Below are 140,958 nucleotides of genomic sequence, written 5' to 3' on the forward strand. Positions count from 1 at the left end.
ATACATGGGGCGCCCCTGTGTGCCGTACAAAATAGGAATTCCAAAAGAAATGGGAAAGAAAACAAAATCCTAATAATACAAAGCTATTGGGTTACGCCTAGTTATAACTATATTATAATTAAAAACAAAAAACTAAAATGCCAGCTCATTATCTTACAGTTTATTGTGAGTTTAGAATTGTGATTTTTTTATTATTATTCTTTTTATGTTATATTATTTGTTTTTGATCAGTACTGATCATATCTATTTGTGTTTTTTAAGATATGAAAGTTTTCATAAGATTTTAAAGTTTAATTATGGGTCTATTTAATAAGATATGGCTTTAGTTTGTAGGATTAAGATATGATTAAAATACTAAGAACTAAACTGAGAAAAAAAAAAACCATGATGGCCTATCTCAAATTCGCAAGATAAAGTTATATTTAGTCCTCATGTTTTTGAGTTTTTTTTTTTTGTATAAAATTCCATTTTATTTATATTTCAATCTTCAAGTTTGAGAGATAAAATTAAAGGTGTCAAAAAATAAAATAAAAAGAAATAAATTCATTTCCCGTCCACATCATGACAAAAACAAATTGTTCTTTATATTAATAAGTTTTATTTTATGATAGGAGTTCCATTGAGTTTTTCCCTTTATTTTGCCGGGTAAAAAAAAAGTAAATTGAGGTTGAGCAATAAAAGTCTTTCAATTTTATTTGCATTTTTGGATTAATTTAGATCCCGTTTGTTTACTGGAAAGTAATTTTTTTTAAAAAAGTAATTTCCTTGAAAAATAGGTTCCTGAAAAGTAAATTATTTTTTGATATTTGGTAGTATCATAGAAAATAAGTTAGAAAATATTTTCTAGTATTTAACTATGTTATGGAAAATGAGCTGAAAAATAAATTGTTAATATTTTTTTTCAAGTTTATTAAAATCTAATTTCATAAATCATCTCAAATAAAATAAATAACAATCAAAAGAATAAGGACCAAATCTGATAGATAAAAAAAATTCAATTATGAAAATGTTAAGAGAAAAGCAAATAACAATCATAAAAATGAGAACTAAAATTGATATAAAAATCAAATTAAATCAAATTCTAAAGAATAAAACAGAAAAAAAAAGATTCAAAACAAAATATATAGCAATTAAAAGTTTGAGGATCAAATTTGATATAATCAGCAAATAATATGACATTTCTAAATTTTTCACAGCTTCTGAAAAGTATTTTCCACCCAAAATAAAAAGAAAATATTTTCCTGAAAACCAAGTCAAAGTTTCTTTTAACTGGAAAATGTTTTCTGTTGACCAACTTTCTAATAACAAACAAACATAGAAAATTTTTAAGAAATAGTTTTCAGAAAACCATTTTTCATTAAACAAATAGGGTTTTAGAGGTGTTTTGGATTGAGAAATTAATTTATTGAGATTATAAAAGTATTTTCTAAATATTTTTAGGTTAAAATAAGTTAAAAAATATTTTTTAAAATTAAAAAACCTCATTTTAATTTTTTTTATTATCTATTTGATAGTCAAAATTTGAAAAAGCAACAACGCATTATTTCTTTTTTTTTAAAAAAAAAAAAAAGATAATAAGAGCCAAACGACGTCCGCCCCTTGAACCAAAAATATAGGAAGACTTAAATAAGTTAAAATAAAATAAAATAAGAAGCCCTTATATTTTGGCCGTCTCAAGGCGTGCTGACAATTTTTCACCTTAACTTTTTTAATTTTAATTTTAATTAATTAAAATAGATTGGTTAAAAATATGTTTGGGATGCACGGCCTGGCAGATATTTAGTTTTATTTGAAATTAATTAAAATGTTTTTTGGATTTTATTTAATAAAATATTTTTCAATTTTTACTTGTTTTTTAAAAAGAGTATAACCTTTGTTTATATTTTATTTTTCAATGTATTATTTTAATTCATCAATAATATTTTTTTATACAAATAAAATTTATTTTTTAAAATAAGAAATATTTATTTTTAAATTATATTATTGATATGTTCGGCTTTGTGTAATAATTTTTATAGCGTGAATTTATTTAATTAGTTTGTTTATCTTTTAAGTCATTTATTTTTTAGAATGTAGATTTATCTTTTATTTATTTAAATAAATAAATACACAAACAAATGCATATCTCATTTTATCTTATACAATATCTTGATCTTGCTTGCTTGTATAAACTTTTTAATTTAAATTTTAAACTTTTTTTATATAAAAAAACATATTAAAACAACTTGCATATCCAGTATTTTTTTAAAAAAAATTTATAACCAGCGAATAGCGGTTAAATGGTTAGTAACTAACTAAACAATACAGGAAAGGCCAGTAATCACATTTCTTACATGTGATGGAATGTTTTAGCAATTGATTGTATTTCTATATCCCAAACCCCTTGTAATTTTCAATCTAAACTCTTGGCTGTGGAATATTGATCGAATGGCTTAGAAGCACGTTCACACCAACCAAACCCAAACAATACATCAAGTTCTAAGGTGCATAAAAGCAATGAAGTAATAAAATTACAAATAAATTAATGGAAATTTATCTTTATACTGCATCACCTCTCTATGTTTGAATTAACAAGATATACACATGCATAACATGTACAGAGATTATTCAAAGCCAATGGTTATTCATGATAATTACACTTTGCAACCAAATGCTCTAGCTAAATCTAATCTATCCCACCAAGGATGAGATCAAGCAACAAAAATAACACACGATGGATGATCAAATTATTAAGTCAAAAGAAAACTATTGTTCATAATAGCCTTGGTGAGGAGGAGGGTATGGACCTGGAATAGTGTAAGTAGGCCGAGCAAGAGATCCAGGTTGTTGTCCATGGGCATTGTAGTATGGGCCCCGCCACCCTGGATAGGCAGGTTGACCATACTCCTGGTTTGTTGGTGGTTGCTGAACCTGTCGAGGTGGGTAAGGAGCACCAGGAGCAGGGCGCATATGATAAGGAGGTGGCTGCTGTGGTGTTGTATAAGGGGGGGGAGGGTGAGCATAACCAGGCATTGTAGACTGCCCAGGAGGCTGAAAGTACTGTGTCTGGGGCTGAGGATGCGGATGCGGATGCGGAACATTTTGAGGATCTGATGGAGGATGCGAACTGGATCTTTGAGTTTGATGGGGCTGGTTTGCTGCAGGATAGCTGTATGAGCCTGTATTCTTATGGTCTTGAAAACTTAGTCCAGCCATTTGTCTTTGTACATCTTCAATCATTTCTTGACACTGGATATTTCTGGTCATCACAAAATCACTGCACTGCTGTTTGATATTGGTGATGGCATCCTGTTTCACAAATATATTTCTTATATCAACCCTTCGGAAAGTAACCCAGCTAAACTAGTTTAAAACCCATAAAAAAAAAATTCATAGTGCCTGAGACAAAGGAAAGGCATGGGCATGGGATGTAAAATTTAAAAGCATACAGGAAGAAAATAAAATAATTGTAGTAGGCACTTTAAAGAAGTGAGCATGTTCTACTTGATCATAAGTTCAGGAGTTCACATCCTGAACAGCACAGATATATGCAACAGAGAAGTGTTTACCTGAAGACTAACATAAAACTTCAATCCCTCGTTGATGTTCTCCTTTATTTCTCGATACTTGGCTATGGCAGCCTGTATTTGCTTATAACACTTCTCACGAGATGCTGAAACAAATTGTGAGGGAGATTTGTGTCAAAGGTGCATGCGTTTCATTTACCCTATGAATGTGAAGGTCAAGCGCAGCACTGAAACAAGAATATGATCTCTCATTTTGAGATCACCTTCAAGAAAAACATATCATCAGAAAGCCTAGGGATGGAAACTAATCAAGTATTATAAAGAAATTAAATTCTTCATGTCATTTTCATAGAAGTCTAGAATACACACACACACACACACACACACACATTTTTTTATTTATTTGTAACAATGGTTTGATAGAATGATCGGTTCCAATTTCTAGAGAGAGCAAAATAAGCAACATAGTGGAATTATAAACTCTGCAGTATTTAAACAAAAAGGACATCAACATGTAGATCAAATACATGCATAATTAACATTTCCATTCAAGAAACCCATTCAGACAGTATTGAAACAACAATTATACAAGAAAAAACCTACCTTTGTAATCTTGAAGGTTAAAGACAGCAGAAAACTCTTCATTCCGAGCCTGTAAACAAGGCAGCCTATAATTTTAGGAAAAGAAATGGACTTCATAACAAGCTAACAATTCAGAAACGAGCTTAGTAAATGATTGCTGAATTGCTTTCTACGACCATTGAAATCTAAGGTGCAAAAAGAATAACTCATCAACTAAGCTTCAATAATAACAAAATGAATTTATCTATCCATGCTGATTTAAACGGAGTCCTACCAATGTAATTCTAGAGACTCCTCTTTATTGTCAATTTTTGGGCTGCAAAAGGGACAGCCATTGCCAGCTAATTTAGCCACCTCATTTGTTCAAATTAACAACAAAATATGTTGCCCCTCAAATTGCAATCTGTATTGACCACTATTGGCAAACCTTTCAACAACTCCAGTTACAAGCTTACACAACAAAGCTTGGGCAAGACCAGTCTCGACAAAGGATACATATTCTTCTAGTTATTGTAATGTTTTTAAGCAGGTAGGCTACTATCATCTTAAGAACATGAAGAAAGATGAAAGCAGATATCCTGGTTCTCAACGAGGGATAGCAAATCAATTCCAAAGAGCATTGAGTAAAAGAAATATACCTGAATTTGCAGCAGCAACTGTTCTTGTCCCTCAATATTTTGTGCAATGTCTTCACAGATGGGATCATATTTTGCTATCTCTTTCCTGAAAAGATCTTCGTAGGACCCAGCAGATGTCATCAACTTTGGTAGTACATCATCCTGAAACCATACATGTAATATAGCCTAATAAAGCAAGTCACGAAAAGAAGAGGAAAAAAAAACACACAAAAAAAGAAGCATGGAGTGCAAGAAAGTAAGGTCCATGCATCCTCATGCGTCAAAACTTATGCTGGTTTCTCAAATTCTTACAAAAAGTAAAAGGTTAGCATGTGTATAGAAGTTGTCAAGGACCAGAAAATATTTAATCTCACCTTCCATTTCATCTCTTTGAGCATGTCCTCGAGACCAGCTCGCTGAGCACCAAGAGTCTCCAATTGCCTCTGCATAGATGAGAAGACAAATACGCTCACAGTTTTTTAGATGAAAGTAATACCTGTTGAAACTACAAAAATGAAATTCATCAAGGACCAAATTAAAATATTCTTTAGCTTGCTTTACCAATAATTCATGGTCTAAAACTCTTTCTTGCAATATTTTGCTTGTATGCCAAAGTTTTGACCATCATACATCTATGGTTTAAATCACATTTAACATTTCTTTTAAATACAACGGCTAGGATTTCACATGCCAAAATACTAAGAAATTTTTGCTCCACTTGCCAATGACAATGATTAGGTTATTCCCATCCAACTAACTTTCCTTATATAGGGTCCGAATTACATTGTCAGCAATGACCTCAAAAATTGGTCAGGGTCTTTCAACACTGATACTAGCAGTAATATATCCATAAGGGCAAGGGGATGTAAAGCTAACTATATGGAGTTATAAATGTAAATTATCCATGCCAGCTATAAACTAGCCATGCCTAAAGCATTCCATTCTGTCAAAGCTTGATACTGTTGATGACAACACAAAATAACATGTCCTTACAAAACTAACTGTAAAGAGCATCCCAAGAAAAATGAAATATATATCAGATTACTAGGACCTACTCCATGAAATATCAAGGGAAACCTTCCATTGAGGAGAATAAATGAAAAATAGTTAGGGCAAGAAGAAGCAGCAACAGAAACACATTCAGTTCATTTTTCCTTTTTCTTTTCACTGTTAAAGGAACAAGGTTGATTTCATAAGGGAAAAGGAAAAGTAACACAACCACCCAACAACACAGTTGAAAATTAGAGTTTAGAAAGAAGATACATACCAAGCTCTGCTTCAAGGCCCCTACTATAGCATCTTCATTAGCATCCAAAGACATTATTGGCCTAGCTAAACTTGGAAGTGCAGATTCTATCTGATAAGAGTAAAATGGAAATGAGATTGCTACAAAATTATTATTCCACAGAACAGAGTATTTCTATATCTTCCAAGATCATGACCAGTTTTTCAACACAAGAAAAATCAAGAAAGATGACAAGCAATGATGATTTTAGATGCATATGGCTCTATTATTCAAATGACTGATCTCCCATCACATCAAGTGCATGAATGCAACTATTTGCATAAATAACAACAGGCACAATATTGATGCCCAAGAAACCCTAGGATATATAGCAAGGGCAAAACAGATAACATGTTAAATTTTCTATGATACACAGACAAATAACAGATGCAGTTCAAAAGACATACCGGTTGGCAATCAAGAATTGACATGAGTGCAGAATGATCCCTCACTGCGTGCTCAATTCTGGCATCGCTATCTGTGGCTTGCTTTAAGTTGGCTGCAAACCTATTCAATCTATCCTGCAAGTTCTTTGTCAAAGTGCTGGATTGAGGCCTAGTCCACTGTGTCCCAAATTGGCTTCTAAACTGGGAATCCTCTGTTGCTTCCTTTTGCAAAAGCTCCTCAGTCTGGACCAGCAATTCTTGGTTAACCCTCCTCAAATCCATAAGTTGCTGTAACTCAGCTTCAAGGCCAGCTGGGCCCTGACTAATCTGCACTGCTTCTACATCTTCTTTAAGATCTGTTGGAAGTGAAAAATTTCCTTCCAAAGAAAGAATAGAATCTGGCAGGTCCATTTCTTTGAGCCTCACTCGAGTTAGCTCACTCCCTTGTTGCAATTTTTCAGCCTGTGTCCGGATAATATTGTCAACCATTTCAGTGTACCTTGAAAGAGCTTTTGCGCTGCTGTCTGGAACAAGACTAGCAAACATCTTCTCCTTGCTGGCATCAAGTACCTCATTCATTGGCATGGTCTTTACCATGGAAAATGCTGGTAGAGGGGGTAAGAAACTTGGGGAAGGAACCCTCATGAGGTAAACTCTATCATTTTCCTTGACAGCCCTGTCCAGGTTGCGGTTGATATTGGCTTCCAGCTTGCTAATTGCATCCAGAAGCTGTACTGCAGCCCCCTTTGAACTTTTCTTTGCCTCTGCTAATGTACTAGCCCCGCTCTTCAACCGTGCAATTTCCTCTGCAATTTCTTCTTTCTCATGAAGCTCCAAACTATACCAAAAACAAGCTTCTGCGTAGAACAGGGCTGCTTTTAGTTGGACATGAGCAGTCCAACCCTTGTCAAAATTATCTTTTAGAGGTGCAACATTCAGTGCTGCTAAAGCTTCCTCATAGTACAACCCAACCTATATCAAACCAATTATCAAAACAAATTCAAACAATCACCAAAAAAGACCTGGAATAACTTAAACAAAAATCCACACCGTTTGTAAGGACAATACAAACAACCTGCCAAAATCCCATAAATGTTCATTTCCCAACTCAATGGAATCCACATTTCCAAATCATAACAAAGTACAACAACCCAAACCATGAAAAACATACACATTCATCATCAATTCACAAGAAATCAGCTAAATTTACGAACTTTCCAGTGATCACAACTCACAAGACATCATGAGTTTCTTCTTAGAGTTTTTTTCGTATAAATTGACCACCAAGGCACAAACAAAAAAAATCTTAGCACAGAAACTTACTTGCAGTAATCACACATTCATTCGATCTAACCTATAAAAAAACAGACTGACCTGCCGAGAAATCTTGGCACAAACACCCGGGGTGCTCCCTTTAGAAATAGTATTCTCGAAGACACACTCTTGCGCTTGTGCGAGCATCAATCTCTCTAACATCCCAACACACTCAACCGACACATCAACCGTAGTACTGGTACCCACAGAGGCTTTCGCGGCCGCATTATCTCTCAAATAAGCAAACGCACCGGCGGCAGCAATAAAGGCATGAATCGTCTGTCTCCTCCCCTCCACCGTGGCCCGATCAAACGACAATCCAATCTGACTATAAACGGCACCCAAATTAAAAAGGGCAGCAGCCTTCTCTAAATGAATATTCTGCTGCGACGCTTTCTGTTTTTGCTTAAACGCATCGTACCAGACAAAAGTGACCGAATTGATGTGGTCATTGTCGGGGGAGATTGGGAATCGGGTTTCGATCAAGCAGAGGGCTTTGAAGTATTTTTGGAGGAGGTCGCGGCGGGAAGTAGGTGACGGGTCGGGTTGGCGCTCGAGATCGGAACGGTATTGTTTGACGGTTTGGAGATCATCTTCGAGGTTTTGGGCTTCGCGTTCGGAGTAGAACATGGCAATGTAGTTGCGGAGAGGACGGTAGAGGTCGAGGGAGGTTGTTTTTTTCTCGTAAATTGCTAGCATGATGTTTGTGGGGGTTGATGTGGAGGAGGATTGGGTGGAATTGGAAAATTGGGGATTTTGTTTGGTACAGTGGAGAAAGAGTGTTCAAGACAGAGGCGAGGAGTCTAATCCATTGAGTCTGCTGATCTTTTCTTTTTGTTTCTTGTTAGTCAAGCAAACTAAATTATAGCAAGACTGGTGGTTGGGACCGCTTTGTAAAATCTTCAGCCTTCTTCTTCATAAATAAAATAAAGCAGAAAGCGTAGATTTCGAGCCTGTTGCTTTCCGAAAAATTTTGAATTTTTTATTTTTTTCTTTAAAATAATATGTTTTTAATATTTTTAAATTATTTTGATTTTGATGTGCTTATCTCAAAAATAATTTTTTAAAAATTAAAAAATATTATTAACACACTTTTCTGAGTGAAAAACACTTTAAAAAGCAACCACAACCAAAATTAAAAAATATTATTAACACACTTTTCTGAGTGAAAAACACTTTAAAAAGCAACCACAACCAAAATTAAAAAATATTATTAACACACTTTTCTGAGTAAAAAACACTTTAAAAAGCAACCACAACCACACTCCTAAACACCCTCGAACTCTACAGTTGTGCTTCATAACTGGTCTGAGCATGTGCCTGTTATGTCCAGATAAAATATATATATTTTTATTTATTTATTTAATGTGAGTGTTCAAACTAATTTGCATGTACTTCGATTAATCCTACAAGTTCTAATATTAACCACCATTAAACCTCTTAAAGTTTATATATTCTTGAAGTTTGATAGCGTGGTAATCCTCTTCAAGCATGTTTCCATTAAAATTATATTAGGATATATAGGATTATTATAGTTACGGTTAATTTTTTTTATTGATTTTGGTATTCGAATTAAACTTTCTATTTTGGTTTTTACTGGTTTGTCTCCCGTGCTTTTACTTACTGTTGTATGTACCCAACAAATTTGTAATGTAAAAAAGAAAAAATTTAGATTGTATAATTTTTTATATTATTATCAAATTTAATATAATAATTCAAATTTAAAAACACTTAACCTAATTATTTTAAATTAAATAATATAAAAATTAATTTGAAGTAATCTTATCAACAGAATAAATTCAAGAAAAAAAATTAAGTTATTCATAATCAACTCATCATTGAGTTATTTTTTATTATTATATAATAAAAAATATAAATTTATTAAATTATGTATATATTTATATATTTATTTTTGTTATTATTTAAATAAAAAATAATTTAAATAAATATTATCAGGTAAATATATTATATTACGGAAACATCAAATACATTGATCTATCTTTTAATTTTATTTTTAATTGTTATTAATAATTATTTATTTATACAAATAATTATTAATTTATTCAATTAAATACTTTTATAAGTCTTTATTTATATTTCAAAAAATATTGGGTAAAAAAGCGTCGGAAAAAATATCATATCTAATTTTTTTTAAAAAAAAAAAAAATGATTCACAGCATAGCGTAGTCAAAAAGCTAGTATATCGTTACGCCACCTCAGTCGAAATGTCAAAGCCTAAAAAAAGTAAAAACAACCCCTAAACTAGCTGCCACGGGTGAGGGAGGAGGAGAGAAGAGGCAGGTTGGCAACTGCCAAACAGAAAGGTCTTCTTTTTCTCTGTGATCTGTTCTCTCTTTTCAACCTATCTTCGAGGTTATCTTCACTAGGTTTCTTTTCTTCTTCAATTCAGCGATTTACTCTCTCTTTTTTTCCCTTTATTTTGATCGGTTGTGTAATTTAGGGTTCAGGGCTTAGGTTATGATTTTCTCTTATCGTCAATCTTTCGTCTTTGCTAGCTGTTAGCTAAACTCATTAGTTTGTTTATCGAAATATAGTATTATTTGTTCATTTTGTCGAATTTCTGTGATCTAGGGTTATTTTAGTTGATGAAATGTTAGCTCTTTTTTTTTTAACTGATTAGAGCTTTCAAGCTTAAATACTTTTAGTTTCTAAAGATCTAGGGTTATTGAAATAGCAATTGCATTTTCAGTTTTAGACATCCTTTTTGAACTCTTAATCTGCACATCAGGAGATCCCTTCAACTAATAAGAGCCGTATACCTACAATATAAAATAACTGGTTATTTTGCTTTAATTTTGTGGATTTAGGCAGAAATGTATCTAATGCTCCCTATATTCAATTGTGTGTGCATGTGTGCTGAGGAAATATCTGTGCATTAAAAAAAGAAGAAACTCTATTGCTAAACATTATTATTTGCGATAACTTTGGATTTTTTGAAATTTGAGATTCACTTTTCTCCTTTTCAGCAATTGGAGTCTACTTCTAAAGTTCAGCGTTCCGATATCTGATTTACCTGTTTTTTGGTATCTGTGTAGACTTGCTTCTGTTACTTTTGTGGAAAGCTAGCAGCTGTGGGCATTGAGGAGGCATTCCCTTTCTGCACTAAACTTAATAGTGGATGATGCGTACTGTGATTTGTACTGAAATTTGTTGGACGCCTGGAACTGCCATTTTGTGCTGAACTTAATTCAAACTATCAAACCACCAGCTTGTTATTTTGTTGCTTCATTCTTTCTGTTCGTAAATCTTTGCTTTTGCACTTGTCTACTAGTCGCTTCATTTTTCAGGTTTTGTGATTAATGCTTCTCGAGGCAGTTGTTTGCCATCTTTTAGGCTGTGAAAGATGGCACGCTAACTACATCAAACACTGCCAATTTCTTATAAAATTAGTTTCAGATAACTTGCTCCCTTTCCTTTCCCTGAGATCCATTTCTGCATCGCACAAACCCTACAAATACATCACGGAACACAACCAGAAGGTTAAGCCTCGAAAGTGTTCATGCTTGGAAAACCGTTCGGCAATCAGCGCAAGGTGCATTTGTACGGTTTGTGATCACCAACACAAGAATGCCAGAACCTAGTCCCTGATGACATGCCTTCAGCCACGAAACAAAAATGAGGTTCATTTGCTTGACATATAAATAGACCTGAGAAAAACCAAGATCAATGCTTAGGAACCAATCTATTAGATAATAGTAAAATACGGGAACATGTAACTGGCAATTAGCATTAAAACCATGATATCATTGATTTCGTTTTTGAATTATGACTTTTAATTTTAGATTATAATGTAGAAGTTATTTTTATAAATATGACAAAAATAAGTTAAAATGACTAAGTTTAAAACATGTTCGATAAAAAACAACTTTTTTAAAAAAATAATAATATAGATTATGATCCATAAATTAAAAGTTAGGAATCTCAATTCTTGACTCAATTTTATAATTTTTTTATTATTTAAATCGAAAGTTGTTTATAACTCAACATGCTTGTAACTTTTATTTGAGTTAAAAGTTCAAAAAGTTCAAAAAGTCAAAAGTTAAAAAAAAAAAAAACAAACAAACATACAAACAGAAAGAGAGAATTTCTGCAGGCTCCTGTCTGGATTATATTCGGTAATTATATCATCCATCCTAGGCGTTTGAAAAGCTTAACAGGCGTCGCTTACACTGATTCACATCAACATGTCCTCCTCTTAGATCACACGGAATTCTGTGATAAATTAAGGGTTTAAACTGAGTTATGGATCCTATAACTTATCTGCTTGCAGTTCTGATCTGTCAATTTCAACATACAACGAAGATCCCCAAATATCCAAAAATTGGTTTTATTTGCTGAGCGGCACATTTCATCTTCAGCAGCGGGAATAAAGAATCACTATCAACTAACTGTTGCTCCACAAACAATACAACAGGATAAACCTCGTTTCTAATTCTCAGAAGTTCTTTAGTATTTTCTCAATCGAGACTCCATCTGACACAAGAATTGACGTTATTTCCTGCAAAGTGCAATCAACATTAATGTTACTCATATAAATGTAGACAACAATGACAGTAAGATTGGGATTGCTATTCATTCACCAGATTAACAAACCACTAGATAACATCAAATCATGCAAATCAACAGCATTATCTATGTCATTCGAATCACTGTGGCATGGATATGTCCGCAACAGAACAGTTTGCTTGGAATAATAGTAGTAAAATCTTCCTGTTCACCCCCAACAATTACAAGTTTTGCAAGAGTAGTATTCCAGTGGCAATTATCCAAGGCATCATCAACCAATAGTAATTTGTGCAAATTGATATGACCCATATCTTACTATTGTAACAGAGTAACTTTCAAAAAGTAAATTACGCAGCTCCCTGATGTACCTGCTATCCTACTAGGCCAAGCTGGGCCTGCAAATTAACACTCATTCTTCAACAGCTATTACTACATTTATCAACAATGTTTTTGCTGCCTTCAAAAACGTGTTATATGTTAGTAACCTTGCTCTTTCAGTTCATAACTACAGATGCTTTCTGGCTATTCCACTCAATCAATATCCTCACCATGAACAACTGTTTTACTCTACGACACAGCCAAACACAGCCAAGCCAGTAGCTAAAACGTTGCAAAATGTTGTCCAAATGATTGCTGTTTTATGCAACTGCTCTCTAGCAGAAGGGACACACTACTCTAAGTAAATGTCAACTTGTTAAGGGGAAGACCCCAAAAAGCCTTTGTATGAGGAATGGAGAACTACTACTTAACAAAGTTGAAAGTGTTTCTTGCGAGGTGGTTCTCAGTTTGGAGAGAGAGTCTCCCTGATAAGAAATCAAGCTCCTAAAAATAACAACCATCATATTTGCTTATTAAGATCTACACTTTAGTTTTCTTTTCCTCATAGTCTCAACAATTTATTATGCATGTAATTGGTTAGCTAGGGGCATCAATTGTTTCAAGTGTCAAGTGTGGACGCTTCAGAAGAAAGAATAAGGGGTTGGAGAAAGAGGGTAAGATGCAGGATTACATGGTTAATAGTATGAGATATCCTATCAAGAAATAAACGCAAAAGTTTCAGTATGTTCTGGCATATATTGAATATTTTTTCCATAAATTCATATCATCTGCATTAATTTTTCAAGATTTGAGCAACTGAGAAAAAATCCATGCCAATGCAATTGTAAAGGATGCACTTAATAATCAAGACAACTTTCCTAATTTATTATTTGTAAATTATGCCAAATGTCAGATCGCGAGTAAAATGGCAATGAATGAGCAACTTATTTTTAGGAATTACAACTGCAGGAAGAATATGTGCTCAGAAAGATTATGTGAAAACATGACCGTTGACAAATAAATGAAGTAACAAACCTCAGTCATCTGTTTCTGCCCACAGAGAACAGCACCAGTGCCTGTAGGGCTATAAATTTGCTTGGCCATGGCAAAAGCAGCCTGAAAAAAACAATGATATGAAAAGATGTTAATTTAAGGGTTTCACACATCAAAAACCTTAGATAGCATGTACGTACACTCCACCTGTACATAGCCAGTTTCACCAGTCCACCTGCCATCTGGTTGTGATAGCACTGGCACAATTTTAACACCAGAAGATTCCCAATCTTTAAACCTATCCTATAAGAGGAAGAAGCACCAGGTTAAAAGCCAACCAGACAAGAAAAGGTAATTCCATGGTAGTATATACCACAAAAAGTAATAAGATGCAAGCAAACCTGGTAAGCCATTCTCTTAATGTTTCTAGCTCCATAATACAGCCTCACATCAGATCTTTTATCGGCACTAAACCCAGACTCTATAAGAGATCGAATTGGACTGCAGGAGAAAACGGATAGAAAATAGTACGAATCAGGAAACAAGTGCACAATTTAAATGCATATATAAAGTACACAGAAATCAATGGCAATAACCAGGATCATTTTCTAAAGCGAGGTTGCTAAATACCAAACAAGAAACATCTAATGGTGGCAAAATGGCATGCTCTCTAGTTCAGGTTTACTATAAGCAAGGTTCCAGTAACCCTTTTTTTTTATGGTAAATCATATCAAAATGCAATATGTTATATTCATTAGCGTGCAAGTGGTAGGTTCTAATTGCATCATCTGGTCTTAGAAATCATCGAAGGAAACGCAAAAATGTTCAAGAAGCTGAATAAGACTAGTGCCCATGCTGCATTTTCTCAACGGATTGATATTAAACATAAGAGTTTCTGATAAATTCTAGCAGAAAAGAGTGAATAGCATATCAAACTAGCAAGATTCAGAGGTTCATTTCTTATCAAGTGACCATTAAATCGCACCTGATGCCAGATCCAGTGGCGAAAATCAGAACCGTAGGATACTTCTCTGCGGGCTCAATTTGATCAATCTCGAAACCTCTCCCCGTAGCTTGGCTCAATTCCACCACGTCCCCTTTTTTAAGTCCGCACAACAGCTCTGCCGTCGATCCCGCTACGCTCTTCACCAGAAATTCAAACGCACCTTTTTCCGCTGCGTAAGACGGCGGCGAGGCGATGGCCAGGAACGAAGGTTTCTCCACGTCGGGGACGCGCAGCTGTAAGTATTGCCCAGCACGTGTGTGAGAAGCTGCGAGGTCCGGATAGTCAGAGACGTCGATGCTCACGTGGAAGAGTGACTCGGCCGCTGGTTCGATCTCGGACAGAGGCGCTTGTGTCCAGATCGTTGTGTCTTGCCGTACTGCAGCGGCAACCGTGGCTAGACGCCGCCTGTGGTGGTGCCTGAGGTGTGTGGTTAGGTGGTTTGGAGCTAGGCGGCGTAGGATAGACATGGAAATGAGGGAAGGACTATGGTGCGCATGGAGGAGAGGCGGTGATAAAGAGAGAAGAGTAGAGGGAGAGAGTTTAACTGACATGGTTTGATTTTTTAGTTGACGGAGGTATATGAGAGAAGCGGTATGTTGGATCTCTAGAGGTTGGCGGCTCTAAAGGTGGGCAGAGGTGGCGTTTGATAAAATGAGCAGTGGATGAATTGTTTTGAGTAATATGCCACGTGGCATGTCCTCGAGTGATCCTGTAAATAGGTAGGATAAGTAGCGGGCCCATGAACTTGTTATCTATTTTTACTGCAGTATTGTTTCTGAAAGGGGAAGTATCAATTTAGTCCCTGAAGGACTACCCTATTATCAATTGAGTCCAAAGCGTTTTAACTTTATCATATTGCCTAAATAGAATCAATAATAGGCAATCCCATCCCTCCATCCATCCAAAGTCACTGATAGTGTAGATTAATACTGAGTTTGTTTTGCAATTGTTTTTGTGTTTGCAATGCACACAGTAATATGTTTAGTAACAAATTAAATTGTATTTGGTATTATGGGTTCATTAAAAAATTAAATTTAAAATGTAGTTTTTGAGAAGCGGTTTTTACATGTTTTTTTATATGAGTTTCGTTATACCCTGTTTATTTTTATATTTTAAAAGTGCTTTTGAACAAATTTAAATTTTTTTTATTTTTTTCTTTACTTCAAATTAATATTTTTTTATGTTTTCAAATCATTTTGATACGCTGATATCAAAAATAATTTTTTAAAAATTAAAAATATATTTTAATGCATTTCCAAGTAAAAAAAACACTTTAAAAAGCAACCACAACTACACTTCCAACAATAATTGTCAAATATTTTATACATGTTTTTTGCTGCACATAAACCCCAACCATAATTTTTACCAAATACGTATCTAAATCCAACTAACCACATCTAACCATATTTTTTTAATTCATAACCACAAAAACTATCTCAAGAACAAAGACACGAATATTGGATCAAATATTTCAACTATCTCTAATAATTGATAGATGGAGAAGTTACATTTTCTAACATCGACTATATTTAAACAAAATTGATAAATCAAAAGATTTAAGATTTCATTAATAATAGTATAATATAAATGTTCAGCGTTAAATTAAAACTCTTTCCTTGTAAGGAACTCAATTAATCGGATTGTGTTCTTCTGGTCACAATTGCAATTTAGGCTATGCTTGTTTCATATATATATATAATAACTTGTTTTTAAGAAATGTTTTATGTTTCATCGTTTGGTTATGTTAATAAAAATTATTTTAAAATAATTATTAGGTGTTTGGTTTATATATAAAAAAAATCAAGTGTTAAAAAGAAAGGACATGAATTAATTATAAAGATATTTTCATCTCTTTAGTTGTTTTCCCAGCTTGTTTCTCAAGGTTTTTTTCTTTTGAATAATTTTCATTGATCAAGTTTTTCCAAGTAAACTAAATATAAGAAAATGAGAAAAATATTTTACGGGAAGCATGTTTTACGTAAAAATATTTTACGTAGCCTTAGAAGAAAATTCCCTAGAAATGAAAATTAATAGAAAAAAAATAAAGGAGATTGCTTAACATGTATAATGAATGCAAATATTGAAATATTATTTTGATGCCTGATCTCAACAATCAGCCACAACCTGGTGTAGTGTTTTGGCAGGCGCCTGGTGCTGTAAAGATCAACACAGATGGAAGCTCCAAGGAAAATCCAGGTAGGGCTGGTATGAGTGGTGTTTTACGTGATCTTAATGATTTTCTGGTTTTCTGGGTGTTACAACTATTTGTAGTAGCTGAGCTTAAAGCCATTCGCGCCGGGCTTTCTCTAGCTTGGGATTTAGGCACATCAATTTAAAAAACAATTTAAAAAATAATGTATATTATAATGGATTAATTTGATCTAAGATATTGATCCAGTCTTTTATTTTTATTTTAATTATTTTATCATATGAGGAAAAAATAACGACACCCACAATATTTTTTGCAATAATTGCTTATGATTTTACTTGCAGCGAAGCACAAACATCGAGCCTGGTATATACACATAGCTTACAGCTCGAACTTCATTGAGTCGCGTGTCAAAAGCTCCAAGCTCTTTTATTGTCCCATGACTCCCATCTTTGTTCTCGTCTTACCAAGCTTACAAAGCCATACGATCAAATTTCCCATCGCGTTCTAGGAAAGGAAGGAAAGAAGAGTTAACCGGAGAAGCAGGTAATCTCAGGTCAGGTTTACTCCAATTCATTCAATTTCCGCTTGGATTTATCTGACTTTTTTTATTTTATTTCTTGTTCCGAGAAACTAATTCCTTTGGTAGGATAAAAGAAAGTTGTTTGAAAATATTTGTTTTACAGCTTCTTCTTTTATTAAAATCATTTTTTATCCAAATGAACAGCTCATATTCAAACACACAATAACTCTCCTTTCATTCCACACGTGTTGCTAATTCTTAAACACAAAGACTTTCCACTCATGAATGAAACCGAAACCTCTACTTTCTAAGACGGCGTTTGCTCCAAGCTACCAGGAAGTTTTGTTAGTTTTACTCTGAAACTGAAAAAGTTTTTTAGCAGTGAAAAATAGGTGAAAAACACAATTTAACAAATAGCATGATGACCATCAGACCAGCCGCAACCCAACTTGTGCCTGCGGTCAAAATGGGCAAATCTTTTGCAGACACTTCGCGGCTCCAGTCCGCGAACCACGTTATGAACATCACGTGGCACACCATTACAGGAGCCTATGCCCGCATAGTCTTTCCCAATAAATAAGGCAAATTAAAATTCTGATTGAGACCAAAAACTGTTCCATACAACCATATTTATTTTTATGTTAAATAAAACGCTTTCAAAAAAAAAAAATTACTTTAAATTAATTTTTTATATATAGTTTTTTTATTGAAATAATTTTTAAAAATATATATGTATTATTTTAATATATTTACAAATAAAAAACATTTCTAAAAACAAAACGACCACTACCACCGTGATACCTAAAACAAAACTCAGTCAGAATTAGAAATATGCTTTTCAAGGGATAACTGATATTTGATGTCCTGAAGATAAAAGCGAAAAATATACAGGTTCACCCCCCTCTGTTTCCCCCTTATTTAAGCAACATGAAAAAAGGGGGTTTGGCTGGACAGGTCTCAGTTCTATTCCTCTTCCACACTCTACAATAGCATTAAAACAGAAATTGCAAATCGTAACACATTTGATCTCAAAAAATGAACGCCCTGCTGCTGGCATCACCAGCACCACCTTAATTATTGATTTTCGCAAAAATCAGTTTATGATAATAAAAGGAGAAAAAAGATGGTCTGTTTAAGCAGCAGATTCCTTGGAAATCTTCTCAGCCTTGGCAATAACCTCCTCGATACCACCAACCATGTAAAATGACTGCTCTGGAAGGTCATCGTATTTCCCATCCAACACTCCCTGACAAAACAAAAAAAAAACAGAATTGCCACCAAATTAAATTTATGATTATTAAAGTTGCATCATCCATCCAGACAGCGATTGTCAAACTAGATAGCAAATGCAATATAAATATCTAGCAGGCAGAGCCAAGTTGTGAGTTCATGTATCCACATGTCAAAGGATATAGTGAGGGAGAAAGGACCAACGAGAAGGAAAAGCACCTGGAAGCTTTGTACACCCTCCTTCAACTCGACATACTTTCCAGGAGCACCAGTGAAAACTTCTGCAACATGGAAGGGCTGGCTCAAGAACCTCTGAATTTTACGAGCACGGGCAACCGTCAGCTTGTCGTCTTCACTGAGCTCATCCATTCCCAAAATGGCAATGATATCTTGCAAATTCTTATAGTTTTGAAGAACCTTCTGCACACCACGAGCAGTGTTGTAGTGTTCCTCACCCAAAATATGAGGTGAGAGCATACGAGATGTAGAATCAAGGGGATCCACAGCAGGATAGATACCAAGCTCAGAAATCTGTCCAGTAAGAGTGACAATATAACAATTATCATATCATATCAGTAACACAATTGCTGTGATTACTAGCCCACTTCAAATAATTATAATCACACCTGTCTTGACAGCACAGTTGTGGCATCCAAGTGAGCAAAAGTTGTGGCAGGAGCAGGATCCGTCAAATCATCAGCAGGCACATAAATAGCTTGAACAGAAGTAATGGAACCTTTCTTGGTTGTTGTAATTCGTTCTTGAAGACCTCCAAGATCTGTAGCCAAGGTTGGCTGATAACCAACAGCAGATGGGATACGTCCAAGCAAGGCAGACACCTCTGAGTTAGCCTGCAGAACAAAGAAGAGCAAAAGAAAAGAGTTTGTAACTCGGTAACAGGGAGTGACAAGTTAAGGTGTTTTATCCAGAAATCCATTGGCATCCAATTTTACCTGGGTAAAGCGGAAAATGTTGTCAATGAATAGAAGCACATCTTGCCCTTCAGCATCACGGAAGTGCTCAGCCACAGTAAGTCCAGTGAGACCAACACGGGCACGAGCACCAGGAGGCTCATTCATTTGACCATACACAAGAGCACATTTGCTCTCAGCCTGGTATAACAGAAGACAAAGTAAAACAGTTTTAGTAAATATTAACTTAAAAAATAAAATATCAAAACACATGAATGTTCAATAGCACTAACCTGCTGATCTCCTAGCTTAATGACACCACTTTCAATCATTTCTCTGTACAAGTCATTTCCCTCACGGGTACGTTCACCAACACCAGCAAAGACAGAGAAACCACCTGATCCCAGAAAACAAGAAATATTCAGCAAAATGTGAAAAGAACAAATGCAAACACAAAACTTTGTATACAGTAGGAACTAAACAAACCATGAGCTTTTGCAACATTGTTGATAAGTTCCATAATAAGCACAGTTTTTCCCACGCCAGCACCGCCAAACAGTCCAATCTTCCCTCCTCTTTGGTATGGTGCAAGGAGATCAACAACCTATAATGAGGAATAAGAGAACATAAATTCCAAATGCTCGGATCAAGTTTTAACAGCATCAAAGTAAATGAAGCATGGTGACAAAATCCATCCTGTTTTTAACATGGACAAAAAAATTACAGCCTTGGCATCAACTACAATTCTATAGAAGACTATGCACGTGTCAGATACCTTGATACCAGTTACAAGGACCTGTTGCTCAGTTGCTTGCTCAACAAAAGATGGAGCCTCCCTATGAATAGGCAAGTAGTGCTCCGTCTCTGACAGGGATTAAAACATAGTTGTTAAAAAATCTCACATCATAATAGTATTCTATACTGGTCAAATGATTAGGGTTTGTTTATCTCTTACTGAGGTCTCCCTTCTCATCAATGGCTTCTCCAATGACATTGATTATGCGACCAAGAGTGGCCCTGCCCACAGGCACCTATTGAGGATATGCCAAATGAAGAAATCAGCTTCAAAGATACCCAACTTTTGACAGAGACAAAGCACAAGGACGAGGATGAAAATCAGAAAAAGTCATATCAAAACCAAAAGGTATAGTACCAACAAAACCAGAGCAGTCAACGACAGAAAACAATTATCAAGGACACAAGAATGCATAAGGATATATACATAAGATGCAATCCTTCCAATGTCAGCAATCACATTTCAAATAAAACCTTGATCCACACAACCCAAAAACAATTAAACAGTTACATAAAATCCAGAAACATGCAAATCCACAGTTGATTCTACTAAAGTAAATCTCTCTGTTTTTTTTTTTTTTTTGGTTTCCAGTAAAAAAATCATAAAACAATCCTTTCAGCTTTTCACATATTCCTGAGCTAAAAATTGAACCACATTAAACAAAAAAAATATCACGGATCTCAATTGCCAGGGTTTTCTTCTTCCCCAGACCCCGAACTTTCAATTGATTTGCTTCCGAAATTCTAGCAACCAGACACTAAGATATACTATCAAAACAAATACCTATCATCAAACAAATCATCAAATACTCCAAAAAGCAAATCAGAACAATAATAAAAAGTCCCAAAATTTCTCATCAGATACCATCAAATTTAAAATCAAACATAATATAAAAAAAACAAATTTAAGAAATTTGCTTACAGTAATTGGAGATCCAGTGTTAAGAACAGGCTGGCCTCTGACCAAACCTTCAGTACCATCCATAGCAATAGTCCTAACAACACTCTCTCCCAAATGCTGGGCCACTTCAAGAACCAACCGGATTGAGTGACCCTGAACCTCCAAAGCGGTCAAAATCGGAGGCAAACCCTCATCAAATTTCACATCCACGACGGCTCCAATAACCTGACACACATGCCCGATCGAACCCTTCCCGGTAAACTCGTCGATGACCTTCCCCTTCTTACCCTCCGATTGGACAGGAGGCGGTTGTGATGGAGGCGATGCGGCGGCTGCAGAGGTCGCGTACTCAGCCGCGCGGTTTAGGAGGTAACCGTAAGGAGACGCGCGGCGCGTGGAAGATGCAGAGACCTTAGGATTGGAACTTGATAAAGTAGATTTGGAGATAGATCGGCGAGAAGACGATCGGAGAAGAGATGATAAAAGTCTGCGTGAAGCCATTTGGTTAGGGCTTCAGAGAAAGACAGATGAAATGTTAGGGTATGTGAGAGGGTGTGAGCTCATAAACTCGTAAGTCCCAGATAATAGTAGACGTGATTCACTGCTTTACTGCAACGTACTTACCCTGACTCATCCTTATATGGGAATATTCGATTTTGCTCCCTTTTTTTTGGGTGAAATTATGATGCTGCCAAGGGTGACACGTAGAATTATACGACTGCGTTTTCATTGTTAGTTGTTACGGGGGGAAACGATGGCGTATGGCACATAGACGTCATCCTTGGCCAAAGGAGGCGGTGATACGAATTTGTTGATAATTTCAAGGAATACACGGGGCGAGGAGAGGAGGTAAAGGAAATTCGATGAATGCTCCAGACGGCGTCGTGTCTGGCTACATAAAGTTTTTCCTTTTCTGCTTCATTTTTGGTGTTTGTTAGGAAATTGAGAAAATGTGCGGAGTTAATAATAATAATAATAATACGGTCTATTAAAAGGTTGCCTTTTTCCTTTTTCATCAGCCGATGGTCAGGTTTCGTTTTGATGGTGTATTGATGTGAGTGGAATTTTATGGATACAGGGAAAGACCATTGTAACCTTGATCGATAATTACAATAAACTAGGAAACAACAAGTCAACATTGTTTAGACTAAATTGCCCTTATTATGAGAGAGAGGAGAAATGTTGTTTTTGATGATTCGTTTTTTATTTTTCTTTTTACCATGAGAAATTCTTTTTTGAAATGATCAGGCCGGAAAAATATATAAGAAAAGGTAGCTCTATAGATGTTTGGGATTGAGGTTGTAATTTGAATTATTTTTTAATATTAATATTTCAAAATAATTTAAAAAATAAAAATAAAATTATTTTGATATTTTTTAAAATAAAAACATTTTAAAAATTAACTTTTTATCACAATTTCAAACATACACATAATCATAATATATATAGATGTTTGGTTAATTAATATTCATCATATTTTTGCTTGTATTACATTAAAAAAATTCTTAGAAATCTTGATTATAAAAACAATTATAATTTATAATTTTTAAAAATTTTATTTATTTAAATTATAACTGTAAAAAGTACCGTTAGAGGCACTTAGCCTTACACCAAATCCAAAAGCACAGGCCATAACTACTCATGTTATATAAAACGTGTCAATAATGACATTCACATTCTGACATTTAATACAAATGCAATTAAACTCGACGAGGTTGATAAAAATAATAATTGAACAGTTCGATGTGTATGTTTCAGCCAATTGCCAGAGTACTCTTTGGTTTTTTTTTTAATCATGCCTAAAGTATTTTTTGATTTCTTGATAATTATCTCCCTAATTTACCTGTATTAGTTAATTTTTGCTGTGCGAGATTACAAGATAAGGCCTTATTAATTTTTGTTTTATTGAAATTAAAAAAATAGTAGCTAAATCGTGTGAATTAATTCATTAGTCCTGAGTTGCAACCAAAGTGCTACGTCGTTCTTTGTTGTAAATAATTCAGGGCGGTAAAGAATGCTCAAACAGCGTCAATTGCTACCAAGTTATTCAAAAAAACCAATGATGTATTCAAGTAAGCTTTCAAAAAATTACTCCTCTTTTTTTTTATATTCTCTTAATTAATTTTTGATATTCAGCCACGAATCTATATTCTCTCCAGTTGTGTTTTTTATAAGTATTTGTTGTATGTGTCTATGATATTCTAGAACTCTACATCGATATTTCAGAAGAAAAATTATAGTATGTTTGAGAATGTGATAATGATTATTTTTTAAAATATTTTTTATTTAAAAATATATTAAAATAATATATTTTTTATTTTTTAAAATTATTTTTAACATCAATTTATTAATTAAAAGATGAAAACACAAAAATAAAAAAATTAAGGAGATTGACTGTTATAATAAGCTAGGTACCTCCTTTTTCTGTTTCTGCTATGCAATGTTCACTAGTTTACTATGGGATTAATTGTCCTGAAAATAATCTACAATCACTTATGCTACAGAGAGACAAGCTCACCTGATGCTACAGTTTGTTTTGGATTACAAGGTCCTGTGTGATTGATTTGCTATTCTCTCTCGTCATTTCTTTTCTTACAAGGTCCAATATATATTGTCAAGGATCTCCACGGAAATAGCATCAAAATTCTTTTCTATTCTCTCTCGTCATTTCTATTCTTATATCTCAATTCTTGAAAGACAAACTTCTCAGCAATATTTCACTTAAAGATTCGAAAATACGTGCATCGTTGTGTCAACTATACTAGACAGCAGAGTTAGCTTGGAGAACAGATAATGCTAGCTGCTCGTTCCAGGAAAGAACTTCGCATTGTAACAGAAAAGTACCTCCTTGACTGCGAGCAGGTAGAGCCTCAATTATTAAATCGTCACGCCCCGCAAAAAATTGTGAACAGGCATTCGACATCAGGCAACAGTTTGCTTTGAAATCTCAGTGATATTCAAATCCATGGACAACAACCTGTTTCATCGCTTGTTTCGGCACCCCATCTCTATGTTCCATGCGAGTCAATGCCAGTTTCTTCGACTCGAGTGATGGCTTTAGCTGCCTGAAAAATTAAATTAAAAGCTTTATTTTGTAAATGGTCTTGTTGAAAAAAGAGATACAGCCATATAAAATATGGGATCAAGGGCGCTCATCTAGCCTCATGGCCTAGCTCCAACTTCTAAAAACTGAAATTTTGAAGTGTCTGCCCATATGCAGCAACATCTCGAGAAAGCTAAGGATTTATAGTTCATATAAGCTGCAAATCAAGGAGCCCTAATCTAGGCTAGAAAAAAGAAACCAGGGCATAATACTCACCTTCATTTTCTATATACTACTAGTACGTTTACAGTCACTTCTATGTAGTCAAGGTAGGATAAAATAATTTACCTCTCGATCCCAATCTGTACATGCATTTACAGAAACAAGCGCCACAACTTGCACAACGAGGCCACATATGATCCCCATCCAAAGCCCCTGATAATATATAACAATAGAAAAGTACGAACAAAAAAGAAATTTGAGTAAGAAAACATGCTTATTTCACTTTCCCAGAGGGAGAGAGAGCAAAAGATCTGAGATGGGGATCTACCATGCCTCCAATATGGAAGATGAAAGCAAGGAGAACAGCTGAAGGAATTGCCACAACATAGTAAGCTCCAAGGTTGATAAATGCACACAGATTTTGCCACCCACATCCTCTTGCGGCTCCTAAACAAATGAACTGACTAATAATGACCACAAATTCGAAAAAGTATACATACTTGACAATGAATTAGTCTTAAAGGTTGCATATAGATTGTGTGCTACAAAGAAAAAGAAAAATGAATGATAAGTTCATTTAAGGCGCTTGTCATAAGAAATGCGGACCTGAAAGCACGCATTGGAATCCATCCAAGAAGTCAGATAGTGCTAGCAGTGGCATCATATTAGCAACATATGTTATCACTTCTTCTTCATTGCTGTAGAGATTTCCCCATACTTGGCGTACCAAAATTGTAGTAATTCCAACCGCTGCACCCTCTGACAGGGCGATGATGATCATAACACAGATAGCCAAACGTGCACCTTGTGGGCGCCCAGCCCCCAGTTCATTTGATACTCTTGTACTAGAATTGCGAGAGGTCAAGGACCATCAAAACAATATCGTCAAAATTCAAAACGGATTTTGATCTTTTTCAGAAGTGAGGAGGGCTTCAATCTCATTGATAGAAGGGAACTTGATAGAAAGCTATAACATTACAAAAATATAAGATGGAAACTGACCTTATGGTTCCACCAAGGCCAACAGAGATCATATAGACCATCCAACATGTGTTAAGGCTGTGGTAATTGAACAACAAAAAACAAAGATGTGATTATTAAATGTTTATGCAGCTGATTATAATATGAACTCGAGAATTTGACAAAAGAAGTACCTTATTGATAGCACAGATGCCTCTAGTTTGGGATTTGGGAGAAGACCGGATAGCAGAACCACCATCTCAAATGACCAATACTCCAAGCTATACAAAACATATATATAAGCAAGAAAATGAATAAAAATATCCATACAGTTGACAAAACCTTTTAATTCAAGTACTCAAACGTGAACTTGCCATATCATGATTGCTGAAGGAACTGCAAGCTTTACAAAGCTGAAAATATCATGCAAAGCTTCTTTTGAAAAGCCGGTCCAAGTTTTCGCGCAAGTAGGCGAGTACTTTACATATATTGCTAGCATAAATACATTAATCCAATTCGAAATAGTAATCGCCAAGGCAGCACCTTTACTTCCAAGTCCAGATTTAAAAACAAGACCCCAACACACAATAATGTGCAGCAAAGATGTGGCCCCGGAGCTTAGCATCATAGGGAAAACATTATTTTGGGTTTGTAACAATCTGTTAAGGCATTGAAGCAGGCCGTAAGCGAATAGGCTTGGAATCAACCAGCGGTTAAATGTCCCTGCTCCTGCTGAAATCTCAGCGTCTTGGCCTAAAGATAAGAGAAGGGTGCCAGTGTAAAACCAAATGATTGCTAGAGGGATGCTTACTATTAGGAGTGTTAGCATTGCTCTCTGTGTGTGAATACCAAGCATGTGGTATTGTTTGGCACCATAGGCTTGCCCGCACAGCGTCTCCAATGCACTTCCCATTCCTAGCTACAAAAATTAAAAGGTTTCAGATAGAAATTCCATGAAATAAATAACTAGCATAACCCGACCCATGGTGCCTTTCTACTAGAGGATTTGTGGGCATTAGCTTGACTTGCGAGCAAGCAGAACATCACAACGATCAGTTTTAAGGTCGGCTTGAATAGACAAATCTTGTCATAACAGCGCGGAGTCCCTCTTTGGACTACTTTCTTACCTTGGAGCCAATGAGTATGTACTCTGTGGCTCAACTCGGACCCAAACTCAACCTCTCCTTTAAAAAAAAATTAAAAAAAAAAAACACCTTTCTGGGTAAAGTAGCCTCGTCAACACATCAACCATGAAATATACTACTTTTCTTCTACTACTCTCTATACCAGCCTTCGAACTCATAACAGACAGCTTGTGCATTAGCACACAAGCCAGCGAGGCCCGAGGGAGACCGGGAAAATGAAGTTTACTTGAAAGCATGAGTTTCTTTCTTTCCCTAGAGGACTAAATATTACCGAATTAAGGCCCAGCAATTTCTAAGGTGGAATTCAGGACCTTTCTAAGAGCCCAAAAAGTGGATCAGGCCCATTTCCTAGAGGAGCCTCATCATTATTATATTAGCGATAGGTGGAAACAGAACACTGTTCCAAGTTCCAACTCGATCTAGACGCCACTGAACCAGCACCACAGAATATAAATTAACTAGGAAAATTCACCTACCAATACACTGAAACCAGTAACTGAAGCGAAGGAACATGCCATGGAAGCACTAGAAAGAGCAAGCTCGCCAAGATGACCAACAAACATAATCGATATTACTTGTAAGCAATACTGCAGCAAACTCACTGCTATAAGAGGCCCTGCAAGCCATAGTTGCTTCTTCGCTTCGCCAATAAAATCCTCTCTGCAAAAACAACCTTGTTGAGATACCTCCCCATCAACTCCATGGCTTCTTTCTTGGTTCCGTATCAGAAGTGATTCAAGACTTGATTTTTCCGCTCCAGTTTCCATCTTCCTTGGCATTTGTTAGTCAACGGAGAGTGCAGGAGAAACACCCAACACATTGATTATTGAATATATATAATATAATACATCAGCAAGGCAAATACATCAGCACCTGTGGCAAAAAATAATTAAAAAAGCTGTTAATTTAAGCCTTGCCTTGATAAGTGTCAAGAAGACAAAAAAAACTGGCACGTATTGAAGGATATGATTTAGCATGAGTGGTACCCACCAATAAGCTTATTTGGCACAACAAAATTATTAAACTTGCAAATGGTGAGTCTAAGAGAAATTTTAGAATAAATGAAGATCTTCGAAGGTAACAATTGAAATTTCTTGTTTAACAAGAGGTGTAGCTTAGCGCTTCTTGAGTTCAATTTATGTTACTTTTGATCCAAAAAAAAAAAAAAAGAGTTTGATTTCTCGTCAGAACCTGCTCTGTGGTTCGACTTGACACATTGAGGGAAAAAAGAACTCCAAATAAAAAACAAGCACTGTCTGTTAATACTCGGAAGAAGCCGTTTTGTTGCATCTGTACTTCTGTGTGTTAATTTCTTACTTCCACCCAGGTTATGTTGTTGAGCTTTCTCTTGGCTTTAATGTTTCTCCGGCTGCTTGCTGCCACCTACCTCCACTGGTTTTTCGCTTTGTTCGAGACCCAAGTGGTTTGCTCGGTTAGATTTTTTCATATATTCTGCTTTAATTCTTACAGCTTCTGCGACATCGAAAACTAAGAACCTTGCCTTAACTGTAAAATCCGGTTTGGTAAATTCATCTGAAAAATTCGAGATTTAAAGTTTGATTCATGTAGGTGGTTAGCTGAACCAATCAAAACTTTGATGTGACGGAACTTGTTTAACTCAACTGAGTTTCAGTAATCTAGCTAGTGCCAGGTTAATTGAAAGCAAAGCAAAAGCAAAAATAAAAAAATGCCATGAAGTTCTTCTGCGAGTAGTTATCAAAATTGCTTCCTTCTGTGAGTAGTATTTGGAACAAGATCGTTTTTTTGCAATAGATTCTTCTACTGTCTAAGTCTCATTGGTTGGCTTGGTGTTTTTGACCCCCCGAAGCATACTTGGAATGTTCTTGCTGTGCCTCCCCCTGAATGCCCAGATAACTTTTTTGCAAAAAATCGGTGGAAGGGAAAGTTTATGTCAGAGCATAACAGATACATTCAAGTTATTTATACATGTTGTAGTGAAAACCCCATCATATTTAAGCTAGATCAGCGAAAGATGGTCTGGCGAGAGATGAAAACCCCTCGATGGTATGACACTTTTTGCCGGTTTATTGTCATCTCATTCGAGAAATGACCTCCATGGAATGATGAGAAGCAACGTTATTTCGTTATTGTTTTTTTTTAATTTATTTTTGATATAAATACATTAAAATTATTTAAAAAATAAAAAAATAAAAAAATAATTAATTTAGAACTAGAAAAAACTAAAAATTTTAAAAATATAGTTGAACAATAATACCAAACACATTGAATACCCTCTTTTTCAATAATTAATTTAAAATTAAAAAAAATCAAAATTTTAAAAAAATATAATTGAACAACAATACCCTCTTTTTTCTTGTTGAAATCTTCCGGGACAAAATAAATTGAATCGGAAGCCTAATACAATCTTTGATTTTTGAAATCTTTTTCTTGATGAGAATTTGTTTTCTAGAGAGAGAAAGAAAACTAGTTTGTGGATTTGAAAAAACCCTAATACAGTCAAAGATTTTGTTTAAATGATATTCCATGAGTGTTTGTCTAATATTATTATATATGGGGTAGTTTGATTTTTTGGTTTAGTTTAAAAAAATTTTGTTGACAACAGATAATCACAATTTAAACCAAAATATAATATATTAAATGTAATTATATATGGGGTAGTTTGATTTTTTGGTCGATGTTTAGCCGCTGAGAAACACCATGTACGCCACTCGAAGACCGCAACAACAACCAAAGCGCCGACATGTGCATCACATACACATCAATCACTTTTTTCAATAATATTTATTACAAAGTAAATAATAATATGCCCCCGAGCCCACTTAATTGTGAAAAAAAAAGGGTGAAACGTCTAAAATCACACTGTATGAAAGTTAAAAAGTTTTTTTTTTTTTTACTGCAAGGGAATCCCAATATTTTCAATATTTTTTATTCAGAAAAATTAAGTATTTTTACTGCACATAAAATAAAATAATCTCACCACCCGAGCATCCAGGCCAGCTTTTTGTGCCAGAGAGGCAAAGTCATTTTTTTATAGAATTTGGCACCATGTATCCCATCTGTTTTAGTTTATTTTGTTAAGTTTTGTGTCCCATCTCAAGTTTCAGTATAGTAAAAAAGAAATAAAAAGAATTAAGGATTATTTTTCCCATCATATTAACAAGTGTCGAGTACTTTAAAATATTAAAAAATTACATGATTATTAATTTTAAAACCTGTAAAATTAATTAAAATATACATAATTTAAACTAAATATTCATATTAATAAAAATAAAAATTGAGATCATAGCCGTTTGTTTATATTGTCCCGTTAATCGTTCCGTTTAACTGGTTAAAGAGTCATTTTCTTATATATTTTTTTGTTAGCTATTTCATTTATGACGTTGACTAGATTTAAACATCCTCGTCATCTACTAATCTTATTAAACTTTATTTACTTTATATTTATCATATATTTTAATAATATATATTTTTCTTCTCTAGTGATCGTGAATATTTCCAAGAGAAATTATCAACAAATTTACACTGTAATTCACATGTTTTTCTTAATGACATGTATTAATTTGATAAACCCATTTGTTAGATGTGATCAGTCGAGTAAACGGATTTGACTATGCCCAATCTTTAAATATATAAAAATCATGCTTGTATAATACCAAATATAAATAAAAACATTGAGATATTTCAATGTGTTTTATATATGTGATATATTTGTTTTAAAAACTCATGATTTTAAAATACAAGATAATAACTCAACACACACACACACATATATATATGTTTGCTAGAATATAAAATTCATATAACTAAGTAGCTTGCTTCCAAGTTCAATATCTTTAAATTTAGTTACTCATTGAGTCCAATTAAATATGAGTTTGACGAGATGTCAAACTCAATATTAATGAATTTATAATCATTTCTAGTCTAAATACATATGAAATTAATAATATTTTTAGATTTTATATTGAGTCGCGATAATTTATTTATTTATTCTCGTGTCTTTTAATATAAAATATTAAAAATTAAAAATGATTATCACTTTATATCTCTAAATATATAAAAATCTTCTAAATGTTTAATATATTTTCATCAATATTAATATTGTGTAAGAGATATATATTCATCGCTAGTATTATGTAAAATATATTTATATTTTATTAATATTGTGTAAAAAATATTTATTTTTTACTAATATTATTAGAAAAAAAAAACTTTCAACTTTTTAACTTAAGTAATATGATAAAGTCAGGATGGATAATTTGCATCGAAACTTGTACTGATTATAGAAAAGGTTGAACAACTTCAAATTCAATACGACAATTATTTAAAAGAGGACAATAAAATACACTAATCGTCACGAAGACTTCAACTATACGGGCAAGCACTAGGATGATCCTTCATTGGCTGAACCGTTTATGATTTGGTGACGAAAAAGGGGAGCAGAAAATTAAATCGAACAAGAGTGAATAGAACTGGGAGCAAGACGAATTGTATCTTAAAAAGGAGTTTTTAAACTCGAACCTTCAATTTCCTTCGCTTGTTCATGATCGAGTTTACGAAGAGTTCTATGTATACATTACCTGTGTGCGTGGGAATTTTTGAGGGGAGACTGGGGAAAGGGGAGGAAATTGTGGAAAGGAAGGGGATGAGAAGAAAATACACTCTTCTTGTTTGGATCTACAATTCGCGAATGGCAGTTGTTTTTTTTCTTTATTTGGTAAGAGGATGAAAATGAAGAGTTTTCTCTTTAGAATAAGTTCACGTACTTTAAATAAGGTTTTATAAATAAATAATAAGGATATAATCACAAATTTAAATTCAAAGCTTTTTTTTAAGTATTTTCTTCCTTTGATCCATTAGCTCCCGTACGGGAGGGATCTATTTTAATAATAATAAAAAAGGATGGATGTTAAAACATTATAGAGGTGTTTGAGAGTGTGGTAATAGTAATTTTTTAAAATGTTTTTTTTTTAAAATATATATTAAAATAATATTTTATTATTATTTTTTAAAATTTATTTATAATATCCGCATATTAAAATAATTTAAGAATATATATAATAAACGGTTCAGAAATGGCAGTCACAATGGACTATCTATGCTCCGTGTGCGAGTAAGGCGGGGTTGCAGCCTTTTGTATCCTTCCCAATTGAACAAGGCTGCCTTGAGACTTGAGTTGTTTCCTCTGCATGATGTGTCATGAAAACCATGGCCATGATATAGGCAGCCCAAGACACATTAAAAGAGATTCAAATTGTGTTTCATTAAAATTTAATTTTTTTATTTAAATGTATTTTTAAATTATTTTGATGTGTTAATATCAAAAATAATTTTTTTAAAATAAAAAAATATTATTTTGATGAATTTCTAAAAAAACACTTTAAAAAACAAAGCTACCAAACTCTTAAACATAAATTTAGGAAGCGTTTGGGAACGCGGTGCAAAATGTGTTCCCTTAATTTTTTATTTTTTTATTTAAATTAATATTTTTTAGTGTTTTCAAATCGTTTTTATGTGTTAATATTAAAAATAAAAAAAATATTATTTTAATATATTTTTGAGTGAGAAACATTTTAAAAAGCAACCACAATCAAACTTGAATTCCTCTGCCTTATGTAACATCAACATTATGGTGATATGAAATATCTAATTCATATTCATATTCATAATGATAACAAATATGATAATTTAAGAAATGAGGATAGCAGCATCACCTGTTTAATCATTCAGATTTTTTGTCTGTTTTTTTATTAACGTTTTTCTTATGTAATTGAAACAAGTTTTTTTTTTAAAAAAATAATCTTAAGAGTGTTTTTTCAAATCGATCTAGTATATTCTAAATGCTTGCCATAAAATTATAATTTTAAAAAATAAAAATAAAAAATAAGCAAACTTTCTTGATCATTAGGTCTATTTTCCACTTCACTTGCACCAAGAGAGAAAAAAAAAAAAAAAACCTCCCCTTCACCCGGACAAAATATTGCAATTATTCCTCTGTTCCTAGCTTTCAGGCCTTCCTCCCATTCTCTCAAGCTTGCTCAATTCATTCAGATGTACCCTTTCTATTAACGTCTCTCACGGGTCCTCTCCCTCCTTTTCCTCACCTTTCCCCTGCCTCTTCACCCCTCTCTGTTTATCCTCTTCCTACTTTCCTTTCTTACATATAGACTCCCCTTCCACGAGAACACAAAACATTCTCCATGTTTTTGGATTCTCAATCTGAATTAAGATCCAGACTTCTGTTATATCGACCATCAGAACCATAAACAACACTTGTTATGTTCTTCTTCACTTGCTTCTGCTGTCTTCTCATCCTAGAGTTTTTCTCTACTTTTCTTGTACGCGGGTTTCATGCCTGTAAGATAGTTATTGGTCACGAGATTCTTCGATCTCCTCTAATGTCTTCCCAAGTTTGCTAATGTGCGGGGGCAATTCTTTTAGCAATATTTTGTTTGACTAGTTAACATACAGGGTCCGGTGTTCATGCTCTGCATCCACGAGTGAGAAAGGATAAAAGTTCCGGTAAGAGTAATATTGGCTCTTTAATTTGCTTCAGTTTCTTACTCATTCTGCTTTGTTTTCATTTGGAAGTATTTTGCTCCTCGTCTTTATAATTATAAGATCAAGGTTTTCTTTTGATGCAATCTATGTTCACAAGAAATTTTATATCACCATGATCAGGGCGTAGCTGGAATTTTTCCTGGCCAGCAAACAAATATATAAATTGTTTTTTTAATATTAATTATTAACTCATATACATGAATTTACGAAGTTAATAGTAAAGTTTTAATTTAAATACATTATCTAAAATATTAAAAAATAAATTTAAAAGTGTATAAAATTAAAGTGAAAGTAAAAATAAACTCACTATTGAAGTTATATCATTCGATGTTTTGTAGAATAGAATTCATCTATAATCAAATCTGAATCGATATTGTAACAACCCCTCAACCGAGATAAAATAACAATCTCATGTCAACTTAAAAACAAAGTAATTAAATTTTTTTTCTCTCTCAATTCCTCATTTCTTCACTTGATTCTTCTTTATATTAGTGTTTTATAAGTTGGACTTTGTAAGTTTACAAAGTTATTCTCTCACTTTTCTTATTTTTTTTTCCTTGATTTTTTTTTTTAATGTTTTCCCCTTACTTTTCTCTCCTTTTCTTTTCTTTCTTTTCCTATTTTGCTTTTGCCCGGTCGATCGGCAACATATAAAAAGAAGAAAGAGCTGATTTGTTTTATTTTTTAATGGCAAATAATCATTTTACCCTTAATGAGTCATTTTGCTTTTATTGGACGGTCTTTATTTTTTTTTTAATTAGCACTACCAAGCTCCATTCATCCTAAAAATTTAACCATATTTTATTCAATATATTTTAAGGTCCCTCGTAACATTTCAGCTCAATCTGATAGTTAGATTGAAAATTACGCCAAATAACATAAAACTGGTCAAATTGTGATTTTTCATCAAATTTCTGAATTTCTTAAAAAATTCTGAAATTTTAACCCAAACTAAAGCATCATATTAGAAGGCTCCACACAAATTTTTAGAATTTTATGATAACCCGATCGAAAATTATAAATTTATTTGTTACATAAAACTAGTCAATTTATGATTTTTCACCCAGAAAATTTACAAATATCTTTAACCAGCTTTTATTCAATATAAATCTTCATAAAATATGCCAAGAGCTCCCCTTTCATTTTAATCCATCAGTATATGGCATGATCATTTACTGCACATAAACCAAGGTTGTCAAAAACGTTTTTTTGACACGACATGAAATATATAATATAAACTCGGATCGTAAACTCGAATCATAAAATCGTAAGAAAAATATTTTAACTAATTATATATTGATAATTTTAGTCAAGTAGTAAATAATAATATAACACAATTAAAATAAAAGTGAAATAAATAATACAAATGTCCAAACACCTTAAAATACATAATTCAAATAAAAATTCATACATGGTTTAAATAACTTAAAAGTACGAAAAGAAAAAAAATAAGATTGAACAACTATGTTTTATTGATAGAGTTTCAGAACATTTTCTAGAGGACAGGTCTTGAAACACACTACAGACAACTAGTAAGATGATACAACATTCTAGGGTATATCACCAACTTTTTTAAAAAAATTAACAGAGATCAATACAGTGAACCCGTGACAACGAGAACAAAAATATACAAAATGACATCAATTTAATCTCATGCCACCTCACCTTCCATCTTTTTTATGTTAGTAACAAGTCCTAGAAATAATGTTCAAATATCCCACAAAGCAAGACATGTATTTTAAGTTCTCTCTGAGTCTTTGTCGTCTCTCTTTTGTAGTTAACAAATGATTAGTCTAAAACACAGTATTTCTCTCTATATAAGTATTTATATCTCTTATTTTACTCATTTGATTCCTCACCATCTACCTCTGTCTTCCCATGGTTTCGATCCTCCGATCGTACCTTCCCGGCCTAAAATACAGTATAAGGCTTTCCCATACCTAAGATCCTCTAATGCTGGTATTAGTCTGCTAAAATTGAAAATTTGAGATTTAGGCAACAGGAAAAGGGGAGACTAGGGAGTGAGGACTATGTAGTGGAGTGTCAGGGGACTCGGATAAGGAGGCAGTAAATTTTTTAACTTTTGCGGGTTAAAACTCGAAATCGGTCAAACTTGTAAAATCGATCTGATTTTAACCGAGTTTGACCGATTTTAACCGATTTCGAGTTTTAACTCGATTTGACATGTTATATATATTAACTCGTAAAATCATAAGATTTTAAAAATCAACTCGCGATTTTAACTTCCTTCACATCAAACCTTCAACAATAAATTTACTGCATCTAAACCTTTATCAATATTGTAATATATTAATGGATTCAAATCTTGACCACGGAAATAGCGCATCCAACTATCCAAGCTTTCAACATGGCTCCGCCCTTGACCATGATAATGTTTATGGGCTCCATCTTTGTACGAGAGGGAGAATGCAATTTTTGATGCGCGGAAGAATTACTCAAAATTTCTCACCTGCATGAGTTTCACTTTGACGAGTCATGTTAGAGCTGGTGTATAAATTTAAGTAACTGTCGAGAAATCTCAGTACAATCAAAGCTTAAGAAATCTACCTTTCTTTAGTGTTGTGACATTGAAAAAAAAAATATGATCAATATCAACCAATCATTAAAATTAGAAAAGGAATTTAAATATTGATGAAGCTTTGAGGATTTTTATTCATGTTTTAAAGTTTGGGGAAAAATATATGAAACTTTGAGAAAAGGAATTAAAAGTAAAAAAAATAAAAAAATTCCTACAGAATTTGTGTCTTGATATGAAATTTGATGAAAAAAAAAAAAAAGAATACGATGAAGGAAAAAATAGGAAAAAAAGAGTCATAAACATAAAAAAAACATACATTTCATATATCATCAAATTTATAAAATAAATGAACAATGAAACAAAAACTAAAGATACAAAAAGGGATGCCAACAAACAAGTATTAGTATATAAAATCTCTCACTTAGATTTCAACGTACTAACCTCTCCTTCCACGACATTATAAAAAAGAACATTAAAAACATTACATTCCAACAACAACTAGAGACCGACAATAACATGAAAGCAAAGAAGAACAACTTGATTCTAATTTCATTCGAATATTTACCTTTAATTCTAAAAATTGTTATAAAAACAAAAACAATAAAAACTAGATAAATAAACCACTGATGCAAGCACGGTGTATGACTGTTCTCTGAAGCAAGAGAGGTGCGATAGGACAGAAATATTTGAAAATGAAGAAAGGTTACTATCATTGTGTAATTTAAGGTGCGTTCATTGATGGACAAAAAAACAAAAGCATCTTTAAAACTGCTACACACTCCTAAAAACATCACAATGTAATTTGTTATTAACAGCACTGGAAGAATAGAAACCAGCTGCACTCCTAGATTCTTAAGCCTTTTTATTCTTGTATTTTAAAAATATTTTTGGATTTAAAAAAAATTAATTTTAATTCTTTTAATTACTATTTTTTATGTTTTCAGATCATTTTAATATACTAATATAAAATATAATTTTTAAAAAATAAAAAATATTTTAAAAAACAAGAAAAATCTACAGTTAAAAAAAAACAAAAAAGAAAGCACGGGAAAGCGGGGGTCAAAATTACCATAAGGGATTCTTTAATATAAAGAAAAGTTGACAAATTTAAAGAGAAGTATGCACAATCATTTTCCTCGAAAAAACATCCAATTAATTTCCTGACTCGCTTTTAAAAACTCTGAAATGAATTCCACGTGCTTCCACGTATCATATCTGCTCCTCATACCAAAGTCCCAGGACCCAGGCCTTAAATTTCCAAGTTGCCTCAGGGACCACGCTTTTTCCACAACGTGGGTCATGTGTTCCCGGGTTTGGTATTGATATTGAATTTGTTTTTCTTTTTTTCTTTTAAATATTTTTTTTGATTATTTTAATAATTTTAATATATTTTCAAATAAAAAAACATTTCTAAAAAAACAATCACCGACATAGCATTCCTAGACACAATCATACAATCACAGGAAAAAAAAAAGTTTAGACAGGGACATATAACCTTCCCTTTTGGTCTCGTAAGCTTAGGACGGACGAGGCAATCAATTAAAGGAAATATTCGAACCGCCGTATCTTGAATCTTTCTTGCGGCAAAATCTCAAGTTGACATCCCAGAACGAGGAGAGAAAATAATACAGCCATGCAGGAGAAGGAATACAAACAAATTTAGACTGTCACATTTATTCATTTTTAATAACTGTAAACTCAAATTAAATGATGATGGAAATGCCATGTCAAGATAAAATAAAAAATATATATATTTTCATTCACGAGGCTGCATCTGATCTTAATCTGCTACAGCCACCATATTTCATTTGGAGGCATGGCTCATGGTTTTGTTTCCTTCTTTCTTTAACCTCTTATCAGTCCCACTCTATACACTAATTTTAAATTGAATCCCCACTCTATTTTTTTCTATCAATTTGTGTATCTTAAATCTTCAACTGGGTCCTCCGTCAAAATCTATTATATTATTATTATTATTATTATTTTATTTCATAAAAACGGAGAGCAGAAAGCTCTAGAGAGAAACACCGTGTTCTCCACCCAAAGGATGGGTTACCCACGTATGCCTTCAAGCATGATCTTAATGTTTTCCGTCTAAAGTGATAATTAATGTCATTTTTTAAGGGGAAAAAAATAAATAAAAACGAATCCCTAAAACCCGAAAAAAAACCCCGAAGACAACCCATTTGAATAACGAAGCCCGGTGGAGCCTAATAGCATGGTAAAAATATCCTCAATGAGCTGCCAAACCTAGACGTCTCTCTCTATTCTCTCCAGCTCTTGCCCTTTTCATATTCCAACAATCCGATACTTGTGAACCAAGCAGAACTCGGTTCCGTTGTCAGACAAGCCACAGCAACAGAGAGAAGAACATGGAAGAGAGTTTGCTACCAAGAGAGGTTGACGAGAAAGGGCAGGGTATTATTGGTCCAACTCCAACCCCAACATGGGGTGTATTCATTCAAGAAGTGAAAAGACTTGGTTACATAGCGGGACCTATGGTGGCTGTGATTCTAACACAGTACTCCTTGCAAGTTATATCCATGATGATGGTTGGTCACCTTGGTGAGCTTGCCCTCTCTAGTGCCGCCATGGCTCTCTCTCTTTCCGGTGTCACCGGTTTCAGTCTCATGGTATTTAATCCTTTTCTTTTCTTTAATTATTATTAATGATATACGGTGCTTGTGCTTGAGTTTCATTGCTGCCAGTCTCTGTCTGTTTCTTGTCTAATCGCAGTATTTTTATTTACAATACATGCCCATTTCACTAGTCTTAATTTTACAAACAGTACTGAAGAATCGAGGTGGTCAGTAAGTGCTTATGCTGCCTGCCTGCCTCCCTCTGTATTTTTGTAGTTTGTACACGTCCTCCTCTTTTCTTTGTTCAGCGCACTAAAATTTGTCTCATCCAGTGACTTTTATCAGGTTAGCCTGGTGAGTAGTGACAATATTTTAGTTAAATGATTAGGCAATGGTTACACCTTATAATCAAGAACTAGGTACGAAATAGCTTGTGTGACGAAATGGTTATCACTAGCGAGTTAATTGGTTAGTCAGAATGTGTTATAACTAAGGAAATTGAGACAATGAGAGAAGCATGCTGTAGGAATTAATTTAGTTAGTCCCCATATATAACGTCAAAAAAGAAAAAAAAAGAAAAGATTAATTAGTTCTCCCATTTTTTTTTTCAAAAGAAGAGGAAAATCCAACCATGCTGACAAGTACGAACTTTCGCAATGGGGGTAATATATAGTTAACTGTAACAAATCACATCTCAGCTGACAATGCGCTATTATTTGTCATTTTCATGTTCTACATCTGACAAAATAGGAACTTATCACCCAAATGATCTTTGCAGTAGGGTTCTAAATTTTCTTTTGCTTATTGAATTGTTGCTGGTTTTCTTTTTAATTCATTGGCATGATCATGATTACAAACGGTTGCTTTCAATGGCTATGCAATTAGAGAAAGGTCGTAGTCTACATCGTAAGTGATCAAGTCAGAATCAAGTTGCGGTTTTCTATTAGTTTCTATCTTATGAAGATAAAAGCAAGAGTTCTAGCAGACCAACTTACTAGTCAAATGCCTTGATGAAGACATATATTTAATATAGCATTTGATTTCAATAAAAAAAAAAAAAAATTGTCCTTTAGCTGGAAGTTTGTCTTTGCAACTTTACGATCATGATCAAGCAGGCCCCAGAATAAATAAATTATAAGAGAGAGAATCAGAATGAGAAGCAACCAAATTTGGTTTTGCCTTCATTAATTTCATCTAGAGTGGGCCTATATATATGGTTTGCAAGGTAAAGAATTTCGTTGCATCAATTTAAGGTGGAACAACGACCCAGCAGCTTGGAATAGTGGAAGTGGCCTTTCCACCTTACCATTACCTAATTATTAATATTCCCGCAAATGTTCTAAATTATGGTGAACACTGTGTCATACAGGAAGTATATATGAAAGTAAAGAGTGATGTTTACTAATTACTGTTAAGAAAATTACTGTTAAGAATCAACAAGGTAGCTATCATTGTTTTAAATCCGTAGAAACATGCGTGGAAGATGAAAACAAAAGGGATGGATAATTTGCGGAAAAAAGAAAGAAGACCTAATTAACTAAGAGTCTTTGTTGTTTTTTAAAGCTGAATCGTGCTTCTAATTGACCATAACATGTAATTTGTACATGTTACTACACAGATGGGGATGGCAAGTGCATTGGAAACTCTATGCGGGCAGGCTTATGGAGCTAAGCAATATAAAAAACTTGGAACTCAAACTTATACAGCAATTTTCTGCCTAAACTTAGTCTGTATCCCTCTATCTGTCATATGGATCTACATGGGAAAGATACTCCATTTCACTGGTCAAGATCCAGCAATTTCGCATGAAGCCGGAAAATTTATAGTGTGGCTTGTTCCTGCACTCTTTGCTTATGCAACTCTTCAGCCACTTGTTAGATATTTTCAGACACAAAGTTTTATCATGCCCATGCTGATTAGCTCTTGTGCCACTCTTTGTTTCCATATACCTCTCTGCTGGGCCTTAGTATACAAGTCTGGGCTAAAAAATGTGGGATCTGCGGTAGCAATGGGTATTTCATATTGGTTGAATGTAATCTTTCTTGGATTATACATAAAGTACTCTTCCGCCTGTGCAAAAACTCGTGTTCCAATTTACAAGGAGTTATTCTACGGGGTCGGAGAGTTTTTCCGCTTCGCCATCCCATCTGCAGTAATGATCTGGTAATTTAGTTGTAGACTATGTTGTTTGTTGTTTTAATTTTAAGACATTACAGTCTTCGATGTATGAGATTATATTGATGCTTGCAGCCTTGAGTGGTGGTCATTTGAGCTGCTTATCTTGCTCTCAGGGTTCTTACCAAATCCACAGCTTGAAACTTCAGTCCTATCCGTGTGGTATGTTCTCCTTCTCTATAATCTTCTTGACCCCAATCTGGTTTGGATCACTTGCAGAAAATCTGAAACATAATTGGAAAATTTATTTCTCAAATGGACTGAATTTATGTTGATTTATTGTCTACTTTTCTGCAGTCTCATGACTATTTCAACACTTTATGGAATACCATTTGGACTTGGTGCCGCAGCAAGGTCTTGCTACTGAGAGCTTTATATGTACAAGATATATTATTTTTATAATACTGATGTATCATGCTGATATCTCCTATTTCTCTTTGTACAGCACTAGAGTCGCAAATGAACTAGGAGCTGGGAACCCACGAGCGGCGCGTTTAGCTGTCTATGCTGCGATGTTTCTTGCAGTTTCAGAGACAATTATAGTAACTTCAGCCCTTTTTGCCAGCAGGCGTGTTTTTGGCTATCTTTTCAGCAATGAAAAGGAAGTAATTGATTATGTCACAACGATGGCCCCTCTGGTTTGTCTGTCGGTTATAATGGACAGCTTACAAGGAGTACTTTCAGGTTAGACCTCTCTATCAACAAAGTATTTCTGTGCCATGGATAAAGTTTTGCACTGTTTTATAGATTCGAATGTCCCTTACTTCAGGGGTTGCAAGAGGGTGTGGATGGCAGCATATAGGGGCTTATATAAATCTCGGAGCCTTCTATCTTTGTGGGATTCCAGCTGCTGCCTTGTTGGCTTTCTGGTTAAATTTAGGAGGCATGGGCCTTTGGATTGGAATTCAAACCGGTGCCTTCACTCAAACAATTTTACTCTCTATTGTCACGAGCTGCACAAATTGGGAAAAACAGGTGTGTTATTCAATCTTGTACACTTGCATGGATTAATCTTGCTTTGAATCTCCCCACTGTTGTTGATTAATCACAGAAAAAAAAAAGCCTAGTGTGAAATGGCATTGTTTTTGACACGGTGCATAAATCTCTGTTCTTATTTATTTATATTCTTTCTTATGACGATTGCATCTACTCTGTCTTCTGCTTCTTTATATCATGCTCTGCTGGTAATACATTTGTTCTCGGTGGTTTTGTATTGCAGGCAAGAATGGCAAGGGAGAGGATTTTTGAAGGTCATGACAATGGATTAATGTGATTCGAGAGATATGACCAGTGATCTAGTTTTGCTATGTATTAGAGATTGTAAAAGGGAAAGTCTGATTAAGCTGATGAGGTTAGCAGTCGTTTTTCCATAATTTTTTTATTCCAAAGCTTTTTTTTTTGTGTATCATGCAGACCATGTATCATGTATTTGAGGACGAGTGAGACAATCCAAGACAAAATGTTTTTTTTTTTAAATAATAATTATAATTTCAGGGAAAAGCATTCTTCTTCTGGTTCCTTTTCCTTACTAGTTACCTAAAATGCAATGAATATTTCAGGCTTTTCCATGTATTTAATAACAGAAAGTTAACATGGAGAAATGGAGAGGATGTACCTTTTAACATTAAAATCCCTCTCACTCAAAACTCTCCAATACGTATTGTGTTCGAATGTTTTTGTAATATTTTGGACTGACTTGAGGAACAAAATAAGTAAAGATGTTTTTTAAAAAAACAAGTGTAGCCACTATAGCTAGTTTAGTTGCTGAAGTCATTTATTTATTTATTTATTGTTATGACCTGAAATTAAATTTTCAGTTCACACATACAATGAAATAGAGAAGGAAAAAAAGAAAAGAAAAGGGAAAGAGATCAGGATTGTTTTCCACTGTAACTAATGACTCAGTAAGCATCCTAATACATATATATTTATTTATTTATTGTTTAATTAAGCCACCCGTAAAACATCTTATGGACATGTGCTTTGTTTACAGATCCCATGTCAAAATCCTATCGGCGTTCCGAGGAGGAGAAACTCTGAGGTTACTCATTTGTTCTTTGGGTAGTGTGTGTGTACATCTACATATATCGTATTTTAATCCTCTACGTTTTCACCGTAGAATACTTTGTACATCGAGCAAATCAGCTTTAAGACTCGAGGCAAATCTTCAAGGTAGTATTTTGTGCAATTGCGTGGGACGAGATTGCTCTTAATCTTTGCCTAATTTCGTTTTTAAGTTTTAAGTTGGAAATGATTTGGTGCTACTCGCTTCGCATTTTAATAATGGTTATTAAACCCGATTTAAAAGTTAATTCAATTAAGAGACCGAGTTTCGAATTATATGAGTTGATTCGATCAACTTGAGAAATTAAAAAAAATAAAATTTATTACAAACCATTATCCCCTCATGTCTAGATATAAAAAAGATAATAGTTAAAATCCTTTCCACTAATTCATTTTACTTAAAAGCTTAATAAAAAAAAAAAAGATAGAAAAGGATGATTTATACAAATACATAGTACTACAACATGATTTATACAAATACATATTACTACAACATGATGCATATAAATACATTTGTTTTTGGAAATTTTTATACATCAACTTTGAAAAAAATCTATTGCGACCAAGCCTCTAAAACTAAAGCTAAAACAAATCAAATTATAAAGGTAATATAGTATTTCAACTATTTTATAAAATATAAAAATATAAAAATATCATTGTACAAAAAAATATTAGATTATTTTATTCAAGGGTTGCGTTAGTAAATTTAATGTATATAACAAAACATAATTATCAAAATAACCCTGTATAAACCTCAAAAAATATTTATATTATGGTAAAAAAACTATCTTACTCTCAAAGCAAAAGCTAAAAATAAAATGATCAAGAAGCAAAATAGTAATTACATTATTATAATGAATAATAATATGAGATTAGTTTTTTTAGATAATTAGTTCTTTCTCATGGGCAAAAGGGATAACATCCAATAACAAAGATAATGCCTCTATGTCAACAAACATTCAATAAGAAGATAGAATTTATATATAAAAAATAAAAAAAACAAGAATGTAGCTTAAAACTTCAAGTTGAACGAATTTCTTCTTGTTATAAAAATCAATCATTTTGATTTACTAGATAATTCTCCTCCAGTCCTCAAGTTTTCATGCCACCTGCTTCAATTTCAAAATTTACTGTTAATTTAATTCTAGGTTATTTAATTTTTAAAGTTATTTTTATTTGAAAATATATTAAAACAATATATTTTTTTATTTTTTAAAATTTATTTTTAACATTAACATAAAAAATTTAAAAATAAAAAATATTAATTTAAAAAATATTAAATAAATTCAATTCAATTCACCACTGGCGTATTTTTTTTTTCTTGAAATAAATACGCCTGTCTAGTCTTCTTTCTTTTCCTTTCACTTCAGCAGCCTTGAACCCTTTTATCCGGTGACTTTTAACATTCTTTATTCCATGCATGATTGGTGTATTTATACAAAGTAAATTGAATATCTTGTAAGTGCTTATTCAACAAAATATTACTTTCCGTTTTAAATTGAAAATCTCAAATATTTAATTGAAAAAACCAACTCTGTTTTGGTGTAAAGAAAATAGATTTATAATATATTTTTTTCTACAATGCAATGATAATTGATTCATATCCTTCCTTAACCCCACCCTCATCTACCCCCAGCCCCTTTATGATAACAGTTTTATTTTATTTTCCGGATGCGAGTAGAGTTTAATGTTTCTTTTCAAAAGAAAAGCATACCCATTGGATAGACCTGCAAAAATAAAATACTCCCAGGATAAAAGAATCTTTAACACCCCACACAGATTCTGCAGACTGTGCAATAATCTATTGAGGGATTCTGTGATTTATTGGCATTTATTTAATTGCAGTGGTCATCCTCGTCGATAATGACAGACAATGAATTAAGATGCTGTCACAATAAAAGTTAATTTAAAAGTGTTGAGCTTCAGAGGCATGACTGTTGCTTGTCCCAGTTTTAACAATGATCCATGTCCAATTCAAATACTTACGAGTGCTGCAATTTGTCTATCATTTTAGACTTAGTAGTGTTTTTTTTTAACTGTTTATCGATTATTTAATGTTTTATAAATGTTTTTCCATTAAAAAAAAATGTTCGACAGAAAACCTCTTTAGAAAGCATCTGCAATTGCATTACGAGTGTTAAACTACCAAAGATGGAGACGGGGAGGTGATACTTGCACCCCCCAGCCTTATAATCACACGAACATCAAACAGACAAACAACGAATCATGTTTTGAAAAACAACAGCAAACTTTCAATTTCAACACGGCGGCTGCAACCTTGTTTTGGTGGGAATTAGTTAGAGATGGATGGGAGAGACAGGGGAGATCCAGGTAAGAAGTTAAAGATATACGTGGAATTTTTTACGTTTTTTCACTTGCTTCGAGAGTCAGTGAGGAGTGAGAAGAGATTTTTCGTGGGTTACCAAGGTTAATGTGAGCAAAGTAAAGCAAAGAGGGAGAATTTTGTTAGAGAAAATGGGGTAGACGGATGCAGAGAGGAAGAAGATATGTTGCTGAGGTGAGGTTTTGATTAATTCCAGTGAAAGTCGTGGAATTTGGCTTGGGAAGTTGGGGCTTGGGTTCAGGAAGAGGAGAAAAGCAGCCAGAGGATCTCGTAAGGGGCATAGTTGTCGATTTATATAAAAAGATAAATCAGCGGGGGTGTGTGGTTATAATTTTGGGGAGTGCGAATATCATTATGCTTTTGGGATAGGGGTAAGGGAGTGGTAAAGAATATATTTTTTTTAGTATTTTTTATTTAGAAATATAATAAAATAATATTTTTTAATTTATTTTTGATATTATTATATTAAAATAATTTAAGAATATAAAAAATAATTTAATTTAAAATAAAAAATAAAAATAATAATAGTGGACGCTTCTTAATAAACATCATTTTGACTAGGATAATAATTTAATTGAACATGATAAATATTGATTTGACATTACCTAAATAAATAAGTATTTTTTGAATATTTATTTTAATTAATGGATAATAGATTCAATATAAATATTTTCAAGTTCAACTCAAAAACTACTTGAATCTAACTCAAAATATATATTTATATTTATAAAATATTTAAATTTTTTAATGCAATACATTATATATATATATATATAATATTTATAATCTTATCATTTAATATATATATTCTTCAAATATTTAATATATATATATATTAACTATTCTTATTTTTTATTAAATAATAAATAATAATTAGATAATAAATGCCTGAAATTTAATAAATAATTTTTAATTTTTTTTACCCTTATATAATAAATAGAATATAAATATTATAAAATCCGACACTTGTCCCATTGACAACCGACACTTTGGTCAATATTCTCAATACCAGAGGGGATTCTTTTTTTCACTGCATAGCCAATTACTTTGCATGACAGTTTTTTTTAACTCCAAGCGTAATAAAATAAAATAAAAAACATGTGCTGATTTCAGATAAAAAAAGAACATGTGGGAACCTCCAAGAGATGCTCTGATAATTTGGCCAATCTGCGCATTAATTTCTTTGGCTTGCTATTCATATCTCTCAACATCTATACAGAAACAGTGGAGATCGAGGAGCCCACGAAAGACACAGCGATGAGCATGGAAGAGAGTTTACTGCTACCGAAAAAGAGATCAGAATTAGAAGGAAGGGAAAGATTAGTCCTAACACGGGATGTGTTCACTCAAGAAGCGAAAAAGCTTGCTTATATAGCAGGACCCATGGTGGTTACCATTACTTCCCTCTACTTGTTACTGGTTATATCAAATATGATGGTGGGTCATTTGGGAGAGCTAGCTCTTTCAAGCGCTGCAATATCCATCTCCTTCTGTAATGTAACCGGCATGAGTCTTCTTGTAAGTTGCTTTTGCTGTTTTAACCTTTTCTATACATCTTTTTTCTTTTCCTCTTTCTAAAACTGCCAGTAACATTACAGTGACCAGTTAGAACAGAAAAAACAGGGGATTGAAGAAAATTTTAAAATTTACAATACGCATAATTGGATAGAATTGGAGTAATTAGAATTTGACAGTGACCAATTATGCAATTTTTTAACAGAACGGATTGGCAAGTGCACTGGAAACTTTATGTGGGCAAGCTTATGGAGCTCAACAATATCAAAAAGTGGGACATCAAACTTATGGTGCTATGTTCTCCCTAGTTTTAGTTGCTTCCCTTGTGTCTCTTGTTTGGATCAACGTGGAAAAGGTGCTCATATTAATTGGCCAAGATCCCATAATTGCACATGAAGCTGGAAGATTTACATTATGGACTGTTCCTACCCTTTTTGCTTATGCAATATTTCAGCCACTTTCTCGATACCTTCAAATTCAAAGTTTAACCATTCCAATGCTTGCGAGCTCTGTTGTCACTCTTCTTTTACATATACCCCTATGCTGGTTCTTAGTATTCAAGTCTGGACTAGAAAATGTTGGAGGAGCATTAGCTATCAGCATTTCAAATTGGTTAAATGTTATTTTTCTTTTATTGTACATGAAATATTCTTCTGCCTGTGCAAAAACCCGTGTCCCAGTTTCTATGGAGATGTTCCATGGAATTGGAGAATTCTTCCGTTTTGCTATCCCATCTGCCGTAATGATTTGGTAAATTATCCCTGTTCTTTCCTCTTTTCCTTTGATAGCATACAGAGTTTCATACATTCTATCAGAAGGCATGTAACCTTTTATGAGTTTTTACTTGTTGATAATTGTAGCCTGCAATGGTGGGCATATGAGATTGTAGTCTTGCTATCAGGGCTCTTATCAAATCCACAACTCGAGACTTCAGTCCTATCTGTGTGGTATGCTCTCCGACTCTGCTTGTATTTTGGAGATTTCACTTTAATGTCTAAATGGCAATATTACCTGATATAATTCGCTGTCCAATGTTGTAAACAGTCTCACTACAACCTCAACACTCTACTCAATACCGTATGGAATAGGTGCTGCAGTAAGGTTTGCTCCAGTATACATGCATAAATTCTATAAATGCAAATGCTTGCTTTTGTCTCTCTCTGCCTTTTTTGATCTTTTTTGGCGGTTTCAATTGAACTGAACAGAGGGCTAACCCTCCCACCGCTTCAATTCCTTCTTTTCCACATATGGTGCGGGATTTGTTTCCTCTTTTCTTAACACGAAGGCAAAACTTTACCAGCCAAATTGGATGGCACCCATGTGCATACTTTATCTCTGCACAATCAATGATACGATCGATTTTTCTTAGATCTTTTTTTGGATATCTTTTGTAGCACTAGAGTCTCAAATGAATTAGGAGCTGGGCGCCCACAAGCTGCTCGCATAGCCGTCTACACTGTTATGATTCTAGCAATCATTGAAGTAATTATAGTAAGCGGAACCCTCTTCGGCACCCGAGACATTTTTGGTTACAGTTTTAGCAACGAGAAGGAAGTTGTGGACTATGTTTCCAACATGACCCCTCTGGTCTGTTTGTCTGTTATATTAGATGGCTTACAAGTGGTTCTTTCAGGTTAAACTTCATTTTTTTCAATCAACATGCAAATTTTCTCTGGAGATAAATCTTTGAACAATTAGACCTAGTCTTCTTTGTTATGTCATATCAGGTGTTGCAAGGGGATGTGGGTGGCAGCATATAGGGGCTTATGTCAATCTTGCTGCATTTTATCTTTGTGGGGTTCCAGTGGCTGCCATACTGGGCCTTTGGTTGCAGTTGAAAGCAAGGGGCCTTTGGATAGGCATACAAGTTGGTGCCATTTTGCAAACAGTTCTTCTCTCCCTCATAACAAGCTGTACGAATTGGGAAAAACAGGTTTGTTATCCAGACTTAATCCCTTGAAGCTTCATCGATTAGTGTGTGTGTGTATTAAGTTGATCTTATTGTGCCTTTTCTATGGAGATGTTTTAATCTGTGGGTTTTCATATTTTTGCAGGCAAGTGACGCAAGGGAAAGAATATTTGAGGAAAGATATTCAGTAGAAAGCGTATTAGAGCACTGAATCGACAGCGGCGACAAACAAGTTAATATGGAAAGTTGCAGTCTTAAGAGGGACGATAATGAGCAATGTTTTGGTGTCATGGTGCTTGAGCTAATGAATCTTGGTGGCGGGAAACAGTTGCATGATCAAAATGTGGAAGACATGGCTAGCATCATGTAGTTAAGGAAGGATGGCGTTTTTATGAATATGTTTCCTTCTTCCCAATATTCTTTAGAATTTTGTTGAGTTTGACAGTGCAAGAGATTATTGTAGGCTTGACCTAACATTAGCATCGTCTTTAGTAGATTCCTAGGTTAGGAATTACTGCCGTGACTTGTACTGTTTTGAGAAGGAAACTTTATTTGCCTATTTTGTTTACATCCGACTCCATCCTTCCCCTTTATTGCCACAAGCCTATGAAAGTGTATACATGTATATCAAGGCAGTCTGTGCTTCTAGTCTTGTGGCATACTATCCTCTCTTTTAACTATGATGGAATTTTGAAATGGTCTTCCCCTGTAAATAATTAGCTAAAGTTATTATTTCCCATGTTCTCTCGATCTCTAACATCACATTTTATATTTTATAAAAATTATATTTAAGATAAAAGGCAAATCCCTAACAGTTTTGCATCCCTTGTACACTTGCAGCCATGCAATAGTATGGAAAGTTGTGCATCCGAAACTCTTAACAGGAAAAGAGTTCGTTTCTCCCAAACCAGAAATATAGTAGCACTCTCAATTGTTATGAATACTCCTTCTGCCATCAAAATCGCCTCTATCAAATCTCAAAATCATTAAAAAAATTGCAGCAGCACCTGCATGCCTGAATCAAACTGCAGATAAGATATACTTGTCCACCTCTACGGTAGCAGCAATGTTAGCGGTCTAAACAACTCGTGTCCCAATACATCGATCCTATGAAATACATGAAACTATTTCATTTTTCATGGATCCAATGCAGAAGCTTTCCGAACAGCCTAATTTACTTGAATTTCGTTAAAAATAAGATTGCAGATGATATGTGGATTACTGTAACAAAATTCAACATGAGTCTGGTAAGCAATTACTCGCACTGTTCGATGTTTTCTTTCAAAGGGTTAAAAAACAAAACAGCAACAATTCGAGAGCACAAATAATACTGTATCTTCATGCATGTATTGATGATTGCATGTGTGTGTCTATATATACACAAGCAACAAATATAGAAAATATTCAGAGGACTTGATATGCTGACTAACATGTGACATACTCTTAAAGCGATAGTTTACATGTTGATTCCTTTAGGATTTCTTTATTAAAAAAATAGATTGATGTGTAAATCCAACTATTAATTGGTTTGGATTTTTTTAAATTGATTAATAATTCTTTTGCTCGAGGAGGTGAAAATTGGCTGTTTCGAGAGAATGCAGCTGCTAAGGTGTCTGGCTGTAAGCTGTTTTGAATTAATTATATTCATTTGACAAGTTGATTTTTGGTCTATATTTGGATGTTGTGGTTGGGTTCGAGTGCTTCTGCCATCTTATTGTTGTTTTGACAACATTATATTGTTTGGTTGTTATTCATATTTGTTCATTAAGGCTGTTTTCTTATTGATGTTTTAAACTCTAGATGAGAAAGATGGCTATACAAAACTGTCCTCATAGTAAGCAGTGGAACTAGAATTTAAGAAAGATGAAAGTATATATTTTTATGGGGGTGAAAAATATGTATTTTATACAAACTAAGTCTCAAATTAAAGGATACAATTAAAAAGTTTCAAAATACTAAGAATAAATTGTGAACTTCCTAAAAAACTGGGGGTGCCATGGAACCCTCATTGATACACGGAGTTCCGCCCCCTGCTCATATTTGTGATTTGTCACCCGTCCCGTGTCTATTGAAAGGAGATTTTGGACCTGTTTCCCACTTCGGGAGAGCTAGCTGTGGCTCTCTTTTTCATATGTGGCATTGTGGGTCAGATTTGGGTATGCAATGGTGTTTCTATTATGGTGCAGCTGGAATGCTCTGGACTGGGGAAACACCAGAAGCTAAAGCGGTTGAGGAAAACATGGCAACCTACTTCAATAAGCTCCAGGGTTTGCTTCTGCTTTCTCATGGAAGTATGGTAGGTGCAGGACCTACTCTTGCATCTGCTATCCATTCATCCATTAAGCAAGTTGTTGAATGCAGTTTTAAGTTGATGATGGAAACTGTCTCCTCATTTGGTAACACCTCTTTCTCTCTCTCACAAACAAATGCACACAAAAATGCATCCACTAAACAAACACATCATGCAAAGGAGTGCATGTGTAATCCAATTAGTGGTGTTCTTTTCTAGAGATGAGTGCATCTCTTTTATCTCATCATTATCCCTTGCAACATACAACTTGTTAAATTCATCGAGGCCCACGGTTTCTAATGTAGTTTAAGTTGGGGAAACCACAGTGTTGATTGTACACTATTAAAACGAGTGTAGAGATATACTGTGATTAAGGAATAGCCAATTGTTTGAGAAAAAAATCCTCGTGGCCCAAATTTTCACTAAGCAGCAGAACAACTATCTATGGCCATTTAGGACCCAAAATTTTTCTATAATACTGGAATTGAAGAAGCAAGTAAAACAGAAACAAAAACAGGATTTTGAGAGGGCAATTGCATAATTGTTCTAGAAGCTTTTTTGAATCTGGAGTTAGTTTTTGATATGTTTAATCTTTTCTAGCGAGATAGTTGATTTCTAGGTGTCCCATATGGTGTCAGGAAGTAAACTTGACAATGAAATATGCAAGTTCCCTCCATGAATGCTTGTTTCCAGGTGTAGACTAGTTTTACAAGGTTATTCAGGTCATCTTATGCATCGACATGATTGTGTGGTGATTCATCACGCCTTTTAAACAGATGGATTTTGATGCTCCTTATTTCTTCCTTCCCTATAATATACTCACTAGCAGGATCTCGAAATAAAGACCTCAAACCTTTAGTCCCACAATTAGTTGGTGCAGTATGGGAAGCATGCACTGCTCTTAAGAAGACTCCTGCTTCAAATATCACAGCAATTGGGCGAGCAATGACACAGGTTGCAGTTTCAGTGAAGGATGATTGGGCGAGCAATGACACAGGTTGCAGTTTCAGTGAAGGATGTTCTTCGAGAGATGGAGGAGCTCAAGCCAGTATCCTCCAATCAGACAAAAGAAGCTTCTGATGATGACGCTTCTCATGCAGAAACTAGACTCGGTGACAATGATAGTCTGAGTGATGACCTAGGCAATGACCTGTCACCTGAAGAGATGAAAGTTGCTCAATCAGCAATTGGGGTTGTGTCTGAGACAGTTGTAGTCATAAAAGAACTTATCCGCACCATCACTGGTTTGCTTAAGCAAGAAAAGCCTGAAGACAGCGGCAATTTTGTGGACACTCTGGAGAAGTTATTGAAGCTGTGCCAAGAGATTGGAGTGCAGATTGATGAGCTTGGGGCCTGTCTTTATCCCCCGCAAGAATTTCCAGCTATGAAGGCAGCCTTCGAGAAAATTTCTAGTGCTATTGACAAAGTGCAGACAGAGATAGAAAGTTTGACAAGCTCTTCAGAAGCTGTTTTCCAGGCATGCAATGATTTGAAAAGGTCATTGAAACAAATGGAAGCTACACTGGGTTGCTGTAGTACTAGTGATATAGAATTCATAATGCAGAATGTCGCTCTAAGCTGTCAAGAGGGATGGGGGAACTCGCTCAGAGTTTGTTTCTGAACTAGACTTGTCCAACACGATGTTTGTAATATGCAAATCGAACATTATAAATATCTTAATGGACAACAAAGGCATTGAAAACCGCAGTTGTTACTAACTTTACTTTTGTTGCTCAAGCAATCGTGTATATGCATCCCAAGATGATAAAACTTGATAATTTATATTTAGTTTATCTTTTTATATTAGAGTATATAGGCAATTCTTTTCTTTGTTATGTTGATATCGAATTGTTGTGTTGCTGTGTTGATGCATGTGATTGCAAGAATCGTGATTTAAGTTGAAAACGGATATATATATATATATATATATATATAAGGTCTGTCAGATAGACAATGTTGTCATGGGTCCTGAAAACCACCTCAGGATCCTCTCTTCTCACATGCAATAACAGCGTGATTTCATGGTTCTGTTTTTGGTTACTGAAAATCCGTTCGGCGTTACCTTGCATTTTACTGTTCTTTATCATTGACGAAAACCCTCTAAACTTGGTTGATTGGTAATACCTATGATCAATCTACAATCATATTTAATGAAATTCAAATAAATGAGGCTGATCAGAAAGTGTCTGAATTGACTGCTGAATAAAGGTCTTTCCTCCTAGTTAATGCCAGAAAGTTGAAATATTTCCATGTATTTGAGAGGTCCAATCCAAGTAAATATAAGATAATAAAACTTCAAAGAGATGTAATATTTATGCATGCTTTCATAGATGCAGAAGCTTCTGCCAGGGAATGATCTCTGTTCATGGTATACCTAGGGGATGATCGGGTGAGCATTACTTGATCAACAAAAACCTTTTTCTTCATGTCATCGACAATTTGGTCATGATGCAGATTTAAGATAAAAGTGGCATATTTGACAATTATCATTGGGCTACTCAGTATAGCGTGTTTCATACAACATTACCATCAGTATATATCAGACAAAGCTCTTCTTCTTTGATAGTACAAGTCAAACCAGCGATGTCAAAGATGCTCACTCTCCTTCCCCATCTCTTTGACATTCATCATCCTTCGGTAATCAACAGAAACCTGTCATACTCCTGATGCACAGGCCACTAGCAACAAACCCCATATGCTGAATGGCGTGGACAATCAAACAATCAATCATCGGCCTGTAAGCTTGACAACCCATGCACCACCCAAGTAAAGACCTAGAAGCGGTCCTGCTAGAAGCAACTGAGTAAGAGGATCTGTTGATGGTGTAAGTACAGCTGCTGCAACAACTGCACCAACTACAACATATCTCCAAATCGAAAGCATTTGGTCGCCTGAAACTAGGCCAACTTGTCCAAGAAGAATTTGTATCACAGGAACCTGTTGAATAAGAAGGTTAGCTTGATCTATCACACCCTGGGTTTCCTGTGATGTTTTGGCATTTCATCCCCAAATATATATATATATATATATTAAAAAAAAAATACCCACTGACACCCACACATACAAAACGAGAGAGTAAAGTGAAATAAATAAATTAAAACACAAAATTAAAATGGTAACAGAATCATCTTAGCCTGTTTTATAGAACAGGAGAACGACAAGAATGATATCTTTTGCACAGAAGAAAGACAATGAAGCTAGTTAAAAACTTTGAGGATACAATGGTTGCATATAGCACTCCCAATTAGTGGAAGCTAAAAACAATCCTTCGTGGCATGATAAATAAAAGCCATGCCACATCCAAACAGAAAATGGGGAGGCAAGGAGACAGCTATCAAAAATATTTACCTGGAATGACAAGCCTGTGCTGAACATAAGCACAAGCACAAACTCGAAGTATTGATCAATGGACCACAAAGATTCCACAGCCCCTTCAGCATAACTAACGAAGAAATTCAAAGCTGCTGGAGTTAAAATCAAATAGGAGAAACTAATTCCAGCATAGAAAAGTACCGAGGAGCCTAAAACAATCGGTCCCAGGAACCTTCTCTCTGATTTTGTTAAACCTGGAAGAACAAAGGCTATGATCTCATAGAGAATAATCGGGCTTCCCAAAAGAAGGCCACAATATCCTGAAACCTGCAGCACAACAAACATTTAATGTTATTAAGGGAATGAGGATGCTGAGGTTGAATTTTAACAAGGTAAGATGACATTCAGAAAATCTACACGCATAAATATCTTATTCCCTAGGGATCCCATAATTTCTGCTATACATATGATAATGGGTCAGGAAAGAAGAAAGGCTTATGCTGGGGATCAGGCCAAATACAAGGTATAAAAAGTAGAAAGAAACAATGACAGTGAGTGGTATTTGATTAAATGAGCAGGATGCAACATTCAAGATAAAAATCCCCTTGAGCGTGGTCTTTAAATTGCCAACAGACCACATTAGACAGTGAGCCAAAGATTTACATTTGTGGCATGAGTCTTACAATCATCGAATCACCATTCAAAGTGAATAGGTGAGGCACATGCTCTCTCTGTGTTCTGTTTAAGCATTCTTCTGAGTTGCAGAGGTGCTACTAGTGGTGGTTAGGGAAACGGAGCAAATGCACGTGGTAAAGACTTCAAATGCACGTGTCATGGTAAAGACTTCAAATGCACGTGGTACAGACTTCAAGAGTATATCAAAGTGATCAGAGATGAGCAAGTTTCATCTTTTTAGCTTTCGAGCTATTAACATTTTCATCTCTCCAAAATAGGTGTCCATGCTTTCCTTTCATTCTTTTTCTCTACTCTTGCTATTCTTCTTCTTCTGTTCATTTCTCTATAAAATTAAATTAATGTTTATCACGTACACTTCATGTTCTCCCCCTATCACTTTACAAATTTTATCATTTAAAGAGGGGGGTTGAAAGCCTTGTCTGCCACTTGAAAACATGAATCGTCATAAAATTAAATTGCTGTTGATGTAACTGTGTTTCCTCAAGCAAGTTCAGCTTTCTTGATCTGTTAATAAACAAAACTCACAGAGTAGCCACTTTTAAGGGTTTGGATTTGCACTAGGTTGGAGATGAACATAAAACTAGTTACATCTTATGGAAGAACACCATGAAGACAACCATTATTTAGTTTCAGGTTGAGGATTACCTGGGTAATACAGTTACTTTGTCAATGGGCCAGACCACTTGACAGTGATTTAGGACCCACCAAAAAACTTTAGCTGCTTTTGTTTTAGAAAGAAAATCTTGAAATAATTAATTATTTCCTTTTAGTTATTTGAGACTCCAGGGGTCTTTTGCTTCCCAATCTTTTCTCTTGTTCTACATCATAAAAAGACAACATACAAGTGTGACATAAAGCACGGTTTCAATTTCCATAGATTTAATGAGTCAGCACCGTGTGGAAATTAACAGGAAACTCAAAGTTTCAAGACTTTTATTTTATGCAATAAGCTGGTGGGGCTATCATAAGATGTACAGATACTCTTTCAGTGAATCACTGATCCTGAAAATTGCAGAACAAGTTTAAAGGCAGAGCTAGAATATGGACAGTGAGAGATCATTATTATAGGGGGTTCATTAAGGTCATGATTCATCACATCAACTTCATAACTAAATAGCGAGAATAATATGCAACCAAAAAACACGTCTTTGGATGCAGGGTGAATACAACATGAGGAGCGAAATGAGAAGCATAAGTTCATTATGTGTATCTAATTCGACATAAAAAAATTCTTATTTTTCCTTTCGTTTGGACTGGTAATATCATGTAACTGCAACTAACAAAGTGGCATGCATTAAGAAGGCAAAGGATATTCATTCGGTCTAACCTTTAAAGTTGTGAAGAAAAATTCACCAGGACCTAGTTGCAGAAATCGTACACCTTGCGATTTAACAGGAGCTTCAAGAACTATAACGAGTTCTTTTGAAAATGCAAAGCATCCCACGATAGCAGCTCCAACCGCGAAAACTGAAACAAATATTCTCTCTCGCAACTCTTCAAGGTGATCAAATAAGCTCATTTCTTTATCATCGGGAAGTAGCTCTTTTTGGGGATAAAGAAAATTGTAAATCGGACTTCCTTCACTATCTTGCCCAAAGTTTTGTGGCAAACTATCGACCACATCTGTATCTGTATTGTTCAATACAAGATTGATATTAAACATCTTATATACAGTCAAGCAAGCACGATTACTACAAAGACCTGGATAAGATAAACTAACAAAGAATCATTAAGAACCCATGAATCCAGAAGAAGCTTCCATTAAAATATCCGGAATCTCGAAATTACAAACTAGTTTGCAAAACTACTATCAAAAATACATTTTCTACGCTATTATTATAAGCAAGTGACGGCGGAGAGTAAAACTACTTCGCAGAAAATAGCCTTCTTGCATAGCATAGGAGCATGAACATAAATAAACCACAAGAAAATCCGATTTTCCTCAATTCCGATAATTAAGGACAAGGTAATTCCGATAATTAAGAAAGAGAAAAAGGAAATTTGCGAAATTGGGTTATTATGAATGATCTTACCAGGCCTATCCTCGAGAAGTGAGCTAGTACTGGTTGAATCTTGCTGCTGCTGCTGCTGCTTCTCGGAGACGTCATCGTCAACAGCAGCGAAACAAACGACTCTTCTGAAACTTGTCGACCTGGTATGCGGGGCATCGAATCTCAATCTCCCTCTCCTCTTGGAATTAATGTTGAGCTGTAGTGAAGGAAATTGTTGGTGTTCGTTTCTGACGGAGTCCAAGCGTTTGTAGAAGCAACCATGGAGTTGCAGATGGGGGATGAGACTCGCGCTCCCCATAATTTCTATGGAGTATCCCTTTTTTTTTCCCCTCACGGTGTTGCAATTAGCTATACGCACAAGGCAAATAAATCTGAAACGTTTAAAGATTGGTTGGCTCTCGTTATCGTCCAAATTTCGGGCTGCCGCGGATATTTTTCTCATTCCATTCCTTCTTGCCAGATCTTGAAAGAAGCCTACTTTGTTGACTGGCCAAGCCCATTGGTCTTACAATTGGAGCCCATGAAAATGGCTTAGTAATTCTCTCTCTTTTCCTTCTTCTTTTTTTAGGGAAAAACATAATCGATTCTCATAAAATAACAGATTTTTTTATTGTTCTTGTGTTAAAATAACTACAATTTTTTTTTTTTTGGATTTCATTGTGCATGTTTTGGATAAATTTAGGAAAATATTTAGTACAAATAATTATGTTTAATTGTGTGGTCGAACACACTTAAAATGACTTCAAAAACTTCACCATTTAACATACTTGAGTTGATATACTTACACTTACACAGGATAACAAATAGGTCAAAATTATTTTTTATTTAATAATTTTCAGTTCGTGTTATAATTATTTGATTGATAACAAGAAAAAATTGTAGTGCTGCTCATCACGCCGCGAATTATATCAAGGAAAGATGATGAGATTGCTCTTTAAACAGCTTGTTCAACAAAGGTTATGTAGATTTGAACTGCGGTTCTTATCCTAATGGGTTGTTGATGTATAATACATTGATTGGGAATTGTTGTAATTTTGCAAGCAGATCAGTGAAAATATGTAAAATATAGTATTAAGATGTTTGTAATGGCTATTGATCATTCAGGAAACCGCCGTGGAACACCATTTGTTATTCTAAAAATGGTAACATTTTTTTGTCGAGAATATTGACTTGTGATGAAAGGATTCGGGTTTCCTGATCTTGAGATATTCTTGTAGGCATCGTATGATGACAAAAACCAGTTCATGAAAGCCATGTTGCGGTGATCAGTTCTAATCTTTTGTTTTCACACAGGCCATATGTTGTCACTTGCTGTCAGGGAGTGTGGATTAGCACATAAAACAAATATTTTTGCACTTGGCGAGTTCGATTGTTCTTTTAAGGAGACTTTTACTAGAGATCGTACGTATACGGTAAGGATTTCTTTTTTATATAAAAGATAGCAAGTTTTCTTCGGTTTGAAATCTCGGATTGACATATTTACAGTTCCCTTGTTTTTCTTTTTTTCGGTTTTCCACTTTTCAGGGAAAACAATGGTTACTTTATAGCTTGTTGGATGCAGAGCAACCAGTAACATCGATCACGTACAGGCTGTTCTTGTTGGTGTTAGTTGCCGATTGGTATGTTCAAATGTTATTCCTTGCATTGTTTTCTTGCCTCCTTCTTCTTTGCCAGTATATATCATTTCCAGAGAGACGCTTATCATAATTTATTCCGGATCTTGTACATGCGAAATAGTAAATCCGTAGGAGAAGTAGAAGCTCTTCTCCCCGTAGTTATCTTTAAACATGCCACTTAAACCAATTGGCAGTAAAAAAAGCAGAAAAGCGTGTAGAAAGCTAGTGTACATTCCATTCGTAGTGCATCAACTAGACATGATTATGGTAGTTTTAACTTGTTAAGATGACGTAAAAATCAAGACGTATCTACAGGATGCTGATAGGCCTTCTGGAAAAAAGAGCAAGATCTCGAATATCTCATAGAAAGTTAGCTGTTTCTCCCTCCATCTAAGGAAGATGTACGGAGTTAATTTCCCATCGCATGAGTTAGAAGAGCCATGGTGAATTACGAGTTTTCTTACATTCTGGTTATGCAGATTGTTGGAGCACGCCCTATCTTTGCCAATGAACTCAAGTCTTGCAGTGACTATGCTGCAGAATTCAGTGAAAAGCTTCGAGTATACTTATCTAACTCATCCTTTAATTGGATAATATTATCATGGTCATCTCAAATATGCATATTCATATTCAATCATTTATCTTCTGGATAATTTAACAGGGTATTTTAGCAGACGAGAGATTCAAAGAAACCGTAGGCGCTTATTTAAATTCCAATTCTACCATAAATCATTTATTGAGATTTCTGCAAGTCCAGTTTCTTGCATCTGTAAACATCAAATGTTGTGAATTAATAGTTATTTATGTTATAATACTTACCCTCTCCTAAAATTACCTTTTGATGCTAGATTTGTTGCCATCTCGCATATGGAGTTGAAATCAGGGTTCTTGTCACTTGAGAATTTCAAAGCTGCGCTTTCGAGAATCCAAAGGCAGCCAAAGCAGGAATGCATAAAAGGTCTGCCAATTTGTTCTTTGGCATTTATTTCCTGCTTGGATGCACCTTGTCAGCTGGATAATGAATGGATATTTGCATAAACACTAGATGTTCTTGTAACTCATCTGTTGTCTCCTATGTCGTCCCTCGGTTGCTAGATTTATTCCTGCATCTTAAGTGATAGGCATCAATTCCTTCTACGAGAAACTGATCCATTCTTTGGAATTTATTCAGGTTTTCTTAGGTGTATTTGTTACGCCATAAAAAAATTGAAGAGAACTATTAAAAAGAATAATACTGCCGAATGAGTTTTTGAAAATATATATTTCCTTGAAAGCATAGGAAATAACCATGTCTTGTTGATGCTAGCGCTTATACTATCTTCTTTTTTTCTTCGTATGGGGAGCTTTATACCGTTATACTTTTTGGCAGATTGCTCCATTTTAGAACTCTCCATCCTTGTATGTATGAAGAGGTTGGAAGTTAAAGAGCAAAATTCTTACAACTTTAGTTCAGTAATGAAAGGTCACATTTCACATCTTGTACTTTTATTACACCTTATCATCATGTTTTTCATATTTGGCAGAGTACAAAAGCATGCATGAATCGTTCCCGACATCTGATTATTACGCACAAAATGTTTGCTTATGGATCTGTATAAATATCGATGAAACCTCTGTTATGAGTGTTCAACCCAGTTCGCTTCCATCATATTTTGACTATATTTCACCCTAACTTTGTAGGCATTTCAACACCACCTTCAAAGTGAAATAATTTGTTCCACAAACAACAGAGGTCATAGTCAATCAATTGAGTTTCGTCAAGTAAGGCTTTTAATTTCACATGCTGAACTACAACAGGGGCTGAAATCATATCATTCCTGTCCCCGAAGTTACTGCCAGAATAGTATCTGTTTCTGACAACTGCATTTGTTATATCGTAATTTTGCATGCGGTTTAGGTAAAGCAGGTTTTTTGTTTGCAAAAGAACCAGTCAACCTTGTTATTGATTTGTGAAATCATTTCGAGCTTGCCGGGATGTCCTCGTATAAAATTTTATTCTTGCCGTTAAATCATTGATTTCTATTACTTCCCCGCCTCTTGCTATCTGTTGAAATCTGCAAATTTTGATTTTGCTGGCAGGACATTCTTCTAAAACTAATGGATCGCTGAAGTCAGAGCATCTGTACAGAAACGATGTTGATGGCTAGTTAGCTTCTTTATGTGTTTGACCAGAGAACTATGGAATTCACATCTGATGAATTCTTTCAAGGCAATTGCACTAGCTTTGCCGGATATAAGAGATTCATATTGCTGGTTCTGCCGCTGATAATGTTAGCTTAGATATTTGTTATTTATCTCTGATACTTTGCTCGTTGTATTTATTCCTAATTGCCACGCAGCTTTTTCTTGAAGATCAAGTTTTTTTATTTATTTTTTGGGATTTGTAATTTATCAAGCTCCGAATTTCTTTCCCAAGCTGTATCTGTTTGATTACAAGATTCTCACTGCTGCTAGAAATCTCGGCGGAAAAGAATAAATGTTATATTGTTAATCTAGCGCTACGTGACAGTACGACTATGATGCAAAGCTTAAATGGGAATGATATTGATGCTGGTACATAATGCTGCAAATATACATGCGTCCAGAGATCCAAGAGTGGTATGATCTTCTTGCTCAAGATTTTTTTTTTTCCTTTTTCATACCAAAATCAGGCATGTGATTTTGTTTTGTTTAACTATTCAATCCTTTTACCTTTTGATGTGATCATTCTAGGTTAAGATGTACTAGGAGAATTGAATTTGTATCTCTTTTTTCCCCTCCCTATTCTTATCCTTCTACTTTGATCTCGCAGCTGATGCAAACAAAGCAAGAAGAATCTGGAGAGAATTGGTAAATGAATTTTGCTATTGTTCCCATCCTTCTATTCGTCTCATATCTGATGGACACGAAGAAAAAAACTCTCTCTGTCTCTCTCTCTCTCTGGGTGCGTGTAGGAAATGTTATCGCAGACCTATGCAGTTGCGGAACGATGCGTTTGCTTATTCTAGTATTTCATCTGTTCTCAAGCATTTTGAAAAGGAGGAAAGAGTACCATTGCAGGTAGCACCTTCCCTTGAGCATATCATCAAGAAAATTCAGGGACATTTTTTACCAAAATGAGATTATAGTATCCATGCTGTACTATAGTGGAAAGCGAGAATGATAGACGAGTAGTGGAGAATGATTTGCTTGCCCAAGTATTCTTCTTCCCTCTTGCATCTGTTTTCTACCACATCACGTTACTTTTTCCAACTTAATTATTATTTTTCCTAGATCAATTTGATGTCTGAACAGTTCAGAAAACTCAAAACCACCTGAAATTTCCAAGCGATACTTACGTTTTCTCTGTGGTGTGAACCGTTGGACAAGGAAAGACATCCAGAATTTCCAAATAAATTGTGTAAACCAAGGAAGCTGATGGTAATAGTGATAACAACGTATAGAGGTAGGTACAAGAATCCAATACCTCACCATCAAGCACAATGCCGTATTTTAGCTGCATCCACAAGGCTAATTAAACCTAATTAACTTCCAACTGTTAATAATTGAGTTGACAACGGTGTCTTTCTCTCACAAAAACCTAATACTCCAAAGCACAGTGTCTGTCTTGCTATATATGCCTCCCGAATGAACCTTTCACGGACCAAGATTTTCATCTTGATTTTGCACGCACACAGACACATATGTCCTCTTTGTCTGACACCGTATCCTTCTTGTTCAAGTTACTAAAAAAACTGTCAACTTCGAAAACCCATATTGATACAAAATATCCTTGTTCAGAAAATAAAAATAACCCGCACAGGCCACCGCTTTGGACTGACTGGTAGAGATTTACAGATTATGTTACTGAAGCTTAAAAAGAAAACCAACTTTAGTTTCCTTGGTTTGTCCACTTCCTGTAACTTCAAGAAAATGTAGACATTTCTGTGATGAGTTGCCTCTGTGCACAATTTTATAGGAAATCAATTCCAAAACTTTACTCCCCGGCCTCTGCCAGAAGATAAAGTTGTTGCTGCAACTGCTAAAAATTAAAGTAATATTCTGGCAACAAGCTTAATTTCTAGCTATCCAAGATGAAATAAAAATGACCTCTGTTGAGTTATCTGATCAGAGGGAGAAAGAAAGCCAAGAAAGGGTTTGGTATTTTGTGTTTATTTATTGCACAAGAAAACGATGTCGTTTGCTCCATTCGGACAGTTCCTAGAGATGTTGGGGAAACCTCAAATTTGCCCCAAACGAATGACTTCATTATTGATTTTAGTACCAAATCTTTTGATTGTATCAATTTTACCCCAAATGTATTCAATGCTACACAAAATTACTCTAACAAAGATCATACGATATGTACAATATTGTTAATTAAACCAAGTTTTGGTTCTAATTTCCTATATTACTCAGTATATTAAGTATACTTCCCATCACAACAAGACTTCTAATTTATAACGATTTTGTAGTGGACGAAGAAATATTGCTCTATCCTTTTGTCTTTTATTAAAAAAAAAAAAAAAAACGACTTCGAACATTACTTTATTTTTGTCATGTGAATGTTTTTCAGGGAAGAGAAAATATAAAAAATCAGAAATTCCCCCAACACTTCCTGCTGCTCAGCCAGTGTCCAATGATGCAGCTGAGGAGATTCATTATCATAGCCATAGAGGCACTGTTCAAGAAAATGCTGGAGCATGGAAACGGATCCATCGTGCTTTTAAAAATATGCGACAAAAGATCTGTTTAGAAAAGAAATAAAACCCTAGTTTTTTTTAAAAATATTTTAGCTATGATTATAATTACTAATTTGCTCATGCAATTATGTATGTGAATCCAAGATAATTAAACCTGTTGTTACATTTTTTTTAATTTTAGAATATTAGGCCGTGGAAATCTCTTTTTTATGATGTTGATATATTGATTTGATTGCGAGATTCATGATTGAAGTTGAAGATGAAAGATTAACGGAACAATTGTGTATTTGTTTTATTTAGTTAATTAATTGAATAATAAATATTTTGACTATATTAATAATTTATTTATTGGTTTTAATTGACTATAAAATAATTTTAGAGTCGATGTAAATGGTTTGAATTGATCACGCAAAGAAAAAACAGCATTGTTATGGATCCTGAAAAACCAACCCAGCATCCTCTCTCGAGGGCGATTTCATGGTTCTATTCTTCGCTACTTATAATCGATTCAGGGTTTCCTTTCAATTTTAGAATCTTTCCAGTATTCGTGCTCTCGAATAATTTCTGTTTATTTTTTTCCCGTTGATTTCTTTGCTTTAGTCTCGATAACTTGCAGCCTCCTTGCAGAGAAGAGACATGGCTATCGATTAGCTTTTTATACCCAAGAATGTAAAGTAACAAAAACATTCCGAAAGATACAATCTTTGCAGTGCAATGAAACCCAGTATGCTGCAAAAACTTGGCTGCTCAACAAGGGAACAGATCGAGTTTCAATAAATATCAAATCAAACCCCTCAATCTCACCTCATAATTATTCTCACGAGGCAAAAAAATGGTTCGGTTTCCTGAAAAAAGTTAGTAAATGATGTTTGCCACACTTCTTTCACCAGACAAGGAAAAAAGACTAGATAGAGAATATCCTTTGATTTCTAATTCCCTCCAAACCCGAGGTTGAATGCTAATACTTCTACTTGCTAGCTTGCAGGCTCATGGAATACAAAGCGAGTGATAATTGTTGAGATAAAGAATCTTTGGTAACGAGAAATTCTGAGCAGAAAAGGAGACTTCTCTTCTACATCACAGTCAAAGGTTCTAATCAGTTGTTTTCTATATATTCAGAGACAAAGAGAAAGAATTTGTATGTCCATTCCTACCAAATCCTTTGTCCTGCTCGAAAGTTAACAAGCCATGAGGCCCAATTTCTAGGGACAGTATAACTCCCAAACGTTAAAGAAATTAACTCATTAGTGTTTTATTGCTCAGGCATGATAATATAATAATAGCCAACGCCAAATTAGCCTTTTGGTCTGCTTCACAGGTCGATCACTACTAAAAATACCCCAGCTAAAAATTTCTTTCAGCAGAGACAATGCCCTCTTTGATATGTTCACTATTGCTATAACAAGGCTGCGTAACTCATCCTAATAAGTTCAAGAAATTCCCTTGACAACTCCGCTACATTGACTCTATAAATGCATTTCACTACCCATTTCGTTCCAAAATTTCAACATTTACATAAGAGTAAAAACAAATGGCTACATTCTCGTATACGATCCCCTTGCCCATCAGATGCTCTACCACCGGTAACAAACAAGATCCTAAAAAGCAAAACCTTAACAAAATCAAAATTACTGGGACTCCTACCAGGTCCGTTAAGGTTGATACACTTAGCCAAACTGCCGGGGTGGCAAAAACCTCGGTTGCTTCAGTCGAAAATGGCCATATCTCCAAAGAGCAGATACGTCAAAACATACCAACAAAGAAGCAGTTTGTTGATTATCATCGCCAAGGCCTCATCGTCGAAGGTGGTGTTGGGTACAGACAGACTGTTGTTATTAGGTCCTATGAAGTTGGTGCTGATAAAACTGCTACGCTCGAGAGCATCCTTAATCTTCTTCAGGTAATTAAAAGCTCAACTCTTCACACATTTATCCATCCCATGCATAAAATGAGCGATGCCTTTGAGCCACGCTGATGGGAATTCTTCTGTAGTTTCAACTGTATTCTTAGTATTATTCCCAACTATGTAGGAAACAGCATTGAATCATGTATGGATGTCGGGACTTCTCAGCAATGGATTTGGTGCCACACATGGAATGATGAAGAACAATCTCATATGGGTTGTCTCAAGAATGCAAGTCCTGGTGGATCAATACCCAATCTGGTAGGTCCTCTCATCATTAACCACACAATGAACATTAGGAATACTTGTTTTGAGAAGCTTAATAGATTAGCAGTAAATGAAAAGTCTCTGTAAGCTGAATTTCACCAATGGTTAACCAGTGTTTTCATGGTTTTGTGATCATCAAATCAGCAGTTCGTATAAAAAGACTCAGGCCTATAAGGTTATACACATAACAATAGAAAAGATGTAGATATGATTTCTCTCATAATCAATGGCATTTATCCTGTACCATCGAAAAGTGACATTGCTGTGCCTTTTTTCTTTTCCCTTGTTAAAAGCGCTCATTCCCCTGAATCGCATATAGTCTGGAAACAGGTCTAGACACATATTTTTAGCTACTCCCACGATTTAGGTTTAGAATTTACAGAGTGGGATCTATAAATTTTTAAATCCCACATATGACAAAGGTAAAATCAAACAAGTTACCATGGATGAAAAAACTTCGTGTTGCCATTTCTGTTCCTTTTTGAAGTAAGCTACAGGTTTTTGCACCACTTAAACAGCCTTAATTTTTTACTATATGGGATATTTACAATGGATCTCTATCTAACTGAGAAATTACCATCATGTAGCAAAGCAACTAGTCCTGATTAATGAATAGATGAACGTGTCTTGCAGGGGAGAGATAGTGGAAATCGACACATGGGTTGGAGCATCAGGGAAGAATGGAATGCGGCGAGACTGGCTCATACGAAGCCAAGCAACAGGCCATGTCTTTGCACGTGCAACAAGGTTGATTTCATAACTCAATATTAATTTCTCTATATCATCCTCTAACTTGATCGTACCGTACTGACAACTTCAATTTCAAACAGTACTTGGGTGATGATGAACGAAAAGACAAGGCGCCTCTCAAAGATGCCAGAGGAGGTCAGGACTGAAATTTCACCGTGGTTTATAGAGAAACAAGCTATCCATGAAGATGTCCCGGAGAAAATCTCGAAGTTGGACAGCAACGCAAAATATGTGAACTCAAACTTGAAGGTGAACTTCACAAAACCAAACTTCAAAAACAAATGCTACAACTTAAAGCACCATAGACATATACTAACAACTATCCTGGTTTCTAATTTTTAGCCCAAGAGGAGTGATTTGGATATGAACCAACATGTCAACAATGTGAAGTACGTTAGATGGATGTTGGAGGTAAAACATTAACCACCACCATCTCTCTGATAGCTCATACAGAAAACCTTATTGACATGTTCGTTCTTTCTTAACTCATTTTTTCTACAGACTATTCCTGACCAGTTTTTGGAGTCTCATCAACTTTCCGGCATCATCTTAGAGTACAGAAGGGAGTGTGGGAGTTCAAATATAGTTCAATCACTCTGCGAACCCGACGAGGATGGAATCCTTAATAGTGGTTTGAAACAAAACAACGACATGAGCCCGCTCAATAGGTTTTCTTTGGCCTCAGAAATCATGGAAGGCAATGGACTCCTAGGATCCTTGGATAAGGTCCCTCTAAGATACACACATCTCCTTCAAACCCAAGGCGATACTCAAAACGAAGAGATCGTAAGAGGAAAGACCACATGGAAGAAAAAGCAATCTAATATTGAGCTGTCTAATATGCCATTTTCCATTTAACAAGAAGCATTTACTGAGGGATCTTGCAAGCTGATCGTTGTTGAACGTCACTGGGTAAGAGAGACATCCTCGATACGACAATGCATGCTCTAAGAATGATCAAGTGAAATGCATACGTACATTTAAAAAAAAAAAACAGAGAGCTCCCATATTTCCAATCTTTCTACATTTAAACAGGACCTGAATGGAGACCCGAATAAAGGTGCCCTTGGTATGAAACGAGTTCCTGGGAAGGTGGCAAGAAGACAACAAAAACCAAGGATTGTTTCGATAGGAATAACCATGTACATGGCGGTAACTTTCAGGAAAAAAAAAACAATAAAAGAAAAACCTCTAGGCTGTCGGTAAGACTAATTAAAGATTCCTTCTCTGCCTGTATAAAGCAAGAGAAATTATTATCACAAGTAAAATGAGTGATGTAATTATTATCATTACAGATTTAATAACACCCAAAAAAAAAAAATTATATTCTTCCACCCATTGTCGAGAGAAGGAAAGGAGTCTTGCGTCAAGGAAAATGTGTAGGAAACTATCTTATGGTTTAATAAATTTAATAGTGTTTTCGAAGAAGACTGAGATTATAAGTCATGGGCATATTGACTGCAAAAAACAAAATCCTGCATGATTAAGAGAGATACACTTTTTCTATTTCTATATATACACACAGTGACATGGGCACGGATCGAGAAAGAAGAACCTAGTGTTGTCAAAGAACAGGAATTGCTTTTCTAAATGATTTCCAATTTCACCTTGATTGAATCAATGACTCCAGTCCACAAATGTTTTCCCGAAAATCGGCTAAACCTTGCGGAGTCTCACTCGTAGAATTGTCGTGAGCAAACTAGAGATTGCCTTCTGTCGAGCACCAATTATTTGCACAATTGCTTCATAGGCTTTACAAAGGTCGATCAACAGGAAAGAAAACCTTGAACTCTTTCAAGAACTGCCTTGAATAATTGCCAGTTTGAGCCATAGGATTTACAGCAGGTGATAAGATAACGTCAAGATACCGGATCGAATAACTGCCAGGCTGCTTGTGGCGAACTAAACACAACAATCATATAAACGTAAACAGCAAAACATGTGCGAATACTTCAGTTGAATCATATTTCAATGCTTATAAGCATATGCTATAGAGCCGACGCAAAATATAAATATTTTAAACATTCTGATAAAATGCCCCAATGGAATTGTCAGGCATGCATTTTCCAATGAAAAATGTGAGGCAAGCCCGGTGTTAAAAATTGCTCCTCTCTCAGACAAGTTAAAAGGGAAAATTACCAATTTGATGATTGCTGCAAATTAGCAACACATGAACCTACCATTAGAGGCATTTTCCAACTACCTATCATAAAAGAATTGAATACTCTAAAACTGTGATCCACTAACCTAAGAGAATAAGCATTTACAATTCCATGAAGCTATAGGGCATTTACAAGATGTATACCCATAAGAACATGAAGGAATAAAAGAATAGTGTACCATGCTAGCAAATTCATCGTCTCTTTCTTCCCAAACTTTTCCATGACCACATAATCAGGAATATTACAAGGCTAACTCCAACAGATGTCCAGAAGATGACCAACCATGCAGGCATTGGTTTGGGATAAAGACCTGGCAGAAATCAAAACAATAGGTCATTTCTACAGGAAATGAGAGTCATTTTGGATGCTTCACCAAAGCTGAATATTTTAGCTAAGTGGAAGCATAAAATAACAAGATACAAATTGAGAGCATACCATGTCCAAACTTGATGCAAATGAGAAGTTCCACGATGCAAATAGCAAGGGAAAGCCAACAAAAAGCGCCTACCTTTTTCACAGGCTTTCTGGTAAATTGACATAATTTCAATAAGGATAAGCATACAGGTAATTCAGCCATTGACAACTCTCCATATAACCAGAAAAACTACATTGGGAGAGAGAGGGAGGGAGTACCGGTCTTGGAGATATGAATTGTATTCACGTGTTGTAGGTATGGCAATTAGCCACCACAAGATCAACCTGTACACTATTACAGGGTTCCGAGGAGGAACCCATAGACAAAACTTCAAAAAGAATGTGTTGAGCTCTACAGTCAGGAAGACAATACAGAGACTAAGAACTTGGATAAATCGCCATGGACCAAGCAAGGGATGCCATTCATCTTTGTCCCACTGTGCAGGTGTAAATTGTTCCAATGTCCGTTTGACCTAATTAGCAGGTGGTCAAGTTGCATGGTTAGAAATCATGCATCAGTATACGTTAACAATGCAACAATATTTTCATCAAATGAAAATTATTTCGACTAAGATCAAGATTTGGAAGCCAAAGAGTACAAGTGAGAAACAGTGAGGATGACTAAATTAGAGAGGGAAAAAAAGGTTTGAAATTCAAATAGCATGTACTAACTTCTGGTTTGTATTCGAAAAACAAAATTGTACTTGCAACTAAAAAAAGTCAAAAACAGACACAAAGGAACTTAGTTGTTGAGGCCATGTTTTACCAGTAAATTAGAAAAGGTGACAACAACACTTCTTCAGATATATTAAGGAGGATACAGTCAGGTATAAGATTTCTTTCTTCCAGCGCAAGGGTGCAAATTGTTTCTCAAGATAATTTTTATTGACCTACTTTTCTACCCTCAAGGGGATGGGAATTTTTGGCCTACCATGAGATATATTTTCAGTGGTCTCTTAAAAATTCCTCGGCACTAGTATATACAAACATTGTGAAGTAGTTTTAATGACAAATAAATTGTTGTCAACCCAAATGATGGACCTGAAATTGCCATTGTAATTCTACTGGCTAGTAGAAGTGTCCACCACTTATAGCTGACGCTGACTCAGAAAAGGGGCAACAGAAAAATGAAATTTCCAAACATACCTTGCTCATAATATTAGGTTGGCGACTTATACCAACCCACTCGTATGTTTTTCCATCAAAATACCCGACTGTATGCATTCCAGCCCAAATGCCTGCAAAGAAACCCAACAGAAAAGGTCACAATAAGCTACAAAGAAATAATTTAAATGGCAAGCCAAAATTTGAAAACTACTACACAAATCTCATTCATTTATCTTATGTAGTTTTCATGAAAAGGATTAAATACTAGATATTTTAGCTTAGAATGCTCAGAGAGAAGAATCTGATATTGCAAGAAACTGAGAGGATTGCCAGGAAAGGGAGATCTTAAAGAATAAGAGGGAGGGGGAGGATTGCCAGCAGCTTCACATAATTTTCCTCATTAACTCTTCAGTGCAGGCCACTTAAAATGACCAAGATATTGCTTGCGACAGCTAAGAAAGATGCTAGTCATACTATAGTGGTGCATTAAAGCCCAGAATTAAGTCAAACTTGATACTAGTTTTGGTTTGAAAAGCAGAATATATCATGGCTTCTACATGGATATTCTGAACATATTTTACATCAGTTATATGGTCCTTTAGTTACACAAATGGAAGCAACAGCCATAGAATCATGTTTCATTGAATGGTTAACACCTAAACATATAGAGCACATATCAAGTACCTTCAATATATCCGTGGACTAAATTTTTAAGAAACTTATTACCAAATCATTGAACCAGCAAGCATTTTGAAGGTAAAATCGAGTTTTCTACTTGTTTATATAAAGTTAGAAATGCATCTTTGAACCACTTAACAGCCTAGCTTATCCAGGTTCCATCTGCACTTGACTATCATCATACTAAACTTTTACTAGAAAGATTTAGCTATCAAGATAACATGATAATTAACAACTATTCCTTAAAAAATGTTGATTAATTAAATAGCCTAACACAACACTTCAGTTATGAGTGGACATGGATTTAATATGTATGATAGGGTCAAGATTTATGCTCCCCAACCTGTGCATCTATATGATCATGTGCTGCAAAAGAACATGCATGCCAGTTAAGACCGTCAACCCCAACTGACCTGTTGTCAACCCCAAATCAGTGAGAGACACTTAAATGGAGGTTAAGTGTTTTGCAAAAACAAATTGAAAACCTCCGAGTACACTACCACTCAATTTTATAGATAATGATGTTGTTTCTTTTGTTTCATTGCAAGGCCAATGGGCTTTGGGCTAAACAATGGAGGGTACCCTGAGACCTCTAAAGTGGAAATCAAAATTTTAACCACTTGAGTAGTACATTATTCTCTCCAATCAAATTGTTTTTTTTATATCCAGCGACCATCTAGAAAATGCCTCTTCATTTCAACTTCTTCAAACACCTGAAATCTCCTATAGCCAGATTTTATATTCATAAACAATTAGCCATTCATCAAAATGACAAATTAAAATGATACAGCCTGACAAAGCAAATAAAAAAAAAAACAGAAGCCGCAGCTCAGGAATTCTCACCAAACCAATTGCATATCAAAATATCAAGAATGATACTGTCCCACCAGCATTCATTGAAGTTTGGTAGCATGTGGCGGAAGGTAAACTGAAAATACCAGTAATAAAGTTAGTTGAGCAGATTGAACACATAGCTGAGGACATGTTTCAGAGACCAGGAAGAAAAGGATGAGAATAACAAAAGGGAATGTTGGTATTGGCTAGATACTAACCTCCATCAGCTCAAAACCAATTGACAATACCCATAGAAGTGGCTGATTACGGATTAATATAGCCTTGCCCCACCATCCAAAGATATGTGCTAGAACAAATTCATCAAAAAGAGTGTCCTAGAAAGAAATAAAAAAATCAGAAATATTTTGCATCCAGATACTGTGTGTGTGAGAGGGGGGGAGGTTTCTAACAAAAGAAATCATACCAAAACGTTCTTAAACTTGCTTGTAGGATTTTCAGGCACATAAATGCGACAATCAGCACCATATGATCTTTCAGGTAGTTCTGCTCAAACAAGTGTAAACAACAATTAAGATAATTAAGAAAGATGTCAATATCCCACCAAATACAAGAATGAGATGTTAGCAGCTTACAAGTGTAATGTGTGGCTGCAGTACAGAATGATTTATCAACTAATATAGTGAATTTTAATGGTTATGATGAGTTACAAAGAATTACCAATTCCAAGGTCAGGATGGAGAAACTTCATAAATTGCCGCGCATCATCACGCTTCTGCAAAGGAGAAATTTTAACCTTCAATCAGTAAACTATTCTTTAACACGCACAGATCATCCAATTAGTCTGAAAAAATATTAGCTCATGAAGTGCATAAGAAATGAAGAACATCTAATTAACAAGTACATGTCAAATTTTAACCTGTATGATTCATATGGACAGAATGAGCTCCGTTTTGATTGACATATAGAAAGCTAAAAGTGTTCATTGTATGTTATTTCTTGAAATAGGATCAAAAGACAATTGATTATGTATGTTTTTTAGATAAGATTTAAAATACAATTAATTAGGGAAGAAAACAATGAAAATACAAATTGCATTTGGATGGTGAATTTATTTAAAGAGTTTCATGGCTTGCATAAATAGATATACAAACAGTAAAAGAAATACTTGATTGAAATTGTTCTTGCAGAAAAATTGGTAGGCTTTAGTTATATTATCTTTGGCGAAATATTATGGAAATTATAGGTGTTTAATTAAAAATTTAGACAATGTTATAAAAAAAAAACATTAAACTAGTTTCCATGAAAACACTCAAGAACGTTTTTAATCCCATGTAAAAGATTTGTGAAATTTATAAATGATGGATCAATTTGAAAAGTTAAGCAGTGCAAGCAAATGCCTTCAACTAGTTTAACTATGAATTTGTTTTGAGAGTTTATGCACATGGAAACCATCTCTGTTAGAGCAAATTGCCTTGCACAAACATGCATGCACACGTATATAAAGACACAAAACCAGATCATGTATATGTAAATGTGCGGGGAAAGTTAGCTTTACAAAAGAAAAATCTGGAGAAGCAAGTATGTGAAGGTGCAAGCAACAGCTTAGCACAAGTGTGCACGAAAGAGAAGTTGTCTTCACAAAAAGAAAACCAACCTGAAAAAGCAGAAATGTGAGGGCAACAAGATAAACAATGGCCAATCCATGAACTAAGCGCCAAATTGCTGGATGTGGCCTTATTAGAACCCTGCAAGAAAATACAAATCTGGCATATGTTAAGAGTTCACTTGAGAGCCAGCCTATACAGTTGATCGCACAAGTTTGCAAAACAGCCAGATAATTTATGTCCTCTTGCACCCACCTGTTTCTGATATTTCCTCATACAAATTAGCATGCCAACAACCAAGTTATATTGAAACTAAAACTACCTGAAATGCATCATTTATAATCTGAGATTGTTGGCCACTAAAGCCCAACAAATAAGTTGAGCACTTACATGCTAGATTTTATATTCTCAAATTTCAAATGACAAAAGAAACCATAACATATGCTTATTAATTTGATATCCAATAAAAAGTAACAACATAAAAAGAAATTTCATGATAACTCAATCCAGCAACTTACGTTGAAGGGGCCTGTAGCAAGCAATAACCAAGAAAAACTGCAGTCATTGCCCATATACCCCTGCAAGAAATAGCACATCATGAGGCACTCAACATAATTTTGCATTTCATCAGTATAAAATCAAATTAGCTAATCCCAAACAAAAGCACTGGATTAATAAGTATGTACAAACCTTTTCACAGATGTAACAACATCACCAGATGTGCAGCTCTCTGGATCTAGGGCTCCACTTGCCCATCTAGTAATCACATAAACAGACAACAAATGAAAACTTGTTGAAGAATTTTAATACTCTTTAAGCTGCTGTAGTAATGCACGACTGTGTTTTAAATAAATGCATGGTCATCTTCTGCACAGACAACAACCAGTAATCAAACAATCTTCTATATCTAAAAGAACAGACAAACACTCAAAACACAAGCAGACCGTCTTTAGGAAGGCACAAAACAACCCCAGGTGGGTAAACTAATTAGAAGCATACACACGGATCATCAAAATATCATTCATTTGAATTCACTGACATTAGGGGAGAAAGAGAAAACTTCAAACAGAGAGAACAATATCGAAAGCTTAACCAAAAGAAAGCCTCCTCTGACAATATGAAAATAAGATGCAAAAGTTCAGGTTACATGCTTCATAAATATGGTCACCCTTATTGCTTTAATATTTGTAAAGAAAAAAATAATGTCTAGCCAGATTCCTGAAGCACTCCATCATATGGCAAAAACAAAATTTGAACATTGCAACCAAATATAAAAGAAAGCAAGATAATTTTGAGAAAAATCAAATCCACACAATCAAACTATGCAAAGTAAGAATCTGACACCAAAGACAACATTCTTTGGTTGAACTTAGAGAATCCTAAGATTAAAATTACCAAGAGCATCACCCTCTGTTTGATACAAGAAAAGGAACTTCATTTGATCATAGCAAATTGATTTAGAGTGACATTTTCAACCTATGAAAGGAACTGTAACAGCACCAAGGGCATCTCTGAATCAACCCAGACTAACAATTGGATAAACCAATACAGTCACAGAACAATTTGCAATTTTGATGACAAACAGATACAAATACTTTCTTGCAGAGGACCAATATAAGATCCATGATAATAGAAGATCCAACAGGCTCTATTTGGCAAACAAAAATATAAGTCCAAAGAGAAAACAATTCAGCCAGGCTAGAAACACTTAAGAGGTCAAATGTCTAGAATTTAGCATCTATTATAACAAATTTTAATCTATCAAATAATAAAGAGGTTGATTGGCCAACTTTAAGATACCGATAAAAATGTAGCAGTCACTCACATTAGAAAGCAAGCACCAATAAGTAACAACGAAATAGTTCGAGGCTTATATGCCCATGCAGTCCAGGGATCTACATCACCAACACTTGGTAATGCTAAATCACCGTTTGTATGAGCAAAATGGTCCTTTCTTCTCACTCTTGTTTGACCATTCAGCTCCATGATCGCCAGTGCTTATGAGATGCAACTTGCTCACTGAAAATCATAGATCAAGTAAGAAACAGAGAGTACTTCCATGAGGGGGGGGGGGGACCAAACTTGCCCTCATCACCCATAAAAAGTAAATACTGTGAACAATTGAAAATAAAAATAACAGAGTTCCAGAGCATATGGGAGTACATTAGTTTATTTAAGGTGGCAAGGAAACAAGAAACAATTACTCAGAAGATGATCAACAACTATATCAACAGTGCATGCATGTAAGAGACTCATTAAAGGGATATAGGCTAATATGACTTCTTTTTGTTGTGAGGCCAAACATTGATCAACAATTATTTATATCTCACAATTGATTTCCACTAACCAGCTATAGTTTCAAGAAGCAAACAGAAAATGTAATTCTAAAGATTCTTTTTTGTACACGTTAAAAACCATAACTGGAACCAGTACAACAACTAATACAGATTCCTAACTAAGAAAACTAAAGGCATACAATAAGTTGTGTATGGTGATAAATCTGTTTTTCATTTCACAGCCCCATTCCATACTAAGCATGATGGTTTTGTTCTTCAAATGTTATGAGTGCTAGATCAGATAAAATTCAATTTCGATGGGGACTACCACACATGACCTGCATTGTTGATTCAAGGAGCATAAAGCATTACAAGACATAAGGTACAAGAATTCAGAAACATACCAACCACCTCATCATACATAAAAGCATGGTCCCATCGTAATACCCTACAAAGAATGTTGTCATTGATTACCATTCTTAAATAAGAATCAACCCATTTCATGTAAGCTCTCATCCGAAAATCCAATATTCTACACACGCATAGGATTCACCAAGAGAAACTTACAGCAGAAACAATAAGAAACTTATACCAGCATATCCGATTTCAAAACTATCTCTTATGTTATCTGACTGAAAATAAAGAAAAATTGATCAACAAGACCCTTAAAAAAAGATCCAATCTTTTAACTGTGTTCCATAACTCTTAAAACTTTCCACGTTTTTTCTTCTTCGTTTTTTTTTCCCCAGAAGACAGATTGTACAGGGATAAATTTGACAAAGTATAGAAGATACTTGTCTAAGAAACTTCAAACCCCTGTAACAATAAAGCCAGAAATGAAGTCCTTGTAATTGCGTTACAATCTAAAAAATCTGCCACGGCTTCGCTATCAGAGAATTGATAGGATGCAAAAACCAGGGCGTGAAAATTTAAAAGATTAGACCAAACCAAATCTCATATTCAAGAGGAAACATTAAGCTTGAACACGAGCTACAATATTAAAACCCAGTAATCATTGAAAAGAGGTCACAGCTTTATGGCTAAGAAAAGTGGTCAAAACTAAGACATAAAGAGAAATAAACAGCCTTTTTTATTTATTAAAAGGATAATAAATTTACAAAACATGCAAATCACAGATTGAAAAAACAAATTAATTAGTACAGAGAATAAGACCCCACAAGAAAAGAGGCAGTTAGTTACCTAGTAGTCATGTAACTACCAAACAGTACACCCTGTATAACTACTATGCAACAGGCATCATTACTACTTCTTAAAATACTACACCCCATCTTTATAACCAAAAATTCATGGGAAAGGGACCATTTTAAATGATGGTAAGAAAGAAAATATCATTTCATAGGTAACCCAGAAATCTCAACAGTTAAAGACGTGGAAGAATTTACAGAAACTAGATTAGAAAAAACACACATCTAACACAGCAAATTCACAAGAGAATCATCAAATGATTCATACATAACTAAATCACAACTTGGGTATCCAATAATTCAGAATCGAATCATTGCATGCAATCAAGAAAGCCTTGATAAGAGAAACAAGAAACGGTTTGAGTAACAGATTCAAAATGGCAACGGTAAATGCTATTATTGTGTTGACAGAGAAAAACACAAAAAAATAAGTAAATGAATGAATGAATAAAAGGTCTTGTTTATAAAAATGGTTTTTGGGTATTTTTATTTAATTGAAAATGCAAATGACAAAAACTTTTAAGAAAAAAGAAAAACAGATGTGCAGAAAGGTTGCCTGAAAAAGGCAAAATGGGCTTTTCATTCTTTTTCTTTTTTTTCTTTTTTGTTGTGCACTTACGTAAGAAGAGAAGAGAGATCCCTGGCCGTACGATATTGCAGGTGAATACAAATAAGACCGTGACCGTCCGATCAGATAATCGAAATCAAGAACAAATAGAGGAGGAGGAGGAGGAGGAGGAGGAGAGGGAGATGTCGTATTACTTCAAAAGGAAAAAAAGAAAAGTTAAACGGGGGTCTCTCCCACTCCCTCTGTTTATGAGCAAACAAAATCTGGATCGGTGTGAGGTATGATTAATGGCAGAGAAGAGAGAAAACGAAGTATATAATATCCGAGGAGGAGGTTTAAAAAAAAACAGAAGGGCAAAAGGCTTTGCTTTATTTATTAATAAATAAAAGAGTGAGAGGTATGATGGTAACGAAGATGATGAGAGAGGGAGTGGATTACTACGCTACTGCTTGTTCAAAAGTTAGAGAGAGAAAGAGAGGAAGAAAGTACGATGGTCAAAGATAGATTTTGGAGATGTTTTAAAGCGTTTGGAATTGTGTTCATACCTGTGTTCTTAAAAAAAAATTAAAAATTTTAAAAATAAAATTTTTTTATATTTTTAAATTATTTTAATATGTTAATATTAAAAATAAATTTAAAAAATAAATTAAATTATTTTAATAAATTTTCAAAAAAATATACAATTAGAAAGACAATAGTTTTAGATAGATACGGTCTCTCTCTTGCATGAAGGGTGCGGACGGGTTTGAGCCTTTTGATTTTTCCTTGACTAAATTCTAACTTGGTACTTATAGTTTTAATAAACAATATAGTCAATCCCTCTGCTCCTATTTTTTTTATTTATGTTACAAATCATGTCCTTAGGTAAGTTCTCCGTTAATGAGGTGTTGAGTTGTGAGCCATCGCCAATTTAACATTTTTTTATTTTAAGAATATATTTTCTTTTTCAATTAAATTTTCTAATCTTATTCGCTGTAAGGTTTAATTAAAATTTAAAATAAAATTCATATTTCATACACTTTGCGTAAGGACACGGTTCACTAGATTACAACAGTTAAATAACTATTCTGTCCTTTAAAAAAATCAACAACCTTTTAATTAGGGGTGTTACGGTTTTTTTTCACTTGATCCATTGTTCATTTTCAGATATATTTGAACAAAATAATCTTGTCATATTTTTTGGCACTGACTTAATTATTCTTGAGAGAAATAAAATATTAAACTTGCATGGAGGGGCTTTTAGGTCTTCTTATTTTGTAAACATGGTGAAATAATTTAATTATCTTTAAAATAAAAAAAATCTTAAGATGTTTTCCAATGATATTTTCATTTTTTAGTATGATTTTTTTTATTACAATCAAATTCCCTTATAAGATATTTGATAATTTAAGTAATACAAAAATTATTATAAAAAAGTGACACTCGTCGTATCACCATGTGCATCCTCGTCCAATAATAAAATACTACCTTTCACGACGATATTTGAATTGTCTTGATTGCTCCACCATGAAGTGATGGTATGTGCGGGCAATGAACCTTTGATTTGGTGCTCATGGTCTTTTTTTTTTCTTCCTTTTAATTTTCGTGTTTGTCCTTTTAAAATTTCAAAACAATCCCTCGATTTGTTTTTCCTTTAATTTTGGTCCATGTTTTTTACCATTATTTTTTTATATGAAATAATTTATAAAATTTGATTTTTTTCAACTTAACCCACCTTTAATTTTTTTATATGTCAGACTCGGTTCGTACTCTTTTGATTGCTATTTATTTTATTTGAGATAATTTTTAAAACTAGATTATTATTTTTTTTGCGATTTCATCCTCCTTTATTTTTTTTCCTATCAAATTTTATTCCCATTCTTTTTATTGCTAGTTTTCTTACATGACAAATTTTTTAAATTGATATTTTTTTTTACAATATCATCTTTCAACATTAAATTGATTAGGAATTGAGCTTATATATTGAGCCCAAGTATAGAATTTTATGGGTTGTAAATTTGGAAGATTAACCCAAGTTTAGGATATTCATTCGGGTTTTCTTGGTTTTCTTTCATTTTTTAAGTTATATTTTTCAGTTTCATTCTTCACTGTTTATTTAATTGGAGATTCAGCTTTGTTATTTTTTTTATTTGCTTTCTATTGATTTTTTTTGTTGATTGTGAAAATAATTTGGGTTATCTCGACCTTCGATATTGGGTTGTTTGATAATTAAGTTTCATGATTTTATTCAATTTGCTTTAAACAAGGTTACCCCGATATCATAATCAGCCGACATATTTTGTATGCTAACCTAGTGAACTTGGATCGGGTTTTTCTAATCTTTTTTGGATTCTATGTATTTTTTAATTTCTTTTTTCAATATTTTTTTTTAGAAATTGAGCTTCATTTTTTTTTACATTCTTTGCGGTTGTTGCGTTTTCATTTGATGTTTTCTTTGTTATTAAATAAGATCCTTTAACATTTGATTTTTTATTTCAATTTCATCCTCCAGCATTTGATTGACTAGAAACTTGTCTTTATACTTTTTTTTTGCTTTTTTTTATATGAGGTTATTCCAATCTCATACCCATGTTCGCGGTGTTAATGGTTTAATCTAGTGTGGCTTGGGTTTTTTCTATTGCTTTTTCAAAAAAATATTTTTTTTTTAGTTTTTTCCTTCAATATTAGGTTGTTTGATAATTTAGCTTTATGATTTTATTTAATTTTCTTTTGATGAGGTTAACCTAGTGTCAACATTTGATTTAAAAAAAATATTTTTTTATTTTAATTTCATTTTTTATCATTTGATTAGCTGTGAATTGGTCATCAAGCTTTGTTTTTATGTGAGGTTATCTCAATCTTATACCTGTAATCATGGGGTTAGTGTGTTAACTTGTTTTGACTCAGATTTTTTTTCATTTTTTTTCAAGTTTTTTTTATCAATTTTTTTAGTTTATCTACCCCCATTGTATCTTTTTATTTCTATTATTAAATTGGTTAAACTTATTAAACTCAATCAAGTTAAATACTCGAGGCCTGTATTTTTACTTTGTTTTGTTATTTTAGAAATACTTCTCTTGCTTTAGTATTTTTTTTTTTTAACACCGTAAAAAAATTAGGTAAACTCATGTCTCAGCGCGGCCACCAATCCAGCAAGTAAATGAAACTTCTCATGATTTCCACCAGTGTCCTATCAAACAATTTGTTACTTTTTTTTTTCTCTCTGCTGGTCTTAGGTTTGATGTTTACAGTACTTTTTAGCTTTTAACATTCTCGTTTATATATATATATATATATTTGCCTCGTAGCTTAAAATGAAATTCGATCCCATTAGGTTTTTTCTTTGATCTTCTTCTCTTTCATAGCTACTGCCACACCTCCATTAACAATGATATACAGAAGGTCACCTTAAAAGGTTGGCTGTGATAATTTTTATGATTGTACGTGAAAATAGAAAGTAGATCATATAATTAACGAGAAGCTACTTTGCGAACGTTTAATTACAAGAACTAGCACACTTGTTGATGAATCAACAGCCAATAAAATATTTTTAACTTGTCTAGAAACTAAATTATAACTTGCTCTTTTCCCCAATTAAGCACTTGCCCACAACATAACCCTTGTTTACATGCCGCCGCCGCCGCCGCCGCCTCCCCCCATCTTGGACCATGTATAAGTGGTTCCAATCATAGCTTAATTACCAGCTGATAATGAAATTTAATTCCCTCGTGTTAAATGCCTCCAGCTCTTGATTTTCTAATTGAATTGTTCGGTGGAATACACCCGTCTGTTCAAAAATGATAGTAAAACCGCTTCACAAATTTCTGGGATCGCTGTGGAAAAAGGATGAAGCATGGGCTTGAAAGACGTCGTGGAATTTGCCTGTCATGGACACCTCCTTGGAATGTCTTGGAAGACTGCAATAATTATGATATCTATCAAATTGTGATATTTTGTGCACAATTTGCCAGACATTATAACTATCTAAAGGACTCTGGAGTGAAGTTCATTATAGACAAGAATTTTCGAGAAGTTAATTTATGAAAAAAAAAAACTGCTGCAAAATTAACACTTGAATTGTTATATGGCTAGCAAATTTACATGAATTTTTCGGAAAAATCACAAAAAGTTAATTCTGTAGAATTAAAAGAAAAAAAATGAGATGACTAGATATCGTTTTCATGCAATAAATAAATAAATAAATAAAAAACAGAGAGAGAAATGTCCAATAAACTAAGAGTGGCGTTATTCTCACTCCACAATCTATTTTTATTGCTTAGATAGACCAAAAGACCTCAAAATAGATTTTTCATAAATGATGATATCACGTCTCGGTTTTGCATTTATATCTGTGAATTATAGTTAAAAGTAAAAAGTCTTCCGTTTGTTGATTATAGTATTCAAACTTTACCCTTTTTTAATCAATACCTAGTACCAGATTTAATTAATTTCTAAAAAAAATTGGACGTGTTTTGCTTGTTTATTTTTTTTTGTTTTCCAAATCACCAATAAATTATTTATTTTAATAAAATATAACAGAGTGATTACTTTTTATCATAAGATTCTGAAAACTTTAATTTTATATATTTCTAGTTTTTCACTTTTGAATTTTAATAAATGGAAAGCAGTATTTCAATAAAAGTTGATTTAGCCAAAATAAGACAATCCATAGTTTTTTTTTCCCATCATGTCGTCATTTTCATAATTTTCAAACCCCATTAATGGTCATGGAAATTATAACTTATTAACTGGAAAACGATCAAACCCCAGTAATGATGAAAGATTATCTTCTAGGCCACCGATGGTCGTCCGTGAGCTTGAAATTGGATCCTCTAATCTTCTACACGGAGAGCTTTATAAAAAAGAATTATTGTTTTAACTCATGCACGCGTAAACATAGTTTTTAAATCCGGTGTGATCTAAGATCCGGGTTTCAGGTTTTGACCAGGTTATCGGGTTTTGATTAATTCTATTTTTTTTTTAAATCAGAACCACGTTGTTTTAGTAAAAAAAACAAAAAGTCATCGGGTTTTGACCGGGTCACTCCGGATTTTGACTTTTGCTTTTTTAAAAAAACCTGGTTCAATTCCAGCTCCGGTTTAATCGGATCCCAAGTTAACTTGTCTGCCAGATTTCAAAACTATACGCGTAAAAATATCAATGAAGGAACGTGTTATACTACCATACTTCATCGATGTGATAATGAACCCTTTTTTCAAACGAGCATGGATCTGATTGGTAGGGGATAGAACCATATTATTGATTAAAAAAAAAATCAGATCCAGAACCATACAAAACTAGATTGAGAATTGTTAAAAAAGAAGAGAAAAGAATTGAAAAGGCTGGTACCGGTACTGATAATTTCACCGATAAAGACTCGAGTTTTTTTCTCTCAGGGGGCTGTGAGAGAGGGTTCTTTTGATTTGTCGATGTTCCATGGTTACATCAGACATAAATGATGATTTAGCCCATCAGTAAACTTGTAATAAATATAGAGCTGAATCAATAACTCGTGTTTTATTCTCTAACATGGTAGAAATTTTATACTACTTTACAAGATCATTTACTCGTGTTTTATCCTCTAGCATACATGAAATGAATCAGAGTTCTCTTAACAAGAGTTACATGGTTTATATATGAAGAGTAACTTTTGAACTTGATTAATGTTTTAAAATATATTTTCCATACATAACAAGAAATAAAAATGAGTAAAACTAGAAAAATATTTGATAAAAAAAACCAAAACAACTTTTTTTAATAAAAAAACGAATATAAATTTGAACTAATAATTAAGTCGAAAGCTGAGATCAAAATAAATTTTCGCTTGATTTTGCAATAATCTTTTAATTTAAGCTGAGACTTGTAGAAAAAAGCTTGGGGGGGGGGGGGGGGCGCCATAGCGGCAGTGATTCAACGAATGGTGATAAGCCACTTTGTCAATGTTTGACACTTCATTTTAATTGGGAGGAAAAAGTAGATTTAGCAGAGATACAGTGACGCCCCTTGATAGGACAAAAACAGGACCGAAGACAAGCATGCATTGCAGTTACAAGGGGAGAAGAATCACAGTGTCGGCCGAGGAAAGAAAGTTGATAATCTCAGTCTTAAAAAAATAAGAACAAAGAGCAGTAGTGACTTATGCTTTAATGATATCCAACGATTGCATTAATGATGGGATTGGATTCCGTTTGACCATTCAATTGTCATCATTGTCGTCTTCACTGCCTCTGCCACTAACTTGAAAGGCATGTTTTGTTCAAACAAGCGAGCGAGAGTCAGATAAGCCAAGGCAAGGTCATCACCCTAGGCTGCTAGCCTCGTAAAAAAAGAGATAAGCTCGTGGAGAACTAGCATCTCCTTTCTCCTTTCGAAATGATTAATGTGAGGTGTCGAGGTCAATCATGAGTGTGCCGATTGGAAAATCAATGCAATCAATTAGGATCCGCTTTGTTTTTTTTTTTTATTATTATTTATTTATAAATCACCCTGTTTTGGTAAAAATTTCAGGAAGATGACAAGACCTCAAGAATATCTAATAAAATAACATAGTTTAAACATAATCACATGTTAAAATATCGTGATGTCACATAAATATTTGCTGAAACACCAGTTGTAAGTTTAACAGGACAATTTCATGATCCAGCAATATATGCTAGCTGGTGTTAGAATTGCTTCCAAGATCCGTGGTGACGAGTTTAGCATTTTTTTCATTCAATTTTAAAAAATATAAATATTTGGCAAAGTTTTTTTTTAAAAAAATAAACAAACAAGCGGTCTAGAAAACATGTAAAAGTCAGTTATTGGAGAAATATATATGTTATTTTTTTATTTCTTCTGTAATTAGTTAAAAAACGATTCACTTATAAACACAACAAAAACCACAGTGATTGGAGAAGTCTTAGTCGCTCCATCTAATTTATATGAACAGTAAGGCTCTTGTTTTTTCTTTCTCTTTTTAACTTGGTCACTCTCAAAATTAACAGGATGAAATTAGCTTTGAAATTGTGCTATACCTATAAAATTACAAGACAAATAATTGAAATGTAAGAAACAAATATAATATAATATATCTAATCTTGGATTTTTACTATTTTTATTTTGATTCAAAATTTTATTTTTTTATGTCACTTGATGAGAGAGAAAGACTCGTCAAAAAATAATTATAAAGAGAGAGTATTTAGCTGTCACGTTTTAGACAATCAAAATAGTCAAGTTTGTTGTCAAAATATTTCATCTAACAAGAAAAGTTTGACGATGATGATTTTTTATCCTCATCTTGCAAGAAAAGGTTGATCAGATCTTGGAAAGATATGTGGTCCCGGTTTGATTTTTTAGTTTTAATTAATTTTTGCTGCTTTAAAAGCAAAAATAGATTTACTGACGTTTCTCACATGAAGAATTTGTTGAAAATGAGTTTTATAGTAAAAAAAAAAAAAAACAAGCTCGCTTTTTATACCCAGATTCTAACTATTTTGGTTGCAAAAAAGAGGGCAAGTATATTACTTATTTGTCTTCCTCCTTTTTTTCAAAAAAAAAATTGCATGGGCTTCGCCTTCAGGCATGCGCATGCATGACTTGTTGCAGAGGTAAGCACTAGGCTTAACCTTTTTCTATCATTGTTTTTTAGGCACTCAATTTTATTTTATTTTTGCCTTGCTTGTTTACTCGATCTTCAATTTTAATATGGTTCCTGAGTAGTATTATAAATTTTTATTTTATTTTTTAATTATCATGTATTTGACATGAAAATAACAATAACAATAATAATAATAAATTGACAATGAAAATTCAATTCTGATAATTTTTTATAACATTTATGATTTTTTGTTTTTGTTTTCAATCACACATAAAAACATCAACATATTATATTGATATTTTTTAACCTACTTTAACAAATGTAAAATATGTATTTTTTAAATAAAAACAGTGATTCCAGTTAAAAAAATTTTGTCCGCTAAGATAAAAAAAATACGTTAAAAAATGATTTTAAACTTGAAAAATATATGTTTTGTGCTTATTTAAAATGACTTATATTTTTAACAAAAAAAAACTAATGTTCTATAATTAAATAAATTTTTCTTCGAAAGTTACACACGATATGAGATTAGATGTTTTAGTAAGTATTTTTATTTTAACTTTATCACTCTATCTTTGATTTAGATCAATAGATATGTTATCACATTTAATTGTTAATTTATTTTATTAAAATCACATATTCACTTTTAATTTTACTATAAAAATTTATCCTAATATTATTTTTATCAAAACGATTATGAATAGGGTTTAACAATCCCACTAAAGATTTTTTCAAAACTTGGTCATAATTTTTTTTATGTTAAAAAATATCTCTGGTCCCTTAAAACATTGTCCTGGCATGCAAACCAGTGGAAATCTAAATAATAAATGCCTTTATATCCTTTCTCATAAAAAATGGATAATGAATGATTTTGTAATTCTTTTCACCCGTAAATCTTAAAATCAAGTTTCGCAAGAGTTGAAGAGGAAATTGAGAACAGAAAAGCGGGAAAGAATGTTGGTACTGTGATTCCATATCTGTTTGAGTGATTTTTTACATAAAAAAAATAAATTATTTTTTAAAATAATTTTAATGTTTTAATATTAAAAAAAAAGTAAAAGAAATTATTTTAATATTTTTTAAAATACTTTTAAAGAATATTAGAATATAAACCAAAGACGTCTCCCGTTGCGTAATTCAGACTTTGGAGCTTTGTTGGGAATTTGTTTTTTTTTTTTGTTGTGCAGTACCACTTCTTTTAAGGATGGAGAAGTCAAAAGGCCTGTGTATGGGTACTGGGTAGAGTGGCGTTGGTACTTGAAGATAGAATTATAATTAATGACAGTTAAAGCTGTGTTCATGTTAGAGTACTTCAGAGCAGCCTGGATAATGGAAACTGTTTTGCTGGCAATAAAAAGAAATTTAATGTTTCAACGCAAAACTATAATTCAGCATCTGATTGATTAGACTTTCCATGATTTTTCTCTCTTTCGGTTAAGCCAGAGAGAAAACCATCTCCTGTTTTACCAGAACTCATTACTCTGTCACTGGGCTGAATCTCAAAGACCTTCTCTTACCTTTTCCTTTTCTTTTCTTTTCCTCACTGTGCAATTATTACATTACTTTATCACTATTTTCATACTGTAAGCTTACTTGGAAGATATTTTTATCGTTGAATAAAAAAAAAAGCATCTTCGACGCTAGAACACAGACATAATTTTGCTCCCTCCTGAAATGATGAACTTTTTACACCGTTAGAGATATCTTCGAACAGAGTTTATACATCAGTTAATATTATATCATATTCTCCAGGTATTATAGATGAAAATTCATTGGATAAACTTAGTCTATATATCACTACTAGCAAAGTAGATCAACAGACACAGGATGCATGAGCAAATTAAATACAATTATCCTCTCCATGATGATATTATATGCATTTTATATGATTTTGTTTGCACGTTTTTTATTTATATCCTCACTTAAGTTCATTAATGTATTCAAAAAATAATTTCTTATAAACCCATTTCGATTACATATTTAATGAATCCTGAACCATTTTATATTACGATACCACCCTGTATCTCTGGTTTTTTTCAAAAAAAAAAAAAGCTGCACTATCTGAAGGCAATGATGAGGTCTCCAGTTAAAAATTAAACACAGGGAAAATTGAATTCGTTAAAAAGAAAATGATGGATCTCGTTAATGGTTTCGGTGCCATTAGTTGGAACGTGTGCCGGTAAGGTCAAAATACTGTTTCCACACACACGCTGAGACTGCATTTGGACTTGGTTGTACGAAATTAAAAAAAGAAAGAAAAAAGGGACAACTCGAAAGGGATAGTGAAGGACAGGAGAAAATAATAGATTTAGTATTTTGTTTGCTGGGTAGTATTTTTTTTAAGGTGGTTTTCATGAAAATGTATTTTTAAAAATTGAGTTATTTTTTAATATTTAATAATGTTGTAGAAAATAAATTATAAATTATTTTTTAGTATTTAACTAGACTATAAAAAATAAACTGAAAAATAACTTATCAATATTTTAATTATTTTTTAAATTTATTAAAAGAATGAGAAACATATTTAATATATAAAAAAATTAAAAAATAATGAGATTAACTAAAAAGTGTTTTTGTTTATTTTTTTAATGGTAATAGAATATAAAAAAATTAAAAAAATAATTTATAGGAAATAATTTTACTTGAATCAAATGGGCCTTTTAAGGAACCATTGTTTTTTTTAAAAAATAATAAAATAAAATAACAATAGAGCAATACTAATCACTAACGAGGATGATGGACCACTTTGCTCAAATAGGCAGTCAATCACCGAGTTTTTTTTTTTTTAAAAAAAATATAATACGGAGAAGACAGGAAAAAAAAAACTGTGACAGATCTATTAAAAAAAACATTTTAAATCCCTTAGAATTCCCAACACATCGTACATGATATTCTTATCATTGTTTTATTTAGTATGGAATCGGTTGAATTTGAAAATCCAAAACAAACAAATCTCTTGTTAATTAATGAATCCTACCTCATCAAATATTCCCGCTATCAATTATTTTTTTCATAATAAAAAAATACTCTAATCAATTTACACGAGACCCTAAATTAAGGATTCTAAAAGTAGTGATCTAACTTTTTAAATGAATTAACATGACATATTTATCAAAATATTTAACGGGGGACAGAAGACATCGAACTGCCACTTCTGTTAGAAGTGACAACAAGACTCGAGAGAGAGAGAGAGATGCGAAACAAAAGACACACACATATAGACAAAACGGGTCAACACAGTAGTCTCGGCCACAATGAATGTCACCTATAAAGATAGTATTATTGCCCCTACACATATTCCTGCATTAATTTCCCTTCTCTCCCTTTCTAGGGGAACAGTACCCATATGAAGCTGCGTTCAGTGTTTTCATGTAGGGTTCCTACCTGAAAATAAATGATGATTCCAATGGAAAAAAAAGAAAAGAAAAAGGCATATTGTTGGTAGGAATATTCCAGCTGGGAGAATGAAATCTTGAGTTGGTATGCATAAAAAACTGACCTTTTATTATGGAGGGGCTCCACCTAGGTCAATTTTGGTAGGTGCGGCCCTCCTGCCTGGGAAGGTTCCCTGGTTTACATATTGGGTTGCAGCTGTAGTGGTAGCTGCAAAATATATATATATATATATATATATATATATATATATATATATATATATATATATATATTGGGTTAAGCTAAAAAAGGCGCTTTGGAATGGGATTCTCATCTTCTCTCTAGCTTTTCGAATTTTTACATGTAAAATCTGTGTAAACTCCACAACATGAAAAGTTCTTTTAGTTATGAAACGAATTTAGATAACAGGTTTTCCAGCCGGAAAGAAAAAGCCTCACCCTCGACATGATGTGAAGCGGATGCCAAGTCTCCTTTCTTTTCCTCTCTCTCTCTCTGGGAAAAACTCATTTGGATTCATCAAGGGATTTATTTACCACGTGTGCCCATGAAAACGAAATTTAACTGCTAGAGACCATGCTGTTAATTCTTGCTTTCTGTTTTACAATTCACTGATTTAGATTTGATAAGGATAAAAACTTTTTACCGTCATGTTTTCTTCGTAGAAACCGGGAACCGTTGGAAATTGAGAGTCTTGTTTAAACGGGGATGTATTTCTCCATGGAAGGACAAGGCTAGACATGTTGCCGGGCATCATAAATCTATATTTATATTTGTTTTGTTGAAAGTAATTTTTGAAAAATTATTTTTCAAACTTTCTTGTGTTTGTTTGTCATTAGAAAAGTTGATCAACGAAAAATACTTTCCAGTCAAAGAAAAATTTGGCTTGGTTTTCAGGAAAGTGTTTTCCTGAAAAATTTGGACGAAAAACACTTTCCGGAAGTTGTGAAAAATTTAGAAATGTCATTATTTGCTGATTATATCAAATTTGATCCTCAAACTTTTGATTGCTATATATAATTTGTTTTGAATATTTATTTTTCAATTTCATCTCTTAAAATTTAATTTTTATAGTAACTTTGGTCCTTATTTTTATAATTCTATTTACTTTTTCCTTATCATTTTTTTATTGAAATTTTTTATCTATCAAATTTGGTCATCATTCTTTTGATTGTTACTTATTTTATTTGAGATAATTTATGAAATTATATTTTTTTTCAATTTCATTCTCATTCAACTTTTTAATTTGTAAGATTTGTTCCTCATTATTTTAATAAACTTGAGAAAATAAAACATTAATAAGTTATTTTCCAGCTTATTTTCCATGACATAACCAAACACTAGAAAATGTTTTCCAACTTATTTTCCATTACACTATCAAATATCGGAAAATATTTTTCCGAAATTCACTTTCCCTGAAATTCACTTTCTAAAAGAAAACTACTTTCCAGCAAACAAACGGGGTCTAAATTCTCATCTAACCCCGTGTAAGCAATTAAATTCTAGGGCTTTTTAATTTTTCATTCTATTCATAGACCTAGTACGTTTTCAGAGGGTTTATGTATTTAGATACGTGATTGAAACTGTATTTTAAAAAACATTATTTAAAATTATTATTTTTTGTATGATTTTAGATACTTATAATGCGTTATTGTGAAAAATAATATTTAAAAAATAATATTTTAATATATTTTTAAATAAAAAACATTTCAACCACAACTACCATCAAATCCTCAATCACATTTAATGTCATCCTGTGGTGTGTGTGTGTGTGTAATCCTGGAAGAGAATTTAAATGGTTGTTTAGTGGGTATGTTAGCTCTTGGTTATACAATATTGTTTGTTACTGTATTAATTGTTAATTTTAAAATATTTTTTTATTTAAAAATATTTTTTTTATTTTTAAAAATTTATTTTTAAAACCAAAATATTAAAAAAATAAAAAAACATAAAAAAACAATTTAAATAAAAAAATCAATCTTTTAACAATCACGTTGCCAAATGAGCTCTAAACTCAGGGAGATTGAATGCTTGCTTGATATAGCAGGGAAATGTATTTTTTAAGATATTTTTAATTTAAAAATATATTAAAATAAATTTTTATATATATATTTTTAATTTTAACATCATAACGTTAAAATCATCAAAATATATTTAAAAAATCAATTTAATAGGCTCTCCCAAACAGTTACTGAGACTTTTTGCTGTTGTTCATGGTTTTGCATGCATTAAGCTAAACAAACACTCAATCAGTAGTTTTGAGGTCTGGTTTGATTCGTAAAAAGAAAAAAGAAAATTAAGGTCTGGTTTATGCATTAAGTTTACCTGTCAATCTTAAGTTTAAGAGGTTATAAAAAATTAAATTTTGTGAATATATGAGACATGGATGACTCGTCTAAGAATTTATCCTGCCTCAAGCATGTTTTGTTTTTTTAGTTGATTTTTTTATTTATTTTATTTTTTAATATTAACTCAATTGAAAATTGAATTTCAATATATATATATATTTTATTTTCTACGAGGTTGTCTTCTTGAATTATTTTTAGTTAAATTATGTTATTTTTTAGTTATTTAATTATTTTTAAACTAATCAAGTTGACAATAAATCTTTACATATTTTAATTTTTCTTTTTTCTAAAATACATTAGAAATGTTAGGAATTTTTTTTTTATAAAAAAAACTAATCCGTAATTTTCTTTTCAAACTAATGGACCACTTTTGCATGTGAATTGCAGCTGGTCCTACTTGACCATGCGCTTCTCACTCCACGTGTCTAACTGGTGGCTATGATCTCGTACGATTTACATGTCAAAATTTTTAGTCCCAGTGAAAAACTTGATGAAAGAACCAATGCGAGCTAGACTCGTATAAGATTTACACGTTATTCCTTGAAATGTTAATTTGTTCAGCTTGAAGGGGTGAAAAGATGACTTCCTTTGTAAAACCGTCTAGTCTACGTTTTATTTTTTTTATTTTTTAGTTTAACGAGGGTGTCCAGACCAGCTTGCGCATACCTCGACTAATTTTATAGAACTTAAAATTAACGATTCTTTCAATGGGTGACCTAATAGGTCTTCCACTATAAAAATCAAAGCCAAAACCCACCATTTTTAAGGTCGATTTTGATATTTTGTTTTTTTTTTTCTGATTTGGGCTAGACTTTTCTTAATAAAGTACAGACAAATTTGTTAGAACAACCTCCGTGATATTTGCTCAAACTAGCAAATATAATTTTGCTTGTAGATTTTGTTTTTCGGTTTTTGTAGTGTTGGGCTAGTGATGAGCATGTTTAATTTAATTTTCCTAGTCCGCGTGTCGGCTAAGTGCTGTTCTTGTCGAGGATAGAAGATTGATGCACAGCCGAAGCCGGTAATAAACTTCAGCATCAGGGTGGTCCCGATAATTGGAGTGAAAGTCTCCTCATGCTCAATATTATCTCTGTAACTGAAGCCACGTGCCATAAACCTTGCTTTATGACACTCACAGTACCATCTGCAGCAAGTTTTGATCATATAAATCCATTCAGAACAAACTATTTGACCCGTGGCAATCAGATATTAAAAATAAAAAACAAACATACAAACTTTTAAAATGTGTTTTTTTTTAATATAATTATAAATAAAAAGCTTATACGAACTATTTGTTACAATAAAAGCAAAAAACAAAGTATTAACGTGTTTATCCAACTCGTCTTGCTGCAGGTCAGATAATTTTTTTTTTACCGTAAAAAATTAATATGTAATATTATTAATGTGTTTTTTGATATAAAAAAAAATATAACCGTGAATCAAAGTGTTGATGTTTATATAAAATAAAATATAGTAAAAATAATGTGCGTTAATAAAAATATTTAAGATGTTAAGCTAATTTTTAACGGAACAAAATAATAAAATAATATTGCAATTACTACAATAAAACATCATTTTTATAATCTTTGTATAATAATTCTAAAGAAGAAGATTAAAATATCTTCAATATCTTCGACCATCATGCAACACAATAACAAGTGAAACCTCTTATTTATTTTAATCAATTTTATCCCTAAAATAATTAAATAATGTATAATATTATCCCTCTATTCATTCAATTAACAAATAACATAATTCATCTAATTTGCATAAAATCTCTACGTGCTCCGATTAATTCTTCCCAAAGAGGCTTCAGAATAAGTTGCAGTAGGCATTGATGTGCAATTTTAGTGTCAAAGAACATCAAATTCTGGATAAATCACGTTAAACAGCTCATAGTTTAACGACAGTAACACTTTGCTACCGCAATTTTCATAGACCACAACACGCTATATACATATTTTATAATATAATTTTAAATAATATCTTATCGTGTAATTTCGGATAACACATTCCATTTGCTGCCAGGTTCCCGTTAAAAGATAACAAAAACATTATCACAATTATTCCATTAATTACATGCTGAACAATTCCTAATACGCAACATACCCTTCAGGAATTCCAAGCACAATGAATCAATTTGGTCAATTAAAGGCAATCAACATCTCCTTCTTTCCTCTGTTTCTCAACTTTGAACTATATTTCTTCACTTCTCCATTGCCGTCACTTTGTTAATGTGTGTTTACAGCCAGCACAACCAATAAATCAAAACTCAATAAACATATATAAAAAATAAAGTAAATCTGATCGAACATAAACACGTGGTTAATTAGTTGTTTCAAAGTAAAAATCATTTTTTTTTAATTTTAAGGTTAGGGTTTCACTTGCCGAATTTCAAAGTAAATTTATGCTTTTAATTTCGTGTTTCTTTGGGTTTTGATTTAGGTTTTATTTGAATTTCTATCGGGTAGAGAGAGAGATCGAGAGAGTGGGGAATGTGCAATTACGAGGTTTTTCATATAGTCCGAGGTCCGAAAAGGTTTTTACCCCTGGCAAAGTAGGGCCGAACAATTTGGAGCCAGAAGCAAAATATCACACCCCTTCAATGGACAGACCGACTATCCTATCGCAATCGATATTTTTCATCGACAGCCAGCAAACTTCCCCACTTGCCCCAGATGTTAAGGATCTGGAAGAAACATACATGAACCCGACCCTTTCTCGGCCTATTAAATTGTGCTTGCGATTTCAAGCTAGCAAGATGTGGGCCAAGGAGCTCCTCATTCTCGCAACCATTGAAAACGATCCACACAAATTAAAGTCACGATTCAAATATGAAGGGACCCTAACACTACTACTCTCAATTCCTACGGGCATTTATTAGGGCCCGACACCCCGGCAACGTTACAGCGTAACGACGAAGATGCTTCGTAACATGCTTGGGGTCACATTCATTAGGGTCAATTGGGCACTAACTTACCGAGATCTCTACAAGTAAGATGTAACGAAGTACAATTTGAGGATGATAGAATTCCAGACAATAGCACATCTTTGCTTCCACTTTCTGACTTCTAGTTTCCCCCCTCTAGTAGCAAAACTTAATTTAGAAATAAAAATAAAAATACAATAAGATCATTTCTTACTCTTGTAAAGAAGAATCTTGACATGGAGGAGCAAACCTTACCCAGCCTGTCCCGTAGTCTTACGGTCGGATCTCAAAATTATTTTACCTGATCTACCTTGGCCTGACCCCGACAGCAAAATCAATGTCGTTTCGAGGATGGTCATGTGATTTTGCTATAAAATTCAAGGGATCGAGATCCCGTAACAAGTGGCGGAGAAGAATCGTTGATGAATCTGATGAGCTTGAGGTTCATTTCCCCCCCCTTGTCATTAAGAAAAAGTCAAGAAGGCTTTAGATTTGAGAAAGTTAATTTTATCCCTAGTGATGCTTGTGGAAAGGAAAACAGTTTTTATATTAACCAACAGATCTATCTGTCAACACAACAGTCAAGACTTTCAACAGCTCATCTCCTAATACAATACTCGCCATGATCACATGCAAATGCAATGTATGCTATACTAAAAAACATGTGGAGGAAATACTTACCAAAGTCACGGACATGCAAACCCAACAATGGTCTGTGCTGGCTTCACTTGGAAGCTTTAGTGCAGTGGTCATGTTCTGAGCAGTAAAGGGACCTTAGTGTTTAGAATGAGACTTGGAGCAAGCTGCCAAAGCCGAGTCCATCAGATGTATTATCACTAGATTCATCACTATTCTGAGTTCTTCAAAAGCAGAGTACGTTTGCTACATATAAAGATAATGATGGATGGTTACTTGGTTAGTGTTCGCCTCTTTTTTTGATTCCCTTATCAGTAGAATCTTCATGTCGTTATAAAATCCAGGCAGGGGGCCTCGGATGTTATTGTCTTAACCAATCACCATCAAATTAAGATGACTGGCGAGAAAGAGGTCAATGACATTCCTCAAAATCATCTGATTACAGTAGCGTGTTTTCATTAATATCTTGCAGCCACTCGGTCCATCTGCCTCTAGATGTGATTAGCTCTCATCTAGAAACTCGAATTCTTCGTTAGCCATCAATAGCATTTATAATTACTGACAATTTTTGCTCGGTTTTCAGAGACTGGAAAAACTTGACTACAACCAACTGCTATCCCAAATTAAAATTCAATCTACCTAGTTGAACCGAACCCCATGCGTCCATCAAGCAAAACCACCTGAAATCTCCTCCACTGCGCCAAATCTGAGTACTTTAAGGTTGAGGACCTCAAAGTGGTTGCAACTCGCATTCCTATTATCCAAGTTGAAACAAACCAAAGCTGTTGTACAAATCCGGATCCTTCCACCTTAAAGACAACAGACATGCAAATGAACAATATAATATATCCATGGGGATAACAGAATAACAGGTCTTTGTACCCTGGATCCTTCCATGACAAGGAAAGTAGCTAAAAATCATGTAAGAATAATTTACACATTCGTATATACAGCCCCCATGATGTTCCGGGCATCCTAATTTTTTTTCCATCTAACTATACAAAAGTCCAATCAAAATGAATACTGGACTCGAAACAGGGGTTAGCTCTGATTCCCATCTCTGATGCTGTGCGACAAATCAGAAGTGCTTGGTCTCGGATGATTACACTTTCAGGCATTGTCAATCATGCAGCTCCACAGGAAAAGCATGAACTGGATAAAGTGGAGAGATCCATACCAGTTCTCTTAACGGTGACTCTTCAGCTCAACTCCATGTCTAAATGCAGGTTATCTGATATTCCAAATCACTCACAAGTTATTAGCATTAGCTTGCAGCTCCTGTCGTGGACTTGAGCATCTGTCCAATTGCTAATGGCCATGACCCTTTATCAAGATAAGGTTAGGTTTGCTAAAGTGACATTGTCATTCAACCATCCTTTTCCTCTTTAAGAAGGGAGAAGGAGAGTTGGACCTACATAACAACAAGACTACATTTCCTTGAGTTCAAGAATTGCTGGGAACAAAAGGTTCAGCTAGTGGCTCTCCAAAAAAGCAGTCTATAGGAAGCTTCAGAAACCTTTTTTAGTAATGATCCTTTTTGCTCTTCTTTAGCAACATTGACATGTGATTAATGTATTCCTGGCTTGTTTGGGTCCCACCCACCAGCCACTGCAGGGCTTCAGCCGCTGCATCTTTTTCTGCACTCTTCTTGTTGTTGCAAGGCTGTCCCATAATTTGCATTCCATTGAACTCAACAGTGGCGCGAAATTGGTTGTTCTTCAATTGCTTTGTCTTGTACGATGGTGCAGCATATCCTGCCCGGGTGAGCAATGTCTGGAGCTGACTCTTGGAATTATCACCTCCAGGTCCACTATCACCCCTTGAAATTAAGGTTGGCTGTGTAGCAAAAACAGCTGGTTTTGAGGACTTGAAGAAATGGCAACCGAACACAAATCTGCCATCACAATTATCCTCTGAAACTAACAAACGCACTGCAGAGAGAAGCTCATGGTGCATGTGTATGTCCATCCTGGGATTCAGCAGCTGTCAATATTCACCACGAACAATTGACAAAAATTAACAATATCAGACCCTTTAACAGTTGGAAACTTTTAGCAAGAGAAGTGGAGAGACGGCACACAAAACATATCAAAACTAATGTAAAAATATAAATCCAGTTCCCATCGAACGTTTGCCTACTTTGGTCTGAATCAGCTCATCGAGCTCTCTCCTCAAGCTCTGATACATTTCTGCTACAGAAGGTTGCATGTAGAATTCCAGAAATCCTCCCAACATTTTCAAGTGCCCATCCTGTAAGAGAATTATGCATGGATAAACATGGTCAGTAAAAGAAAAACCACCACACGCAGTGATGCAACTCCAGCTAGCAAGTGATTTTTAAGAGATGAGAAAAACTCACAGCATCCCCTCTAGATATGCTCCCGCCAAATAGAAGCAGCACTGAATCAGAAACAGCAGTTGAATCCCGGAGAAAAACACTATTAACTTTTATCTTCTCATTGAAAACCAGCCATGGATAGGGGATTTTTGATTCTCGAGCATTAACCGAGTTCTGGGGAGAGAAAATACCAAGCAACTAAAAAGAGAACAAGGACACGGATCCCCTTACACATATTTCAGAAGAGAAGAGATAACATTAAGGAAGAGGGAACTTACAGAGTGCAGAAGCACCTGGCCATCCTCCATGGTTTTTAGTGAAAATGACTTCTCATTGTGCTGTACATGGAATTAAGTCAGCACTCATGATTTGTGAAAAGCACACAAAATTAAGTATCATCCCTCTTTTCCCACCACATCATCTAAATAGCACATTTATAAAATAAATAGGCCATTTCAAATCAAAGGAACATCACAATTCAGATGATGATGATGTGAAAGCATAAAAACCCATGAAAATAAAATGACTCACCACAATGGAGCAAATTCCAGGATAGAGGCCACTGCAAATAACTGCTCGAACCAGATGCTCATCGTGGCTCCATGCATTGCAGGTGGTTGGGTTGCCATCGACAAGGCCGGTATCCATGAGCAAGGAGAAGAACTCCTTCCGAAGAGAATCAATAGCTTTCATAGATTGCACTGAGAGAAAATTTTTCCAGCAGTACTCATATCCAGAAAGATCTCTTTCAGCATCTTTCCAGCCCTCATAGGCTCGGACAAGTGCTAGGTGGTCACTATAATCACCGGAAAACTGAGATTTTGCAGCCTCTGCAAGCTGCATAGCACAAATAGACATTAAGGGTTTTTCAGAGTAAAATATTTTACAAATGGAAAAAAATTTACGATGTTTGGCAAGTAATGATATGATGATAGTAGAATGATGATGAAGATGTGTTGCATTGATAGGAGTAGTGGTTGTGGGATGGTGGTGCAGATGGAGATGGAGATGGTGGTTGTTGAGGAGTAGTGGTTGTGGCAGCAGCAAGGTGGTGGTGGTTGAAATAATTAAAAGATTGTAAGTGGATTATTATCCATAAATTATTTTATGAAACTTCATGAGCTGAAAATATACACCGATAAATTAGCAAGGTTTAAAGGTTGATTGTAAAATATTTTATGTTGACCAATTTTCCTAACAAATATTTTAGGAGAAAATCAAGAAAACATTTCGCTGTAAAATTTTCATGCAAAACAAACACCTCCTAAATGATCATATTTTAAGAATAACAAGCAAGAATAATCAGCAGCGTTTCAGACTTCATTATCACTATGCTACTGGCCTACAACTGGAATCCCACACCCCCAAACCTCAATGCACACAAACACCCACAACAGTCACATGCCACAAAAAGAAAAACAGTAAAGCCCTACTACCCAAAGAATATTCATATCTTCAGGCAACCACACAGCATCAAAGCTGCAGAGTTTCCAGCCATTATTAGAAGTGCAATCCAAAAGCTCCCTTGCTAGCCACTGCTATGCTAAATCTATATCAGGACAGAAACCTGAGTCAACAGTTTGTTTCCCCCTTCACTATGGTGACATCTAATACTTGCATGCCAATTGGTAATACCTAAGCCTAACTACAATCTCAACAAAAGCAACTAAAGGGAAAAGGAAGTTTGCATGATCATATTCATATGAATTATTAAGAAAAGCGTAATGCAATCATGTGCAGCCCATTGAAGCCGATAGCAGACCCAGCCATAAATATAAGATTTTTTGCTTTCATCCTCATCAAAGCACATAGAGAATATGACTTTCATCTAACAATATAAGATTTGGAAGGTGACTTACATCCTTCTTGTCCAATGGCATCAAGAAAGGATCTCTGACACTAAGACCTGCAACAACAGTTAGTACTGGATCCAGGCAATTCAAAATAGCACCTAAAACGAGCATTTTTCCAAGCTTAGGCTCCACTGGAAGCATAGTCAAATATCGACCTGCCAAGTGATAGTCAGATTGAGTGGAACAAAATCTTACCATCAATATATGCTTTTGCATTAGCATAAGTTACACAAATCTAAAAACTGATAAAGAATATATAGAGAGATTTAGGCCTACCTAGAACAGTCAAGTTTTCATTCTGATCCAAGGCTCCGATGATTTTTAAATATTCAATGGCATTTTGAACCTATAATACATAAATTGAAAGCAAAAGGTCAAAAGAGGTAGGCATGAGAAAATCACTTGTATGAAGGGAAAAGTTGACAATAATTTCTACAGGCAAGGGCAAAAAATAAAAGGAAGCCTAAGCATGTCACAAGAATATAAAAATAAGAAAGAAGGGTACCGCTAATAACTCAGGCGACTGCAAAGCCCTAGATAGAAAGTCAGATATGCTTCCAAGTTTCAGACTTTTGATTTGTAGACAAATAGACTGCAAAGGCGTTCTCAAAATTTCTGGCAATTGGTACTCTGCAAAAGCATCATATACACACCTAGGATAGAGGTGATAACATTCTCCTGGTTGAACGCGGCCAGCTCTTCCTCTTCTCTACATTATACAAAATATAAAGAGAAACCAAACATGGTTAGTAAACGTGAATTTGAAAATATCAATTAAGCAGACAAATAAAAAAATTGGCATTGTGACATGATACAGAAATAGTTGCATCTCTTCCTGCAGGCCAAATATATGCCATACTGTAAGCATTTAAGCAGATAGAGTAACGTTCCTTGATCTAGCTTCTTCCTTTTATGTATTACAACTTACAAGAATAAAATAAATTCTTTTGTTCCTTTTCCCTCCTTTTCTTTTAACTGCGCACTCGCTACAAGGCTATAGTTTCATATTCTTTCTACTAAATAAACTATCTTCAACCCTGTCTACTTATCATATAAATTTTTTATTGTTTAATTACAGGAATCCAGTGATTGCCTAGATTTGAACGAGAAGTTGGGCAGAGAATGTAACTTTCTACTCTAGCCAGTAGAGTGGGCTAGCCCAATTAGGTAACCAGGAGGCCAACTCCAAATGAAATGCATACCTTAAGAGATATTGTTGGGAAAGGAATGGCAGGAATAAGGGCCACATAAGATCCAATAAACAATGGAAACACCCTAATACTAAACCATCTCAACCAAACTTTTAGAAAAAGGAATTTAGCGACAAGGGTTTTGCAACTTGACACAAGGCATTGTAGAAAACTCCTGAATTGTTATTACAGTGGCCAAGGCAGGGGAAATAGTGGTGGTCGCTTAACCCTGTATAGCTCTTCCTATTAAAACTGTTGTAAATATAGTAAATCAATTATAGGATTGATTATTGTTCTTAATAGAGTAAGTCAACTATAGGGCTTTCAGTTATAGGGCTGATTGCAGGGCTGATTTATATGCATTCAATTATAGCTTGATTCTAGGGATTTAGATTAATCCTAGACCTGTATATATACATACTGTACTCATGCATCAAGGATAAGAGAAATATCATTTTCATACTCTAACAATTCTACAAAAACAAACCCCCTTTTCAGGATTAAGGCCAACCATGCTTAACCCCCAACCAAAAAGGCTGATCAAACTAAGTTAACAGTAGATCAAGTAGTGCTACAATAATGCATAACCCTCATTAACTGCATTAATCCAGTCAACTAAAGTTGGTCAGTAATATCTTCAATCTGAATTCAACACTACACTGAATTGTTGTGATCAGTGCATGCATCAGCTAGGGGTTAAATATTTTTTTATAAATGATTTGACATTCATTGAAACTATTAGTGCTGACTGATTTTAGTCAAATATGTGAAAATCTTTGTTGGTGGTAACTGTTAAGCAACATGACACAGCTACTTAAACCATGGTTCTGATGAATGCATGCCCACAAAACATACACACATGATGAGGGGAAAAATGAAACTATTCTAGTTCTAAAAAGCTAACTTAAATGGCTCTTTGTAGATAATTGGCTTGCCTTCAATGACCAATCTAATTTATCAACCACTAAAGTTCATACGAGACCACCTACTATCTGGTCACCAAAATGAATTTCATGTACAAAAACTACAAGTGCTACTTCCCTGTTACTTGCCAAGGCAGTAATTACAGACTCTACACATGCTGGGGAGGGGAAATACCTGTCCCACTAGCCCACCATGTGTCGAACCAATACAGGAATTTATTTGACGATGAGGTTATTAAAAGAGAGAAAGAATGCTTGATAAGAAATTGTGAGGATGACTTTTTCAGATGATCAAAACACAACATGTACTAAAAAACAACACCAGATGCCATCTTGTAGCTCATATCTCCAACAGAGGAACTTACTTGTTGAGCAGAAACCTTAGAAATCCAGGAAGGAAGCAGACAAGGAGTGTTATTCAATGCATCATAGGAAGACTCCTTTGCTTTCCCACAGTCAAGAACGAAAACAATATCATTGATAGTGATACTTGTCTCAGCAATATTAGTAGCCAGTGCTATTTTCCGCACACCCTCTTCAGGCTCATCAAATATTAACCTCTAAATGCATTCCAAATACATCATATTAGTAATGTTTAAGAAAATTGAAAGGGAAGAATGTCCTGTGCAATCTTAAAAGATAGGATACCAAAAAAATATCTTAGTAAAAAGCAGCTGAAATATGCAGTAAGAATTTGCTGTTCTACTTTCCACTATTGGTTACTTATTAATTTGCAGAAAATAAGCATATGAGTGGCAAGAAACTACACAGTCAAATCAAATTAATAATCAGAAGAGTAAATTAAAAGAATAAAATTACCTGCTCTGAGCTGGCCATAGAACCATGGCAAGTGAGCAACAAGACTCGGCTTGGATCTCCTAAGAAAGGATGAGCTTGAAGCTTATCCTTCAAAGAACTTATGTCATCCCACCCCGTCATGAAAACAAGAACAGCACCTGGCCTCTCATTCTCACAAATATTACATAAGAGATATTCAACAAGATTAAAACCTATGCTATCAGGATTCCAACATGACAAAGACTCCCGAGTCTGGCTACTGTACTCCTTAAAATCGGCTGTTCTAAGAGCATCCTGATTATATTTTTTCAAAATGCAAAAAGAAAAATCAAAATATATAAAAATTACAAAATGGTAGAATATAACCTTAAGAACATCTATACCTCAACACTTGAAGCAATTTGACTCTTCCTTTTTCTCGGAGCTTGTTTGCCTATCCTCCACATCTTTTCCTGACCATAACCATCAATTTGGTTGCATTGGGTCAATCTGTAACCCGTCATTTCCAGAATATTTTCCAGAAAATGAGTTCGTACCGGGAATGTAAAACCCTAAATAAGACCGTTAAAAGAAGGACCATTAGAACAAACCTTCCAACCCATGGATTGCAATAATAATAATAATAATAATAATAATGTTAAGAGACAAATAAAAGATTTAACATGCCAAAATAGATGGATGCACATTGAATAAATAAGTTTTAACCAGTCATGGCAAGACCAATCAGCATTAAGGAAATATTTACCACAACAACAATAAAGAAAGAAACAGAACTTCCTAACTACATTGGGTAATTTAAGATTGAATAAAAATAAGATGACCACAATAAATGTGGAGAGTTGTTCTCAAACAATAATGAAATCAGAAAAAAGTACCATAGCCCATCTTTGCTCGTCAGAATAGATGTCACTCCGCATTTTCAACTTTACTCATCACATTGCCTAAACTGGTGGATTATTTAGTATACAATCAAAAAGAGTCTCACTGCACCTTCTTCTAACAAAAAAATAATTCTACTATCCTGTGAACTCATATTTTTATTCTTTAAAACTAGGGTAGAATAAACAATGACCATCATTTCAATGTATTATTGAAGGCAGAAAATCAAGAAATCCACTGGTAAATTGTTTGTATCACCAGATGCTTGTCATACCAGTGCAATGACCAAGCAAATTCATATACTGATGGATTCTAACTATAAATTGCCTCGACAAACAATGAACGAAGACGGTGCAACACTGCTAACTGGACTTTTAGCTTACTGGAATGCGTAGTATTGGAGCTCCATCAAAATATGATGAGAAAAGCTCGGCATCAAGGGTTGCACTCATCAGAATCAGCTTCAGTTCTGGCCGATGAGGAAGGAGATCCTTAAGGACAATGAGCAGAAAATCTGGTGTCAAAAGTTCATTGTGAGAAATCAGATCTCATCATCCCCAAAATAAAACCTCAAACAGCTAAAAGTTACCCTCATTCATTCCACGTTCGTGAATCTCATCCACAATCACATGAGTTATTCCTTTTAAACTTCTATCAACAAGCAGTCTTCTCAACAGGATGCCAGTGGTACAGAAGAGAAGGTGGGTATCCTTTCCCTTTACACCCTCAAGCCGAACCTTGTATCCGACCTTCAAACAAAAGCCAATAAAACAACAAGATTTGCTTCAATTTCTTGAAATGTGTTACTGATAGAAGGTAGTGATTCGGACAAAGTAACCCAGAATGTTTCTGAGAAGAAACTCACACGTTCACCCAATTTCTCCCCTCTCTCTGAAGCAATTCTTTCAGAAACAGACATAGCAGATATTCGTCTTGGCTGTGTACATATAATATTACAAACAGCTCCACGAACAGATTCTACCTCAGATTCTAAAATGAATTGTGGAATTTGCGTGGTTTTGCCGCAGCCAGTTGCACCAGAGATTATAACAATCTGTAAAATACAAAAAGTTAGGCTTTATTGCAAATCATGAAGCATTAATTCTTGAATAATATTGACAAGCAAAGCTAGGAATCAATCCACACCAGCATAACAATTCTTTCCATCCTCGTGTGTGTGGAAGTTCAACTTCAATATATAACAATAACATCCCAATAAAAAAATTAAGACAAAAAACTTGAAAGTTCAGTAGACCACAGGATTTACCATCTTCAAATACAGAAAACCTAACCGAAGTAATGATTTCCTTTTGACAAGCTTATTACATCATTGCAATGAACTTCAAAGGAGGTTTAGTAGCAGGAGAGATGGATTATAGACAAGGAAATTTATGGTAACATAAAGGTATTCTAGCTTGGTGCATTTAGACAAGCTTGAATAAACTTTATACAAACCAAGTGTGAGCTCTTAACCCTTATGCTGAATACATTCATTTCTTAGAAACACAGACAGATACCTTCATTTAAGAAAATTAATGACAACAGATTTCCATGCAAAGTTGGAACCAAACAACTTATAAAAAAAAAGAGGAAAAGAAAAAAGTACAAAAGACCTATGCATTACAAACCTGATTTTGTGAAATGGCTGCCAATATGGCATCCTTCTCTTTGTAAGCAGGAAGAGTTTTACGAAATTCAAGCATCTTGCAGCCTTCTGGAGATTCCTAAAAGAAATTAAAAAAAACTAACTTCATCATATTTCAGAATTCAAATCAGGAAACATACCGCAAAAAAAAAATTAAACCTCTTCAAGTTCTTTAATCAAAAAATTAAAAAAAAAATCAATGTTTAACAAAACTATGAATAAACATACTAGAATCTCATACAATCTTTGCAAGTACTCTGTGCATGTATTCTTACCTGGGCAACAAGTTACCTAGCACCATCCAGACTTATAGACAACCTCAATGAAGAGGAGAGTTAGCAAGTCTTAAGTCTGGACCAGTATCCACTTGTAAAAAATGGTTTTGGCTCAGGATATTATGATAGACTGTATAAACACAAACTAGTAAGGGCCTGATGAACATTTTCCCCTTCATTAGGATTACAAACTAAATGCAAGGACAAGGAACTCCAAATGTTGTCTGAAACTGATGATATTATTGTCCAAATCTTATTTGCACATATAATTTGAAAAATCCTGTGGTCCACCACATTGATATAATAAAAATGGTGAGCTAAGGTCTGTTACATGACAAGGTGCAATCCAAAACTGCTAGTTACAAGAGGGACTCTCTCTACAAATTTTCAGAACATTTATGTGAAAATGGCCATTGCAAAATGAAAATGCAACACTTTAGCTCCTCCAAGAACTGAAGTCTGGATTTGTCCCCGTAAACAACCCAAGTTTGAGAATGCGCAAGGCACCTACAATTATCTAAGCTAAGACATGGAGCAATGCCAAAAGAAAATAATCCAAATTTTATTTAAGGTAAAAAACGAAAAGGAATCTTTTAAAAATTAACCCTGCCACCATAATAATAAAGTGATGGTGTTATGAACAGAGGTTCGAACATGGGTCTACCAGTGTAAAGCCTAGGACATCGTATTTATTAGGTTTTTTTATTTAAAAAAAAATAATGGGGTATCTTATCAGTGAAAAGAGTAGAATATACTGGTATCGGAGCCTAATAATTAGTTCAGGATATTAAATTTTATAAAATACATACAGCTCAAATTTTTCCCGTGAATGAAATCCCAATATCACATCCCTTTTTAAAAAAAAAAAACGACAAACTAATTTTGGTGTGTAATTTTTAGTTAAAAAAGTACATTAATTATCTACCTGAGAAGATATTGGATCATATGGGACTTGTATGCAAGTGTGGGAAAACAAAGTGGAAAACCAATACTATTCATTTATTTGCGCGAGACGAGGAGCCACCTTCCTAGCAGTGGCAGGGGTTTAAAGCCCATCTGCAAAGCTGCTTTTTAATAATAAATAATAATAGTAATTGTGTTTACATGCTGTCTATCCTCTCAAGTCGCAAAAGAACGATTGTTCCAAAGCCAGTGGGACTGGTTTTTCTCCAGGATTTTTCTTGAGGCAATTTTTCACAAAGTAACTGGTATGGAGATTTGCCTGAGATGATAGCTATATGGAAGAGATGCATTGATATAGAAATAGATACATGACAAAGTTCCGTATTATTCAGGGTAAGATAACCTGCCAAGCTTGTTGCTGATCACACAATTGCATACTTCTCCGCCACAGAATTTTCTCCGTAACAGCCTTACTGGATGCCAGTGGCTCAGGTTGCTCAAAAAGCCCATCATCTGTGGAGAGACTACTACTGCTTGATCTAGAAAATGTATCTGGAAAATTACTATTAATCCTGGACCTTTGATAGAGGTAGTCTCCAAGATAAGCATCAACTCTTTGTAGCAAACCAAGAGGTAAGTTCACCTGCCAATTCTTCAAACCTTCAATTTAAAGCTCACAAACCATGTCTAATGAAAAGTACAAAAGCTGTATATGGAACATGCAGAAGGTTTTTCCAACAAGGGGCAAACAAATGTACAAAAGAAAACAAGAATAAATGGACATTGAAAATACATATGCGGTGTTTCGGACCTAAAATTCAATTGAAAGAGATTTAAGAGCTTAGGACGAGATGAAGCGTGCAAAAACAGGGGCCAGAAAAGAGCAAAAAAGGAAATAACACTTCAGCAATTCAGCTTTCAAAGCTAATAACGACATTGTTTTGGTTTATGAACCAAAACTACATCAGACAGATGAGAGCAGAACTTTGTAAATAGAAGCAGGAGAAAGTACCTCCCTCTGCGGACGCTTGTCATCCAAATCAAATCTGTAGTTTGGAAGCGGAGCCTTGCTAAAAACAACAACTTTCGCATAGGAATGGCTGCCAAGATAAATAAAAACAAAATCAGTAAAAACACCAAATGGAAACCAGCAGTATATCAAGAAATACAAGATACCACCTGTGCAAGCCCATTTTACTCGCAAGAGCAGCTATTTGCTCAAAATCACGCCGGTCCTTTTTCTCTCTTGAAATCAACTCTTGCTTCTCCTTGTCATGCAAAAGCATTGTTAATTTCCGTTTCCACTCCTCAATGTCATCAGAAAGGTAAGCACCCTAACAACCAGAGTTTTGAAGAACAATTAAAAAATTAAAAATTAAGCTAAATTGATTCGATATCGAAATTACATTGATCGATACGTTACTCACAGGTTGAACCACGGGGGAGTCCGTTTCAAGATCAGAGCCTTCCTCTGATTCTCGGTCATCGTAGGCAGAAACAAATTTCGGTGCCGGTTTCTTATTACTGTTAAAATCATTATTATCAGCGACGCCGTTTCTCTGTTGTTGATGAAGAGGAGGACGGTTTCTAGGGTTTAAAACAGTAGTGCTCTCGCTGTGATTTTCGCGAAATTTGGAGCCAATTGGAGGATAAGGAGAAGAAGCATTAGAGGAGGAGTGACAGTAGGGAGTGGAGACGAGGGAGCGGATACGGCAGTGTGGAGGGACGTAAACGGCGCCTAATGAGGAAGGCGGCGACCGGTCCTTCATTGCTGTGGAGGAGACAGATGTCGAGGGTTTTACGGTTTGGGGAATTTGCCAGGGAGGTGAATGAAGGAGAGAAGATAGCATGCGAGGTGAAATAACGGTATCGTTTTTGGTGGAAAAATTTTACAGGTTCTGATCGATGATTCTTCAGGTTGTTCTCTGGCGGTGTGCCGGCTTAACAGTTGAGTTGAGCGAGCTTGTCCTTCTAGATCGAAACGATAGTGTCTATTTTCACGCGCCTTGTCTTTCTACCTCCTTTCTTTTTCGCTCCGCCATCTGCACCTCATTTAGTTTTCGAATTTGATAGCTAAATTTATAGGCCGGGTCACTTATTTTTACAGTGTAAAAAAAGATTTTCATTGATATAAAACAAGAAAAATCTATATTCCATGTAATGGAAAGAGATTGCCCGCTTTATCATAATGGCAACCCTGTAAGCAAACCAAGAAAATACCATAAAAAATTTAATCAATTAATTTAATTTAATTTAAAATTTCTTGATAATTTATGTTTTTTTCAAAATAAATAAAAAATCTCATAAGAAAATATTTAAAGATAAGACCAAAGAAAATTAACTCAAAAAAAAAACCAAAATCTGAGTAAACTTTCTGAATTTGAGTTAATCTAATTTGTTAAATTTCATATTTATATTCTATTAAATTTCATTTAACATTGAAGATGAGATAAGTTGATTTAATTTAATTTAATAAAAAAATAAAATTCCTTTTAATAAAACAAGATCTAACAAATATCACACAAAAAAAGCCGAGGCAATATTAACTAATTTAATATAATTAAAAAAATCATTTTAAAAAAGCTATATATAGCAAAGACAAGAAAAAAAAACTAAGACAACTCATGTTATTTTCAAAACTTTTGAAAAATCCCATAAAAAGTAGAAAAAAATACGAGGTAATGAAACTAAAATATTAAAAAATAAAAGAAAGCAAACAAATAAATCCGGACAAACCTTCTATTCCTTGATTAATATCTCAAACTCGCAACTCATTAAGTAGACTCAAGCTTGATTAAGAAGGCCAGCTCTTGACAAAGTTGATATTAAATGATAAAATCACAAAAAAAAAATTCAAATTAAAAAAATAAAGGTAAAAAAATAAAATAAAAATAAGGATCAAATTTGATAGGAAAAAAACTCAAAAATAATAAAATTAAAAAAATATATTTTAAATAAAATAAATAATAATTAAAAAAATAAAAATAAAAATTAATATATAAAAAAATCCATCAACTTAATGCTATAACTTAAATTTTATTTCATTAAAAAAAAAAACAAGGAAATGAATAGATTAATTTGGATTAACTTAATTTTAAAAAAATATATAATTTTGATAAAAATAAATTAACAAGTTCCACCCAGGGTCTAATAAAAAAAATGAAGATTTACCCCAGATCAATAAGGTCATGAGTCAAACCATGTCAATTCCTTACTTTATTTTTTTTCAACCCAAACCATTTTTTCTTCGACCCAGGACCAAGTTCATTCTAAATCAACTTAAATCACCTTAACAGGGCTGTAATTATTATTTTTTTCAAAGAAATGTATTTAAAATGTATCTTGACGCTGCTGGGCCATTTTCAAAATGTATCTTTAAAAATAAGAACATACATATATATATATATATATATATATATATATTCTTCTTTATTACACTAAACCCACCTCACCGATCGAAGCTGGCAAAAGTTTTCCTTTCGCGACGATATTATTCAAGCTCTCTGGCGTTAGCCACATAAGAAATAAACAAAGAAGCTTATCATCTAATGCTATAACTTCTCAGCTTGCATAGCTAGCAAATTAACAAGGAACAATACAAAAGGCGAAATTACATATTATTTGGGGGCAAGGAGTACTAGTTTGATTAATGCTGCTCAATAGGTATAGCCCTTTACGAACATTCCCTTCGTAGCTTCCTCGCTTTCACCCTCGGCAGAATACCTTCCAAGCTGAGCCAAGGAGTTAGCCTTGGCACGCACCAAAAGTGACTTCTGAGCAGCTTCCACCTTATCAGGGCGTCCTTGCCATGTCTTGAGCACGGTGTTCTGCAGTGCACGTGCATATGAGAAGGAAACATGCCATGGGTTGGGGCTTTGGTTCATTGCATTGAGGTTGAGGGTTGCTTGCACTTCAGATTGCCCTCCAGACAAAAACTGAAAAGTAGACAGAAGTAGCTCACTTTGCAGCAGTGACCAAATTACTCTCAAATCATCGTCAATGATTCAACAAAATTTCAAATTAAAGTCAATATATAGATTGCTGTAAGGAGAGCTTCAATTCCTTTCACTATCTTGAATCAATCTGTTTACCACAATAAATTTGGATCCAATTTTCAAGAAATCAGTATCCATCTCCTTTCACCAACAGAAGTTTAAAATCTCTTAAAAAGGACACTTGGCAACATTCTAGACCAAATTGCGAGTAATAATAGGATCAATCATATCATTCAATTTATAAGCCCAGTCCCCATTATAGGACATGCAATATTTGGCTTTAGGCACTCGAGACCTTTACTATTCAATTTCACATGGTAAGAAGAGGGAACTGAAGTGTTCAAGAAATAAATGTACATCAATTTAGATTCCTGATAAAAACAGGGTTCCAGTATTCATACCATGATACCAGGAACTGCAGGAGGTACTCTCCTTTTAAGCATCGTAAGTGTATATTTGGCTATGGTATCTGCTGATGCCTTCTCCTTGTGTTCAGCCCCTGGCGTTACCATGCTAGGCTTAAGTAGGATGCCCTCAAACACAACATTGTTTTCAGCCAAATAGTAAAAGACTTCTGACCAGACCTTCTCAGCAACTTCAAGGGTCCTGTCAATTGGATGGTCCCCATCAAGTAGAATCTCAGGCTCAACTATGGGCACAAGACCGTTATCCTGCACACAAAATTTATCATCAACAAAGAATAGCAAAGAACCTCAAAAAACTTGAATCTCATAGTACTAAAATGAGGAATGGGTGTAGTTTAGCTTTATCAGGACTTGACAACTTCGTAACAATAAAAGTCAACCTATTTTTAGATAGGAAAATCCCAACCAACATTCCAAACTGCTAATCACCTGAACAAAATCTGAGAAGTAACATAAATCAGCACAAACCACAGACTACCCCTACCTCTCCCAGCCAAGAAAAGAGATGTAGAATAAAGGGAAAAGGAATGCATTGGAAAGGTTTGGAAATATGAGTGAGGAATGCGCTATGAGAACAAAAGAATACCTGAGAAATGGCAGCATATCGTGCAAGCCCCCATGCAGCTTCCTTGACAGCCAGAGCAGAAGGGCCACAGGGAATGCTGACAACAGTCCTCCTGGATATTGCAACGTGATCATGCAACAATAAAACACAAGGAATATAAAATGCTATTGGAATAGCAGACAAATTAAATGGATTAACAAAAGCACAACAATATTACATAGAACTTGAGCAGACTTACCACTTAGCAAAACGTGCACCTTGCTTGTAATATTCAGCAGATCTTGAAGCCAATCCATCCAAACCTTGGCACCAAGACTCGTTGTTTGAACCTGGTAGGGGGACTAAACCCTGAAACAATAAAAGTTACGTAGTAACACATACATAAGCTCATTGTGAAAGTGAAAAACCAAATATCCAATACATGATTTATATTTTGTAAATTCTATTGACCATGCACCTTGTCAACTTTGATGCCAGGTACAATGTTCTCATCACGCAGGCAATCCACGAACTTCTTTCCATCAGTTGTAGACTGGTAAAGTGTCTCCTCGAAAAGAATGGCACCAGAAATGTATTCGCCAAGACCAGGAGTAGTCAATAAAAGTTGTCTGTATGCTTGTCGGTTGGTTTCGGTGTTATCCAAGCCAATAGATGCCAACCTCTTCCCACAGGTTGCATTTGATTCGTCTATGGCAAGGATACCACGACCAGGTGATGCAATAGTTTTCTACACCATCAATCCAGAAGCCAGACTCAGTTTTGCACAATAAACTACGTAAATAAAAACAAATGATGACCCAATTCTTTGTCTCCTTCCATTCTGAATAAAATCTAGAGATACTGAAGCGATATACAGAACAACAATTATTGAAAGGAATAAATAACAAAATCATTCAATATATACACGTACAGGTCATATATATATAAATAAATTTTAGAAAGCAAAACGATGTATAGAAAAGAATATAATTAATTCGAAATTAAAAAAACAAAAAAATAAATTTTATGAAATGATGCCTGGATTTAACATAAGCTTAATAGATGTAACAGTTGAAGCATTCCAAGCAATCTAATCATAAACAAGTTCGAATATCTGATTTGTCAACCAGCAAATCTAATAAAGCATCAGCAACGAAAACAAGTCTAAATAAAAGAAGAAGAAGAAGATGGAACTAACAGCGGTTTGGACGAGCTCGTCAGTGTAAGAGTTGGCACGGATCGAAAAGGAGACTCGGCGAGTTGAGGATCCCTGAGATCGCTGGCCGAAAGGTGACTTTTGGCCGATCCATGAAGACGACGCTGCGTTTAGCTTTACAAGGTTTGCACAGGCCATCACTTCGAGATATAATAATTAGATCAAGATCGAGAGAGAAGTTAGGTTTTCGACGTTTACGAGAAAATTGGCTTTCGCGGTCTGCTAAGGTTTTTCCTCTTTTTCTCTCTCACTCTGTTTTGGTTCTGTGTTTGTGGTTAGGTGGGATTATAACACGAGTGCGAAAGTGAAGTATAGTTGTGTTTTGCAACTTTTACCTCGTGGAATCCGGACTGAGCTCTGGGGAGGGAATAGGACAAGAAACAAGCGGGGATACCAAACAGTCCCTTTAGGTGGATTTGTTTTTGTCCCGTGTTTACCAGATTGTCCTCGCGTTGTTGACAAGTCATAAGCGATTCGTTTTTTTGACCAGCTAACACACCCGCATAGTTCATTTGGTTTAGCTTTTTGATTAATCTACCCCTTTATCATGAAATTTGATAGAAAAGATTTTAAGCCCCTATTAACCCTAACCGGCTCCATAGGTCGATCAATAACTAGGCCAACCGAAGCCTAGATTGGTAAAAACACAGTCCCATCACATTACACTGCAAAATTATTTGGTTTGGCACATAACAAATTACTGTTTTCACTTCAAATATTTTTTTCAGGATCATATAAAATAATATTTATGATATTGTATACAAAGTTCGGTGACAAATGTTTCAAGAACACCGTGACGATATATTAGAGGTCATCATTTTATATTCAATTCAGTTTTTATTAAAAAATAATTAAATTGATTTTTTTAAAAAGAAAAATCAAAACCAAACTGGAACCGGTTCAAACCGACTGGTTTCGGTTCGGTTATTTTAGAACAAAAACCGATTCAAACAGGTTTGGCTCGTTTTTCCCAGTTTGGCTTGGTTTGTTTCTTGTTTGGTTCGGTTTTTCTCGATTTGCGTTCTGTTTGGTTCGGTTTTTTCAGTTTCAGGCTTATAAAACCGAAACCAAATTGGTCGGTTTTTTTAAAATTCTAATCGATTTTTTTTCACAGTTCGGTTTTTTCGGTTATTTTTTTTCTAGTTTCTCGGTTTTTGATTTTGTTGCTCACCCCTACCATATATAAGTGAAAAAAGGAGTATTGATAACCTTAAGAGGTGTAGCTCTACTGATCAGATCTTAGATTTGCTCCCTAAAGATCATCATTTTGAGTCCTATAAATCTTAGGACCACTGAAGGCTTACATGGTCGTTAACTTCAAGGTCCATGGGATTAGTCGAACTACGTGCAAGTTATCCAGACACCCACATTAATAATAATAATAATAATAAAAGAGTATTTATGCCACGTGATAGGGTATTTGTATATGAGAGTTTGTTGAGAATTTAGAGTAAAGACTTTGAGTGTGTTTGGTATTGCGGTAGCTGTTGTGGTTGTGGTTAAAAAAAAGTTGTTTTATAAAAAGTACTTTTAGTTGAGGTTGATTTGAAAAAATAGGTGTTTGATTAAAACTGTGGTTGAAATTGAAGTTGAAGAAAAAGTAGTTTAATGTATTTGGTTAAAAATGCTTTTGAAATTGAGGTTATAAAATAATTTTAAAATATATATATTAATATTGATGGTTTTAAATTTAAATATTATAGAATTAACTACTTTTATTACATCATGAAATAAATAATACTTGATATAAAATATTTTTTATTATTCCATTAAACTATTTATAATTCCATTACATACAAAATTCAACCGATCAGAACTATAGTTTTCATAATTTTGTGAGCGTGTAATAAAATCAGATAAAATAAAATTAATATTACAGTGCGAGTGAATTTAATTTACTCTATACTAGTTTTTCAGGAAAAAAAATATTGTTCATTTCACAATGCGAGTATATTTAATTTACTCTAAACTAATTTTTTTTAAAAAAAAACTCTTAAAAAAATTAACAGACTTAATAAAAAAAAAAAACTGTGCACGTGAACAGTGCAATTCACTGAACAGTGTGCCATCACAGGTTGAAACTCTCGTGCAAAAGCTAAAATACTGCTTCTAAAGAATCGTGGTCCTGCCGCATATAAATGACGGGACCCATGTGTTTTAATTAAGATAATATTTGTAACCAAACAACCATTCATGTGTTTTTAAATAAACACAAACGCTAACGGATTTAAAAACACATGGATTCTTTATAATGCAGTTACAGTGAGTTTTTAACACTTTCAAGTTTCAACAGCTCAGGGGTTCAGATTCTCTCCCTGAAATATTTGAGCTTAAAAACTATCTCATTATAAGAGAGGGTTAAAGTAGCCTCCCATCTTTGCAGCAGCGACCACTTTGGTTCGTCGTGGATAATATGACTTTCTCTGCCCGACTAGCTACTTTACTTGAGTCCTTGATTGTCTAACCATCGATTATGAACTGCAAGATTTTACAATCACTTGGGATTTAGGGCGCCAAGGTCAAGGCATGCATGGAAGATTTGGTGATAGTGAATCGTGATCCACCGCAGCTTTCACCTAACATTTGACATTCAAGTTCCTTTTGTTTTCCGTTATATATATATATATTAAACATTTGATATCCAGTGTTGAGATCCCATCAGCACTGTAACTTGTTTATATAACTTGTTTTTTAAGTTTTTTAAGACTTGTTTGAGAATGTGGTAACGGTTTAAAATATTTTTTACTTAACAATATATTAAAATAATATTTTTTTATTTTTAAAAAATTATTTTTAACATCAACATGTTAAGATAATATAAAAACATAATAAAAATTAATTTTTTTAAAAAATTAAATTTTTAGAAAACATGTTTTCAAATACGCCCTTAAGCTATTTCGTTGGTTAGAAATTAGTTTTATTTTGAAAAGTGGTTTCTATAGAAAATAAAAACAAATATGATAGATAAAAAGTTTGAAAAATGATGAAATTGAAAAAAAAATCTAATTTTATAAATTATTTTAAATAAAATAAATAGCAATAAAAAATAAAAGACCATATATGATAGATAAAAAAATTCAATTAAGAAAAAGATAAGAAAACAATCAAAAGAATGAATATCAGAGCTGATATAAAAATCAGATTTTAATAAAAAAAATTGAAAAAAAAAATAATTCAAAATAAAATACATAACAATAAAAGATTAATGACCAGATTTAATATAATCAATGAATAATAAGATATTTTTAAAATTATTTGTAATTTTTGAAAAGTATTTTTCTTCTAAAATAAAAGAAAAATAATCTCCTGAAAATCAAGTCAATTTTTTTATTTATTATAAAATATTTATTATTAATTAATTTTTTTTAATAGTAAATAAACACTAAAAAAAATTTAAAAGTAATTTTTAAAAAACTATTTTACATAAGCTTACTTTTGCAAAATCAAATGGGCATTATTATGACATTTTGTATCTTTCAGTACCCAGCTGTCATCCTCAACCAGCAATAGATCTTTCTAAAGTATATCATCTCACTTAATTTTATTTTAAAGGAAATCATTTTTTAGAAAAGTGCTCTCCTGTTTTTAGTTTGACGTTATAAAAATCATTGTAAAGATTTTTTATTATTTTTTTATATTTTTTGATAATTTAAATGTACTATATAAAAAATAATTTTTTAAAAATGATAAAAAATATAATTATATATATATATATTTAAATAAAAATTACTTTAAAAAATAATTATTACCACTAAAATTTTCTTATTATGAGCTCAACCCTGTATAAAATGAGATCAAGAAGTCCCTGTGTCTCTGGGCTTTGAATTGCATAAGAGGAGGTCACTAGCTGGATTAAATATATGAAGAAAAACAAAATTTTATAGGTGTAATTCAACTAGTGGTTCTAAATTTAATATTAGATCAAGAGATCACAAATTCAAGTTTTATAAATTTCATGGTCACTTGAGGTTTACATGATTGTTAACTTTAAGACTTGTAAGATTAGTCGAGGTGTGCGCAAGTTAGTCCGGACACCACACACACACATATATATATATATATATATATATATATATATATATATATTAAATGCCGGATTTTGAATTAAATTCTTCCTAGTCATGGCTGAAGTCGGTGCAGGCCGCCATAGCGACCTTCCTCCAAAATTTAAAATAAGTCTTGAATTCAAGGGAATGGCTATTGGCACAGCCTCGCTCCTTTTTTTTTACACAGAAAATACCTAAATTGCCCTTACACCCCAAAACCTAAATTGCCTGTGAATCTATTCCTTAAACTCGGAAAAATCAAGATTATCAATGGATCAAAATTTTCAACACCTTTGTTTTCAATCTTCTTCTTTTTTCTTTTTTATTTTCAAATTCTCCATAAAAAAAAATCATGCTATTTTATAGCTTGAAAATTATCGATGGTTAAGATTGTTAAGTATATTTTGGTGTTTGCTGAGAAATGATATAAGAGAAAGGAAGAAATGTTTTGTGTATTTATTAACGTAACTGAAGACCATATATATAGCCTTTACAAAGATTGAAAACAGAAGCTAATAATAGAAATAATAACAGAATAACAGAATCCTAAACAATAGGATTTATTCAAGACTAGAAATCAGCTAAGTCCTAAAGACTTGTTCAACTGGAAACAAACTCTAACATCCTCTCTTAAACTATGTGCTAGTAAAAGCACTTAGTTTACGTCTGGAAATGTGCAGACCCCCATCAGACTTCTTAATTTTATGAACACATCCAGTTTCAAAGGCTTGGTCATTATGTCTGCTATTTGCTCTTGTGTATTACAGTGAACCATCTTAACAACACCATCTTTAGTGAGCTCACGGAGGAAATGAAATCTGATGTCTATATGTTTGCTTCGGCCATGTAGAACAGGATTCTTTGACAGCTCAATAGTTGAACTATTGTCACAGTAGACAGTTGTGCCATCACTTTGAATTAGACTGAGGCTTCCCATAATTCTTCTCATCCAAACCACTTGACAAGCACATGCAGCAGCAGCAACAAATTCAGCTTCAGTGGTGGACAATGTAACTATTGGTTGCTTCTTGGATGACCAAGATACTGCACCTGAATTGAACATGAATACATAGCCTGAAGTACTTTTTCTGTCATTTAAATCCCCGGCATAATCACTGTCGGTGTAAGCAATTAATTTGTCTTCTCCTCTCTTGCTATAAAATATTCCAAACTCACAAGTTCCCTTCAAATATCTCAACACTCTCTTGGCTGCCTCAAAATGAAGTGCTGTAGGGTGATCCATATATCTACTTAGTAGACTGACCACAAACATAATATCAGGTCGAGTGGTAGTTAAATACATTAAACTACCCACAATTTGCTTGTAGTGGCTGCTATCTAACTTTACTCCAGCTGTATCTTGCATCAGTTTAGAACCGGGTACAATTGGATTAAGCACAGGATTGCACTTATCCATACCGAACCTTTGCAACACCTCATTCACATACTTTCTTTGATGAATGAAAATGCCCTCCTGTTCTTGCAAAACTTCTATACCCAAAAAATACCTCATTCTTCCTAGATCAGTCATATCAAACTCATGCATCATGGATTTCTTAAAATCAGTAAACATGTGTTCATCATTGCCGGTGAAGATTAAATCATCTATGTAGAGACAAACAATTAAAAGTTTACCTCCTTCATGCGTTTTGATGAACAAACTATGCTCATATGGACACTTCTCAAAACCTTCCTTCGTAAAATAAGACTCGATGCGACTGTACCACGCTCGGGGAGCCTGTTTCAAACCATACAGTGCCTTTTTCAATTTGTATACTTTGTGCTCATTACCTTTCTTCTCATAGCCTGGAGGTTGCTCAACAAAAACATCTTCAGAAAGATCTCCATGCAAGAAAGCCGACTTAACATCAAGTTGAAAAATCATCCACTGCTTTTGAGCTGCTAAAGAGATTACTAAACGAATTGTATCCATACGTGCTACCGGGGCAAACACTTCGGTATAATCAATTCCATGCTCCTGAGTGTAGCCCTTTGCAACTAACCGGGCTTTGTGTTTATCTATCCCACCATTCTCGTTGAACTTTGTCTTATACACCCATTTTACCCCAACCTTTTTGGCATCAGTAGGCAAACATGTTAACTCCCAAGTGTCATTGCGTTCAATTGCATCTATTTCTGCATCCATGGCCATTCTCCACTTAGCATCTTTCACTGCTTCATAAAAGAACACAGGATCATCTGCAGCAGCAAACATGACCATATAAGAATCTTCCTCAGATAAATCTTCCCCACTGACATAGTCCCTCATCCACAAAGGTCTTCTATGTTCCCTTTCAGGTCTGCTACGTGTATTCCCACTGCTGCTTGCTTGGACTGTTGGACTTAAAATCTATTGACTCGCAGAAAATGTATTGCTACGTGTATTTGAGAGATTTCTGCGATCAATGCTCTCTTCTGGATCAGCATGTGGTTCAAGGTGTTCACTGTCTGCCCTGTGATCTGCTGCAAAGTCATTGTTTGCTTCATCTGCTGCTGCAAAGTCTGTTGCTGCAACTGAAACCACTGCTGCAACGTCATTATGTGCATCATTTGCCCTATCACCAGTTGCAAAAAATTCTTCATGTTGATCAGTGTTTTCCCATTCCAGAGCAATAGTATCAGCAGCAACTGAACTCTCACTCCAATCCCAACTACTGTTTTCATCAAATATCACATCCCTGCTCACGATAATTTTCTGTGAAATGGGATCATATAGGCGATATGCCTTTGATTCTCTGCTGATGCCAAGTAAAACACATTTGACACTTTTATCATCCAGCTTGCTTCTCTTGCAGTCAGGAACATGAGCATAAGCTATGCAACCGAAGACTCTAAAGTGATGGACTGACGGTTTGATGCCACTCCAGGCTTCTTCTGGGGTCTTGTTGTTAACTACAAATGTTGGACTTCTGTTCAAAAACATGAACAGTCCAATTTACAGCTTCTGGCCAAAATTTCTTCGGTATCTTCTTTGTTGACAGCATGCTGCGGACCATGTTCATGATGGTGCGATTTTTCCTTTCTGAGACGCCGTTTTGCTGAGGAGAGTAGGCAGCTGTAAGTTGACGACGTATGCCATGCTCATCACAAAAGACTGCAAATTCTTGTGATAAGAATTCACCTCCACGATCAGTACGAAGACTGTGAATACATAAGCCAGTCTCCTTTTCAACGTGATTCTTAAACATTTTGAAAACTGTAAAGGCTTCAGATTTTGTCACAAGAAAATAGGCCCAAACTTTACGACTATAATCGTCAATAAATGTGATTATATATCTCTTGTTGCTATTTGAAACAGGAGTAATAGGACCACAAATGTCAGAATGTATAAGTTGAAGAACCTGAGTAGCTCGCCATGTAGATTCTTTTGGAAAAGAATTTCTCTGTTGTTTTCCTGTCAAACAGTCTCCACACACTGTTGATGGTGCAATTAAATTTGGCAAGCCGATCACCATCTCTTTTTGTTGAAGAAGATTTAATCCCGTGAAACTAAGATGTCCATATCTGTTATGCCACAGCATAGCATTCTCCTCTGATGAAGATTTAAGACACACCTGCTCCTGTTCGCTGGACTCCTTAGGCTGCTCCTGTTCGCTGGACTCCTTAGGCTGCTCGTGCTTGCTGGACTTCTTAGATAGTGAGTTAAAACACACCTGCTCACTACATTCCTTAAGCTGCACCTGAGCAAATAACTTGAACATTCGGTTTGAAGACATGGTAATCTCAATGATCAAGCCTTTTTCAGAATGATATATCTTGCATGTTTCCTTTTGAATAAGGATAGCAAGACCTTTCTCAGCTAATTGTCCCATGCTCAATAAACTGTTTTGCAAGCCTGGGACGTAAAAAACATTTGTAATGATTTGTACAAAACCATTCACGAACATTCTGATATTTCCTTTTCCAGTAACAAGCATTTTAGAATTATCTCCCAGTTTTACTGTTTCTCTAAAGCTGGCATCAAAATCAGAAAATAACTCCTTCTTACCACACATGTGGTTGCTGCATCCTGAGTCAAGAAACCATAACTCCTCCATGTTTGTTGCCTTCTCATTTATATACGCCATTAATAGCATTTCTTCTCCCCCTTCTGCATAATGTGCCACTCCTTCACTCTCCTTCCTTGGACACTCATATGCAAAGTGTCCTAATCTGTGACAGTAATAACACTCAATAGTGGATTTGTCAAGATAACGTCTTCCACCTCCTCCTCGGCCTCTGCCTCTGCCCCTGCTTGATCCTCGAATTCCTCCTCGCCAACCTGATGATTTTCCTGTTGTTACCTTCAACGCATGCTCCTCCATGATATGAACATTCATACGTTGTTCATGAACCACCAAACTGCTTTGCAATTCATCTATGGAAATAACATCAAGGTCTTTTGATTCTTCGATAGAACAGACTACGTAATCAAATTTGGATGTCATGGAGCGCAAGATTTTCTCAATGATTGTTAAATCAGTCAAATTCTTTGCACCATTTGTCCTCATCTTGTTCACAACAGTCATAGTACGAGCAAAATAAGCAGTTACAGACTCACCTGCCTTCATGTTTAACAACTCAAACTCCTTCTGAAGAGCTTGTCTTTGTGCACGTTGCACCCGTGCTGTGCCTTGATACTTCGTTTTCAAAGAATCCCAAATGCTCTTGGCAGAATCTTTGTTTAAGATTGTCTCTAAAACTGATCGATCAATACTCTGAAAAAGATAGTTCTTTGCCTTAAGATCCTTCAGCTTTGCATCTTCAATAGCCTTCAACTGAGCTGGAGTAGGCTGGACTCCTTCAATCACTGTAGGAATCCCATCCTCAATTAAACTCCAGTATTCTTTTGAACGGAGAAAGTTCTCCATGAGCATACACCAATGATCATAGTGTCCGTCCAATCTTGGAATTGAAGGCTGCACAAAACCTCCTCCTTCTGTTGACATCTCTGATGCTATCGTCAAGCTCTGATACCAAAATGTTAAGTATATTTTGGTGTTTGCTGAGAAATGATATAAGAGAAAGGAAGAAATGTTTTGTGTATTTATTAACGTAACTGAAGACCATATATATAGCCTTTACAAAGATTGAAAACAGAAGCTAATAATAGAAATAATAACAGAATAACAGAATCCTAAACAATAGGATTTATTCAAGACTAGAAATCAGCTAAGTCCTAAAGACTTGTTCAACTGGAAACAAACTCTAACAAAGATGAGGTATTTTTAGTATCAAAGTCTAATATATATTTTTTTTCAATTAATTATCTTCCAATCTAACGGAGGAGTCATAAAAAACAAGATAAAATTTGCATCAGAAAGCAAAAATCCATATTCGAAGGATAGAGGCAGGAGTTCGAGATATAAGAGGTCACCATGGAAGGACCGTCAAAAAATAAATAGTGTAAAATATTGAATAGTAATTGAACGATTGAAACAAGCTGCTCATGCCATATCCATCAACTGTATTTCCTTTCTAACATGGTTAGTTAAAAAAAAACTCATAAACTGGCATCGGCCAAGAAAATTGAAGTAAAATAAATAAAATTCATGGTTATGAATAGTGATATTTTAAAATACTGTGCTTATGAAAAGCAATAGAATGACTTATTTGTTTTTTTTTTTTTTGACATGTTTGACTCACTCCAACCATTATTTATGATTTTTTTTATCGTTGTTAGATTTATTATGTTAAGATTTTTTTTAAGTTATATCAAAGTATTATCATCAAAACTTGGTTTACCTTCAATGTCTTATTCTTTTTTATTTTATTTTTTTTTCTTTTCTCTCTTGTCCTTCGAATCAATGTTAACCCATATTAATTAATTTTTTAAAATGTCTATAATAAATGTAATTATTCTTGACCACTACATTTACTAGATTATTTTATTTTTAAAAAATAAAATTATAACTATGTTATTTTGCGAAAAAAAAATTACAGTGCTGGTTTTTTTTTTATAAAAAAATTCATATTCATTCATCTACACATAGTTTAGTCTCGTCAAATTTCGATTAATAGTTCAAATTACAAAAAATAATAATAAAGGATAGTTGTGCTTCATTGTTCATATATGATAAATGAAAAGGGTATAAAAAAAACCTTATTTTTTTTGTTACCATGGGTGTTTGGGTTAGCCTACACGCATGTCGACTAATCCCCCTTGACTCTGAAGTTAACAACCATATAAATTTTCAGTAATCCTGAAATTTATGATATTTAAATTAATAATTTCTAAAAATACAAACTCAATATTTAATTAGTTTAGCTATAGTTTGCGTGTTGACGTAGTAATGTACCCCAGGTCCATACCCTCTAGGCACACCTCATATATCCAGTGCTTAAAATTAAGCCCGCTGGTAGAACATTATCTACTCGCTACAAAAACATACGCTCGTTAAATGCCATCACCATTACACGACTCACGTCATCCTGGATGGCCACTTTTAAATTGACTAAAAAAGTTAGTTTTTGTACTCTTAGTTTGCATCATACCTCTTTTTCATCATTTTATTTTTATTTTTTTATTTAAAACTTCATTTTTTTTTTTTATCCATGGTTCAAGGTATGAGAGAGAACATCATGAGATTCTAATGGTAGACAAAAAAAAATATTGGTTAACAATAATAATGACAAAACAAAAAAGATTGATCTCGATGTCTATAAGCTTTATTCGATGAAAGGAGCTCTATTAGGATATTGTTTTACCTCTAGATCTCCTGAAAAAGAATAAACTCGGCATCAAAAACTTTTTGGGTTTCAAGTTGATTCTTTTTTTACTATTTTTTTGGGGTTATTTGAAGGCACAATTAAGTTTATTTAGGCCTTTAAGATGTTTTAGGATGTTTCTAGATTAAAACTGTCAAAGATTTTTTTTAGGTGTAAAGCATCCATGGACAGATTTTCCAACAACTTATGGTTGTTGGAATCCAGGCATATGAAATGACACATTGTATATGAAAATGACACATTGTCTGCCACACTAGGCGACACGTTGCATGGATTCATTATTTTTTTTTAAAAAAAGTTAAAGGTGGATGACCGCCTCATAAAAAAAGAAAAAAAAAAACTATAGCAGGCCCAAACACGTGGGTTGTCATAGCTTACTTAGGCCTTTTTTCTTAGACTGTTTTTTTTCCTCTATTTTTTTCTTTTTGATTGGATTTTTATTGATTTTTCTTGTTATTTTTTTCTTCAATTCCACCGTTTAATATTTTGTTGATTTTTAATTGAACAACGTAATTTATTTTGATTTCATACATGTAGGATTATCTCCATCTAAAACAAAACACTTCAAGGTTTAGTTATTCTTAATTGTTATAATATAATTTTTTTTAAAATATTAAACCCAAACAAGTTTATGATTCGAGTCAAAGTTTGACTGGTTTTATTAAAAAGCAAATTTCATAAGTTGTTTTGAATGCAACTTTTATTCTCCGTTTAGTTAAATACATCTATCATAAATTAAATTTATGTTTAATATTATTTTTTTATTGAAAAAAATTATACCACCTGTAATGAACAGTGGATGGCTGGCTAGTTTTACAGCTAAACTCATACATGGCTTTGTTTTGCATCTATTTATTTTTAATATAAAAAAATATTTAAAAAATATTTTTTTAGTATTTTTATATTAAAAATAAAAATATATATTTTTAATACATTTTTTACTTTTTAAAAAATATCACCATACTAGACGTACGAAAGTTACCAAATACCAAGATTTTCAGGTGATGTGTTCAGTTGTCCAAAACTAGTTTCCTCGCATTCCAGCTCATAAAGCCTTGAAAAGTCTAATTTCTGGGGGGGTTTTAGCGACCTGCATATGTATTTTGAAAAATGTTCATGGATGATGCGACTCAACAAATGAGGGCGAAAGGGAACGGCGTGTAATTGCTATCGACGCAGAGGCTGCAACCGTTCGAGAACAGGGAGCACAACCCGGAGAGCTACGAGGACATGCAATAGGGTTACAGTCCTCTAATCTTCAGTTCTCTAGAGTTGCACTTGCCTCCTAACATGCTCAATTTGCCGCGTGATCGTGAAGTCCACCTCCTCAGTGACACTCTCACTCGCTACTCTCCCCAGGGTGAACGCGCTCGCGTATGCCGCGCCTCCTCCTCGACTTCTTTTATTCTATTTATGAATTGGAATTGTCGACTTAAGTAAACTCAGATTTCATTCATTCATTAGTGATTTAGGGAAACTGAAAGAAATGTTGTTATGTTCGTGGCTGTGTTCGGTTTCGTAACGGCATCGCTCTTTCTAATGGTTTATGAAAATGTTTGCTCTTTATTTCTATGAGATTGAGGATTGAATTTGGGAAAATTGTTAGTGCAAATCGGGAGAGAATCTCTCTTCATGCACAGGGTTGACTGCTACTAGCATGAGTAATAATTGGCCTTTCTTTTTCTTCCTCTTTTATAACTTAGAATAGATACTTGCTGAACTCACTTGTAGTTTTGTAGGGATGTGGGTTTTAAGAGTAAAGATAGATTTTTCTTGATGTCACTTTGTTCGTCTTCATCTATTTTTGCCCAAAAGACCTTCTCCTGAATGATCCATGAATGGTACATGATCAGCAACACCAGTCATCGTGATATGGTTCTTTCAGAGGTTGAGCTTTGAGATTTTTATTTATTTTCTGAAATGAGTTTTGTGAGGATATTATATTTTAAACATCGTGTAAAATAAAGGCTGACAAAATGAACTTTTCCTATCAATCTTTAATTACCGATGAAAAGGATTGTATCCATATAGGTTCAGAATGTCCTGAACTGCTAATGGTGTGGTGGGAATCAATGAGTTTCCAGAAATTTTGATGCACCTCTCTAGTGCTAGTTGTTGGCCTTATCATATGTTCTGTTGCTTTTCTTTTCTAAATGGTCATACTGTTGTCAGTTGTCACTGATTTCTGATGCAAACTGGCAGGTTCAAAAGCATAGAAAATACAGACAACATATTCTATCAAACTACAAGGTGTATTTCAGTTTTGAATTTTTATTCTGAAGTAAAAGTTTGAGAAAAAATTGTTGTGCATGGGATAGGGTAATTTTCCTTTTTTTTGCTTCAGGTTCTTTCAGGGTAGTTTCTTTAGCTGATATTCAGCAGAATTGGGCTGCTCTCTTATGATATTTCTTTTTGTTTCATATTTCGGAGGATGACTTGCTCTTATCTTGGACGTCATTTTAGCTATCAACACAATTTTCTCTTATCGTTTTTTTTTTTCAATTTTTAAGTGCTGTATCCTTATTTACCAGGCTTTATGCTAGTCTATGGTTTTTTTCATCATCAGATTGATTTTTTTTAATCATTCCTGGCATTGTTTTTTAGTATAAACCTGTGTTCATTTGCACAGACACTATCTGAGTGCATAAGTTTCTCTCACTGCCTATGGTGTCAAGAGTTTATGCAGGCACTTGCCCTCTCCTTTTAAATATGGAAAGGCTTTCATAATAGCTGACAACACATGCATTCTCTCAAAACTGAAAAACTGCTGTTAAACACTTTACAGTTTCCATGGTGACAAGTGTAGAATTGTTTGCAAAATTATATGAGCATAGAATGATTTAGATTTTCATGTTTTGCATATAGCATACAAGTATTAGTTGTCATGTGTTTTTTTGTACACTCAGCTTATTGGCTAGTTACTTATTGTCACAGCCTCGACATAAGGAGTTGTATAAATATGAATGCCACGCATTTCTTTGGTCCTCCATCTCTCAAAGCAATCAGTGAGAACACAGAAGAGAGTTTATACGTTTGAAATGGTTCAGCCAAAGTTCTGTGAAATGTTGATAAATGAGGTTTTATTTATTTCTCTTGTCATTTGTCGTGTAAATGACATGATTTTCCTTGTATTTTTTTCTGTTTATATACGTATATCTAACAATTACATGGGTGTAAATGGAGGTATGTGGACAACTTATGTATGTATGCATGCATGTATTTTGAAATATGTAGTTTGTGCATTACAAAGTTCTGATTGCTTAGGTAGAAAGTATGGAAAGATGGGTGTGTGATCACGGGTTCCATATAATTTGTCTGAACACTATGAACAATTTGGTGTTGTTCTTGATGACTCTGGACTGGAAACCATGCTTGAAAAGTTGATGGATGAGACTATATATGTCCCATGTCTAGAGGTATCGCATCTCTATTCAATAAGGCTCTATGCTTATAAATTATAACTCACAATCCATCATTTATAAATATAGCAAAAACTCATTTCAGTGCTCTTATTTCTATGTAGTTTTCTTTCCTCGGGTGGGTGGATTAACTCTGGATTCTCACCATGGTTCTGTGGTTGAATACGGAGAGCATATGGATATCGAGCTTGGTAGGTGTTAACTTTGAACCTTCTTTTTGCTAATTCCATCTGTCACTATGAATAATAATATCTCGTCCATCGTATTATATTTGGTGAATCTTTTATCATTTAGTAGTGACTGAAACTAAAGGGAGTTTCAAAGACCCGGACCTTCTCTCATCTTTGTTTTGATTCTTCAGTTCCAAAAGTATTGCATGGATTTTTTTTTTCATTCTTAAAACTTGTTAGTTGGGTAGGATTTACGCCTTACATTAATGTTGATACTCGTTTGTGTTTGATATGGTGACGGTGTCATTTATTTCCTGGCAATGGTATCAGGCTCTGGCCTGCCAGTTAATGTTTTGCCTTTGCCTTTCTATCACCATTTTTGTTTTGAGAAAGCTTTCTATCGCTAGTTTCACAAAGTAATTTGTTGCCCCCACCTCCTCCTCTTCTTTTTTCACCTTACATCCTTCTTTTAAGTTTTCAATGTTGATGACTCCGAAGTCACCTTAAATATTTGCTTGGGTGAGCAATTTCATGGTGGAGATCTGTTCTTTCATAGTGTTCGGTGCACTAAACATGTGAATACAGCCAATCAGGGGTATCTTAATTTTCAGAATCAGAGTGCTGCTGTTTAACTTGAGGCCATATTTTTTATTTTGTTTATATTATGCTAGCCTAACATGTAGTGATATTTCATTCAAGCTTTCAGTTTCTGTACAAGTTTTCTTAAAATAACACTCATTTCTCAATTGGAGATATATCTGAACTAGCAATGGTTAGGAATAATCTGAACTAGGAAATTCAAAAGGGCATACTTACCAGGTCAATGATGCCATTTTTCTTTTTGAAAAAAAAAAAGAACTTGTGGACAGTGCTGCTCAGTTATATAAGCTAATGCTTGTGTGCACCTTTTTTTCTGGAATTGTTCATGATGCCAAGTAGGATGAAACTTGATATGTCAAAACTAGATCCTAGCAAAGGGGAGAAAGGAAAGTTTAACTAACTAGATCCTACTCTCATTGTTATTTTTGTTCCCCTCATAATTAGTAGGAAATTTGAGATTGTTCCTGGAAATTTTAGGTGACTGGAGCTTTATGTGATTTGGTATTTTTCATTCTACTTGTATCTAATAGGAAAATTTTGATTATAACCACATTCCAGGATGAGCAATTCTTCGTCATGGTCGCCATTGGGCATGGTGCAAGAGCTACTATTTCTGGGCACCAGGTCAACTTAGTTATATGGTGCAGAAGGTATCTTTTTCTCCTATCTTCTTCACTTAGCACCCTCTCTTTTGCATAAACGAACTCCACATCAAGTAAAACTTCTTTGCCTCAATGATAGTATAGTTTTGAAAAAGTATGGAATCTCAGAAGATCTAATTCTCAGGCTTCCTTTTAACATCCATTAATGATTCCTTCCTAATACAGTTGTATTGCATTCTTGCTGGAGAGCTGTGAACTTGATCTCATTTTGCTCTTAGTGGTTAAAGTGGTTTGGTGCTCAGTTAGTGTGAAAGTCAGAGCTGTTTGCCAAATTGGGATGGTATATCGGCATCTTGAGTCATTAATTCCTCTCAAGTTTTGCTTGTGAAGTTATATGATAGCAGCATTCTCACCCTTATTATAGTAGTGGCAATTCTTTCTTTCCTCTTCTTTTCTCGGTCCTTTTGCTAGGGTTTTGTTGGTGATATATGAAGGGTGCATGTTTTTATTTTTCTCTCTTTCCAGGTTGGATAAATATGTCTAATGCAATGTTGTCTTATTAGCTTTCAAAATTGAAATATGTAGTACTCTCTGGTGCGTTGCAATCATACAAGAAGAAAAATATTATAGTTGAAGCTCAATGTTCTAACTAGTCATTCCTTTCCTTGCAAGAACTTTATCAGATATTCAATTAGGCTTTTAAGCAGAACTACAATCAATGACCATGGCCTAGCTGTCAATGTACAAATATCTAGAAACTTAAAGACTTTGGCATATGGTGCTAATCCCCATCTAATTCTTCATTCTGTACCACGGTCCAAGCTGTGCTTCAAATAGGTACAGACACTCTCACTTGATACAGATGAACTTTCACCTGGCCTTTTTTGTTATTGTCATTGTGCTTCTTTGCTGCTGACTGCAAAAACACAGTTAGATCTTCTCTCAGGTATACGCAGAAGGTGTGACAATCTTTAGAGTCTGTTTAGCCCGTTTCATAAAGTTTTTTGCAGTATTATGGTGTCTTTTTATGTCTTGATTCAAAATGGGAGGGGCCGTTTTCCTATTGCAGGTTGCTTGCTTCTTTTCATCCCAGTATTTTTCCATGGCCTCGAGGGAAGAATTAATAATTCGAACTTTGGTACGTCTTGTAGTAGTTGGTCCATGAAGGGAACGGTAGGTGTGGTGGCTTGGCCATGAAAAAATATTGATGACTGTGAGGGTTTGTTTTTGTGTTATAACTTGATTTTCAAATTGCAATTAATTGTATGCCATATCATCTTTTTTTCAAGTTACTTTTATCTTTTACTTTATATTTATTTATATCATCTTTTTTTCAAACAGTAAAATCAACTACTCCCGTTTCAAAAATATTGCCCTTTTTTCTATTTTGGGATGTTTATCGAAAAGTCAAATTATTAATTACTTAATCTTACTAATATACCTCTTAATTGCAACTTACTTTAATTCTTTCAATCCAATTTTTCTCTCTTATTTACATTCGTACATTCGAAGAAGGATATTAATTAGTGTGAAGTAACTTGAAACAGGTTATATGACATGTAATTAATTATACATTCATAATTTGAGTAAAAAGTCAACCAACTCCGGGATGAAAAGAGCAAACAATAGTTTAGTTTATTTTTATTAACTTGAGTGTTCGGATCAGCTTATAAAGTATCTTGACTAATTTTATTATATATAGAACTTCTGATTTGTAATTGACAGAAGTTCGATTTTGAGATGGGAAGAGAGGGTAATTGTTTTCTCCTTTCGGGGCTCCAGGCACAGTGAATGATACGACAGGCCTCCCTCCTCCGTCTCCTGTTTTTATGTTGACAGGACTATCTCTCTGTCTTCCTAAACATCTCACGGTGTATCCAAATGATTTTTACAGATACAAAGCTTCAAGCTCATGGCTATCCCTTTTAATTTAGGTTGTAATAAAAGAATAATCAGGCCGAATCAAAGTTTAATGTCATTATCGTTGGCGCTGTCATCATCATAATCAATCGAATTCTATCTGGACTCTTCTACGAACTTCTGGACAGCAAGTTTATTGTGTATTATTGGCTTCTTCAAACGCAATATGATAAAAGAAAAGATGTTGACAAATGCCTTGAAAAAATGAAATATTTAAGCCCGTTGGAGTGAGAGATTGGACCACTTAATTTCTTTTAACATTCTTGATCTTTCCGCGTTGGGACCGAGCTTTCCATTTCGAGCCTCCCTTTAATTTTTTACTCTTTCCTCTTCCTGCCCATCCTTCGAGAGACTTCGCTGGCGTCAATTGTCAAAGCTTGTTCACCGTAGTCAAGGGAAAAAAAATAATTAAGACGGTGGCTGTTGCACCTAAGAAATATTCGATAAATTTGGCAAAAACAGAGTTCACACGTGCTAAAACCTGGCTTCAGTTGCGTGCGGACAGCAAGCAGTGGGATTTCATTTTTTTAACATGGTCAGGTAGTAGTTATTTTTTAAAAAAGTATTTTTATTATTTTTTAAAAACAACACATTTAAAAACATTAAGAAAAACAAGAGCGTTGCTTTCGTCACGGTCAAGCTTGAGCCTACCTACCATGGCCAGTGCCGAATGTGGTGAAACCTAATTGGCAGGTGGTCAAGTCAATGGACTGCAGTAGAACCGACCTTTCCTAAGAATCCTAACCTTTTGCTCTCTCAACTCTCAAGCATCAAGAATGACTGACTACTCGTATGATAAAGACATTTTTCGCCCTCAATAATGACTTGCTAATAAAGGACAGGCCCATTACATTAATTAAGACAGGTTCAAGTCTTAGAATACTAACATCAGCAAAATGAGATATCAGTTTAATCATTAAATTTTAAGTTAGATGATACCGTGATCCATGGAGTTTGGGAGCATGGACAGATTAAGCCATGTGCATAATTTAGGTCCTAACGGCCATATGAAAAAATAGCAAGGGAAGTTTTTTTATAATTTGCTTTTTTTTTTATTATTATTAACGTGGATGTTTGGGTTAACTTTGATGTATTTTAATTAATTTTATAAATTTTAAAATTAATAACCATATAAATATATAGTATACATCATATTAGCTTCTTCATTCTTGTTTTTTCTTAAAGATCTTTGTGCATGTATATAGCCAATTGACAGTGTGGACGGTTGATACGCGGATCTTTCTGGACGGTGGAGATTTCATCACGAGTCCAGGACCCCAATCCAAGGTTTCTCTCTCTCTCTCTTTTTTTTATTTTTTAATAATGTGCAATTAATTGATTAGCATGGCCTTTCCATCGTTGTTTAATGCTTCTCAAACTTGTATGTAAGTCACGGAGATCGTGGAAAATCTCTCTCGATCAGAGTCGGTCCCTGTCTTGATCTCCCCACCGCCCAACCCGATCTTTATTTATTTATTTATTTATTTGTTAGTTTATTTAACCACATGTATGTTGGTCATTATGGTGACAGAAATCTCAATTACCAAACGATTAGGGCACCCCTCATTTCTCTCCACTTATAGTAGCATAAACTGGTTTGTAAGCACGCCTGCAGATTATTCCAATTTTTTTAAATATAAAAAAAATATAAGGCCTTGTAAATTTTTTTTTGCTATTATTATTAAAATAAAAAATACACAGCTGTTTTGATTTTTTTTCATCAAGAATTTTTTTTTTTATTAATGTATCTTTTTTTATCTAGTCAATACAATATTTTTAATTGGAATTATTATTTCTGTTTTAAAAAAATATATTTTATGATTATTAAGACAAGTTAATAAAAAATCTCAAAATAATATGTCTATATTTTATGTACTTGAATTTATCTCAAAAAATTATAAATATGATAAAATTTTGTTTAAAATTAATTTTAGAATTTTAATATTAAAAAACTTCATGCACAATTTATTATTAGTGTTATTATTTTTATATCAAATACATAATAATTAAAAAACATATAAAAATTATAATAATATTTAAAAACTGTATAAAAAAAACAAGAGAATTGAAAAAAATATTTTGGAGTATCAGGAAGAAAAAACAAAAAAAAAAGGAAAAGAAATAAAAAGACAACAAATTACCACTCTAATGCCAAGCTCATGCGCGATAGCCTAATGCCTGACCAGCACACCTTGCCCTTCTTTATTTTTTTGAAAAAAATATATGCAAAGAACGTATCATCTAAGGCAATGAATTGTTATAAAACAAATAAAAAAATATCTTAAGAAGTTTTATTGTTTTGACTGTTCATATATGAGCAATAAAGTAACATTAAAAAATCTTCAGAATGTTTAAATAATTATATATATGTTTTTTTTCAAATTCTTTTTTTCCTATTTGATATTAAAGTCACATAAAAAAAATTAATGGTTTGTTTAGAATTGTAAAAGCGGTTGTGGTTTAAAGTAATTTTTGTTTAGAAATACATTAAAATAATTTTTTTTATTTTTTTTTAAATTATTTTTAATATTAGCACATCAAAACAATATAAAAACATTAAAAAAAATTAAAAAATTTAAAATTTGAAAGAAACTTAATTCTCAAACGGAGGCTAAGTATCGTGAATAGATCGTCAATGCTTAACAGGGTGAGAAGTAACCGGGTGCTACATGGTTACGTGAATTAGAGGCTTTTCACATTAATTCCAATCTGTATATAATTTAATGTGGATTTTTCATTATTTTTCTCGAGGACTAACTGGAATGGTGTAATGATCAACAGGGAGTGCTCAAATCACCAGCTTTTATTTGTCAACAATTCAAATCACATAATAGTTTAATTATAAAATAAAGGTTAATTTCTTCGGTGTTGTTGTTTTATATACACGTAAAAATGTAAAATATAGCTGTTTAAATATCATTATATGATGGTTTTTTTTTAAAGATATAATCTTTTTAAAGCATAAACAACATTTTATAGAAGCAAAATATATATATATTTTGTATGCAGGTCTCACAAAAAGAACTAACCATACCTTCAAACCGAACATCTTTTATATTATTTACTGTCGGTAAAGAAGCATTCAGGGTTATCTTGCGTTCGTTAGGTAACACCGTTACTTTTTATTGAAGGTTTTTTTTATTTAGAATAAAATATTTTTTTAAAAAAATATTTTTAACATTAATACATTAAAATAAATAAAAAATTAACTATAAAAAAATAAAATTAAAAAAATCATTTTTAAAAAAATATTTTTATAATATAAAAACAAACTAGTGATAATATACAATAAGGATGGTGTTCTATTTAAAGGAATAATTTATTTATTTATTTGGTAAAAACGAACAAGTGGTTTAACAAAAAGCAAATTTGTGCAAGTGGATATATCAAATCTTTGTGAAAATATCATGATGGTATATATCTCTAATCTGTGTGCGTGGATAGATCATATCTCTTAAATTTGTATTTTAAAATAAATGGATAATTTGGGTTCGGATTTATTTATTTATTTTTAATCTGGAAGGCGAGCGGGGAGCTGCATTTGGATCTTGACAGGCTGTTCGTAGCGGCTGCATATAAATTTGGATAAAATACAATGCATAATGGTGGTAAGAGATTGTAAACATGGAATGGAGAATTGTCAATTATTTCGTTCAAGTTCACAAATTTTGCACGTTTTCTTTTCACGTTTTGAGGCATATTATAACTCGTTCAACCCGCAGTAATCTTCTTTAATTAATTAGTTCCTCTGTTTAGTGGTGTATATATATATAGTGTTTCTTTATTTTTTTATATCAAATACATTAGAGTTCTTCTTCTTCGACTTCATCACATCCTATTCCTTTTCCTTTTCTTTTTCTTTTTTTTTAATTTAAAAGAATTGCTCTAATAAAAAATAAATAGAGACATACACCAGATTAAAAAGCTATAAATCATTTTACATACGTTTTTAAAAATATTTCTAGTAGATTATATTTTTTATTAGTTATCTCTTGTATCTCCAAAACATGAGAATATAATTTAAACCGATACTATTTAATTAGTTTTTAAAACATCTTTAAGTAGAATAATTACCAACTAGTTACCAGATATATATTATATTCATCTTCCATGACATCATAACCATATTTTATTAAATCTAATTTAACTTGAAAGATTAACTCAAAAACCAATTGATTTAAAATATGATTGGAAATAGATTTTATTTCAAATCAGTTTAGAAGTGAACTTAATTAAACTGGATTGACTGAGTTAGATAAGGTGAGACTCGGTTAAGTTAAATTCATTTTTTTTTAATTCTAGATAACATTTTTTTATTTATAAAAAAACCAAAACAATATTTTTTTAGAATTCACTTAACAAACTCGATGTTAAAACATGTATATAACTATGATTAATAATTAACTTCATCCATAAAATTAATTCACTTGATGCCAAAGGCAGATAATCGAACGAGTTAAGGTGATTATATATATTAGACAAGCTAAGAACCAGTCTCTCGCAACGTTTCTTACAAGAATATTTGTTGATCATCCCCATTCTCTTTTATATATCTAGATCTCATCTTCTTCTTTTTTTCCTTTCTTTTTTCCAAAAATGAATTCTGAGTGCACACTGTACCCATTATTTTATGAAAAAAACTGTAACACAGTGACTCCAACTCTCAAATTTGTTCGTAAAAAGAAAGAAAGTAATTGGATTTTTCGTTTTTATTTATTTATTTCAGTGAATATTAATTGGTGGGTTCTTATGAAAAATACTGCATCTTTGATGTCAAGTATTTTATTAATTTTCTATTTGATAGGAATTTAACAATTCCAATAAGCAAAATTAAAAGCTTGACATTGAAATAAAAAAACAATAAGAAATCAAACACTAAGCAAAACTGTGTCATAAACTAGTAGAAAATGCAGCTTTCTCAATCTAGAACATGCCGCCGAGCCAACTGTGTCAGCTGGCAAGTGCACATCAATCTGACCCATAGCTATCTCCCTAATTCACGTTCTTCCTCCTTTCTTTTTCCTTTTCCTTTTCTTTTGCCTTAACCGGCTAACCCATGCCCGCGAAAGGATGCCCTGAGAATATGCCCTAAGTAAGCACTGTACAGAAGCAAGGCTCCATAGTTGTGGTCCCTCTAGTAGCAGTCTCAACTCTCATGGTGAAAAAAAAGCTAATAACTATCAGGTTTTTCCCCCCCTCAGCTAGCACATGGGCGTGGTCCTTCAATAATTTGGTATAATCTGCTTTTGTTGATCGTTGATTGGTAAATATATAGGTTTTTTTTTTTTTTTGCAGTGCTGCTGTTTAAGTATTGTTTGTTTAAAATTTATTTTTTAAAAATTAAAATTTTAATGTTTTTTTATTTTAATATATTTATAAATAAAAAATATTTTAAAATACAACTGAACCACACCTCCAAAATAAACATATTCAACTCTCTCCCTGCACATTTCTCTCGTATCAATATTCACACCAAAAAATAATGTTTATTTTATTTTAGTTTATTAAGTTTTGAGAAAATAAATGGTTAATTAGTTGGTAGTGTATTTGTGCGTATATATAGTATCTATAGAACCTCCAAGTTCCTACGTGGTTAGTGGCCAACATTTTAAACATAATTAAATATTGTTGCCTCCGGTAAGATTACTAGTATTTTTTAGTCCTTTTAGTATATAGTTTATTATTATTATTATTATTATTATTTTAGTTTAACGTGGGTGTCCGGGTCAGCTTGCGCGCACCTCGACTAATCCCACGGGCCCTGAAGTTAACGACCATGTAAGCCTCCAGTGACCATCATATGAGCAACCATAGGGCTCGAACCTGAGACCACAGAGGGAGCAAGCCTCTTGATCCCAAGCTCTTATCACTGGACCACCACCTAGATTATTATTATTATTATTATTATTGGTGGGGAGTAGATTTTTGGCGCAATCAATATAGTAATTTTAACTCTTATAATCTAAGTTTTGATAGCAAGAATTGAAAGGGATATTTGTATATAGCAACATGGAACCAAATATTAGGAGTTTATGGCAAGCAAGGGGGTTAAAACTGAAATGAAGTCCAAGATCTCTGCAGTCTGCACGCATCTTCAATCCTGGGGGACCATTGTTTGTTTTAACTATAGATAACATGCGTTCGTACGTATAATAATCTAATGGGATTTCGTGCCAAGATCTGATCACCTCCCTCTGTATATCAGCAGCAACAGTACTGTCTGTATCATCAAACGCATGCAAGCTCCACGTGTTATTTGTCTGCCATGAACAAAGCGCCTGGCGTGGGGCAGCTTATAGCCTCTCTGGAGGAGGCCACAAGGATACACTTCCTCTTGCTTTCATGATTCCATGCCCATTACCTTTTAGAGGAAGAATTTTGACCTTTTTATTCCTTCTCAGTTCTTCCTGGCTGAGCTGTGACTATTACTATTGCATCACGTCTTGCCAAGTACTCTTCCATTTTTTCAATTTTACTTGGAAAGAATTAGTTAACACAGAAAAAACACTTCATATGTATCTATGTATGGATGCATGGTGTTGCAGTCCCACCTGCCATTACAGTATTTAGAAAGTGTTTCTAGTGATAATAGTTGTTTTTTGAAATATTTTTTTAAAAAATATAAAATAATATTTTATTTTTATTTTTTAAAATTAGTATATCAAAACAATTTAAAAATATTAAAAAAATAAATTTAAAATAAAAAAATAAAATTTAATGAAAAAAAACATATTGAAAGTAACTTCTAAACACGCGTTACTATGTTTTGTACATTTCGGATATATAACATGTAGATTTCGTGACGTGTAAATATTTCTACAAAAGTATAAATTATTTTTTGATTAAATACATTATAAGATGTTTTTCTATATTTCTGTATTGAGTTCTAGCTATTTTTGTGCATTTTAATTGATGGAAATAATATATACGAATCCCCTTTTTTTATTCATTAGAATAAAATAGCTGATCTCACTATTCTATATATATAAAAAATGGAACAAAAGGATCTTCTTTTATTCCTCAACTGAAAAGAGATGTTTTGGATTGAATCGATCATATATATATATATATTCCAATAATAGCAAAGAAAATTCAGACACGTTTGTTTGGCCAATTAGTACACTAATTAATTGTACTTAAAACTCACACACCTTTTCAACCCAAAATCTTAAAATATTTCTCGAATAAAAAGCAAACAGTATGGATCTATTTACATATTTTGCGCTAAAAAACAAAGCAGTGGTGTGTATTTTAGCTGGATTATTAGAGAGCCAAGAAATATTTAATTTTACGCTAAAGTTCTTTGCCTTTTATCAGAAGTAAAATATTACTTCTCTTTTGTTTCTCAAACACAGCACTCGACCAAAATCTTATTAATTTATTAAAAAAAAAGGGTTAAGCTGCTGTGCGTGGCCCTGCAGAAAGATATTCTCTATTTGCTTCACTCTGTTAGCTAATCGATGGTTGGTACTTTTTTAAGCACGCCAACGGACGCCTGCATTTATTTTGTTTTTTTTTTTAAAATTATTTTAGCTATAAATATTTTAAAATAATAATAAAATATTAATTTAAAACAAATAAAAAAAAATCTATTCAAAAACACTTTTAAAACTAAAAATAAACAGGTCCTATACAAAGATCTAATTTTATTTCCACTTCCAGAATTAAACAAAAATATATAAAATATTAATTGATCCCTCTTCTGCACGCAAGGGAAGGCGTTCAGAAACAGCACATATATAAATTGACCATTCATTTCTTGAAAATGTATGAATATGATGATTCCATATCATCCTCCTCCTACCAACACAGTTCCAGGACGTGACAGCTTAACATCCACATTAATTAGAAAACAATACTTGAATAGATCAGATGGATCGAGTGAGTGATGAGAAATCAATCAATTGCTGTTCAGTTATGATCACAATCAATTTTAGTGATAATAAGTTCTAATCCCTCTTGTTTCCGTGTGCTCAACTCTTCCGTGTACGTAATGTGTAATGTATATAGAGAGCATAGTCAATTTACTTTTGATTAGTAAATTTCTATACGGATTTCAAGTTGGTTTGTTTTTGTTTTTTTAAAGTACTTATAAAAAAATTTCAAGTTTTATTTTTTATTTTAAATTATTATTTTTTCAAATAATTCAGATACAATTAAAGATAATTTTAAAAAATATTATTTTAATAAAAAATTTAAAAAATATTTAAAAAATAATCAATATCACATTTACAATTACTCCCGGCTACAAATGACGTTCTGATACACTGTGTCCTTTGAGGGGCATTCAATAAAATTGGATGATACAGCCAGCCACCAGTTGGCCCTTCAATATTGTGAAAAGAATTTAACTTTTTACAACTTCGTGCGGCTGGAAGCTGGTCCATGGTTGCATTTCAGCAAATAATCATTAATTTATTAATTGATTATTATAGAAATAAAATGTATTTAAGATTTTATCCAGCTTGCATCGAAATCAATCGATCTGATTTTCTCATTGTAAAAATATTTCATAAGAAAATAATTAATCTCGAAATGACAATCCAATCTTTACTTGTCACCCCATTTGAGCTCTGTAAAATAATATAGAGGAAGAAAACTTGGAAATGTATTTGTAATAGCAGCAGTGGTGAATGGTGATGATGATGGTAAACATAAAAGTAAACGTGTTTTCCATAGAGAAGAGGACCCACCACACATGGCCTTTGAGGAGACCCAAAATCCCCTTCCCATTCTTTAGGCCCTCAAACTTCGACATCCATAACATCACCAACCCTCTCAACCTAATTCCATCCCTCTGTCTCTCTCTCTCTCTCTCTCTCTGGCTATTTATCAAACACCTCTCTAGTCTCTGTATAGCATAACCATCCTCTCTTTCTTTTTATCGCATAACCTAAAACACTGTAAATTTTAAACTCAACCAGAAAGATGGGTTTACAAAACCAGCTGAACGACGTTTCTTCTGAATCGATCCCGTTGCTCCTCATAGCACTCATAGCCAACTGTGTTGCCTGCCTTCGCTCTTTCCTTTTCAGCGTTTTCCACTCCGTGGGCCTTCACCGATTAGACCAGGCCCACGTTATGGATGATGGGCTGTTGGGTTCGATCGGCTCTGGCTTCGCCGGCCTCATCGTGCTCGCCGAGCAGCGTAAACTCAACCGGGTTTTTTCTTACAAGTATTGTTGCGGTGGTGACAGTAATACAAATGATAAGGGAGGATCGGATTGTGTGGTGTGCTTGTGCACACTAAGACATGGGGACCAGGTGAGGAGGCTTGATTGCTGCCATGTTTTTCACAAGGAGTGCTTTGATGGATGGCTTGATCATCTCAATTTTAATTGCCCCCTTTGTCGGTGGCCGCTTGTGTCCGATGAGCGCGTGGAAGAAACGCGAAGGCGCGTGGGAGCGGATGTAGTGGATTGGCTCTCCTTGAGATGATGCATGTGCATGATGGTGGTGATGATCGTTCGATGATGATAGTTGGTGAATGATCTTGTTTTTTTTAACTAGACCTATTTTTACCCTTTCTATTTTGAGAAGGTTTGTGGCGGTTTTGACTGGCTGTGAACTTTCTTTTTCAACCCCTTTTCACCCCTTTCTTGGAATTTCTTAGCTGCTACATATTTTTCAAGAGCTCTTGTGTCCTGGAGGCCTTAGGCTTATTTTCTTCTCTTTTTTGCCGCTGTACATTTTCAGGTTTTCGTCTGCTCTAAGAGGGCATTCCTGTGTAAAAAACTACCATTTGGTTGCTTAATTGGACGGACCTTCTTCTTATTTTATTCATTTTGTAGATTATTAATGGGGATGGAGTGGTGGTTATATAATGTTTATATTAATAGATTCAAGACGGAGACGCCAAGGCCAAGAGAACTCTTCAGCTTTAACTCAGCTCTTCGTTGTTGAGCTGCAGGGTCTTGTAGCCTAAGATAAAAGGTCATTTTGCTAGAATGGTTTGGCGCGAATATGGACAATGATGATAAGAGAGCTGGTTTATCTATAATACCAGATAAATCTACACAGCAGTAAAGGACAACCTAGACTCTATCTAGGTTAAGGTCAAGGTTTTTAAGGCAACCTGGCTACAACCCATGTGCTTTTTGCATTTGACAGACATGCACGTTTGCTACCACCGTAAATAGACGAAGCAAATAGATTTCAAATTTGCTGTCCATTTTATTTTCTTGTTTTGAATTCTTTTATCTAAATGGAAAAAATGGAGACGGCAGTAAATGTGCGTTTGATGTTGTGATTTGCATTGCCTCGGTGGAGGATAAATTAATAATACATTTTAGAAAAAGCCCGGTGAGAGCCACTTAGAAAATATCCGGTAATGTAATTTCGGCTGAATGTAGAATTAGCCGTTGTAAAAAAAGAAAAAAACAAAACTGTTATTGTTGGTTTTTAGGTCCCCCTTTTTTTTTTGTTTCCGTGGCTGGGTATTGTTTCTCAAAAAAATCGAGATTTTCTTCTTTTGTTTAAAATTATTTTTTTTGAATTTTTTTGATGTTTGATGTTAAAAATAAATTTTAAAAAATAAAAAAAATATATTATTTTGATATATTTCAAGTAAAAATCACTTTAACAGTAACATATATTAAAATAATAAATCTTAACTTAATTTTTTATTTTTTTCAAAAGTCTATTGTGTCTAAAATTTAGAATTTTAGGAGTTGAAATTGAACAAATCATGACTACGTTACCAAATGGCTAAAAATTCCAAAGATTTTGAGACTTTAAGCACCGAGTTTATAAAATTTTCAGAAAAAGTAGCTTGCCATTGGAAAAACTTATGGATTTCTTTCTATCTTTTCTTCTCTCTCTTTATTTTATAAAAAATATGATTTTATTAATCCTCAAAACAGTACGGATACACCATAAAATTCCTAAGACACCCGTGAAAAATACAAATATGAAAGTTGAGCCTATTTATGTAAAAAAAAAAAAAACTTGGGTATATTAAATAATATACAATGATTCTTCACATCTCCTTCTTCGAGCTCTACTTTATCAAGCTTCTCCTTGTATCTCACAAATCCAAGGATAGTTTGCCATGATATTAGAAAGGCACAAAATGCACATATTATTCAAAATATATATATATATATATATATATATATATATATATATATATATATATATATATATATATATATATATATATATGTTAGTTGGAGAGTCCATATATATTATTCAATATCAGGCACCCTACATCGAAAGAGAAATTAAAGTTAGTCATTAATGCAAACATATTTAAACTTACTATTTCAAAAACTGAGTGTCCAGCATTAATTTGTCAAAACTAATTAAATAAATCACTTGGCATGAACATGACCATTCTATACGTGTAAAATATCTCTTATTAAGAGATAAGGAGCAGGAGAATAAGATTTGAGATTTTAATTAGAGCATTTAATACTCGGTTTTGATAGGTTGCGTGTATAGATTATTTCACAAGCGGTGAGTTTTGAAAAAACCCGACATGATTTTAAATAAATGTACTTTGGACCTATAAATTCTGAATTAGTCGTGAACAAGTCAAATGACGTGCTTTCATCAATTTTGACCATGAAAATGTGATTAAAAAAACAGACCGAAACGGAGTCACTTTTCAATGATAGACTGGATACAATGAAACATATAAAGATAAATTAAACACAATCCCTGAAATACGTGAAGCTATTTTCTTGTTAATTAATTATCCAAGCATATCATGTGCTCGTCATTTTTATCCATGTTTCAACCGGAAAAGAAGAAGAAGAAGAAGAAGAAGAAACAATCACACATGGCGAGATGTGAATGTTATAAATTAAACTCTTCAAGGATCAAAGATTATCAGCTGATAGTTAGAAAGGCCCAAAATAAAATAAAAATAAAAAATGGGAAGCGGCCAATATTTCATGGCCTGGCTTCCATTGTTTTGTTTCAAAACATCTTCATCGTAATTATGTTACTTAGAGGTGTCTTTCGAAGGAAAACCACCTCGTTATGAATCTATGAATTTAGGTGCGCACATGATTCACTTAAAATTCAATGGAAAAGAGATATAATTATCTTAACGAGTGTTTTGATGTGTAAAAACTAGTATGAGAATACTTTTTTAATTCTTTTGAAAAAAGGTGCCTTTCAATTTGTTAATAGAAAGCACTCGACGACATGATTGTAGTAGTTGCTTGCACGGCTGTTTCAATAATCAAATATAGGTAAACGAAAGATGATGCCTTTGATAAGATCGGCATCGGTATTGAGATTTAATTGGAATAATTAGGAATAATATTATTTGGAATTACATATAATTACAGTCATGGGTATTAATTGGAACTTTAATGGCTGTTTGGATAGATGGATCAAATAACTCATGAAATGAATTATCTAGTAGACGGTCAGTGATAGGAATTTAAGATTAAAAAGTTTGTTTTCTCTGTGGTTTTAGGTTCGAGTCTTGTAGTTGCTAATATGATAATTACTGAAGATTTATATGATCATTAACTTCAGAATCTGTAGAATTAATTGAGGTATACGCAAGCTCGTCTGGATATCCATATTAATAATAATAAAAAAACATATCAAATGATTAAATCGATTAGGAAGCTGATTAAAGACATGACGTGTTACTTGCTAATTGTGGATGAGACGCTCACCTTTTCAACATTTAATATTTATTCAAATGATTTATAAAAGGAATAAGTTTTTTAAGTGCTTGCCATAAAAGTATAGAACAAACAACATAGTCAAAATTAGACTTGCTTTTCTAGGTTTGACCTTCGTAAGACAAAAGGAATATCCCAGCCACCAAGTTAAGGGATTTCTTGAATGTTGCGTGTCTGAAAAATAGTTAATCATTAGTCCATTGATTTGTGTTTCACCGTGGTTTTTTTTTGAAACATAAAAAAATATTAAAATTTTGTGAGAAATTTTAAACGGTGTGATGAACCAAATCAAAATCAATTAATCATAAAAAAAAAAAAACTAAAACAAAACATACTATAAATCCAATTTGAAATATATCAAAAATTTCATACTATAATATATTAAAGTGGCTCAATCAATTTAAGTTAACTTGTTATAATTTTGAATCATGAGATCATGCAAACAAAATTTTGAACAAGTTAATTCCATATAAAAATAAACATCATAAAAACAAATTTAAAATGAACTAAATGCTTGAATTTTTTTTATAAAAATAATATTGAGATGATAACATATTAGATTAATCTGGATGTTGTGACTTAACCATTCAAAATCATAACCCGAGTC

General features: G+C 33.8%; 14 protein-coding genes, 1 long non-coding RNA gene and 1 pseudogene across 26 annotated transcripts; 8 read left to right on the forward strand and 8 right to left on the reverse strand.

Moving 5' to 3' along the window:
* Positions 1-2,521: 2,521 nt before the first annotated feature.
* LOC7475548 (vacuolar-sorting protein BRO1) lies at positions 2,522-8,654 on the reverse strand. The gene is made up of 8 exons (XM_002315864.4): positions 7,751-8,654; positions 6,398-7,348; positions 5,973-6,062; positions 5,080-5,148; positions 4,727-4,867; positions 4,110-4,158; positions 3,549-3,652; positions 2,522-3,288 (listed from the first exon to the last, which is right to left on the reverse strand). Exons 1-8 carry the CDS (start codon positions 8,387-8,389, stop codon positions 2,746-2,748), a joined length of 2,586 nt encoding a protein of 861 aa, XP_002315900.1. The 5' UTR covers positions 8,390-8,654; the 3' UTR covers positions 2,522-2,745.
* A 1,217-nt stretch (positions 8,655-9,871) lies between these two features.
* LOC112329018 (uncharacterized) lies at positions 9,872-10,939 on the forward strand. Its single transcript, XR_002984479.2, has 2 exons — positions 9,872-10,063; positions 10,747-10,939. It is a non-coding gene; the product is annotated as an uncharacterized LOC112329018 (long non-coding RNA).
* An 837-nt stretch (positions 10,940-11,776) lies between these two features.
* LOC7459800 (fruit protein pKIWI502) lies at positions 11,777-15,191 on the reverse strand. 2 transcript variants are annotated; one of them, XM_002315865.4, is made up of 5 exons: positions 14,514-15,188; positions 13,930-14,029; positions 13,736-13,831; positions 13,571-13,651; positions 11,777-12,209 (listed from the first exon to the last, which is right to left on the reverse strand). In XM_002315865.4, exons 1-5 carry the CDS (start codon positions 15,083-15,085, stop codon positions 12,147-12,149), a joined length of 912 nt encoding a protein of 303 aa, XP_002315901.4. In that variant the 5' UTR covers positions 15,086-15,188; the 3' UTR covers positions 11,777-12,146. The 2 variants fall into 2 exon arrangements, with proteins under 2 accessions (XP_002315901.4, XP_024467003.2); XM_024611235.2 differs by lacking the exon at positions 11,777-12,209 and having other exon boundaries at positions 13,570-13,651; positions 13,729-13,831; positions 14,514-15,191.
* Positions 15,192-18,029: 2,838 nt separating this feature from the next.
* On the reverse strand, positions 18,030-21,646 carry LOC7459801 (ATP synthase subunit beta, mitochondrial). The gene is made up of 9 exons (XM_002315866.4): positions 21,065-21,646; positions 20,303-20,378; positions 20,123-20,211; positions 19,834-19,951; positions 19,641-19,744; positions 19,390-19,548; positions 19,063-19,287; positions 18,656-18,967; positions 18,030-18,452 (listed from the first exon to the last, which is right to left on the reverse strand). Exons 1-9 carry the CDS (start codon positions 21,542-21,544, stop codon positions 18,339-18,341), a joined length of 1,677 nt encoding a protein of 558 aa, XP_002315902.3. The 5' UTR covers positions 21,545-21,646; the 3' UTR covers positions 18,030-18,338.
* A 2,030-nt stretch (positions 21,647-23,676) lies between these two features.
* LOC7459802 (protein DETOXIFICATION 16) lies at positions 23,677-27,277 on the reverse strand. Of its 2 annotated transcripts, none has more exons than XM_024610049.2 (8): positions 26,890-27,277; positions 25,643-26,183; positions 25,463-25,549; positions 25,311-25,367; positions 24,915-25,153; positions 24,637-24,755; positions 24,435-24,521; positions 23,677-24,108 (listed from the first exon to the last, which is right to left on the reverse strand). In XM_024610049.2, the coding sequence occupies exons 1-8, from the start codon at positions 26,924-26,926 to the stop codon at positions 24,052-24,054; spliced, it is 1,224 nt and encodes a 407-aa protein (XP_024465817.1). In that variant the 5' UTR covers positions 26,927-27,277; the 3' UTR covers positions 23,677-24,051. The 2 variants fall into 2 exon arrangements, with proteins under 2 accessions (XP_024465817.1, XP_024465816.1); XM_024610048.2 differs by having other exon boundaries at positions 25,643-26,187; positions 26,890-27,276.
* A 5,169-nt stretch (positions 27,278-32,446) lies between these two features.
* LOC7475549 (protein DETOXIFICATION 12) lies at positions 32,447-42,510 on the forward strand. Of its 7 annotated transcripts, XR_008060402.1 has the most exons (10): positions 37,570-38,125; positions 39,690-40,234; positions 40,322-40,408; positions 40,544-40,600; positions 40,692-40,930; positions 41,016-41,221; positions 41,466-41,597; positions 42,064-42,150; positions 42,240-42,287; positions 42,366-42,510. XR_008060402.1 is itself a non-coding variant. In XM_024611438.2 (7 exons), exons 1-7 carry the CDS (start codon positions 37,865-37,867, stop codon positions 41,517-41,519), a joined length of 1,449 nt encoding a protein of 482 aa, XP_024467206.2. In that variant the 5' UTR covers positions 37,572-37,864; the 3' UTR covers positions 41,520-41,746. The 7 variants fall into 7 exon arrangements, 1 of the variants encoding a protein (XP_024467206.2); XR_008060401.1 differs by lacking the exon at positions 42,064-42,150 and adding an exon at positions 32,447-32,914 and having other exon boundaries at positions 37,770-38,125; positions 42,240-42,510; XR_008060400.1 differs by lacking the exon at positions 42,064-42,150 and adding an exon at positions 32,447-32,914 and having other exon boundaries at positions 37,819-38,125; positions 42,240-42,510.
* A 1,771-nt stretch (positions 42,511-44,281) lies between these two features.
* Positions 44,282-48,646, forward strand: LOC7475550 (protein DETOXIFICATION 12). The gene is made up of 8 exons (XM_052456706.1): positions 44,282-44,641; positions 45,874-46,172; positions 46,375-46,919; positions 47,030-47,116; positions 47,214-47,270; positions 47,564-47,802; positions 47,897-48,102; positions 48,224-48,646. Exons 1-8 carry the CDS (start codon positions 44,614-44,616, stop codon positions 48,287-48,289), a joined length of 1,527 nt encoding a protein of 508 aa, XP_052312666.1. The 5' UTR covers positions 44,282-44,613; the 3' UTR covers positions 48,290-48,646.
* A 971-nt stretch (positions 48,647-49,617) lies between these two features.
* Positions 49,618-52,196, forward strand: LOC7475551 (uncharacterized). Of its 2 annotated transcripts, none has more exons than XM_002314791.4 (3): positions 49,618-50,474; positions 51,195-51,322; positions 51,366-52,196. In XM_002314791.4, exons 1-3 carry the CDS (start codon positions 50,075-50,077, stop codon positions 51,987-51,989), a joined length of 1,152 nt encoding a protein of 383 aa, XP_002314827.4. In that variant the 5' UTR covers positions 49,618-50,074; the 3' UTR covers positions 51,990-52,196. The 2 variants fall into 2 exon arrangements, with proteins under 2 accessions (XP_002314827.4, XP_024467000.2); XM_024611232.2 differs by having other exon boundaries at positions 51,198-51,322.
* Positions 52,197-52,823: 627 nt separating this feature from the next.
* Positions 52,824-56,756, reverse strand: LOC7475552 (sec-independent protein translocase protein TATC, chloroplastic). Its single transcript, XM_002315868.4, has 4 exons — positions 56,410-56,756; positions 55,704-56,005; positions 53,717-54,007; positions 52,824-53,305 (listed from the first exon to the last, which is right to left on the reverse strand). Exons 1-4 carry the CDS (start codon positions 56,684-56,686, stop codon positions 53,096-53,098), a joined length of 1,080 nt encoding a protein of 359 aa, XP_002315904.3. The 5' UTR covers positions 56,687-56,756; the 3' UTR covers positions 52,824-53,095.
* Positions 56,757-57,473: 717 nt separating this feature from the next.
* Positions 57,474-59,889, forward strand: LOC7459804 (origin of replication complex subunit 4-like; annotated as a pseudogene).
* A 4,307-nt stretch (positions 59,890-64,196) lies between these two features.
* LOC7475553 (palmitoyl-acyl carrier protein thioesterase, chloroplastic) lies at positions 64,197-66,443 on the forward strand. The gene is made up of 6 exons (XM_024610613.2): positions 64,197-64,565; positions 64,696-64,829; positions 65,469-65,582; positions 65,666-65,834; positions 65,928-65,996; positions 66,087-66,443. Exons 1-6 carry the CDS (start codon positions 64,197-64,199, stop codon positions 66,441-66,443), a joined length of 1,212 nt encoding a protein of 403 aa, XP_024466381.1.
* Positions 66,444-66,961: 518 nt separating this feature from the next.
* LOC7475554 (CDP-diacylglycerol--serine O-phosphatidyltransferase 1) lies at positions 66,962-76,873 on the reverse strand. 3 transcript variants are annotated; one of them, XM_024610609.2, is made up of 14 exons: positions 76,446-76,872; positions 74,171-74,364; positions 73,036-73,101; positions 72,864-72,923; positions 72,396-72,486; positions 71,459-71,513; positions 71,205-71,284; positions 70,999-71,115; positions 70,790-70,874; positions 69,308-69,399; positions 68,381-68,634; positions 68,183-68,271; positions 67,926-68,057; positions 66,962-67,487 (listed from the first exon to the last, which is right to left on the reverse strand). In XM_024610609.2, exons 2-13 carry the CDS (start codon positions 74,329-74,331, stop codon positions 67,939-67,941), a joined length of 1,269 nt encoding a protein of 422 aa, XP_024466377.1. In that variant the 5' UTR covers positions 74,332-74,364; positions 76,446-76,872; the 3' UTR covers positions 66,962-67,487; positions 67,926-67,938. The 3 variants fall into 3 exon arrangements, with proteins under 3 accessions (XP_024466377.1, XP_024466379.1, XP_024466380.1); XM_024610611.2 differs by lacking the exon at positions 66,962-67,487 and adding an exon at positions 75,026-75,069 and having other exon boundaries at positions 67,590-68,057; positions 76,446-76,873; XM_024610612.2 differs by lacking the exons at positions 66,962-67,487; positions 76,446-76,872 and having other exon boundaries at positions 67,590-68,057; positions 73,036-73,212; positions 74,171-74,319.
* Positions 76,874-94,081: 17,208 nt separating this feature from the next.
* LOC7459805 (DExH-box ATP-dependent RNA helicase DExH5, mitochondrial) lies at positions 94,082-106,122 on the reverse strand. The gene is made up of 19 exons (XM_024610036.2): positions 105,487-106,122; positions 105,239-105,393; positions 105,072-105,159; positions 104,463-104,702; positions 102,865-102,960; positions 102,102-102,290; positions 101,826-101,985; positions 101,620-101,750; positions 100,741-100,908; positions 100,379-100,651; positions 99,925-100,119; positions 97,952-98,155; positions 97,723-97,792; positions 97,453-97,601; positions 96,125-96,430; positions 95,872-95,931; positions 95,615-95,767; positions 95,395-95,505; positions 94,082-95,238 (listed from the first exon to the last, which is right to left on the reverse strand). The coding sequence occupies exons 1-19, from the start codon at positions 105,907-105,909 to the stop codon at positions 94,777-94,779; spliced, it is 3,633 nt and encodes a 1,210-aa protein (XP_024465804.1). The 5' UTR covers positions 105,910-106,122; the 3' UTR covers positions 94,082-94,776.
* A 1,390-nt stretch (positions 106,123-107,512) lies between these two features.
* Positions 107,513-110,564, reverse strand: LOC7459807 (fructose-bisphosphate aldolase 3, chloroplastic). Its single transcript, XM_002315872.4, has 6 exons — positions 110,222-110,564; positions 109,502-109,771; positions 109,283-109,392; positions 109,066-109,156; positions 108,456-108,725; positions 107,513-107,994 (listed from the first exon to the last, which is right to left on the reverse strand). Exons 1-6 carry the CDS (start codon positions 110,375-110,377, stop codon positions 107,716-107,718), a joined length of 1,176 nt encoding a protein of 391 aa, XP_002315908.3. The 5' UTR covers positions 110,378-110,564; the 3' UTR covers positions 107,513-107,715.
* A 13,606-nt stretch (positions 110,565-124,170) lies between these two features.
* LOC112328967 (2-oxoglutarate and iron-dependent oxygenase domain-containing protein CP2-like) lies at positions 124,171-127,072 on the forward strand. The gene is given in 6 exon segments (XM_052456478.1): positions 124,171-124,176; positions 124,287-124,449; positions 124,517-124,603; positions 125,054-125,211; positions 125,713-125,769; positions 125,771-127,072. Coding segments are annotated over 6 exon segments (582 nt in total). The 3' UTR covers positions 125,882-127,072.
* A 9,404-nt stretch (positions 127,073-136,476) lies between these two features.
* Positions 136,477-137,483, forward strand: LOC7475555 (E3 ubiquitin-protein ligase RHA2A). The gene has a single exon (XM_024610693.2). It carries the CDS (start codon positions 136,633-136,635, stop codon positions 137,140-137,142), a length of 510 nt encoding a protein of 169 aa, XP_024466461.1. The 5' UTR covers positions 136,477-136,632; the 3' UTR covers positions 137,143-137,483.
* The last annotated feature ends 3,475 nt before the right edge of the window (positions 137,484-140,958 follow it).

The sequence above is a fragment of the Populus trichocarpa genome, chromosome 10 (assembly GCF_000002775.5).
Source record: "Populus trichocarpa isolate Nisqually-1 chromosome 10, P.trichocarpa_v4.1, whole genome shotgun sequence".
Lineage (NCBI taxonomy): Eukaryota > Viridiplantae > Streptophyta > Magnoliopsida > Malpighiales > Salicaceae > Populus > Populus trichocarpa.

What these genes read in the sequence shown, in the direction of transcription:
- LOC7459807 (XM_002315872.4), bottom strand. Translation starts at nt 110,377, where the DNA reads ATGGCCTGTGCAAACCTTGTAAAGCTAAACGCAGCGTCGTCTTCATGG. An exon ending in ACGAGCTCGTCCAAACCGCT is followed by an intron (nt 109,772 to 110,221) that starts GTTAGTTCCATC and finishes TTGATGGTGTAG; the next exon opens with AAAACTATTGCATCACCTGG. An exon ending in CTGGCATCAAAGTTGACAAG is followed by an intron (nt 109,393 to 109,501) that starts GTGCATGGTCAA and finishes TTATTGTTTCAG; the next exon opens with GGTTTAGTCCCCCTACCAGG.
- LOC7475551 (XM_002314791.4), top strand. Translation starts at nt 50,075, where the DNA reads ATGGAACCCTCATTGATACACGGAGTTCCGCCCCCTGCTCATATTTGT. An exon ending in GGAAACTGTCTCCTCATTTG is followed by an intron (nt 50,475 to 51,194) that starts GTAACACCTCTT and finishes TATACTCACTAG; the next exon opens with CAGGATCTCGAAATAAAGAC. An exon ending in TTGGGCGAGCAATGACACAG is followed by an intron (nt 51,323 to 51,365) that starts GTTGCAGTTTCA and finishes GCAATGACACAG; the next exon opens with GTTGCAGTTTCAGTGAAGGA.
- LOC7475554 (XM_024610609.2), bottom strand. Translation starts at nt 74,331, where the DNA reads ATGGAGCTGAATGGTCAAACAAGAGTGAGAAGAAAGGACCATTTTGCT. An exon ending in TCACATTTCTGCTTTTTCAG is followed by an intron (nt 71,514 to 72,395) that starts GTTGGTTTTCTT and finishes TCTCCTTTGCAG; the next exon opens with AAGCGTGATGATGCGCGGCA. An exon ending in CCATCCTGACCTTGGAATTG is followed by an intron (nt 71,285 to 71,458) that starts GTAATTCTTTGT and finishes TTGTTTGAGCAG; the next exon opens with AACTACCTGAAAGATCATAT.
- LOC7459802 (XM_024610048.2), bottom strand. Translation starts at nt 27,192, where the DNA reads ATGCCAAGGAAGATGGAAACTGGAGCGGAAAAATCAAGTCTTGAATCA. An exon ending in GGCCTTGGTGGAACCATAAG is followed by an intron (nt 25,154 to 25,310) that starts GTCAGTTTCCAT and finishes TCGCAATTCTAG; the next exon opens with TACAAGAGTATCAAATGAAC. An exon ending in TCTTCCATATTGGAGGCATG is followed by an intron (nt 24,522 to 24,636) that starts GTAGATCCCCAT and finishes ATATATTATCAG; the next exon opens with GGGCTTTGGATGGGGATCAT.
- LOC7475552 (XM_002315868.4), bottom strand. Translation starts at nt 56,686, where the DNA reads ATGGGGAGCGCGAGTCTCATCCCCCATCTGCAACTCCATGGTTGCTTC. An exon ending in ACTTCTCGAGGATAGGCCTG is followed by an intron (nt 56,006 to 56,409) that starts GTAAGATCATTC and finishes TGAACAATACAG; the next exon opens with ATACAGATGTGGTCGATAGT. An exon ending in GCACAGGCTTGTCATTCCAG is followed by an intron (nt 53,306 to 53,716) that starts GTAAATATTTTT and finishes CTTATTCAACAG; the next exon opens with GTTCCTGTGATACAAATTCT.
- LOC7475553 (XM_024610613.2), top strand. Translation starts at nt 64,197, where the DNA reads ATGGCTACATTCTCGTATACGATCCCCTTGCCCATCAGATGCTCTACC. An exon ending in GTCTTTGCACGTGCAACAAG is followed by an intron (nt 65,583 to 65,665) that starts GTTGATTTCATA and finishes AATTTCAAACAG; the next exon opens with TACTTGGGTGATGATGAACG. An exon ending in ACGTTAGATGGATGTTGGAG is followed by an intron (nt 65,997 to 66,086) that starts GTAAAACATTAA and finishes TTTTTTCTACAG; the next exon opens with ACTATTCCTGACCAGTTTTT.
- LOC7475550 (XM_052456706.1), top strand. Translation starts at nt 44,614, where the DNA reads ATGGATGGGAGAGACAGGGGAGATCCAG. An exon ending in GAGAGACAGGGGAGATCCAG is followed by an intron (nt 44,642 to 45,873) that starts GTAAGAAGTTAA and finishes ACATCTATACAG; the next exon opens with AAACAGTGGAGATCGAGGAG. An exon ending in TAACCGGCATGAGTCTTCTT is followed by an intron (nt 46,173 to 46,374) that starts GTAAGTTGCTTT and finishes ATTTTTTAACAG; the next exon opens with AACGGATTGGCAAGTGCACT.
- LOC7475555 (XM_024610693.2), top strand. Translation starts at nt 136,633, where the DNA reads ATGGGTTTACAAAACCAGCTGAACGACGTTTCTTCTGAATCGATCCCG.
- LOC7459805 (XM_024610036.2), bottom strand. Translation starts at nt 105,909, where the DNA reads ATGCTATCTTCTCTCCTTCATTCACCTCCCTGGCAAATTCCCCAAACC. An exon ending in GGGAGAAATTGGGTGAACGT is followed by an intron (nt 101,986 to 102,101) that starts GTGAGTTTCTTC and finishes TTTTGTTTGAAG; the next exon opens with GTCGGATACAAGGTTCGGCT. An exon ending in AGTCGCCTGAGTTATTAGCG is followed by an intron (nt 97,793 to 97,951) that starts GTACCCTTCTTT and finishes TATGTATTATAG; the next exon opens with GTTCAAAATGCCATTGAATA.
- LOC7459800 (XM_002315865.4), bottom strand. Translation starts at nt 15,085, where the DNA reads ATGTCAGTTAAACTCTCTCCCTCTACTCTTCTCTCTTTATCACCGCCT. An exon ending in GCCACTGGATCTGGCATCAG is followed by an intron (nt 14,030 to 14,513) that starts GTGCGATTTAAT and finishes TTTCTCCTGCAG; the next exon opens with TCCAATTCGATCTCTTATAG. An exon ending in TTAAGAGAATGGCTTACCAG is followed by an intron (nt 13,832 to 13,929) that starts GTTTGCTTGCAT and finishes TTCCTCTTATAG; the next exon opens with GATAGGTTTAAAGATTGGGA.
- LOC7475548 (XM_002315864.4), bottom strand. Translation starts at nt 8,389, where the DNA reads ATGCTAGCAATTTACGAGAAAAAAACAACCTCCCTCGACCTCTACCGT. An exon ending in TCAAAGAGATGAAATGGAAG is followed by an intron (nt 4,868 to 5,079) that starts GTGAGATTAAAT and finishes GTATGGTTTCAG; the next exon opens with GATGATGTACTACCAAAGTT. An exon ending in TAACCTTCAAGATTACAAAG is followed by an intron (nt 3,653 to 4,109) that starts GTAGGTTTTTTC and finishes AATTTGTTTCAG; the next exon opens with CATCTCGTGAGAAGTGTTAT.
- LOC7459801 (XM_002315866.4), bottom strand. Translation starts at nt 21,544, where the DNA reads ATGGCTTCACGCAGACTTTTATCATCTCTTCTCCGATCGTCTTCTCGC. An exon ending in ACACTGGATCTCCAATTACT is followed by an intron (nt 20,379 to 21,064) that starts GTAAGCAAATTT and finishes TATCCTCAATAG; the next exon opens with GTGCCTGTGGGCAGGGCCAC. An exon ending in CAACTGTGCTGTCAAGACAG is followed by an intron (nt 18,968 to 19,062) that starts GTGTGATTATAA and finishes CTTACTGGACAG; the next exon opens with ATTTCTGAGCTTGGTATCTA.
- LOC7475549 (XM_024611438.2), top strand. Translation starts at nt 37,865, where the DNA reads ATGGAAGAGAGTTTGCTACCAAGAGAGGTTGACGAGAAAGGGCAGGGT. An exon ending in ACTTCAGTCCTATCCGTGTG is followed by an intron (nt 40,409 to 40,543) that starts GTATGTTCTCCT and finishes ACTTTTCTGCAG; the next exon opens with TCTCATGACTATTTCAACAC. An exon ending in CTTACAAGGAGTACTTTCAG is followed by an intron (nt 40,931 to 41,015) that starts GTTAGACCTCTC and finishes CCCTTACTTCAG; the next exon opens with GGGTTGCAAGAGGGTGTGGA.